The following is a 144,179-nucleotide window of genomic DNA, read 5'->3' as shown; positions in this document are numbered from 1 at the left end:
TCTCTCTTATTAAACCTATTTTATTTTTCATCAAAAGTAGTGAGATTTGATAATAAATAAGTTGATTGTTTGTAAAATATTTATAATACCAAGATTATCCCTTAAAATACATAGGAAAAATAAAAAAGAAATCTCACCCATATGCTTCTCTCACATACTTTACTTTCTTAATTATCCAAATATGATAGTGAAAAAAGATAATTATTTCTTTTCTTTTCTTACCTAAATGAGAGATCACAATCATTTTTTTTTTTTTCTTCACCTTACATTCTAAATGGAGCGTTAGGCCTTACATATCCTTTTGTACGGGGAGGAAATAATTCTCCTCGTATAATCCTGTTGACCAAGTTCACGCTCCTCCGTACGACGTCGCTTTGTCACCTGAAAACACAAACGTGAGCTAGCCGGCGGGTGTGTGCCGGAAACCTCTCCGATGCCTAAGTCAGAAAACTTGACAAATAGACAAAGCTCTAAGTTCTCAGAAAGATTGTGTTCAATTACCTCCTCCAAGGTGATGCTTGTGAGTTTTTATAAGTTTCCCGTGGCACAATCCTAGTAGGACTTGTATTTCTCCATGCAGAGTCCTCCTAGGATTCATACTCCAAAGGATAATGCTTATCCTTTTACACCCTCCCCCACTGCTTAAACCAAGTGGGATGGTTTTCTTCATGGCCGAACTACCACAAGACCGAAATAACACAGGCTATGCTGAGCCACATAGGAGGCCGAACTATCCTTAGCTCGGTCTTCTCCTCTAACTCACTACTTCGGCTGCCCTTGTTCAACCCTGGTGTGCTTAGATCAAATTTCCAAGTAGCAAGTTTTGACTGACCTAACCAGAGTATGTCACGACCGGACTAATTCCGAAACCGGTCTTCCCAGAACATAGCGCGACCGGACTAACTCTAAGGCCGGCCTAACTCCGAGTTGTCTCTGGACCGGAGTAGCCTTACTCTTCCTTGGGCCGAAGTAACTTTCTCTTCTCAAGGCCGGAGTAACCTTGCCCTCTAGGCCGGAGTATTCAGTACGGCCTTTTTACCTAGTCCTCTGTGTTTTGGGCCTCAAAACCCAACTCGAAGCTCGGCCCAATTTTTCCCAAAAATTACCCTCTCAATTGCCCCTTAATTCCATCTGTGCAACATGATTGGGATTACCAGCCTACTGGCCGAGCTAGAGTTTGTTACGCTTTTTCAGCCGAGCTAAAAACCCTTTAGCCTTTCTAGCCGAGCTAAGTTTACCTCGGGTATCACTATGTCCGGTCAAAAACGTCTCTTCAATCACAGCGACTGTAACGCTTCCCATTCCAGTGACACGTGGCAAACTCTGATAAGCTGTGGCCAACTGTCACGCCGTCCTTCAGAATTTTTGTACTGTTCCCGCTTCTTTTTGCCGCCTCTTTCTCTCCCTTCTTTCACAAAACAACCTTTTTGCTCTTGAATCATTCACCTACATTCTTCAAATCCTTCGTCTTCTCTCTGTGTGCTCTAACTGTTCTTCCATTGTTCTCGAAGAAGCTGTGGTTTTGCTACCATTCTTCCTTCTTTGCCTTTGTTTCCCCCTGGTAAGTTCTGAGAAAACTTGTTGTTTTTTTGCTTTCTTCATTTCTGTTTTCTCTTATCTGGGTGAAGCATGCTTGTGTATTTCTTGTTTTTGCTTCTGTACTTTCATGAAAAAATCATAGAACTTGTACGTGTATGAACTGTTATGTATAGAAACCAATCTTGGATCCAAAATCACATAGTAACCAAACTAGGATACTGTTTGTGTTATGTATATAGATTTAGGAAATAACCGGACTAGAACTTGTAGGAATGTCAGTAGTTTCTTCTGACCCACTCTAGCCAAGATAAGTTCACCGAACAAGCTTGCACTTACCGAACTAGGTACTTCGGTCTCCAACCGAGCTAAGACCTTGGGGCCAAGCCGGCTTTCTTAGTTCTGAAACCGAACCCAGAAAGCCGCCCCTAGGGGCTCAGCCGGAGTAATTTTCCTCACACCGCAACCGATTTAGGCCTTGGGACTAAACCAGCTTTCTTAGTTTTTTAGACCGAACTCAGAAAGCTGCCCCTAGACGTTAAACCGGTCTAAACTGCTCAAAACCGAGCTAAGAAACCTTCTGATGAGCCGAGGTAGAACCAGGCCACTAAGCCGAAGTAGGATTTGTATATCTTGTTTATAATTTGTAGCACGGTCCAACGATCTGTGCTTAACCCCTTTGTTTTCTACTTTGCAGACTTAGGTTGCCCAGGCACTCCTGCGTGTGCTCAACCGAGCTACTGAGCCTAGTTTTTGTACCGAAATAATTTATTCATAAATTATACAACAAATGGGTAAGTATAGATATTTAGTCGAAACCCCTGGTGGCATGGCCGAATTTAGGCAAGATTACCAGATTCCTAATGATGTCCATCTGACGTTGGCCGAAAAAGATGCTACCCCCTGGAACAATGAAGGCTTCGTCCCCTTTACCCTTCAATCCATAATAGAAACCGGACTACGATTTCCTGTCCAACCGCTAATCTGCGAATTTCTTAGACAGACTAGGTTATGCCCCACCCAACTATCCACCAATACATATCGTATTATAATGGGGATAGCCGCATTAAACCACCAAACCGGACTAAATCTTGGTCTGGCCGAGATCTTTCATCAGTATTCCATCGGCTCAAAGAATGCTGGGTGGGTCTACTACCTTAGAATTCGCCGCCGCCGAGAGAAGATAATTAAGCACACTCCGGACAAAGATCTTAACGATGATGATTTCTTTTGGGTCTCTGGGAACTTTGAGGATTTTCAAGCTCAAAGTCCTGGCCGACCTATAAATTGGAAAATGGGAGAGCCTGGTAACTTTACTTCGGTCTTCTGCTTTGTGTGTTATCTCGGTTGTTTAGTCTATTAGCCGAACTAACACTTCTCTCTTTTTTTCAGATTTCGCCCATCTCCATTCCTTGTATAGCTATCCCAACCTCGGAGTCTTGCGAGCCGCATTTCGGATTAAAGAAAGAGATTGGGCCAAGCTTCTAAATTTTGAGCCGACCTATCGCTACAGCGGTCACCGAAAAGCAAGGGTGACTGACTTCCTTCTTGAAGAGGCACCGGAGCCGGACCCAACTTTGCCCGAGATAAGACTTGTCCCTCTAACCGCAGAGGAAGAGATGGCGAAAAGGAGCAGAGTCAGGGCCCTTCTCACCGAAACAACTAGGCCCGAAGTGGCGCCTCCCAGCCAACCGCAGCCTGCTGTTGTCGCCCTTCCTTCCCAACAGCCATCCTCTTCCCGCCGAACCAAACGTGCCCGAACTTCCGAACCCGAACGAGTTTTGATTGATGAAGAAACTCCTATTCAGCCGAGCTTACCACCGAGCCCCCAACCGGAGTCTTCCGACCGAACCATCGGCTGCTGGGCACCGAAACTAACCTTCAACGACCGAGACATTCTAGACACAGACTCGGTCGTTGCTGAGAAAGACCACCTGTTGGCCATCAACCTGGCCAAGAGCGTGTGTCTGCCCAAAGACATGGAACATCACCAAAAACAGTTAACCACCGAGCTGAAGTCCATCCGGTCTGCTACTAAATCCATGATTCTGGTTAGTGACTTTGGTTGCTTTTCTATTTATGTTTCTTTTTCTTTTTAACTCTTTCTTCGGTTAAAGAGAAGTTGTTTGCTTTGTCAGGCTATTCAGAAAAACCAAATCACCCATAGGAAGGTGCTGGAGCTGAGGAAAGTGACTAGGCAAGCAGCGGCAGAGGCAGAGGCGAAATCGGCCGAACTAGAGGAGGCCAGAAAGGAAATGGCCGAACTCCGAGGTGAGGTCGGTCGTTTGACCGGAATGGTTAGTTCGGCCGAGGCCGAAAAACAAAAGACTGCCATTGTGCTGAAGGACAAGTACTTGCGTGAGCTGGTAAAGCTCGAAAGAAAGAAAGACGCCGAAATGAAGGAGAAGGCGAAGGAGGCTGAGAAACAAGGTTTCAAGAGGGCAGAGGATGCTTACGCCCAACAATGCAATGCTGCCAAGGAGCTTTTCTTTAAGTGCGGCTGGAGGGGAGCCGTTGAGAAGCTCGGTCATGATCCTCAGACCGAGGTTTTCAACCCTCCAGCCTACTTTATACCGAACTCCCTGATGGAATATGCCACGGCCATGCAACAGCAGTTCCTTGAGGGCTTAGATGATGAAGACTCTGATGAAGACTCTGCCCCTGAGGATACTTCGGTTGTGAATGCAGATCAGGTAGTTCGGTCGGAGCCCATGGTGGAAGATCTAACTCTTGATCAACCAAGTGAAACCGTGGCTCCAGCCGAACCCATTCTTCCTTCTGAAAATGTTGTTGCGCCCGAAATCGGTCTTCGGGTTGACGCCGATGCTGCCTTCGACGCCGAAATAGATGAACTTTTCTCTTAATTTTGTACTCTTTTCTTTGTAACCGAACTAAGCCCCCTTGTAATGACTTCTCTTTCGAATGAAAATTTTACTTCTCTTATTCCGGTTATTGTGTGTATGCTTGCATTTGTAATGTCTTCTATTACTCCAAGTGTTATTTCGGTTTTTGGTTGGTTAAACTATACTTGCCAGCCAACCACTCCTTAGCCGACATAATTACTTCGGTTGAGGAGTATTAAGTGTTGGCTTAATCCAGCCAACCACTCTTCAGCCTTACACTTACTTCGGCTAAAGAGTAACAAGAGTTGGTTTATTCCAGCCAACCACTCCTTAGTCATGCACTTACTTCGGCTAAGGAGTACAAAGTGTTGGTTTATTCCAGCCAACCACTCTTCAGCCATACACTTACTTCGGCTGAAGAGTAACAAGAGTTGGTTTATTCCAGCCAACCACTCTTCAGCCATACACTTACTTCGGCTGAAGAGTAACAAGAGTTGGTTTATTCCAGCCAACCACTCTTCAGCCTTACACTTACTTCGGCTGAAGAGTAACAAGTGTTGGTTTATTCCAGCCAACCACTCTTCAGCCTCACACTTACTTCGGCTGAAGAGTAACAAGAGTTGGTTTATTCCAGCCAACCACTCTTCAGCCTTGCACTTACTTCGGCTGAAGAGTAACAAGTGTTGGTTTATTCCAGCCAACCACTCTTCAGCCTTACACTTACTTCGGCTGAAGAGTAACAAGAGTTGGTTTATTCCAGCCAACCACTCTTCAGCCTTACACTTACTTCGGCTGAAGAGTAACAAGTGTTGGTTTATTCCAGCCAACTATTGAAGTTAGTTTTTCCAGCTAACTTCTAGTATTTGGTTATTCCGACCAAATGTCCTGCAGCCTGGATCCTTATCCTGGGCTTAGGAAGGGTGTTGGTTTAATCCAGCCAACCTCTAAGTTTGTTTTTCCGGCTAACTTAGAATGGAATGCTTGCAATATACTTAAGTCTTGAAAGCTAACTTTTACAAAGAGTAATCTGTGCTAAAAAGAATCTCATTTTATTGAAGGAAGAGAAAATTACATAATGTTTGAAAGAGAAAGGCTAAAAGTAAAATATCTTGAGATTGGCCGTATTCCATGGCCTAGGGATTGCCTTGCCATCCTTGTCTTCTAGGTGGTATGCCCCTTTGCCGGCTAACCCAACCACCTTATAAGGACCTTCCCAATTTGGGCCTAACTTGCCGTCTCCTGGGACCAAGGTGTTTCCCATTACTTTGCGCAATACCCAATCGCCAATTTTGAATTGTCTTGGATGAACCTTTTTGCTGTATTTTTTGATTAACTCTCGTTGGTATGAGGCGATGTGGACCAACGCTCTTTCTCTTCTTTCTTCTGCAAGGTTGAGTTCTAAGGCTATGGCTTCTCCATTTAAGTCTGGATCAAAATTTTCGCTTCGAATTGTGGGGAGGCCAACTTCTAGTGGGATCACTGCTTCCATGCCATAGGCTAAGGAAAATGGTGTTTCTCCAGTTGATCGCCGAGGTGTGGTGCGGTAAGCCCATAAGACGTGAGGAAGTTCATCCGCCCACTTGCCTTTTGCTTTCTCTAGCCTTTTCTTTAGTCCATCCAAGACGACTTTATTTGATGCTTCAGCCTGCCCATTTGCTTGAGGATAAGCCGGTGTGGAATTGTAGAACTCTATCTTGTATTCTTCACAAAAGCTTCTGAAGATTCTGCTGTCGAACTGAGTTCCATTGTCTGAGATCAGTGCTTTTGGTATGCCAAACCGAGTGATAATATTTTGCCAAACAAACTTCTTCACATCTTTTTCTTTGATTGATGCCAATGCTTCTGCTTCCACCCACTTTGTGAAGTAGTCTGTTGCTGCGAGAAAGAATTTTCTGCCCCCGGGTGCCGTTGGAAGTGGTCCTACTATGTCTAAGCCCCACATTGCGAAAGGCCATGGGCTAGTTAAGGGTAGGAGTTCTCTTGCTGGTTGATGTATTTGGTGCGTGAATTTCTGGCATTTTTCACACTTCTTCACATATTTCTCTGAGTCTGCTTGCATATATGGCCACCAATATCCTTGTGAAATAGCCCTGTAAGCGAGCGACCTTCCCCCTTGATGACTTCCACATACCCCTTCATGTATTTCGAACAGGAATGCTTCTACTTTGCTGGGATGAACGCACTTGAGGTAAGGCCCAGAGAACGACTTCTTATATAATGCCAAAGATGGAGATAGCCAAAACCGCTGCGACTTCGCCCTTATTCTGTTGGCTTCTTTTTTCTCTTCTGGTAGGATGCCGTCTTTTAGGAACAGGATGATGGGATCCATCCAAGAGGGCCCTGATTCTGCGCAATACACTTCTTCTGCTTCGGGGTCTTCTATGCTTGGTTTTGGTAAGAAGTCGACGAGTAATGGATGAGGGATTGATGTATCTGCCATTGAGGCAAGGCCTGCTAGCTCGTCCGCTCGGCTGTTTTCCTCCCTGCCAATTTGTTCTATCCTTACCACATCAAACTTCTTGATCTCCGTTCTGACTAGCTCTTGGTACTTGGCCATTCTGTCATCCTTTGCTTCGTATTCGCCAGAAATTTGGTTTACCACCAGCAGTGAGTCACTGTACACCATTAGTTCGGTTGCTTTCATGAAGTGTGCCGACTTGAGTCCTGCGAGAAGCGCCTCATACTCTGCTTCGTTGTTGGATGCTGGGAAGCCAAGGTTGATTGCTTGCTCTATAACCAGGCCGTCTGGAGAGATGAGGACTATGCCAAGCCCTGCACCATGTCGGTTGGATGCTCCATCCACAAAGAGCTTCCACATCTCCCCAACGAATAGTTTCCAGCAGGTGGAAGGGTCAGACGATGCCGTGGGGTCAAGGATGGTGATTTCTTCAAAGTCCATATTGGCTGTCTACCCTTCGTCCTCTGTTTGAACTGCTGGTGAGCCTTTGTTTGGCTCCTCCTTGTTGTCCTTAATGTGGTCTGCCTTTGTGCTCGATGGACTACCTTCCACTAGGGGTTGCGCTATTCCGGCGTCAACTTTCGTCCCTAGTTCGGTTGATGGACTACCTTCCACTAGGGGTTGCGCTATTCCGGCGTCAACTTCCGTCCCTAGTTCGGTTGATGGACTACCTTCCACTAGGGGTTGCGCTATTCCGGCGTCAACTTCCGTCCCTAGTTCGGTTGAGTCAGTCAGGTCGACTGGGCAGATATGATGACTTCCAGGAGTAAACTCTGCGACGAAGTCTGCCAAAGATTGAGCTTTTATTGCGGTCTTGGGTTGGAACTTGATGTCGAATTGTCCCAACTCTACTGCCCATTTCAAAATTCGCCCACTGAAGTTCGCCCTTTCAAACAGAGCTTTTAGTGGAAAGGCTGTGAGGACGATTATGGTGTGGGCGTGAAAGTAGTGCGCTAATTTTCTGGATGCCATCATTAATGCTAATGCTAGTTTCTCTAATGGCAAGTACCTTGTTTCGGCTCCCAATAATGTCTTGCTGACATAAAAGATGGGCAAGTGTTGTATTCCTTCTGCACGAACCAACACCGCGCTGACTGCGTGCTGAGAGACTGCCAGGTACAAAAAGAGTTCTTCACCAGGTACTGGAGTAACAAGTAGTGGTGGGGAAGACATGTACTCCTTCAAGCTTTCCAGAGCTCGGTCGCATTCTTCATCCCACTCAAACTTGGCCTTTAAAGCTTGGAAGAATGGTCGTAGCCTGTCTGATGACCTGCTTATGAACCGGTTGAGTGCAGCCGCCATTCCAGTGAGATGCTGCACTTCTTTGACTGAGTTTGGTCTCTCCAACTCCTGGATTGCTTTGATTTGAGAGGGGTCTGCTTCTATACCTCGGTTGGTCACCAGGAAGCCCAAGAATTTGCCAGATCCAACTCCGAATGCGCATTTGGACGCGTTGAGGCGCAACTTGTGTTTCTTCAGGATCTGGAACATCTCGCCCAAATCTTTCAGATGGTCATTCTTATCCTTGCTTTTGACCACCATGTCGTCGATGTAAGCCTCCATTGTTCTGCCTAACAATGGTTCAAACATCTTGGTGACCATCCTTTGGAATGTCACCCCTGCGTTCTTTAGGCCAAAGGGCATGACCTTGTAGCAATATAACCCCCTTGGTGTTGTGAAGGATGTGACCTCCTGGTCTGGTTCATGCATGGCGATCTGGTGGTAGCCTCTGTATGCATCCAGGAAGCTGAGACGGTTATGCCCTGCCGTTAGGTCCACCAGTTGATCTATCCTTGGTAGAGGGAAGCTATCTTTTGGGCACGCCTTGTTGACCGTTTTGTAGTCGACGCAGACACGCCATTTACCGTTCTTTTTTGGCACTACGACGGTGTTGGAGATCCATCTTGGGTAGTGCACTTCCCTTATCGCTCCTGCCTCCAGCAGGTTGCCTACCTCTTCTGCCACTATTTCGGCGTGGTGGAGTGCCGATCTGCGTGTGCGTTGAATGACTGGTCTGGTAGATGGGTGGACATTGAGTTGGTGACTGATGAAGTTTGGATCAATGCCTGGCATGTCGTAAGGTGTCCAGGCAAACACTTCGATATTAGAGGTCAAGAATTCCAAGACCTCTAATCTCTCAGCGCTGGACAATGATGAGCCAAGCAAGAAGAACTTATCCGGGTTCTTCTCATCTATTTTTACCTCCACCAAGTCTTCCACCGCTTTCTGATCAGCCTCTTTGCCGACGTCAGCGAATAGTTCATTACTTTCTGGCTCTTCCACCGAATGAACGTATCCTTTGGCAGCTCGGCTTCCATTTGCTGTGGCGAAGCACTGTTTTGACATGATCTGATCGCCATAGACTTCTTCGATTATACCGGCGTCATTGGGGAACCGCATTACCTGATGGTATGATGACGCTACCGAACGCATGGCATGCAGCCATGTTCTGCCCAGGATGATGTTGTAGGTGGAGGGGACCTTCAATACCCAGAACTCCACCTGTTTTGATACACTTCCTGCTCTGACTGGAAGGATTATTTTGCCGACAGGCCACTCTGGCATGGAGTTGAATCCAATCAGGGGAGAAACTGCAGGTGCCAAGTCTTTGTCTTGCAGCTTTAGTTGTTTGAATGTGTCGTAATACATGATCTCACATGAACTACCCTGGTCAATCAGAATCCGCTTGACGTCAAAATCCTTGACTCGGAGAGTGACAACCAGGGCATCATTATGGGGGCAGTAAATTCGTTCCAAGTCCTTATCCGAAAAGGACATGACGTTTGTTGCCTCTGTCCTCCCCCTCTTGATGGCGGGTTGGGCACTTAATACTTCCCTAAAGTGCTCAGCCTTCTTGATCGAACCTCTAAGCTCGCATACGCGCTCAGGTTCAAAAACTCCATGAATTACATTGATAATGCCTTGTGGTGGTGCATCGTTTGGCATTCTGTTGGGTTGGTCATTATGATCTTGGGGGGCCGGTTGTGCTCCTCCTTCAATGTATTTGTCCAAGTGGCCTGCTGCCACCAATTCTTCCAAGTGCTGTCTTAGTGGCGTGCAATTCTCAGTTCGGTGCCCCTTTTCTTTGTGGAAGGTGCACCGTGATCTGTCGTCGTAATTCTTCTGAGCTTCCCCAAGCTTGGCTGGCCACTTGACAAAAGGCTCATCTTTGATTTCGCTCAGAATCCGATATATTGGTTTTTTGAACACCGTTGTTATGGCAGTGCGGATTCTCAACCATCTTTTGTCTGGGTCTTCTCCGTTATCTCGTCTGCCACGTTCGTTCTTGTTATTTCGGTCAACCGTGTTGACCTTGGCAGGGGTTTTCTTTTCTGGTGCCGCGATCGTACTTGATTTTGCTTTAGCACGCGCGCCATCCTCTTCTACCCTGATGTGCTGATGCACTCTTTCCATCAGGGCCTCCATGGTGAGGGGTGGCGTCATGGTGATCGAGTCCCTTAATCGGTTTCCTACTGGTAGGCCTCTTTTATATTGCGCAATGGCCAGATAGGTGGGGCAGTCTCCAATCTGGTTGAATGTCTCCCAGTAGCGACTGTTGTAAGATCTGAGGGTCTCTTTTTCACCCATGTCGATGGAGAGTAACTGGTCTATCTCCACCGGTGTCTTAGTATTTGTCTGAAACCTTGTTACGAACGCTTCTGCCAATTGGGCCCAGGAGGCTATGCTACCCTCTGGGAGCTTTTCGAACCAAGTCAAGCCCAGGTCGCCCAGACTTGATGGGAAAAGTATGCACATTAAGGCCTCGTTTCGCCTGTACACGGCCATGACTTGGCGAAAGTGGCTCAAGTGTGAATACGGGTCCGTCTTCCCTTCATATGTATTGAACTTCGGCTGAAGGAAGCCTGATGGTAGGGGTGCGTTTTCGATCGCTGGGACAAACGGCGAGGTCTATAGTCTTGCCAATGCCTTGTCCGTTGGTTCGTAGGCCGGTCGCGGTATTGGCATTCCAACCTCGACGCTTCCGTGCGTCCGAGGAGCCAACCGTTGTAAGGCCGAAACTCGGTGTGGATCCCTTGCCCTGGCATCTTCCTTGCATCGTGCTTTTTCTTCTAGCACGGTTCGTAAGTCGGATGACCTGGGTAGCTCGGTTTGTCTGGATCTGGTTTGGTGTGAATGTGAAGGCCAATACGTGCTTCCTCCAGTGTATGATCTTTCGGATCTCGTCCTCTCAGACCTGGAGTGACGAGTCCTTGAAGATAAGGAGTGAGTGTCGCCTGTCCTGAGGCTTCTGCTCTCTCCTTGGGAGGGTGTAGTATTCCTACTACGACTTTCTGAGTGGCGAGGGGGCGTCTTGTGCTTGCGCCCCTCTCCTGTCGCCACATCTTTGGTCTTCATCTGGCGTTTCAAGGCCTCCATGTCCGCCGCCATCCTCCGAATCAGTTCATCCTGTTCCTTTACGCGATCTTCCAGGGCTTGAGGATCAATCCTCCTCCTTTGCCTGTCGGGACTTTGAGAGTGACGAGGGCTGCCATTCCGCCTTCCCCTGCCGCTCCTCCTGGAATTATGTTGTTGGGGCTCCAAGTCCGCCATGGGAGGGACAGCAGGTAATCCCTCACGCCTTGCGCCCCCTTCTGGAGTTAGTCCGTCGACGGCGGACTGCGGCAAGTCTTCAATGTGTGCCATTGAATGAGAAAAGGAGAAGCTTAGTCAAGAGGTTTTTGTTCTTGTCTGGAATTCCCACAGACGGCGCCAATTGTACGGGGAGGAAATAATTCTCCTCGTATAATCCTGTTGACCAAGTTCACGCTCCTCCGTACGACGTCGCTTTGTCACCTGAAAACACAAACGTGAGCTAGCCGGCGGGTGTGTGCCGGAAACCTCTCCGATGCCTAAGTCAGAAAACTTGACAAATAGACAAAGCTCTAAGTTCTCAGAAAGATTGTGTTCAATTACCTCCTCCAAGGTGATGCTTGTGAGTTTTTATAAGTTTCCCGTGGCACAATCCTAGTAGGACTTGTATTTCTCCATGCAGAGTCCTCCTAGGATTCATACTCCAAAGGATAATGCTTATCCTTTTACACCCTCCCCCACTGCTTAAACCAAGTGGGATGGTTTTCTTCATGGCCGAACTACCACAAGACCGAAATAACACAGGCTATGCTGAGCCACATAGGAGGCCGAACTATCCTTAGCTCGGTCTTCTCCTCTAACTCACTACTTCGGCTGCCCTTGTTCAACCCTGGTGTGCTTAGATCAAATTTCCAAGTAGCAAGTTTTGACTGACCTAACCAGAGTATGTCACGACCGGACTAATTCCGAAACCGGTCTTCCCAGAACATAGCGCGACCGGACTAACTCTAAGGCCGGCCTAACTCCGAGTTGTCTCTGGACCGGAGTAGCCTTACTCTTCCTTGGGCCGAAGTAACTTTCTCTTCTCAAGGCCGGAGTAACCTTGCCCTCTAGGCCGGAGTATTCAGTACGGTCTTTTTACCTAGTCCTTTGTGTTTTGGGCCTCAAAACCCAACTCGAAGCTCGGCCCAATTTTTCCCAAAAATTACCCTCTCACCTTTAATTTTTTTTTATTTGTATAACCAAGAATTATTTACAGACAAGGCTCCTTAACACCCAAGAGCACAAACTCAAAATACATATGGCCATTCGCTAGCCTCACATATTGCGTCTTCAAACCTACCATAAATATAAATTTAGAATATATATGACTACAATTAGTATCAAATATCAAGCAAAGAAAGACACAAAACTCAAACTTAAAACCTAACTTGGGTGACTTACCTTTTGAACTGCCCCTCAATTATTTTGAAAGATGAAAACGTTGAAATCTTATTTTACCTTTTTTTTTTTTTTTATTTTTTTTTGGGAAGAAAAATAACAGAAATTGAAGTGGATAAGATATAAAGATAAGCTCAACCCCAATGCACTAATCCCTTTTTATCTTCATTTATTATATTTGGGTCATTAGATAGAGATATGCTGATGTGCATCCAACGTGTATATCCGTGTTCTGTCCTCCAAAGTCCATGTATTCAGAATTTTATTATTAAAAAAATATTTGAGCCGGAAGTTTAATTTTTAAATTTTTTAGGCAGTATCATCTTAAATTTTATTTTTTATCTATACCAGTAATAATAATTTAAAATATCATAATATCTTTATCTATCAATATATTTGTTCGTTTGTCCGTTCATCGTCAACGACTTTTTTTGGCATAGGCAAAATTTTTCAATGAATACTCAGCAATGTGCAGCGCTGATTCATAATGGTACATGAGAAAGAGAGAAAATATAAAAAAATAAAAAATAAGGGTACAAACAGAAATAAAAATTGTCATTTAAATCATTGTTATGTAATTCTTACTAATATAATTCAATAATCACGTTCTTATGATAAAAAAAATCAATTATCGGACCATATGCTATATACACCTATAAAAATGAAATTTTGACTAATTAACCCTGAAAGAAAATATGCAGTTAAAATACACTCTGATTGCCAACCTTGTCATTCAAAAGTTGAATTTGCGCCATCCAATTTTGAGTACTTACAACTATTTTTCAACAATTCATCTAATTATGAAGCTTAATTTTTAATTTAATTTTAGTTGAGTCTTTCCTAGGGGAATAACGTACCAGACTTCGTTTTTAATTTTGTTTTTTCAATATTTACAATTTTAAAGAGAATTTTACAGTTAGACCCAATAAAGAGTTTCAAAGTGATGAACAAACGATACAGCAAATAGTCAAACAAAGAGATCCTTAACTTTTCAAATACAACGTCGAAAATTTTTAAAAGTGAATGGAAATTGACCACCAAGGATTCTCTAGAGTTTTTTTTTTTCTAAAATTTTCTAAAATAGTGTGTTGTATAGGTGAGATTTAATGCTAAAAAATTGATGTGACTTGTCATTAAATCTCAACCATACAACACACCACTCTAGGAAACTTTAAAAAAAAAAAAACTCTAGAGGATCCTTGCTCGAAATTGACTCCATTTGAATGAAATGATGTAATTTTTTATGGTGTCTATTCGTATAAAAGGATGTGAACCCAAGTGACCCTTCTAAAGGTCATGAATACTTCTATAAATATCATCCTCATGGCATCCATGTATTAAGCCAGTGTTAGGATTCATATAGTCAAATATAAAAGACTGTATAACACAAATTAGTTCACTGTAAATACAAAAAGTTGTGCAATTTTTGTGTGGGGTGATCGTTGTATCTTGGAAGCTGGACATCCATTGTTCTCAAGCACCATTGGAGAGGACGAGATTCTATTTTAAAATTGTAGGAAAATATTTTCGGAAAAACAATTTAATGCAAATAAATAATAAAATTAAACACAAGAAATTCCTTACAAAAATTTTGTAAACTTTGTACAAATTGTGACCGAGGTTAGTGTTTATGAGAATATGATATTATTTAAGCATTAATTTTGACTTATGTAATCATAATTATTCTAGGTTTTCTATTTCATAAATTTGATTTAGAATTTTGTTACTCAAGTACGCTATAATCAATAAGTGATGGATGTTATATTTTATTTTATATCAGAATTGTGGGAGTGTATCAACAGGAAATTAATTTTTCTTAAAATACTTAAAATGTGGATGTGCTTGAAGTATTTTACTAAAGTAACGGTTCCAATGGTAAGCCCACAGAGGATCTCATTTCTTTGTCTAAGACAAAGCTAGAGGAGAAACAAAAAGGATTTTGTTAACTTCTAAGGAACCTCTCTATGTCTATTAATTAATTCTAAATATGAGAGTGACCTAAAGTAACGGTAAGTTTCAATGTAATCAAAGACTAATACTGTAGAACATTTACTCTCAATTGTGAATATTATTTGAGGACAATGTAGTGGATCCACCCACTACTCAATGTTATATAACTAAGAATGTCAAATGGAAAATAGCGGCCGCTAAACAAAAAGTTTGAATAGAGCGTAAATGAGAGAAAATTCATCGAAGGGAATATGATTAAAGCTTATTAATTTCAAGTTGCCATAATGGCAACCCAACCTAGCTGACTGGAGATCTCAAGTTCTAGGTTTAAAGGGACAACTGAATTATGGATGACTTACCAAAAATTGCTAAAGGAGTCTATCTCCTATCCATTCCTATGATGAGAGTGATATCTGCAACATGTGTTGTATGCAGAGACTGAGGGTAGGTTATGCTTTTAATGATTACTTATATCTTGAAAAACTTAGAGGGATATCTTTCAAGAGGAGTATTTAAGAGACTCGAAATAAGAATAACTTATATGAGTGTAAATGGGTCACTTCTATGAGAATTGATAAGGCCAAATTCTCTAAAGTATTCACAAAAATCAGGAATTGCCCAAGGCCAAAATGGGCACAACTGAAAGAACCAAGATGTGTTTGGAGATTGTCACGACCCAAACCCGCCCCTATAGGTTTAGCATCGTAACCGGCCAGTAATCCTTGGACTACCAAAGGCCTCTGAACAGATTAACAAGATTAAGGGGCTAGCGGAAGCAAATACATAATTATAGTTGTCCAATGAGCTGTGCTGACTTATATGAAACAGAATATTTAAAAACTTTATATACAATAACCGATAGTCAACCATACATTATACCCACACACATTACAATATTTTAAATACAGTCAACGACATCAAATCAAGTCTTAAATAAACAGAAACCACAGAACTTAAACACAGGACACTTCGAGAACCTCCACACGAGGCACAATGGTTGGCTGACAACAGAACACAGATCCAGACAAAAGCCTTCAGGCTCGGGCTCCAAAATGCACACCTATACCTATATATACACAAAATGAGCTATAGCCCAATGAATAACATTAACATAAAGGGGTTAGTGAACGAAATCCGAACATATTATAAGCAGAAAACAAACTAGAGCATAATCATTATCATATCAGAACATAATAATGGTACATCCCATAGAACACATCACAGAACGTTTTTCGACTAGAGTAATCGGTTTCGGATACCGATTAAACACATATCACCACAATGAAGTGGCTAACGAGATCTCGTAAACTTGTATGTCATAGAGCCGCATTTTCATGCCGTCCCCCATGACTTGGGACTATCTATGGATGGCATAATAGATTTCAAACTTGGGATGTTCGTTCACGTAAACAGATATTATTTCAGAAATCATAGCTTATCACATTTCATTTAGAACATAATTCATATCAACATATCTTTACAGAAATGTTACTCACAGTGGTTCCAATAAGTGGTCAATCAATCCTTGAGTCTTGACCTACAATCACAAAATGCATAACACAAGCACGTCTTATCATTACACATTCATGTGGCCAACACGACTTAGCTTACATCATATTGATTCTTGTTTTTCCTTAACACATTGCTCAAAACACACTCTTAAATCTCATAACTTAATACATTCTTTCCTTAGTGTGTTTCTAATCTATAACCTCATTACTATGGCTTAATTAAGGCTTAGGAACGCCTAAGATGCAGTGAGGATGCCAAAACATGCCTTAGAACACTTAGTCAAATTTCTGAAAATAAGGTCCACGCTCGAGCGTAGATTTCATCGCTCGAGCGGACATGCAAAATGTGAATGGTCGCTCGAGCGCACATTCCTTCGCTTGAGTGATCTGTAAAAGACATGAAACTTTTGGGAGCTTGCAATTCACGCTCGAGCGGACTTTTGGTCGCTCGAGCGTAAACTCCCACGCTCGAGCGTAGATGCAAATTCTGGAATTTTCAAATTGCACCTTCAAGCTCAAAACTCGAATTCCAACCTTCAAAACACATCTCTCGGGCCCCAAAACTTGAGATAACATAGTAAACTTGTAAAACATGAAGAATTTAGGATCATTTCATAAAATCATGCCCCAAGGGTTTGTTAAAAACTCACAATTTCAACTTAAAACATGATGAATGTTCATGAACACAATATGCATGAATTTTTCTTGTATCAAACTTCTCAAAATATGATCAAACACCACAAAACAACTTGAAACTTGATAATTTCCCTAAATGAAAATGAATTTCAAACATGCAAAGGAGAATTCTTGGAGTTCATGCTCAATTTGTAAGAAAATGTTTATGCATGCATAAATTACAACTCAAATCTTATTCTAAGCTTCATATACACATTCAAACTCATAATCTTGAAGAAATTTCATGTTAAATAACTTAGTTACACAATCTAGAGGTTGTAATCTTACCTAGAGTCTTGAATTACTCTTGTTCTAGCACAATCTTTGACCAATACAAGTTATAGCCTTCAATTCTTCTTTAATCTCTCCCTTTCTCTCTGTAGAATGAATTCTCAGATTTTTTCCACTCAAGGGAGATGAAGGAAATGAGCTCAAATGAGCTTATATCTCAAATATATGATTATGGTGCTAAAACACATTAATTAGAACATAAGGCTAACCAAACACGACTTAATTAATTAGACTGAATCAATTTTTAATAAAACTTGCCATATGGCTCTAAAAATTCCAAATAACATATTGGTAGAGTCAATTTCGATTTCGGATGCCGATAAGGCTTTCAATTTACATATTAAAGCGGAATTCCAGACAGATATTTCTACAAGTAACAGATAGTAAGCCAAATATCACGCAAATCACATAATAAACCATAATTTATTTTATTCACTTAATTAACATCATTAACTACCGATTAGTGGTTAATTGTGGATCGGGGTTATTACAGAGATATTTTGTGTGAATTATATTGTCTTAACTTACATAAACGGCTGAACAGTTCAAGGCATCGCATCCACTGATTAGCTAGTAAGTTTGATAGTCTTTCACTAAGGAATGTTCAAGGCAAAAAACTACTTATCCTGATGCAGAATATTTCCATTTTGTACTATCTTTGTTAGTGTCTATATTTCATTTGCATTGTCTCGTCAATTTCATTCATGTGGGTGATTGTTGTAAAATTTTAGAAGTGAATGGGAATTGACTTCATTTGAATGAAAGGATGTAATCCTTCATGGTGTCTATTTGTATAAAAAGGTGTAAACCCAAGAGTTATGACCCTTCTAAAGGTCACAAATATTTCTATAAACACTATCCTCATGGCATCCATTTATTAAACAAGTGTTAGGATTCATACATATGTGTAGGGTGATCGTTCGCTGTACACACAGAAAGTTGTGTAATTTCTGTGTAGGGTGATCGTTGTATCCTAGAGGTAGGATGCCCATTGTTCTCAAGTACCATTGAAGAGAACAAAATTCTGTCTTAAAGACACAGTGTTCAAATACTAGCTCGGTCACAATCTGTACTAAATTTATAGAATTTCTGTAAGAAATTTCTTGTGTTTTATTTTATTATTTATTTGCATTAATTTTTTTTTTCTGAAAACATTTTCCTACATACAACAATTAGTTTTTTATTTTATTTTTTAAAATTTGTTTTCTAGGACAAAGATGTTCATAAAAAAGTAGTGGGAAATTGCATTTCATGGTGATGCAGGTCTCTTGTGTGTATGGTGCAATCATTTCTTATGTTTGGTGTAAGTTTTTATTTTATTTTTTCTGTGTTAGATTTGCACAAAAGAAATTCACTTATAGTACAATTATTTTAAAACTCTTTCACTTATTTATAACTTTTTTTAAAAAAAATAATGTCTTTTTTAACTTTTTTTTTTTTAAAATAATGTGTTTGGTAAATGTTAAATTTTTTTGTTTCTTTTGGTTATTGGGAAATTTGAGTGGGTCTTTAATTAATTTATTTTTTTCAATTGTTATTGGAAAACTGATAGCATTTTTGGTGAACCTTTTCCAAAAATTATTTCAAATTGTAAATTAGACTATTCAAATTATAAGAATTACAAAAGATTAAAAATTTTGAAAAAAAAAATTACCAAAGATGAAATTAAGTCAAATTTTATCCATAAAAAGAATAACAATTTAAAAAATTGGCTTTTTTATTTTCTAATTTTTTTACAAAATAAATATAATATATATGCACATATAATTTTAAGATCTTCTAGTCTAAAAAAACCTAAAAATAACATATTTGCATTTATTTATTTATTATTATTGTCTGTCATTTTTCTTTGATGACAATTTTTTATGGAGTTTCTTTGGAAAGATTTGAACCCAAATGTTCAATTTCATATTGAGAAATTGTGTGAGATTAGCCCAAAGCAAAGGCAGACAAGAGTCATCATACAATCATGTATTGCGATAAGTGGGATCAATAATATTTTTAATTTTTTGTTTAATTTAGAAAGATAGTTAAAAATTATCTTTTAGTTTTTAATTTATTTTAAATCATATTATCTCTTACATTTTTCACACGTTTTTTTAAAACCAAATCAAAAAAGGGGGATGCACCAATAAATCCCAAATTAATAACTTATGCACTGTTTAGTCCTAAAAGTTTTCTTATAGACTGAAAGGTCCCATTACAATGTTAATAACATCAGATACAATGTTAATAACATCAGAGTCATGTTACAAACATTGGATTTCAAACATCTAATGTTCATCAAATTTCAATAATGTTTGAAAATATAGGATGAAAAACATCTAATGTTCATCAGATTTCAATAAATTTTGAAATTATAGAATAAAACATCAGATCATTTACATCATTCACATCATGTTGATGTAAAAATGGGACTAAATGGAGCATAAGAAAACTTTTAAGACTAAATGGTTCAACATTTAAAAAACTAGGACTTATGGGTAAATTTTCCATCAAAAAAACACTAAAAAAAATTTTTAACTACCTTTTCGAAACAACCCTTTATTAATAAAATAATAGTATGAGACATGTTGAAGATTAATATATACAAAAATAATAAAAAAAATTCAAAATAATAGTATGAGACATGTTGAAGAATAATGTATACAAAAATAATAATAAAAAATTCAAAATTAATTTACTAATTTATATGATATTATCATATAATTATACTGAGTCAAGTACCAAATTTCAAAATTCTTGTTATTTGCAAATAGAAACATAGTAAAATTTAAGGAAAATTTAAATAAATAAATAAAAAAACTTCAAGATTTGAACCTCATAACCAGATAAATTCTGAATTTTTAATTTTTTTAATTTATACTCTAATTTTTAATTTGTTTTCAATCTATACCATTTGCATATTTTTTTTAAGTAAAATTGATAGAAAAAGTATTTTAGTCATTATACCCAATGTAACTGTATGAAAAATATCTAAATTTTTTCTTTCTGTTTTACTTAACGAAAATAAGTAAATGATTTAGATCGAAAGTAAATAAAAAAAATTAGGATTAAAATTGATAAAATTAAATTTAAGGTTTATTTTGTTATAGGACTCAACCTTATAATACTTTTTGTAATTTTCTCTAAAATTTATTAGTTTATGAGGTAAAGCACCAGTAAATCTTAAATAGTGATTTTATGAATTGTTTGGTCCTCCTTTGTTCTTATGGACTCAAAAATCTTAATTTAGCGTGAATTACATAAATAGTCAAAATGTGAGTTTTCTCATAATATTGAAATTACTAAACGTAACACTTCAAAAAAACTTCACAGTGTACTTTTTCTAAACTTAACACTCTAATGTAACATTTCAAAAACGTAACAATCTAATGTAAAACACTAGTAAAAAAATATTTAGTTTATTTTTTTCAAACGTAATACTCCAATTAATGTAACACACAAAAACTTCTTACCAAAATATACCACTCTAATGTAACACAGTAAAAAATTCTTTAGTGTACTTTTCTCAAGCATAACACTTCAATCAATGTAATACTTAAAAACTCCTTAATTACTTTCTCAAACGTAATAACGTAACATTCTAAAAAAAAATTTAGTGTATTTTTCCCAAACGTAACATTTTAATCAATGTAACACACAAAAACTTCTTAGTGTACTTTTTCCAAACATAATACTCTAATGTAACATATCAAAAAATTCATTAGTGTACTTTCTCAAAATAAAAACGTAACATTCTAAAAAAATTAATAAGTGTATTTTTTCTAAAACGTAACACTCCAATCAATATAACACACAAAAACGTAACATTCCAATCAATGTATTTTTTCTAAACGTAACACTCCAATTAGTGTATTATATAACTAGCACATCACTTGTGCTATGCACAAGATAAAATAATATATTATTTAATAAAAATATGATAATTATATTTAATTTTTTATATTATTTAAAATAAAAATTAAATGGAAGCTAGCCAATCGGGATTTTCTTAATTATTTAAAATTAAAAAAAATTAAAATAATTAGTATGAGATATTGATCATAAGGCTTCTCACTAAAAATCTCATTTTGCTTCTATAAACGGGAGTATAAGATTCACTTTATGCAAGTGAAATAATTCACTTTTTTTTTTCTTCTCGATGTGAGATTATAAAATAAAATTTAAATGAAAGCTAGCCAATGTGGATTTTCTTAATTGTTTAAAAGTTAATAATTGTTTGGACGTGAAGTTTATTTTGAATCAAGCAATCTTAACCGTTTAATATTTAATTAGGTAAATCTTTAATTTATTTCGAATCAAACAAATTTTACTAATATATTTTGATAGAACTACTAAAATCACGGTTAAACCAGCAAATCAGTCAAATCGAAAACGGTTCACCCTATCGGCTAGGTCAAAGGACCAACCAATTTATACAAAAATTAATTAATTAAAATTTTTAAATTTTATTTTAATTTTAAAATTTAAACTATCTTGAATTGAAACGTACACAACACTACAATATTAAAATGGGAGTATAAGGTTTATATAGTGAAACAACTAATTTTTTTCTCATTTTCCTGATGTGGGATTGTAAAATAAAAGTTAACAGTTGTTTGGACGGGAAGTTCATTCTAATTAAGCAATCTCAGTCGTTTAATTTTTAATAAGGTCAATCTTACTTTATTTCAAATCAAACAAATCTAAATACTATATTTTGATAAAATAGCAAAAATCGTGATTAAACTAGTGAATCAATCAAACCGAAAACGATTCAGCCTAATCGGCTAAGTCAAAAGACCAACCAATTTATAAAAAATTAATTAATTAAAACTTAGATTTTATTTAAAAATTTAAACCATCTTGAACTGAAGCATGCACATACTATAATATTAAATGAGAGTATAAGATTCACTTTATATAAATGAAACAACTCACTTTTTATTTCTTTTCTCTATGTGGGATTGCAATTATTTTAAAGTTAAATATTATGAGAGTTTCAAAATCTCATACAAAATTATTTTTAAAATCAAAACGTTTATGTGAGATTGTAAAATAAAAGTTAAATGTAAGTTAACCAATGGAGATTTTCTTAATTGTTTAAAATTTTTTTAAAAAAATGACATTGATTATAGGGCTTCTCACTAAAAATCTTCTTTTGCTTATATAAATGGGTTCATAAGATTTACTTTATATAAGTGAAACAATTTACTTTTTCCTTCTTTTCCCGATGTAGGATTGTAAAATAAAAGTTAACCAATGAGGATTTTCTTAATTGTTTAAAATTAAGAAATTTCAATAATTTATATAAATTGGAGCATAAGATTCACTTTATGTAAATGAAACAATTCACTTTTTTTTTTTTCATTTTTTTCGATTTAAGATTGTAAAATAAAAGGTAAATAGAAGCTATAATGGGAATGTTCTTAATTGTTTAAAATTAAGAAAATTCAATAATTTAGAATGAGGGTTTGAAGTTTCTAAAAGGTTTCTTCCTTAAAACTCCATTTATAAAATTCATTTTATATAAGTGAAACAACTCACTTTTTCTTTCTTTTTTTTCTCGACGTGGAACTGTAACACTTTATATAAGTGAAACAAGTCACATTTTCTTTCTTGTCTCGATTTGAAATTGTAATTATTTTAAAGTTAAATATTATGAGAGTTTCAAAATCTCATATAAAATTAATTTTAAAATCAAAACTATGTAGGATTGTAAAATAAAAATTAAATGGAAGCTAACCAATAAAGATTTTCTTAATTGTTTAAAATTAAAAAAATCAAAAAAATGAGTATGAAATATTGATCGTAATGCTTCTCATTAAAAATCTTATTTTACTTATGTAAATGGGAGCATAAGATTCACTTTATGTAAGTGAAACAATTCACTTTTTCTTTCTTTTTCCGATGTGGGATTGTAAAATAAAAGGTAAATGAAAGCTAGCTAACGAGAATTTTCTTAATTCTTTAAAATTAAAAAAATTCAATAATTTTAGAATAAAGATTTGGAGCTCTTAGAAGGTTTCTCCCTAAAACCGCATTTTCCTTATATAATATATAGATAGATAGTGAAACAAACTTTGCTTGTTCTTCTTCACTCGATGTGGGATTATAAAATAAATCACAAACTAATTAGAGTTTTATTTTTATATTGTTAAATGGAGGTTAGCCAATGATTTTTTTTAATTGTTTAAAATTAATAAAATCAATATGAGAAATCGTGATTAAATCGGCAAATCGATAAACCAAAAAATGTTCAGCCGAATCGGTTAGGTCAAATGACCAACCAACTTAGACAAAATTAATTAATTAAAATTTTAAAATATTATTTTAATTTTAAAATTTAAACTGTCTTAAATTGAAATATATACAATACTACACTATTAAGATTCACTTTATATAAATGAAACAACTCATTTTTTCTTTTTCTTTTTTTCGATGTGAGATTATAAAATAAAAATTAATAATTATTTGTACGAAAATTTTATTTCTAATCAAGCAATCTCAGTCTTTCAATCTTTAATCAGATCAATCTTTAGTTTATTTCGAATCAAACAAATATAATTAATATATTTTGATAAAATCGCTAAAATTGCAGTTAAACCAGCAAAACAATCAAATCAAAAATAATTTAGGTTAATCGGCTAGGTCATAATTAATTAATTAAAACCTTTAAAATTTAAATTATATTGAATTGAAACATACACAACACTACAATATTAAATGGGTTGGGAGTATAAGATTCACTTTATATGAGTAAAATAACTCATTTTTTTCTTTCTTTTTTCGATGTGGGATTATCAAATAAAAGCTAACCAATGGAGATTTCACTACAAGAAAGCTGGGTATATGAGACGGAACTATTTGCGACGGCACACTTGCCGTCTCAAAAAGTCACTTTTTGCGACGGCAGAAAATGCCGTCTCAAAAAAGCAGAGTATTTGCGACGGCATCATTTGCCGTCTCAAAAAAGCAGAGCATTTGCGACGGTACTAAATACCGTCGCAAATACTCTCATTTTTTGAGACGACAAATAGTGCCGTCGCAAATGCTCTACTTTTTTGAGACGGTAAATGGTGCCGTCGCAAATACTCTGCTTTTTTGAGACGGCATTTTCTGCCGTCGCAAAAAGTGACTTTCGTGTTTTTTTTTAGTGAATATTTTTAAAATTTTAAATATTTTTTTTAGATGTACCTTACTTAGATGTATCTACAAAATAAAAAAAATTATGAAAAAATATTTTTAAAAATTAATAAATACATAAAAATACAAAAAAATGTATTGAATTATTGTATTTTTGGTATTTAGTGAATTTTTAAAAGATTTTTTTTACAATTTTTTTAATTTTTAGGTGTATTTATGTTAGGTGTGTCTAAAAATTTTAAAAAATACTTAAAATATTTAAAAAATTCAGTAAAAACAATATAACACGGAAAACAAGAAAGTTTAATTTTCTCAAAAGAGTTTTTGGAAAACTCTAACCTAGCATAGTGATTGTGGTTTTGAGATAGCTTCATATATATACAGTCACAAAATGGTTTGAATAAATTCAACGGTATTTTTCTGTCGCAAAAAAAATTAAAAAAAATAATGTCGTCTTACTCTTTTGATATACCATTTCTCTTTTCATTCATTTTTTCATCTTCCCGTCTCTCTGTCTCTATCTCTCTCTCTCTTCTCTTTATTTCTTTCACTTATCACTCTTCTTTCTATGTCTGCCTGTTTCTCTCTCTCATTCTCTCTGTGTCTCTCGCCTATCTCTCTTCTCTCTATCTCTCTCATTTCTTTTTTTTCTCTCTCTCTCTCTTATCTTTCTATCTCTCTCGCTCATTTCTCTTCTCTTTCTGTCTCTCTCTTTTTTTGTGTCTCTCTCTCGCTCATCTCTTTTCGCTCTATTTCTCTTTCTTTTTGTCTATCTCTCGCTTATCTCTTGTTTCTCTCTCTTTTTCTATCTCTCCATCTCTCTCTCTCTATCTCTTTTTCTGTCTATCTCTCTCTTTCCGTCTCTCTCTTACTCATCACTCTTCTCTCACTCTCTCTCTGTCTACTTGTCTATTTGTCTATTTCTCCCTCACTATGTTCGCCTTGTTCACTCTCTTACTCTCATCTTCTCTATTTATCGAGCTCCTTCTCGATTTATCGATCCACTATAAGATAATACACTTTTAGCAACCACTTTGTCTATCTCTCTCTCTCTCTCGCTCATCACTCTATCTCTGTCTCTCTCTCTCTTTATCTCTCTTTTTTATCTGTCTCTCACAAAATTAAATATTGTTAAAATATTTAAAAAATTAATTTGAATTAAGTTTTGAAAAGAGTTTTGAATTATCTGTCTTCTTTATTTATTGAGCTCCATTTCGATTTATCGATCCACTACAAGAAAATGCATTTTTAGCGACCACTTTGTCTCTTTCTCGCTCATCATTCTGTCTCTTTCTCTTTTCTCTATTCGTCTCTCACTCATCTCTCTTTTTCACCACCCATCTTCTCTACCACATTTACACTACTGCAAATGCCATTTAACTACCACCACTCTTCTCTTTCTCTCTTTCACTCATCACTCTTCTTTCTCTGTCTGTTTGTCTATCTGTCTGTCTGTGTGTCTTTCGTTCATCTTTCTTCTTTCTATCTCTCTCATTTGTCTTCTCTCTATGTCTCTCTCGCTCATCTCTCTTCTCTCTATCTCTCTCATCTCTTTTCTCTCTCTGTTTCTCTCGCTCATCTCTTTTTTCTCTCTCTGTTTCTCTCGCTCATCTCTCTTCTCTCAATCTCTCTATTTTTCTATTCTCTCTCTCGTTTATCTCTTTTCGCTTTCTTTCTATATGTCTCTCTCATCTCTTGTTTCTCTCTATTTTTCTATATGTCTCTCTCTATCTATTTCTCTCTTTGTCTCTCTGTCTCTCTATATCTCTTTCTCTCTATATCTCTTTCTCTCTCTTTATCTCTCTCTCACTTATCACTTTTCTCTCTTTCTTTCTCTCTCTGTGTCTGTTTGTTTGTCTCTCACTCTTTTGTTTCTCTCTCTTTCTCTCTATGTGTCTGTCTGTCTGTTTGTCTATCTCCCCCATTGTGTTCACATTACTCACTCTCTCCTTTATCGCTTCTCTATTTACTGAGCTCTCCACTACAAGAAAATGCACTTTTAGCGACCACTTTGTTTCTCTCTCGCTCATCACTCTGTTTCTGTCTCTCTCTCTCTCGCTTTGTCTCCTCTATCTGTCTCTCACTCATCTCTCTCTCTCTCTCACTACTCATCTTTTTTACCAACTTCACCTCTACGACTACCATTACTACTACCATTGCCACCACTCCACTACCACCACTACCACTACTGCCACTACTACTACCATTACCTCTCTTTCACCCCTGCCACTCCATTTACACTACCACTACCACAACTTCACCACTAATTTCTTTCGCTATCACCACCACCACCACCATCTCTCTTTCACATTTTTTTCATTAAAATATTTTTCATTAAAATATTGCCCCTACTTCTACCAAATAAAAAATAATAATATTTTTTTTTTCATTAAAATAAAAATGAAACAAATAAATTTTCAATCTTCGTAACTAAAAAAAAAAAGAAATTTTTAAAAAAAAATTCATTAACTAGAAAAAATATATATTTTAACAAAAAATAAAATTTTTTGATGATAGCAACCCCAGTCTAAAAAAAAATAAAAATAAAAAATTAGACGGCGTTATTTTGTTATTTAAATTTTATTTTTGACCCTTAAAATATATATATATATATATATATATTTTATTTTTTTTTTGTTCCCGCCCCTCTTTTTTTAGCTTTCCCGCTCCCTCGCCCCCAAAAGCAAAAAAATCCCCAATCTCTCAAACCCAAAAATCCCTAATCTGTTCTTACCCCCCTCTCTCGAGATAGACGGCGACGGCGGAGACAACCGGTGACTTCACCACCGTTCCTAACCTGAATGACTTCCCGGACCTCATCCTCCTCCTCATCCTCTCATTTCTCCCCACTCTTGATGCCATTCGAACCACCTGTCTCTCTCACAAATGGCGAAACCTCTGGTTCTCTCTCTCCTCTCTCAACTTCGACTACCCTCTCTTCCCTCCCTCCGACTTTTCCTCCGACACCTGTCGTCTCTTGGGTAGGTGAGGATGGAGGGTATGGTGAAGAAATATCAGCAAAAATTTAGAAAAGTCGTCTTCTCTATCTGTCTATCTCTCTCTTTTTCTCTATGTCTGTCTATCTCTCTCTTTTTCTCTATGTCTCTTGTCCATCTCTCTTCTCTCTATCTCTTTCATATATCTTCTCTCTCTGTCTCTCTTCTCTCTCTCTTATTTTTTTCTCTCTCGCTCTCTTGCTCATCTCTTTCATATATCTTCTCTCTCTGTCTCTCTTCTCTCTATCTCATTCATTTATCTCTTCTCTCATCTATCTTGTCTCTTTTTCATTGACCACAAAAAATTAACTTTATTTTAATGAAAAATATTATTCCTACTTTTACCAAATAAAAAAATAATAATAATTTTTTATTCATTAAAATAAATATAAAACAAATAAATTTTTAATTTTACCAAATGAAAAAAAAAATTCATCAACTATAAAAATTATTTTAATAAATTTTTATTTTAATAAAAAATTCATTAACTATAACATTTGTGGTGTATGTAGGGTTTTGTTTGAGAACACACACACAACACAAACACAACAGAGCCGTCTCCTCTCCTCCTGCTCGCTCTCTCTCTCTCTCTCTCTCTCTCTCTCTCTCTCTCTCTCCATCTAGGGTTTCGCCTTCCTCTCTCTCTCTTTCACACAACGACGGCGCCGATCATCCGTCACCGCCGATCCTCCCTCACTCCCGATCCTCCCTCACCGTCGCTCGTACCTCAGTCGATCCTCCTCCCTTACCGCCGCTGCTGCCTCCCTCTCTCTCTCTCTCACAAACGACGTTGACAGTTGCTCGTCCCTCACCGCCACTCCTCCCTCACCGGCGACCTTCCCTCACCGCCGATTTCAAAGGGTATCTCTCTCTCTCTCTCTCTGTGTGTGTGTCGGGATTTCGGATATAGGGGGTTTTCATACACACACACACATATATATATATATATATATATATACATCTGTGAGTGTATATAGGGGGGTTTTTGATCTGTTACATATATATATATATATATATGATCTGTTTTTTTTTCTTGATCTGTTTTTCCCATACAGATTTGACTTGTGTTTTTATATTCTTTAAATTTCAGTTACTTTCTTTCCTTTTTTTTGTGTTTAATGTTTGTTATCATTGCATAGCTAATCTAGTAGTTTAATCACTGCTAGTTGATATTATTGTTAACAAATTTTCCTAATAGAAAAGTCCATGAAATCAAGAACTTCACAAACCTTCAGTAATTTTTTTAGCGTTAGAGTAGTTAGGAAAGATTGTAAAATTGGCTTAGTTGAGGCCCAAAATTCAAATTTGAGAGTTTGCTTTCAAAGAACATTTGAAGAGGATAATTTTGAGAATAATCATATGACTGGGGAGTGCATTGGGTCATGGTCTTGACTTAATCAACTCATTATTCTTTCTTAATTTCTTGATTATCTTTTACTTAAATATTTTCATATCATTCAACCTCTTTATGCAATCAAAATCACCCGTCTTTAAATTTATCTGTTTCTTTGTCTGAATATTTTTCGCTGTTAGATCAATTTAAAAATTTCAAAATACAAAAATCTCGATACATGAATATTTGACTGAGATTACATTGGGACAAAAGAAGGAAGGATCCCTTGTCCTTTTAATAGGTACAACCCATTAATGCATATTTGAATCACATGCACTGAACTTGCGCATGTATCTCAAGATATGATTATTTGTAAGTAAGATTATTTGAGTGAGAATACATTAGGACAGAAGAAGAGAAAATATCTTGCCCTTTGAATGTACAACCCGGAAATGCATATTTGAATCACATAGGCTGCACGTGCTACCAATTGTGTGAGGGGTATGTATACCCTTGTGGGTAAAAAAGAAGAGAGAACTCCTAGTTTTCTTGTTCTTTGGTGATAGATTCTATTTAATAATATAATACTAGCAGTGTTTTTTTATGTTCTTTGGTGATAGATTCTATTTAATAATATAATACTAAGGTTTATGACATAAGAGGAGTAAACTTTAATCTAGGTCCTTATCTCTTTTTGCATTAGTTATAAACGAATCCATTAGGAACATTCAAGAGGATATCGTATTATTTGTAGGCAGTATAGTTTTAGTTGATGACATAAGAGGAGTAAACTTTAATCTAGAATTGTGGAGAGAGAATTTAGAATCTAAAGAATTTAAGTTAAGCTGGATTAAGACAATAGTTTGCACACTGCTTCAGGATTGAAGTCCTATTCCTCCACTTGATAAATCTTATTTTGTTTGAGCACTCTATTTCAGGGGAAAGTGAACCCTACACAGTGTGAGGCCTTTACTATGGTTTGCACTCAGGTAAAGTTTACTGTCTTATTCTGGTTTACTTAGATGATAAACATTAATTGGAAAACTCAGTAGTGATTTCTATATTGCTCCATTTAGTTTTGATTTCAAGCTCTCTCTACAGTTTTCAATATCAATTTAGTTTGATGAAGCTCAGAAGTATTATGTGGTTTTCAATATGTGCCTTTTGAAAAGTGTATAGAAAATCATTTAAGAATATGTGGTTTGATTTGGAATTTTGATTATTTTCTCATTATCTCCACCTTAAATGACAATCATAGGGCTGTTAGCACAACCTTTTCTTGAAATTTGTTGTTCGATGTGAAAATGGCATTGTTTTACAAGGTAATTTATGCTAAGTACAGAAAAAATAAATAAATAAATTGTTTTCAAATAAAGGCAGAATGTATGACCATAACAAGGATATATTATTGTACTTGGGATGCTCTATTATGTTTTGAATGAGAATTGTGTTACCTTTGTTACTGTATCATTTTTCTATGATTAACTTGGGTGCAAGTTACTAATTGCATTTTTTTTTTTTTGCAGTCATCCAATGGATGAGGATGGCACTATAAGTTGTCATGCTTATTATTATTATTTTCCATTTCATTACTTAGATGATTACTCATCTTATTTACAGTTATTTGCCTAGTAGTAGTAATGTTTTCGTCTTTCCTTATGCTTGCAATGTATCAATACTCCTTTTTTTTTTCCAATTGAGAATAATCATTTTTGCAAGCACTTGCTCGCCCAACTCCATCTCATTGGTTCACAAAGCTTGATATTTGGATATATGTTGTGTTTGCGTTTTTGAGGAAGATGTTTCTGTCATCCCCTTCTTTGTACTTTCTGTTTTTCACTTTTTTAGGGAACCCAATGTGTGCTCAACTAGGTTTGAATTGAAGGTCAATTTTAACTAGGCCTGCAGCATGATTTTGCCAAAGTATATGGTTTATATTGCCTTTGATTTGATGAATTATTGACTAAATAATACTTGATTTGTTTATAGAAAATAATGAAATGGGGGGATGGGGTGTCAATGTATGTTTTATTGTGAAGTGTGTATTGAATGTGTTTTCTGATTAAATTTTTTATTTGCAGGAAGCATTTTGTTTTAATTACTGCAATATATTTTTGCATGTGGAGGGCTATATATATATATATATATATATGTGTGTGTGTAATTTGACCTACCCATCATTTTTCATCTTCCTGCTAAATAGAGTTTTTAATTTATTGTTTACATTTTTTATTTGCTGTAGTTTCTGCCTCCATGCTCCTTTTATGATATAAAATTTGTTTGAAACTGTCTGTGACAGATCAAGAATGAGGAAGAGGAATCCAGCACTGGGCATCTTTCTATTCTGATGATGAGTGTTAAAAACGACACACAGGTAATGCATACTTTTCTTCCCTGTAAATTGAGGATAATGTTGTTGTACTAGTGAAATTTTGATATAAGGGTCATAGTCTTTAAATGGCTAAAAGCGGTTGTCCTTGTGGCATGTTGAATTTGAAAATAATTTGTTTATCCTCTAGTTCTGGCCTTGGAGTTCTCATTTTTCTAGACATGGGTTGTTTAGATTCTAAATTAATAGGACTTCAATTCTAAATAATTATCCTTGACGCAAAGTGAGTAGTATCTTGAATAATTGAAGGTGCTTGGACTGGATTTATGTATTAATTTGTTTTATGTGTTAATTTGCTTCAGGATTGAAGTTCTATTAATTTGTTTTATGTATTCGTAATTATCCTTGATGCAAAGTGGGTAGTATCTTGAATAATTGAAGGTTCTTAGACCTCATAGGGTAGGTGTACATGACATCATTTCTGTTTTGTGTTTTAAATCTTGGTTCATCTATGAAACTGATGGATGTATTTAAATATGCTAGATATATTTAACTTAAATATGCCAGATATATTTAAATTCCTTATGGGATAAATTTGGGATGAAAAGAAGTTTTCAGGATGGAACGCATAATGTCAGTCTCTCTGAGTATATTAACAGAGTCGTCAAAGCCATGTATATATATAGACAAATTGTGAGTGTATATATATAAGCAAAACAGTAAGACACTAGACTTGTTGAATTGGATATTTCTTCATATGCACATAAGCATCAACATAATTATTAATTTATTATTTCCAAAGCACCTCAGATGTAACTGCATCAAGCACAAAAATGTGTTTCTTGTGCTTTGTGCATGGGTTGGATGACGTTTATCCACTATCTCCTGAACAAAACTATCATAAGTGTTCACCAAACTAAATATTTTGTGTGTTTGGGGGCTAGAAGGGGATTCTTTATGCAACACGCTTTGAATTTGAGGTGCTGCAGAGTACAAGCATATAAATATTAATGAATAAGAAATCCATGAAAAATGCCCGAGAGAATGTGTCACTTGGAATATGAAGCTTAGCCCAAGGAGAAGTATTTAGGATGTAGGCCAATACCTTGAATTATCCATTTCTAAAGACTTGAGGCATATATGGGGATCCTTTTCTGTGTGCTTGTTGACCTTCAAGAAGTCAGGTTCTCTCTGGAGTTTATGGGCTGGGAAAATGAATTCTCTTCATGTTCAAGAGTCAGAATGTGGCATGGTCCGACCTTGGAACCATTTCTTGGACAGTAATGATACAGTGACTAGATTTAGATACCAAATTTTGGATATCATTTGATATGCCACCAATGCATTAGTTTAATGGGTCATAACTTTCATGTCTTGTACGTTATAGCAATCCATTATTGATACATTTGGTAACCAAATTTGGTCACTGTTGCATTCTGTTTCTCAGAACTTTAGAGTATTCTTTTAAATCTTAAATAGTGCATTTAATAATTGTTCACATAAATATGTATGCTCTTAATATACATTGTATTTTATTTTATTTATTATTACATTTTCGGGGTTATGTTTTTTTTTTGGTCACCGTTGTTCATCCTACGTGTTGTCTCCTTTTGCAGTTTTGTATTGGCACCATAAAGGATGATTTCTTGGGTGTGATCAATGATCCAGGTGTTATTTCTTAATGGAAGTGATATTCAATATATAGCTAGGAGCCTTTCTCTCAGTTTGCTTTTAAGAAATGGGAGTGTTTCAAACTGTTGAATTATTTTTGTCATCTGCATACTTTTTTGATGTGTCCGGAAATGACTTTTTTGTTTATAGATATTATATAGATCATTGGAATGGAAATCCTTTGATATGCGTGCTGTTGTGTCTGCCACTGAAGATCTTTTTAAATTCATATTGTCTGATAAGGGTTTGAGGGTACGTGTTTTCCTGGTCCGGGACATAATTACAGCAATTGATATTTTTCTTCAGGATGAAGTAGTTGCAAACATTTTCGATGAGAAGGTTCAAGCTAGAGAGACAGCTGAATCTGAGGTTCGTTTCAATTCCTCCATCTCTCTCTCTCTCCCCCCTCATGTGCTGGTGCATGTTTTAGTTAAACTCTACAACTTATAGATAATAGAACATCATTTTGATGTGGTTTAAAAGAACTAGGAAAGCCAAAACATGAATTAGGAAACCCAAAAAAGTTGTTTTCGAAAAACTATTTTCATGCAAAAATTAAAGTGTTATATGAAAATGTTAGGTGTTTTCGAACTTTTTATTATCTTGTTTTTGAAAACATGAAAATGAAAAAACAAAAACAAAATCAGAACTGAACATATTTCAGTTGGTAATATTGTCATGAGATCAACTATGAGAATTAATGTTGTTTTGCAGGGACATGCAATGCTGATGAGAGTGGTTAATGGGCTTAAATCTTTCCGGCATGCAGTGAAGTTGGCCCCGGAGGTGTGGACTGCTATGCTAATCCGCATGACAGTGAAACCCGAGGCTCACAAATTTACATTTGACATCATTTCAGCCTTATTGATACATTTTAGCCGAAAAATTCCAGAGACCTTTTGGATTTGTATATCTAGAATTCTTTACAAGTTGGTGAAAAATTATAGCCATGTCGATTTATGATTTAGGTGGATTCTTCATTTGCTCATTTTTTTTCTCTAGCTATTTATTTATTTGAGTGAAACTATTTGTCTGATGCAATTTTAAAGATTATATATCTGAGTTTGGCTCCGAAAGTTGAGTGATTGTAAAACACTTTTTTTAGTAGTGTTTGTAAAATATTGAATTTGATGGCTTGATCAATTTAAATTTTTATTTTTATTTTCTGTTATGATGTTTTTGTGAATAGAATGTAAATAATCAGCTCTTAGAGAGACCGTCGGAAAAAATAGAAAATTTTAATATTTTTATTAATTTTGTTACAGGTTTTACTTTTTGCGACGACATTATACTGTCGCAAAAAACAGAAATTTTATTATTTAAAATAGAAATTTTATTATTTTTTAATATTTTTTGCGACGGCATTACACTGTCGCAAAAAATAGAAAATTTCATATTTTTTATATTTTCTGCGACGGCACCACACCGTCGCAAAAAGTAGTGTTTTTTTAAAAAAAAAGACTATTGGCGACGGTATTTTTTGCCGTCTCAAATAACATTTTTAGCGACGGTAAAATAGAGCCGTCGCAAAAAAGTCAAGAAATTTCAAACGTTTTTAGCGACTGCACGGTGCCGTCGCAAAAAGGCAAAAAATGCCGTCGCAAAACATTAGCGACGGCACTTACCGTCGCAAAAACTCTTTTGCAACCCCTGCAGTTGCGACCCCCCTCTTGCCGTCGCAAAAAGTCGTTTTACCGTCGCAAAAAGTATTAGCGATGGTATTTTACCGTCGCAAAAAGTCAATTTTTTTGTAGTGTTTTCTTAATTGTTTAAAATTAGGAAAATCAAAATAATTAGTATGAGATATTGAAACTCTCACAAGGCTCCTCACTAAATGAGATGGGAGTATAAGATTTTCTTTATATGAGTTAAACAACTCATTTTTTTTTCCTTCTTTTTTCGATGTGAGATTATCAAATAAAAGCTAATCAATGGAGATTTTTTTAATTATTTAAAATTAAGAAAATTAGTATAAGATATTAAAACTTTTACAAAGCTCCTCACTAAAAATACCATTTTCCTTATATAATATATATATATATATATAGATAATACAAATACTTAATAATTGATTAATAATATTATTTAATCAACTAGCAAATTAAAATCACTGAATCCATCCAAATCGTGATTTAGTTATTTGTCAATCCGTCATTTACGTTTGATTTATAATTTTACTCTTAAACTTCATCAAACCACATCGCTCACATCTATTGAAATGATTATTCCAAAAAAAGTGAAAATACATACTTTTTCCTTGAAACTAAAGAAATATATATATCATCCATCACCGAATCGTCCTATAACATGCTTTTGTTAGTATGTTGGCTACTATTACTATTTGCTACCGTCATTGTCACAATCATTGCCATCGCTACCCTTCCTTTATCACCCTACCACAGCCACCTATCACCACCCCACTTCTAGCACCACCACTCTACTACCGCCACAACTACGATCCTATCACCACCCACCACTATCACCTATTATCATCATCACCCTACCATCACCTATTATCACTGTTTTACCATCCATATCATTGTCGCCACTACAACCACCATCCTATCACAACCAACTATTACGACCATCTATACCACCGTCGATGCCGTCACAACCACCATTACCTATTACCATCGCTTACTACCCTATTACAACACCTAGAATTGGACAAATATCGGGTCAAATTGAACTGACATTATATAGTAAAAAAAAATTCGTGTCATCCTAAAGCCAACATAGTCGGACATCGAGCAATGATACTTAAAAGAAATATAGACGCGGGTGTGAAAATAAATATGATCGGTAGAATAACTCTAACTTCCAAGAAATATAGACGTGGGTGTGAAAATAAATATGATAGGTAGAATAACTCTAACTTCCAATAGATTGAATAAGTAAATAATTTAACCCTCACAGCTATACTTATTTTCACTTAGGTTTCATGCGTCTCGAATTGTGATACTTACATTCATTGTATAAACCAAGATAAATTTTCACTTACACTCCGAGTGGGTTAATTTGGAGAGAAGAAGTAATAAGTGATTAGAAAGAAAATTATTTTAAATTTGGTTTATGAGTTAAATGAGGAATAGTGAGATATGATGAGAAATTTGTCTCTTTTACTAAGCCTATTTTATTTTTTACTAAAAGTGGTGAGATTTGGTAATAAACAAGTTGATCGTTTGTTAAATATTTATAATACTAAGATTGTCTCTTGTGGGGAAGTGGTTTGGAAATACTCTTCGGATCTTGGGAGACGCTAGTGATTCTCAGCTAGTTACCTGAAAAAAAATAAACACTCCGGTCGGGAGTGCCGGAATTAGCACTCCGACGGACAAGTTAGTTCAGACACTCAGGATAGCCTATTTACCAGTTTTGTGAAGTGATTCTTACATACCTTTCTGTAACCGTTGTTCCTGTATTTATACCTGTTCTTCTTGATCCTTGGGACCAGGGCCTACTTTTTAATCAATGCAATTTCCTTTATTCGGCCCTAAGTACTTATACTTTATTCGACACATATATTCTATTCGGCTCTCCGCTCTCGTAGGATATAGCCGATTAATATCAGTCTTCCAAAGATACACACCATCTGATCTTTCCATTATTTGGCCCCCACATCTCTAAAAATACATAGAAAGAATAAAAAAGAAATCTCACTCGTATGCTTCTCTCACATATTTTATTTTCTTAATTATCCAAATATGATAGTGAAAAACGATAATCTTTTCTTCTTTTTTTTTACCTAAATGAGAGATCATAATCATTTATTTTATTTTCTCACCTTACATTCTAAACGGAGCATTAGGCCTCACATATCCATTAATTTTTTTTAAAAAAAAAATTTATTTGTATGCCCGAAAATTGATTACAAACAGGACTCTTTAGTATCCAAGAGCGTAAACACAAAATATATATGGCTATCCGCTAGTCTCACATATCGCATCTTTCAACCCACCATAAATATAAATTGAATACAATGTGAGTACAATTCACCTTGCTTGCTTGTTTTCACCTTTTAAAAAATATTTTTTAAAAAATTTTACTTTCTTATTTTTCATATTTTTTTTTGTTTTTATTGAATTTTTTTAATATTTTAAGTAATTTTTTTACTTTTTAGACACACTTAATATAAATACACCTAAAAAGTAAAAAAATTATAAAAAAAATCTTTTAAAAATTCACAAAATACCAAAAATATATATAAAAAAAAAAAGAAGATTCAGTACATTTTTTGTATTTTTATGTACTTATTGATTTTTTAAAATATTTTTTCACAAATTTTTTACTTTTTAGATACATTTAAGTAAGGTGCATCTAAAAAAGTAAAAAAAATGTTTAAAATTTAAAAAATATTCATTAAATACAAAAAAACACGAAAATCAAAAAAATCAATTTTTAAAAAATTTAATTCAGAAAATTCAAACCAAATACACTGATTAGTATCAAATATCAAGCAAAGTAAGACACAAAACTCAAACTTAAAACCTAACTTGGGTGACTTACGTTTTGAACTGGCCCTCAATTATTTTGAAAGATGAAAACGTTGAAATCTTATTTTACTCTTTTTTTTTTTTTTTGGAAAGAAAAATAACAGAAATTGAAGTGGATAAGATATAGAGATAAGCTCAACTCCACATTTGGGCACATCCCTTCTTATCTTCATTTACTATATTTGAGTCATTAGATAGAGATATGCTGATGCGTGCATCCAACGTGTATCCGTGTTATGTCCTCCAAAGTCCAAACAGCCTTTTATTGTCATTTTTAAGTATTCAGAATTTTATTATTAAAAAAATATTTGAGCCGGAAATCTAAATTTTACGGCTCCGTTTGGTAGAGTTTTCAAAATCTAGTTCCACACTCACTTTTGAGTGTGGTGTTTGTTTAGGGTTTTCAAATCATAATTCTACACTCATTTCTCAAAACTCAATTCAAAACATAATCATTACTTTTCAAAACTCATAACCAAACACATAATTCAAAACTCTTTTCAAAACTCCATTCAAATTAATATTTTAAAAATATTTTAATTTTGTTAAGATTTTAAATATTTTAATATTTAAATATGTTACGAGTTTTTTAATTTTTTAATTTTTTTAATTTTTTGAATATTTTTAAATATTACGATTTTAATTTTTTAAATTTTAAAATATTTTACAAAAATAAATTCAAACTCTATTTTATAAAAATATTTTTAAATATTTTAATTTTTTTGTTATGTATTTGGTTACGATTTGAGTGTAGAGTTGTGAAAGTAGTATGGAGTTTCGAGTTATGTGTTTGGTTATGAGTTTTAAAAATAATTTTTTAATTGAGTTTTGTTTTATGTGTTTGGTTACGATTTGAGTATAGAGTTGTTTTTAAATTTAAAATATTAAAATTTTAAATTATTTTAATTTTTTAAATATTTAAATTATTTAAATTTTTACGATTTAAAATTTTTGAATATTTATTTTAATTTTTTACTTATTAAATTTTTTAGATTATTTAAATTATTTAAATATTTATGATTTAAATTTTTTGAATATTTATTTTGAAAAAAAATTATTTCCTTTGTAGTATTTTCAATTAAAAAATTGATTAATGTTATTTTTTGTTAATAATAAATTTTTTTAATTGAATTTTAAAAAGAGTTTAGTTATGAGTGTTGATCAAAATTTTCAATAATGTGAAAGTAATGTGTTTTGTTATGAGTTATAACAATTTGAATTAAGTTTTGAAAACTCTTTTCAAAACTCATAACCAAACAAATTTTCTTACTTCACATGTCAAATCAAACTTTCAAAACTCAATTCTACACTCAATTACACACTCAATTCAACACTTTATTCAAAAACCATAACCAAACAAATTTTCTACACTCAAATCATAATTCTAAAACACACAAACTCAAAATACAACTCATATTCTCAAATCATAGTTACAAAGCTCTACCAAACGGAGCCTACATTTTTTAAGCATCGTCTTATATTTTATTTTTTTATCTATACCAGTAATAATAATTTAAAATGTCATAATATTTTTATCTGTCAATATATTTGTCCATTTGTCTGCTGATGGTCAATGACTTTTCTGACATGGGCGAAATTCTCCGATGAGTACTCAGCAATGTGCAGCATTGATTCATAATGGTATGCGAGAAAGAGAGAAAATATAAAAAAAAAAAGAATACAGGTAAAAATAAAAATAAAAATGTCACTTAAATCATTAGTATGTACTGCTTACTAATATATTTCAATAATCATCATGTCCTTATAATTAAAAAAAAAAAAATCAATTATCGGACCTTATGCTATATACACCTATAAAAATGAAATTTTTATTAATTAACCCTAAAAGAAAATATGCAGTTAAAATATATTCTGATTGCCAACCATATCATTCAAAAGTTGAATTTGCATCATTCAATTCTGAGTACTTACAACTATTTTTCAACAATTCATCTAATTATGATGCTGAATTTTTAATTTAATTTTAGTTGAGTCTTCCGTAGGGGAAGAACATACCAGACTTTGTTTTTAATTTTGTTTTTTCAATATTTACAATTTTAAAGAGAATTTTACATTTAGACCCAATAAAGAGTTTCAAAGTGATGAACAAACAATACAATAAATAGTCAAACAAAGAGATCCTTAACTTCTCAAATACAATGTTGAAAATTTTAAAAGTGAAAGGAAATTGATTGTATTTGAATGAAATGATATAATTTTTTGCCGTGTCTATTCGTAAAAAAATGGTGTGAATCCAAGAGTTATGACCCTTTTAAAGGTCACAAATATTTTTATAAATACTATCCTCATGGTATCCATTTATTAAGCAAGTGCTAGGATTCATACATATGTCATAGTCAAGTATAAAAGAGAGAGATTATATAACACAAATTAGTTCCATATACACACAGAATGTTGTGTATTTCTGTGTGGAGTGATCGTTATATCCTAGAGGTAGGACGTCCATTATTCTTAAGGACCATTGGAGATGACGAAATTTTGTCTTAAAAAACAGTGTTCAAACACTGGCCTCAGTCACAATCTGTACTAAGTTGTCACAATCTATACTAAGTTTACAAAATTTCTGTAAAAAATTTCTTGTATTTTATTTTATTATTTATTTGCATTAAATTGTTTTTTTGAAAATATTTTCCTACATGCAACAACTATTTTTTTTTTTTTTTTATAAAAAAAATGTTATCTAGGGCAAATATGCTCATAAAAAAGTAGTGGGAAATTGCATTTCACGGTGGTGCAAGCCTCTCGTGTGTATGGTGCAATCATTTCTTATGTTTGGTGTAAGTGGTTTTTTTTTTTTTTTTTTTCGTGTGTTAGATTTGAAAATATATATATATATATATATATATATGCTTATAGTACAATTATTTTAAAACAGTTTCACTTATTTATAACTTTTTTTAAAAAATAATATGTTTTATAACTTTTTAAAAAAAATAATGTGTTTGGTAAATGTTAAATTTTTTGTTTCTTTTGGTTATTGGGAAATTTGAGTGGGTCTTTAATTTTATTTTATTTTTTCAATTGTTATTGGAAAACTGATAGAATTTTTAGTGAACCTTTTCAAAAAATTATATCAAATTGTAAATCAGGCTATTCAAATTATAAGAATTAAAAAAGAATAACAATTTTGAATTTTTTTTTTTACCAAAGATGAAATGAAGTCAAATTTTATCCATAAAAAGAATAACAATTTTAAAAATTGGCTTTTTTTATTTTCTAAATTTTTTACAAAATAAATATAATATATATGCACATATATTATAATCTTAGGATCTTCTAGTCTAAAAAAACCTTTAAAATAACATATTTGCGTTTATTTAGCCTCTGTTTGGCAAGTGAGGTTGGAGGCTTTTTTGGCTATTTTAGCCACAAAAACAAAATAGGCTATTTTAGCCATAACAAACAAAACATCACATCAAACCCATAATCATTACATTCTTCTCTCACAAAAAAACTCAAAAAAGTCAAAAAGTCAAAAAATCCTTCCCAAACCAAGCTTTTAAGCCCAGGCTAAAATAGCCAAAAAAGCTAAAAAGCCAAAAAGACAACCCACTTCCCAAACCAAGCCTTATTTATTTATTATTATTGTCTGTCATTTTTCTTTGATGATAAATTTTTTTAAGGAGTTTCTTTGGAAAGATTTGAACCCAAATGTTGAATTTCTGGCAAAGGCTATTGTCAAGACAAGACAAGACAAAGACAACGAGTCATCATACAATCAATGCATCGCCGGGCATTTTATTTTATTTTTTTTGTTTTTAATAAGCTGGGCTAATAATATTCTCAATTTTTTGAGTTCTTTTAAAAGATGGTTAAATTTTATCTTTCAATTTTTAACTTATTTTAGGTCATATTATTTCTCATATTTTTTATATATTTTAAAAAAAATAAAAAAAAAACTAACTTTTCAAAATAACTATTTATTAGTAAAATAATAGAATGAGACATGTTGAAGAATAATGTATACAAAAATAATAATAAAAAATTCAAAATTAATTTACTGATTTATATGATATTATCATATAATTATACTGAGTCAAGTACCAAATTTCAAAATTCTTCTTATTTGCAAATACAAACACAGTAAAATTTAAGGAAAATAACAAAAAAAAAAAAATTCAAGATTTGAACATCGTATCTAGATAAATTCTGAACTTTTGATTTTGTTAATTTATACTATAATTTTTTATTTGTTTTCAATGTAAACCATTTACATATTTTCGTTATTTTCATTAAATAAAATTGATAGGAAAAAGTATTTTAGTCATTATACCCAATGTAACTGTACGAAAAATATCTAATTTTTTTTCTACTGTTTTACTTAACGAAAATAAGTCAATGGTTTAGATCGAAAATAAATTTAAAAAATTATTATTTAAATTGACAAAAGAAAAAATTCAAGGTTTATTTTGTTATAAAACTCAACCTTATAATTATTTTTGTAATTTTCTCTAAAATTTATTAACTATAAGGTAAAGCACCAATAAATCCCAAATAGTGATCTTATGAATTGTTTGGTCCTCCCTTTTTTTCTTATGGACCCAAAGGTTCCATTTTATTGTGAAGAAATTGTGAGTTTTCTCATAATATTAAAATTATTAAACGTAACACTTCAAAAAAATTCCATAGTGTATTTTTCTAAATGTAACACTTCAAAAACGTAACAATCTAATGTAACACAGTAGTAAAAAATTATTTAGGCCTTGTTTGGCATTCCAATGTTTTAGCCTAAAAACCAAAAGGTTATTAAAAAAAATTAAAAAACCTATAACTTATACTAGAAAGTCAAAAATTCATTTTTTCTATATTTTTTTGCACATTTTTTCGTAAAAAATTAAAAAGTCATTCCAAACATACTTAATTTTTTTACCTCATATTTTAACCAAAAAGTCATAAAGTTACTAAAATAGCATGTTTCCAAACGTGACCTTAGTCTAATTTTTTTAAACGTAACACTCTAATCAATGTAACACACAAAAACTTCTTACCCAAACGTAACACTTAATGTAACATACTAAAAAACTTCTTAGTGTACTTTTCCTAAACGTAACACTCTAATCAATATAACACTTAAAAATTCTTTAATATACTTTTCTCAAACGTAATAACGTAATATTCTTAAAAAAAAAATATTAGTGTATTTTTTTCAAACGTAACATTTCAATCAATATAACACAAAAACTCTTTAGTGTACTTTTTTCAAATGTAACACTCTAATGTAACACATTAAAAAATTCATTAATGTATTTTTTTCAAAGTAACAAGGTAATATTCTAAAAAAACTCATTAGTGTATTTTTTCTAAACGTAACACTTCAATCAGCCTCCGTTTGGGAAGTGAGTTGGCTTTTTGACTTTTTGGCTTTTTTGGCTATTTGAGCCTGGGCTCAAAAGCTTGGTTTGGGAAGCGCTTTTTGGCTTTTTGGCATTTTTGACTTTTTTTGTGAGAAAATAGTGTAATGATTATGGGTTGGATGTGATGTTTTGTCTGTTGTGGCTCAAATAGCCTATTCTGTCTTTTGTAGCTTAAAGAGCCAAAAGAGCCCAAATGAGCTCTTCCCAAACGACACCATGTAACACACAAAAACTCCCTAATGTACTTTTTCTAAATGTAGCACTCTAATGTAACACTCCAATGTAACACTAGAAAAATAACACTACAGAAATGTAGATTTTCACGCTCAACAACTAACACTTCAGCCAATAATTCCTTCAAAAAGAATCTTCCACACCTCACATTTCCATTCTCATCATAAAAATGAATTAGAAAATTAAAAAAATGAATAATAAAAAGGCATTTGCTTAAAGTCAAATGGTACCAAATCAAATAAATACTACTTTTTAAAATAAAAAGGACTAATTTATTTATAAGAAAATTCTTAGAACTAAATAGATCAGCATTGCTCCATATGAGATTTATAGTTAAATTTTTCTAGTTTATAAATGATTTTGATTGCAAGTCCCCTGTGTGCGGCATGCGTGGAGTTTCCGTTCAAAAAGTCAACGACTGTTAACTATTGAACCACAAAGAGCCAAAAACTAAATTGTACGGGCAAAATTGATGCAATTAGAAGTGCAAGAATCAAAATGATACCACGGATAAACTATAGGGACCATTGCCTTAATTCGCCCTTAATTCTAATGTTTTAATCAAGTCACAATAATGATATTTTTTACTAACTCATCGAGTCAAATGTTAATCATACAAAGTTAAAGTATGTGAACAAAGAACAGTTTTTTATTGATTCAAAATTGTGGAATCCATAAGTGAGTTCATGTTGTTTTTAAATAAGTAGGGATAATTATTAGTAGGTGAATTGAAATTATTTTCTCCTAAGGTCCCGTTTGGTAGAGTTGTGAGAAAGTGATTATAATTTATAACCTAACAGCTTATATCTTATAACTGTGAACAAAAGTTGATTTTTTACTTATAAATTAAGCTTCTCATCCCCTACTCAAAGAATAAGTTGATTTTTGACTTACAAAAAGCTATAAGCTGTATTGTTAAGCTGAACCAAACACATCAAAATAGCTTAAATTAAGCTGAAAATAAGCCCTACCAAACAGGACCTAAGTCTTGAATGAGATATTTCACGTATTTGTTAATTATTTTGATTGTGTTTATTGAATGATCATTGGTATTGGTAATATTATTAAATTTTTTATTAAAATAATAAATAATTAAGACATTTTGACTTTTATTTGTGAGTTTTTATGTATTTTTAATTTATTTGTCTTAGTTTGTATTAAAATACAATGTGAAAAATATAACTAATTGAATTGTATTTTTTAAAAAAGCATTTTGGAGAAATTACAAAAAAACAAAACAAAACAAAAACAAAAACCTTAGGCTCTGTTTGGTTGTGAATTCAAAATATAATTCCACATGTGTATTTCAGTATGATGTTTGGTTGTGTGTTTGGAATCAACTTTCCAAACTTCTGCAGAGAGCTCTGTATTACAGCCGCATTTTTTGTTCAAATTTTGGCCAGGGGAAGACCACGCGGACGTCCTTAGGGACTACCGCCCGGACGTCCATGGGGACATCCACCTGGATGTCCTCTGCTGTACAGGAATTTTTTTTTTTTTTTTTTTTGCAATTGATTTATATAATTGGAAAAAAAAATTTCTGAAATTTTTTTAATTTTTAATGTGCTTTAAAATAATTTTGAGTTGTATATTTAGTTATGAGTTGTAAATTTTTGTATCACATATCAAATATCACATCAACAATTCCCCACTCAAATCAAACATCTTTTCCAAAACTATTTTCAAAACTCTTTACCAAACAAATTTTCTACACTCAAATCATAATTTTACAACACACAAATTCAAAATACAATTCATACTCTCAAATCACATTTACAAAACACAACCAAACGCAACCTTAGACTTTAACCTTTGTAACAAAATAAATTATGAATTTTAAATTTTATCAATTTAATCGTGATCTTTTAATTTATTTTCAATCTAAATTATTCGCCTATCTTTTGTTAAGTAAATCAATGAAAACAATAATATTTTAGTCATTATACTCAATCAAAGTATATATAAAATATCTAAAATACTATTTTTTATTGAGTTTAACAACTAAAATATTATTTTTTGGATCAATTTTACTTAACAAAAATAGATAACTTATTTAGATTGAAAATAAATCAAAAAATTAGGATTTACATTTGAAATAACTAAAAATGTGGAATTTATTTTGTTACAAAAGTTACTCTGATTTTTTTTTTTAATTTTCTTAAATATTTTTATAATGATAAATTTATTATTAAAATTTTAAGCATGAAATATTTTAAGGGATTTGAGCTTGGTGGGCCTATTTTGGGGTCGATCTCGGTGATTTGAATAGTTTATTTTTCGAGATTCATATGCAGAGTAGAATATTCATGTAAAAGGTCGAATATCGGTAGTTATATGTCTGAATCACATTTTTTTTGTAGAAAATGAACAACAATTATAATTTTAAGAGTTGCCATCCATTTTTTATAATATAAATGTGATTTAAATGTATAACTACTGATAATCAATTATTTTAAATTTTTACTTGAATATTCTACTCAACAAATACTAAAATGTGAACGATTTGGATCACTGAAGTCGGCCCCAAAATGGGCCTATGCAGCCTAAACACAGTTTGAAATTTAGATGGCCAACTTAAGATAATACAAACCCTATTTTTAAATGAGTCTTGCTAACAAGTATCCTTAGAATACAAGTAAAAAACAAAAAAAAATTAAAGAATATTAGACACTTTTTACTAAATTTAATGCACTTTTATTAAAAGCGATACATTTTTTTAATATTTTTACATATTTTTAAAACTTCATTTACACACTTTCTAATATTAAACAATGCCTAAAGGGCACTTGTTAGCATTTACCTTTGGGAACTCAGTTTATAAGTCTAAATTTAAATTTCTTTTATTCAAAGGTCCACACACTAAACTATTAAGTCCATACGGACATAGTTTAACAAAATGATCAAACTAACCACTTCTCATTTGCGGGTAATTATTTAGTAATCTTGAAACATAGAAACATGATATTTTATAATATTATGATTGATAGAGAAGATGGATAAATAGGGTATTATGTTGGGTGATTGTCCGGAAATATTTAGTAATTTTCCCTCTTTTTCTCTCTTCAAACTCTCTTCATTGGATTCACGCGTATTATCTGTTAAAATCAAACCCACTTTCTATCTCTCCATTCTTTTCTCTCTATCTCTTTAATAAGTTCACAGATCAAACCCATTCTCTCTCTCTCTCTCTTTCTCCGGGGCTCTGGCTGCACTCCACAGCTTTACACTAGCGGCATAACCAAATGCTCCTTATCGTAAACTACAGTGTACGAAACTTGCTTAGCCTCATAATCAACCTCTAACATTTTCCTCCCAATAAACCTCTTCACGGAGAAGAAAGTGTTCTAAAAGTTCACTACAACTTGCCTCTTAGTAATCTAACCTACAAGCAAATCTCCAACCTTCGTCTACGCCACCACAGACAGCATTGTTCGTTGCCCCTCAGAGTTGGTGACGATGACAGGCTTGCTTTCCTCTATCGTCACCACAGTCGAGTTCGTCGAGACGGAGAGGCATCCGACAATCAAGATCTGCTGATAGAGAGTAGCGGCAAACAAGATCGGCAACGGAGAGCGAGAGCGAGAGCGATTTTAGTGAAGAAGTTTAGATGTAGATGTTTCTTAGATTTGTCGTTTGATCTTCGTTGCTGCTACAACTATGGCGATAGAGAGTTCTAGATCTAGTTCATTTGCTGATTCTTATATCGGTAACTTGACTAGCTTGACATCTAAGAGCGAAATGAGATACGAAGGTGTTCTGTACAACATCAACACTGAATCTCACTCTCTCTATATGGGTGATTATTCAGTATTCCCAAAATGGACATATGGTACTCCATAAGGTTTTGATTGATAGAAATGGATAGGGGCCCATGATTTATGTTGGGATGGAAAAATAATATAGAAACTAAGTAATTGGTGATTGATTTGGAGTATAATCACGTGGAGTTTTGAGATTACTAAATAATTTCCCATATCTATATATACATGTGTTTTGGATGATTTTGGAGAGAGAATTGAATGAATTTGTTTATGATTGATAGATGTAACATGTAGTGGTAGTGGGGTAGTCATGGGTGTGTTCTTCAGTGGTGGTGGCAGTGGCGGTGGTATGAGGAAGAAGAGAGAGTCGTTTAACAGATAAAACAAAATAGTGGAATTGTTTCAACAAATCAGACATGTTCCAATAAATACAAAAATTAAATTGTTATGTTAACCGATGAAAAAAATATGAACAGATAAGTTCAATAGATGAGAAAAAAATAAAAATTAGAAAAAATAAAAAACAATGAACAGATAAGAAAAAATAATCTCAGTGAATTTTGACATATAGAAAAAATAAAGTTTGATAAATTTTAATAGATGAATTAGAAAATATTAAAATAATTTTGACAAAAAAATACAAATTTAAACAGATAGAAAATTATTTGATGATAGATACAAATAGAATAGATAGAATAAAAAAATGAACAGATAAAAAAAAATTCAAATAGGTAGATAAATGACAAAATTGAAAATAAAATGTCTTCAAAAATATATAAAGATTTCTTACCACAATACTTTACCAAAAAAAAAAAATGTACTTCTTACCAAAAAAAAAAAGATACATGAACCTAGGACCTAAGAACATCTTCAATGGTGTGCCATTGGAGCTGCTATTGCCAAATTATGGCATCAGTTGATAGAAAGGCACATCCAATGGCAACTTTTAGCAACTGCTATCTTTGACAAATGCCAAAACTTGTGTCAAATATGGCACAAGCCAAAGCTGCCAAGTCAGCTTCAACCAACCGATCAAATTTCCAAACAATATTCACCCAACAATTTTCAAATTTCCAAAATCACACAAATAGGTCAAATTTCTAAAATCACACAAACAGATCAGTTGAAAAAAAATCTGAAACAAATTAATTAAAAAATAATAATAAATCTGAAGCATAATTTTTTTAAATCTGAAACCGATCAATTGAAGAAAAAAAATCAATAAATTTGAAACAGGTTTTAAACAATAAATACCTAGATTTAAGGAAATAAATTGAACCTCAATGTAGTTGAAGGAATGTTCTAATCTACTGATCTACTGAAATAAGTTGAAGGAATGTTATGATATACTGATCTTCAGTGATAGAGGCTTTCAAGGAGAGAAAAAAGGAGAGACTGAGACGGAGATGGAGGAGAAAAGCTTGGTGGGTCTTCGGAGAGAGTGTGAGAGTGAGAGTGAGAGTAAGAGGGAGAGTGAGATTGAGAGGGAGATAGAGACTTTTAGAGAGAGACAAAGACTTTTGGTAATGGAGAAAGAGAGACTTTCGGTGATAGAAGGAGAAAATACATGATATCTGAGAGTGAGAGAGAGACAGAGACTGAGAGAGAGATGGAGACTTTTAGAGAGAGACAGAGACTTTCGGTAATGGAGAGAGAGAGAGAGAGACTTTAGGTGATAGAGGGAGAAGAGACATGATATCTGAGAGAGAGAGAGAGACGGAGACTGAGAGAGGGGGATGACGAAATGGTGAGAGACACAGTAAGAGGGAGAGGAATAAAAGGTTGGATGATTCCACACAAATCATCTCAACCGTTGATAACCAACACATAAACGGTGATGATAAAACCAAATAGAGCCATTGTGCTCTATTTGGCTTAAAAAAAAAAAAAAACAAACAAACACCACCTTGTGTCAAACGGTCATCTGTTCAAACGGCTATTATAACAACCCCGACCTATGATTAGCCGATAAACCATGATTAGTTATGCCTAATGAGTAATTAAGATAAAATTCTGAATTAATTACATGTGCAATGCATTATTGGTGTTTCTATTTGTCTCTCGTAGAAATATCTATTTGTGTCTCTATTTTGGTTTGTGAATTGAAGGCCTTATCGACATCCGATTAGGAAATTGATTTGGTATTTGTGTTATGTGGAATTTTTATAATTTTATAGTAAGTTTAATTGAAATTCGATTCAGAACGAATTAATTAGAATTGAATAATGCTTAATTGATTAGTGGTAAGCCTAATTAATTAAACTCCCTAATCAAGCGTATATAAGGCTATTACACCACTTTGAGTCATCCTCTCTTCATCATTTTAAGCCTACACACGTAAGAAATGGAGGAATTGAATTTAATTAGGAGATTTGCTAGGGAATTAAAGGAATTGGCTTGGAAGCTTAAAGATATAGCAACCTAGAGCTTAAATCAAGAGTGAGGTAAGGATTTAAGCCTTTATTTGTGTAATTGCGATTTATTACATGAATTCAAAAGAACTTAGAACAAGAATTGAGCAAGGAAAGGAGAATTAGGAAGGTTACGATACATACATGCAAATTCTCTTGCATTTGGAGTTGGAGTTAAAGAACTTTCACATGCATGTCCATATCTTGGTTTAATTCAAAGAATTCAACATATTTTTGACCTAAACATCTCATTTGCTCATGATTTGGAAACTTGGAGCTCAAATCATTTCGTGCGTGTCATGTTCATGTTATGTTTTCACATTTCAAGCTTGAGTTTGTATAATTAACATGCTTACGGGCCTTGATTTCATGAAATGATCTTTGATTCTTCATGTTTTCCAAGTTTAGACTTGTTTTCTCAAGTTTTGGGCCCAAAAGATGTGTTTTGAAAGGTTAAAGATGAGTTTTGAAGTTTGGAAGTGAATTTAAAAATTCCCAAATTCGACCTCACCGCTTAAATGACAGATCCTGCACTCGAGTGACCACTCTGTGTTTTGCACTCCCGCTCGAGCGATAAATAGTTGGCTTGAGCGTGAAATTCATGCTTCTAGAAGTTTCCTATCTTTGTAAACCACTCGAGCGACAAGAGTTGCACTCGAGCGAAGACTTCAGTCACAAGCTCGAGCGGCCATCAAGTGGAAAATTCACACAACCAATACTTTTACAAAGTTTACAGACCACTCGAGCGAAGGAAGTTACGCTCGAGCGACCACTCACATATTTGGACGTCCGCTCGAGCGAGAGAAGTTGCGCTCGAGCGAGACCCCTATTTTCAACAAATTTGTCTAAGTGTTAAATAGCATGTTTTGGCATCCTTATTGCATCCTAGGCATTCCTAAGCCCTAGTTAAGACATAATAATAAGGATAAGAAGTAGAAACACACCTAAGAAGAAAGAACTAAGTTAATAATTCTGGGTGTGTAATTCAGTACGTATTTATTCTGTATCTGTGTAGGTCACACACCGCGAGTTACCTGATTTGTCTACTCTGTTATTTGCTTTGGCACCATCTGTGATTAATAACTTTGTAAAGCTATGTTCACGTTTAAGTATTTTCCTATATGATATGGCAAGAAATAATCTATTTTTATGTAATGCTATATTCTGTATCAATGAATGATAGTCCATATATTGAAAAGTATTCATGGTAGTAATTCCATGGCTGAGGTATGTTATCTGTACCCAGTACTAGAACTTTTTTATGGAACTGACAAGTATGCTATCTATTCCCAGTACTAGAGGTTCCTTTATGGAACTGACAAGTATGTTATCTGTTTCCAGTACTGGAGGTTCCTTGATGGAATTGATAAGTATGTTATCTGTTCCCAATACCAGAGGTTCCTTTATGGAACTGAAAAGTATGTTATTTATTCTCAGTATTGGAGGTTCCTTTATGGAACTGACAAGTATGTTATCTATTCCTAATACCGGAGGTTCCTTTGTGAAACTAATAAGTATGACTCTTAAAGCTCTGTATTTGATCTGTTGCGCTAATGGATATATCACATATGAACAAGCATGAATTCTAATTTCTATATATGATTCAAACAAGAATGTGAATATGAATATGAATCTGTTCTATTTTTCTGAATCTGGTGGGATATTATTCATTTAACCCTTTATTCACTGAGCTTCCGCTCACTGTTTATATTATGTATGTAGGTAACCAGGCCTAAGCTGCTGCCTGGAGTTTTGGTGTATTAGCCATCCTTTTGCGTCTCCCAAGGAGTGTCACGACCCAAACTCGCTCCTATAGGTTTAATGTCGTAACCGACCAGTAATTCGTGGATTACCAAAGGCCTCTTAACAGAATAACATATAATTAGGGACTGCAGAAGCAAACATGTAAAATATACATAGTCTATTGAGCTGTGAAGACATACATGGGACAAATAATTTTAAACTTTTATAAACTTACGAGTGACGTCAAAGGATGCAGTATTTACACGTTACCCCATATACATACTAATAGAAATCTTATCCGAAACTTAAGGAAACAAAGCTTAATGCATTCACAAAAACAGCCACTAAACTTGACTTAATCCGGAACCTCCTCGGGAGGCACAAAGGCTAGTAGACAAAAACTGAGATGCCAAGTCCTCAACTCTGAACCTGGTCACGTGTCTGATCACTTACATACATAAGATAAATAATGAGCGAGATCCCAATGAATAACAACAGAGCAAAGGGGTTAAATGAATGATGTCCCATAACTAAGTCTATACACAGAATAGATTCATATTCATATTCGTATTCTTGTTTGAGTCATTAACAGAAATCAGAATTCATGCTTGATCATACATAGTTCATCTGATAGCGCTAACAGATCACATACAGAGTATCAAAGATCATACTTGTCAGTTCCATAGAGGAACCTCCGACCGGGTACGGATAACTTGTCAGTTCCATAAAGGAACCTCCAGCCGGGTGCAGATAACTTGTTAGTTCCATAAAAAAAACTTCAGACCGGGAACAGATAACATACTTGTGTCACAAATAGTTATCGAAAATTGGACAATCATTCATAGTATGAAATATAACATTTCATAAAACAGATCTTATTTCATATACAGAAATAATTTAACTTGAACATAACTTTACTAAGTTATTACTCACAGATAACATATGGCTTCAAGTGAACGGACATAGTAGGCAATTTAGCGATTTTGTGGCATGTGACCTACACAGATATAGAATGAATACATACTGAATTACACACTCGGAATCATCAACTTAGTTCTTTCTTGTCTTGGTGTGTTTTTACTCTTCTATCCTTATTATGGTGTCTTAAACTTGGCCTAGGAATACCTAGGATGGAATGTGGATGCAAAAATGTACTTGAAAACACTTAACAAAACTTACTGAAAACAAGGTCCTCATTCAAGTGTAACTTTCTACACTCGAGCGGACATGCAAAATGTGAGTGGTTGCTCGAGCGCAAGATTTGTCGCTCGAGCGGTCTGTAAACTTTTGCAAAACTGTTGGTTGCTTGATTTTTTTCGCTCAATGCTCGCTCGATGCTCGCTCGAGTGTGAGAGACATGCCCTCGCTCGAGCGTTCTGCAAAACATAAGAACTTCTGGGAGCATGTATTTCACGCTCGAACGGACTTCTGGTCGAGCGTCAGAATTGCTTCCAAGCTTCAAATTCAACCCCAAAGTTGCAAATTATAGTTTCTTGGGCCAAAAACTTGAGGAATCACATGTGAACTTGGAAAACATGAAAAATTCAAAACCCTTCCGCAAAACCAAAGCCCAAAAGCATGCCAATTGTGCAAAACTCAACTTAACACTTGAGAATGTGATGTAAACATGACATGCATGAATTGTCTTGACTTCAAAACTTCCAAAACATGATCTAATACCACAAAATGGCTTGAAACTTGATGCATTCTTAAAGGTAAAGTGAATTAGAAACATGCATGCGGAAATTCTTGGAAAATAACTTCAAAATGTTAGGAATTATGCATGCATGCAAGGTATGAGTCAAATTTCTTCCTTTCTAGTTCAAATTTCAAGTTCATAGACTTAATCTTTGGAATTCATGTTCTTAATGTCACAATCAAAGAACTTAAAGGTTGAATTCTTACCTAGACTTTCCAAAATGAGAGCTAGAGGCTTATTTCTTGAGTCTCTAAGTCCAATTCTCCCATTTCTCCTAGCAATCCCCTTAATTGAGCTCAAGGCTCTCTTCTCTTTCTCTCTTGCTCATGTTTGGTTTGTGTGTATAGGCTCAAGGATGTGTTGATATGAACAAAAGGATGAGTGGAGCATGTATGAGTCTTATATAGGCTCACTTAGTGTTAATTAATTAAAGCTAATCTAGTAGGCATTAATTAATCTAATTAATTCATTCCGAATCAAATTCCAATTGAACATACCATAAATTTCTAAAAATTCCAAATAACACATAAATCAAGTCAATTTCTGAATCGGGTGCCGATAAGGCCTTCAATTCGTAACCAAAACGGAAATATGAACAGATCTTTCTACGTTAAGCAGATATACACATAAATAAGGCAACATACGAGGCAAAATTTCACTTTAATTACTTATTAGGCATAACTAGGCATAATTAAGCATGAATTAGTGTTAGTCATGAGTCGGGGTTGTTACAAGGAGGTACCGGATTAAGTCAAGCCTTGTGGCCATGTTTTGTAAACGTTTAAGACTTTGTTTTCTGTTGTTATATGAGCAAACTTTTGTTTATTTGTGTATAGGGCTCAGTTCCCTTTTTGCTCCATCTGTAATGAATGTGACGTAAGACGACTTTATTTTTGACGTCACATATTTGTATATAAAATTTTAAAATTTTGTCTCATATACGTCAGCATAGCTCTATGGACAATGTGTTTTATATATTTGTTTCTGCAGCCCCTAATTATATGTTATTCTGTTTAGAGGCCTTGGTAATCCAAGGATTATTGGCCGATTACGACCCTAAATCTATAGGGGAGGATTTAGGTCGTGACAGCTATTATATTGAAACGGTAATATTTTGAATTTTTATAAATAAAAACGCTTCATCTCAATTTTATTTCACAGCAACCATTGCACATTTCATTTTTCTTTTCTCCTCTCTTCATTTCAATTTGATTTCACAATAAACTTCCAAAATTATATTCTTTTTAGTTTTTTTCACATAATCACTATGGAAGGTTTATCAAAAACAAAGAGAGGAAAATCTTTCACTACTGAAGAGGATGTGGCAATTTGTAGAGCATGGTGTCACATTACTGAAGATCCAATTATTGGAAATTCGCAATCCCATGCTCATTTTTGGGGAAGAATTTTTGAAAATTATTGCTCGCTGCAAAATAATCACTCAAAAATACAAGTGTCAATCTCATCTCGATGGGGTGTAATCATGAAATGTTGCAACAAATTTCATAGGTGTTTGGCACAAGTCGAAAATCTACACCCAAGTGGAATGTCTCAAGTTGATATAGTAAGATTTCATATTCATTTATTTATGTTAGTTCATTTATTTTGTCTTATTTAAAATTGAACTAATTAATTAATGTAATAATTTATTGATACAGATGCTTCAAACAAAACTGTTATACCACCAAGATGAAAACACACATTTTACTTTTGAACATTGTTGGTGTACGGGGAGCAAATATTCCGGCAAGCCCGTACTCCTTTCTTCCGAGCTCCGTCGATGTCCGATCACCTGCGAGCAAGTAACGGTGAGCTACCCGGCGGTGTGTGGCCGGAAAAACCCTCCGACGATCAAGTTAGCACACACCTTAGGATGGATAGAGAGAAGGGAGAGAGTGTTTGAGTGTAAGAATTCCTTACAGAGATGTTCGTGTGTCGCGTATGGGGGGCGCAGACATGCTTATATACCCTCTGTGGCCCATATCTACTCCCAGTCGTCTCCTGACACGTGGCTCCACTTATCCCATCTGTCAGCATAGACCTTGTTGAACATCACCTAATCTCAACTACCCGCCATCACAGCTGGAGCTCGGCAGCCGAACTGCTCTATGCGTTACTGCGCCGTGCCGTGCTTCATACCCGAGCACTTCCCTGGCAGACCAAGGAGGATCGGGCTAGGCGGCATCTCGGCAAAGCCTAGCCCGAAGCACCCCGTGGTCAACTTTCCTGCCGGTCAAACGGTAACCTCGGCCGACCGCGCCTTTCCGGGCGCCGGTCACTCGACTTGTCTAGCTTCGGCCATCCTCGGACCGAGCATCCCGGTCCGACTGAGCACTGCCTTGCCGAGCCGCTTCTTTACGGTCTGGGATGCACTCGGCCCAAGTTCTGCCCGGCCCAAGTTCTGGCAGCCCATCTCTGGGCGAATAGTACATCATCTCGGCCCAATGCGCTGTTGGGCTCTCAACCTGCTCGGTCGCTACCTCGGCTCAACTCCAGATCATAAATCACCCTCTCAATTGCCCCTTAATTCCTTCCGCGAAAGCGTGACTGGGATTACTCACTTCGACCGAGATAACATTTCTCCGGTCTTCAAGACGCCTAACCTTGACCGGGCTAGTTAACATAATTGTCTGCAAACTTGCCCGGTTATATTCCTCGGCTGACATCCTCTTCGTCGAAAGTAGCTCGGTTGGCTCTTCGTCTTTTCAACCCGTCGCTTCAGCCCTGACTTAGCCATAAATGGGGACACGTGGCGGGCTGCCATTGGTCATCGGGCAGCCAACCCGCCGTTTTTGCCAGAGTTTGAATTTGGGCGGACTCCCTCCTGCCTATACATACAAGACCTCCCCAAACTCACTTTCCTCCTACTGCCATTTTGCTTTTCGACTCTAGAGCTCTTGTATCTTCATCCAGACTTTGCTGCCATTCTTCGTGCTTGAAGGAGCAGTTTCTGCCTTTCACAGGTAAGACCTTTAACCCATCTATAGTTATTGTTTTCTTTCATATTATACACATTAGGGCACAAAAACGTAGCTCTTAGGGCATAGGCCATAGAAAACGTCCCAAACCTCCCACTGTTCTTGGTGTTCTTCGTCTTCCTGAAGAACACTGAAGAACTGGGGTGAACCGGACTCTTGGTCTTCTTTCGATCCAAAAAACCAATCAAACCGGGCAAACAACATGTTTGTCTCAACCACAGCAAAAACCGAGATAACAAAAGGACTTGGTCGCTCAACCGGGCTAACATCAGGTCTGCTTGGGCGACCGAGCTCCTTAGTTAGACAACCGAGGTGGTTTGGCACTCTTAATGACCGAGCTGAAGTCTAGCTCCTTTTGCGCAACCGCGCTCTCTTACACTTGCCATCCTTTTCCTGCAGAGTCCAAGGGGACCACTGTCATTCCTGAGGCTCTCAGGACCGAGCAGCAACCAATTACCATCGTGCCCAACCCCTCAACCGGGCTATAGTAAGCCGGCCACAAATGGGGAAATTCCGCTTCCTAGTGGATACTCCGGCCGCGCTAGTCGCTTTCAGAGAGGAGTACGGCATCCCGGCCGACGTCCATCTCGAGCTGGCAGAAGAGGAGACAACGCCTTGGGGTAGGGAGGAATGCCCCTTCACCGTGCTATCCATTGTTGAAGGGGGCCTTTGTTTCCCACTTAATCCACTGATAACCGAGTTCTTGCGGCGAACCGGGCTAACACCAACCCAAGTGTCCACCAACACTTACCGGATAATAAACGGCGTTCATGAGCTAAACAATCGGTTAGGCATTAGCCTAGGTCTAGCCGAGGTCCTACGCCAATACACCTTGGGCCACACCGGCGACGGTTTCGCCTATTACCTCAAGATTAGACCGGACAGAGAGAAAATCGTGACCGGCACACCAGACAAGGATCTTCACGACGATGATTTCTTCTGGGTGTCTGGTAACTATGACACAGCCGAGGTACCGGGCTGGATGATTAGCAAAAATTTTGGGAGCACATGTAAGCCGCGCAAATTATCTCGGTTTATACACTTGATGTTTCTGTAGATTAATCATTCTCTTGTTTCTTTTGCAGCCATCCAAGCCTTGCAAGCCAACTACAATTTCCCCAACGTAGAGGCAATCAGGACCGCGCTTCGCTGCTGCGATCGAGATTGTAACCAACTGCTCGGCTACAGTCCCACATATAGATACTCCGCTCCCCGCCGGAGTAAGGTTACTGACTTCCTCCGAGCTCCAACACCTCCACCGGATCCTACTCTGCCAGACGTTCCCCTCATTCGCCTGACCGAGGAACAAGAGATGGCTAAGCGCAGCAGAATCAAGAACCTGCTCACCGCCACATCCGCCGAGCTGCCGAGCGTTGTAACTCGCTCACCTATCGCCGGTCAATCCAGTGGTGCTGTGGTCGCCCTTGCCTCTCAACCGACCGGGCAATCCAGCCGAGAACCCTCTGCACGGCGTGCCGGAAAAAGAGCTCGGGCAGACCCATCCGCCGAGTTAGTCGCCGAGCTAACTACCGAGCATCCAACTGACGCCCCCGCCCCAGTACCGGCCTGGCGCCCCCAGTTGAAGCACCGGGGTCAAGACATCCCGGCAACGGCTTCGATCAAGGCTGACAAAGAGCATCTGCTCGCCTTTGATCTGTCCAAAGCATTCCTACTACCGAGCGACGTGGTCGGCAGCGACCACGTCCCTGACACTCGGTTGGTCAAGTCATCAGTGAAGTCCATGGCCAGGGTAAGTCAATGCAGCTCTGAAAATTTTCCCAAGTGTTTGCCCGGTTCCGTTTCTAATCAAGTTTGCTTTTTTCAAGCCATTCAAAAACAACTCCTGGTTTTGGAGCGCATCCACCGGCTTAGGCAAAAGGCAAACGACACAGCCAGCCAGGTTGAGAGCCTTCAAGCCGAGCTCGGTCGGGCTAAGGCTTCCCTTGAGATGGCCAACGCTGATAATAACAGACTGCTCGGTCAGCTGAATGCGGCCGAGAAAAAACAAAATGAGCTCCAGACCGAGGTGGACACCCTGAACAAGTCAAAAAAGAAAGCTTGCCGGGCTGCCAATAACGCGGGTTTCAACGAGGCCGAGCAGAGCTACAAGAAGCAAGTCTTTGCGACACAAGACATATACTTCAAGGCTGGCTGGAAATCCGCTTGCGAACACCTCGGCCAGGGCTCTGACACCGACGTATTTGCCAACCCTCCTCCAGCTTCGCTACCGGTCTACCTCGTGCCTTATGCAAACGACGTCTTCAGCGCTTTGCAGGTTGAGGCCGAGGAAGGACTCGAAGAAGGAGACGGGGAGACAGATTCTGAGGAAGAAGAGGCCGACGTGCAAGACCAACCCGGCAATGAGGAGCCCGGTGCCCAAGATACCAGTCCAACCATTAACCTGGATGCCGGCGAGGACGAATTCACCAATCTATCCCCCTTAGTTTAGTTTTCTTTTCTTTTTTGTATTTTTGCTTTCAACACTTTTGATGTAACCGGGCTCTGTCCCCACCTTCTGTAGTGATTTTCTTATCAATGAAAAGTTCAAATTTTGCCAAGTGTTTGCACGGTATTCATCCAAGTTATCTTCATCAAAACATCTCGGTGTAAATCATTATTTGAACAAAACACCTCGTCGACCGGAGTTCACACCTCGAATGAAGCACTTAAGCAGAACAAAACAAATTCATGAACCGAAATAACCATCTCGGTTGTAACAAAGTTGAACAAATCAACACTTCCAACCGGATTAGATCATCTCGGTTGGGAATCCAAAGTTGGCCAAAACACTAACTCTTCCGACTGGAGTACATCATCTCGGTTGGAAATCCTAAGTTGGACACAACACCAACTCTTCCAACCGGAGTACATCATCTCGGTTGGGAATGCGACGTTGGACAAGACACCAACTCTTTCAACCGGAGTACATCATCTCGGTTGGGAATGCGAAGTTGGACAAGACACCAACTCTTCCAACCGGAGTGCATCATCTCGGTTGGGAATGCGAAGTTGGACAAGACACCAACTCTTCCAACCGGAGTACATCATCTCGGTTGGGAATGCGAAGTTAGACAAGACACCAACTCTTCCAACCAGAGTACATCATCTCGGTTGGGAATGCGAAGTTGGACAAAACACCAACTCTTCCAACCGGAGTACATCATCTCGGTTGGGAATGCGAAGTTGGACAAGACACCAACTCTTCCAACCGGAGTACATCATCTCGGTTGGGAATCCCAAGTTGGACAAAACACCAACTCTTCCAACCGGAGTACATCATCACGGTCCGTAACATTAAAACAACAGTCCAAGTGCTAAAGCAAAATTACTTCTATAAATTGACAAAAAGAATTACATGTTGTGGTGCAAGCCAAAAAATTTCTTTGCACAAGAAAAGAAAGCAGAAGCTTAAAAATAATACAGTTTCAAGTTGGCCGCATTCCATGGCCGGGGTATTGCTCTTCCCTCTAAATCCTCCAAGTGGTAAGCCCCCTTGCCCGCCAGACCAGTGATCTTGTAGGGTCCTTCCCAATTTGCCTCTAGTTTGCCTTCTCCTGGCACCAGGGTGTTGCCCATAATCTTCCTCAAAACCCAATCACCAACTTTGAACGGTCTGGGGTGCACCGTCTTGTTATACTTCTTTGAGAGCTCCTGTTGGTAGGCGGCCACATGGATGAGGGCCTTCTCCCGACGCTCGTCCACTAGGTCCAGCTCCAAGGCAATAGCCTCGGTGTTCAGCTCGGGCTCAAAACTCTCGCTTCTGAGGGTGGGCATTTCAACTTCCAAGGGTATGACCGCCTCCATGCCGTAAGCCAAAGCAAATGGAGTTTCCCCGGTAGAACGTCGCGGGGTTGTTTGGTATGCCCAAAGGACGCTAGGTAATTCCTCAGCCCATTTGCCCTTGGCCTTTTCCAGCCGTTTCTTCAACCCATCCAGTATAGTCTTGTTCGATGCTTCGGCTTGACCATTGCACTGCGGGTAAGCCGGGGTGGAGTTGTAGAATTCTATCTTCAAATCTTCACAAAATCCTCTGAATAGGCGACCGTCAAACTGGGTGCCGTTGTCAGAGATCAAAATCTTGGGGACGCCAAACCGCGTGACCACGTTCTGCCAGACAAACCGCTTCACGTCTTTCTCTTTAATGGTTGCCAAGGGCTCAGCTTCAACCCACTTTGTGAAGTAATCTGTGGCCGCGATGAAGAATTTCCAGTTGCCCGGTGCTGTTGGCAGTGGTCCCATTATATCTAGCCCCCACATGGCGAAGGGCCAAGGACTGGTGAGGGGAAGAAGTTCCCTGGCAGGCTGGTGGATCTGATGGGCGAATTTCTGGCATTTTTCACACTTGCGGACATATTTTTGTGCGTCGGCCTGCATGCACGGCCACCAGTATCCCTGCGAAATAGCACGGTAGGCCAATGACCTGCCTCCTATGTGGCTGCCACAAATGCCTTCATGAATTTCGTACAAGAAGGCCTCCACACTATTCGGGTGCACGCACTTTAAATAAGGACCAGTGAAGGACTTCTTATATAATGCGCCAGATGAAGAGAGCCAAAACCGCTCTGACTTCACCCGGATTTTGTGTGCTTCTTTCTTGTCAGTTGGAAAAGTCCGGTCTCTGAGGAACAAGATCAAGGGGTCCATCCAAGAGGGACCGAGCGCGGCGCAGAGTACATCTGTCTGCCCGGCGTGTTCAATGCTTGGCCGCGGAAGAAACTCAATCAAAAGAGGGTTTGGAAAAGTATTATCCACCATAGAAGCGAGACCAGCCAGTTCATCAGCTCGGCTGTTTTCTTCCCGGCCAATCTGTTGGACTCTAATTGCCTCAAACTGCTTGATATGTGCCCTGACCAGAGCCTGGTACTTCACCATCCTTTCGTCCTTTGCTTCATAAATCCCAGAAACTTGGTTAACCACAAGCTGGGAATCACTATACACCAGGAGCTCGGCAGCCTTCATTTGAATTGCGCTCTTGAGCCCGGCGAGAAGTGCCTCGTACTCAGCCTCGTTGTTAGATGCCGGGAAGCCAAGCGTGATAGAATGTTCAATGGTTAGGCCATCCAGGGAGATAAGAACGATACCTAGGCCGGCACCATGGCGGTTGGACGCTCCATCAACAAAAAGCTTCCACATGTCCCCCACAAAAAGCTTCCAGCAGTCGGATGGGTCCTGAGAGTTGCGAAGGGCAATGGGATCACAACTGCTCGGCTGTGCGGTGTCAAGTTCGGTGTTGACCGGTTCAAATTCAGTGCCCCTTGGTGATTCGACACCGGACTCAGCAAGTTGTTCTGTAATGCTCAAGTCCGTGGGCGAATCATCAGGTTGCGGTGTGAAGCCGGCCGCAGTTTCTGAGCTGTGTGGATCCATTCCTTCCCCCCTTGATGATTCGGCACCGGACTCAGTAAGTTGGTCCGTAATGCTCAAGTCCGTAGGCGAATCATCAGGTTCTGAGCGGTGTGGTTCAATTTCTTCCCCCCTTGGTGATGCGGGACCGGACAGAGTGGATGGGTTGGTGATACACAACTCCGTCATCACAGCACCGGGTGGTATGACCGTGCAAACTGAGGGAACTTCGATGGTGCGCGCTAACTCCGCGGCGCTACCTCCTTCAACTGGTTGTACCTCGGTTGGCATTGAGTGCATCTCATCATCTGCCTCGGTAATGTCGACCGGGCATACCAGATGAGTGCCAGGTGAGAACTCGGCGACAAAATCTGCCAAGGTCTGGGCTTTGATAGCGGTGCGCGGCTGGAACTTCACATCAAACTGTCCCAACTCGACTGCCCACTTAAGAATTAGGCCTGAAAAGTCCGCGCGTTCAAACAAAGCCTTGAGGGGAAACTCGGTCAGTACGATGATGGTATGGGCGTGGAAATAGTGCGCCAATTTTCTTGAAGCCATCATCAAGGCCAGGGCAAGTTTCTCCAACGGCAAGTATCTCGACTCTGCCGGTAACAAAGTTTTGCTGACATAAAAAATTGGGAGGTGCTTGATTCCTTCAGCCCGGACTAGCACCGCACTGACTGCGTGCTGGGAGACAGCAAGGTAAAGGTAGAGTTCCTCACCCGGCTCTGGTGTAACCAACAGCGGCGGAGAAGACAAATAGTCCTTGAGCTCGGCCAAAGCTCGGTCACACTCGTCATCCCATGAGAACTTTGACTTCAATGCTTGAAAGAAAGGGCGGCAGCGATCTGATGACCGGCTTATAAATCGATTAAGCGCGGCGGCCATACCGGCCAGATGCTGCACGTCCTTAGCCGAGCTGGGCTGCTTCAACTCTTGCACGGCTCTGATCTGAGTAGGGTCTGCTTCGATGCCTCGGTTCGTGACTAGGAATCCCAAAAATTTTCCAGATCCCACGCCAAAGGCACACTTTGAGGCGTTCAAGCGCAGCTTGTGCTTCTTTAGAATGGAAAACATCTCGGCTAAGTCGGACAAATGGTTTGCCTCATGTCGGCTTTTTACCACCATATCATCGATATAAGCCTCCATTGTCCGGCCAAGCAGAGGAGCGAACATTTTGGCCACCATCCTCTGAAAAGTTGCCCCGGCGTTCTTCAAACCAAAAGGCATGACTCGGTAGCAGAAGAGTCCCCTTGGAGTCGTGAAAGAGGTGATCTCTCGGTCAGGCCCATGCATGGTGATCTGGTGATAGCCGCGGTACGCATCCAAGAAACTGAGCCTATTGTGCCCAGCCGTCAAGTCTACTAGCTGGTCAATGCGCGGCAAATGGAAGCTGTCTTTGGGACAAGCTCGGTTGACTGTCTTGTAGTCGACACAAACTCGCCACTTCCCATTCTTCCTAGGCACCACTACTGTGTTGGAAATCCACCGAGGATAGTGCACTTCCTGAATTGCTCGTGCCTCAAGCAGGTTCTTTACCTCCGCAGCAACTACCTCGGCGTGATGCAACGCCGATCTCCTTGTTCGCTGGATGATTGGCTTTGCTCCAGGGAAGACATTAAGGTGATGGCAGATAAAACTTGGGTCGAGGCCAGGCATGTCATAAGGCGACCATGCAAAGACTTCGATATTCGCCATCAAAAACTCAATCATCTCGGTCCTCTCTATGGCTGTGAGACTTGAACCAAGCAAGAAGAATTTGTCCGGCTGCTCGGTATCAATCCGCACCTCAACCAATTCCTCAACAGCCTTATCTTCGGCCTTGGTGCCCACATCATCCAAGACACCCTGGTCCTCCGGTCCCTCAATCATTTGAACGAATCCTTTGGCAGCCCGGCTTCCGTTGACCGCCACGAAACACTGCTTGGACATGACCTGATCGCCCCAAATCTCCTCGATTGCCCCCATAGCCGAGGGGAATCTCATTACTTGGTGAAAAGTTGATGCCACGGCTTACATGGCGTGTAGCCATCCCCTTCCAAGGATAAGGTTGTACGTCGAAGGCACTTGCAACACCCAAAACTCAACTTGTTTGACCACGGATCCTGCTTTGACCGGCAGGATAATCTTTCCCAAAGGCCACTCTGGTTGCGAGTTGAATCCAACTAGTGGCGAAGTTGCCGGAGCCAAGTCTGTCTCCCGGAGTTTAAGCTGCTTGAACGCATCATAGTACATGATCTCGACCGAGCTTCCCTGATCGATCAAGATCCGCTTAACATCAAAGTCCTTGACGCGTAGTGTTACTACGAGGGCATCGTTGTGCGGCGTCTGGATGCATTCTAGATCCCTTGAGGTGAAACTAATCACGTCTTTTTCTTCTGTCTTCCCTCTTTTGATGGCAGGCTGTACCGACAAAACTTTCCTCATATGCTCTGCCTTCTTTATCATGCCCCGGAGTTCGCAGACACGCTCCGGTTCCACGATGCCGTGGATGACATTAATAACTCCTTGTGGTGGTGCGTCTCGGTCATCCTGTCCCCTAGGATCGACCGGAGCCTGATTCGGCTTCACGCCGCCATCAATGTAAAGGTCTAGATGCCCGGCCGCAACCAGTTCTTCCAAGTGTTGCCGCAAAAGCAAACAATCCTCAGTCCAGTGGCCTCTCTCCCGGTGGAACGTGCAACGATACCGCGGATTATAGCCCTTTTGTCCATCACCTAACTTAGCAGGAAACCGGACATACTCCTCGTCTCGGATTTCACTAATTATGCGATAGATTGGAATCTTGAAGACCGTGGTTATGCCAGTCCTTGCCTTCATCCTTCTGTTTGCGTCTGTTACATCATCTCGGGGGTAGTCATCCCGGTCATTGCGGCGTCCTCTTCCCCGGTTTTTACGGTTAGTGCCACGGTCCGATTCCTCTGCTTGGTCACTTGAGCGGCTGGACTCTTGCCCAACTGCGTGCACTTTGCCTACTGTCTTCTTGTCCGTTACTACCGGAGTGGCCTTCACAGTAGAAGCTGACGCGTTATCCTCTACTCAGATGTGCTCATTGATGCGCTGCATGAGCTGGCCCATGGAGGTCGGCTGGTGCATGGTAAGCGAGTCTCGCAGTCTATGTCCGACCGGGAGACCACGCTTATATTGCGTGATTGCAAGGTTGATCGGGCAATCCAAGATCTCGTTGAAGGTTTCCCAATACCTTGAATTGTACGCCTTCAGTGTGTCGCACGGTTCCATCTTGACACTTAGCAAGTGATCGACTTCCTTTGGTGTTTTTGTGTTGGTTTTGAAGCGTGTAACAAACGCCTCGGCCAACTGATGCCACCTTCGTATGCTCCCTTCTGGCAACCGCTCGAACCACTTTAAGCCCAGCTCGCCCAAACTTGACGAGAAGATTAGGCACATAAGTCCGTCATTTCGCCTATGTCCGGCCATAACCTGTCGGAAGTGACTCACATGCATGTAAGGATCGGTTTTTCCGTCGTAGAGTGTGAACTTAGGTTGGTGGAAGCCTGCCGGAAGTGGTGTTGTTTCAATTTCCAGGGAAAAAGGAGTGGCACTCAGCCTGGCCAAGTCCATATCTTCAAGGAGTGGCACTGCTTGGCGGGGTGGAGGCATTCCGACCTTCTCGCTGGCGTGAACCCCGTAGGATAGCCGCTGGAAAGCAGGTATTCTCTGAGCTTCGCGCCGGCGGGCCCGCTCCTTTAAGACCGCCCGTAAATCCTCTGACTGAGCGGAGTAAGAGTACCTCGACGTCATCGCCGGACGTGAGGGTTTGTAGGTGCTGTCTTGCGCGCTAGACTTTTCTGCATGCACGTCGGAATCACCAACCTGGTAACTTCTGGTAATGGATATGGACTGAGTATGTCGTTGACTTTGACCGCCTGAACGGCGGGATGGGGTGCGCTCACTGTGGTCTCCCACTCCAACTACACCCTTCCCTTTGACATGCCGCTTGAGATCTTCCATCTCCGCCGCCATTCGCTGGATGACAGCATCTTGATCCCTCAACTTGCTTTCCAGTCGCCAGGCGTGCGAGTCTCTCCTCCGCCGGTGACCGTCTGGACTCCGTGAATGTCCATGACTTCGTCCGCGCTTGTCCCGCGCGTCTCCTGACTGTCCGCCAGTGGGCGTTCCCAGGTCAGCCATTAGGTGGACAGCAGGAGGTCCCTCTCTCCTTCGGGTATACTCCGGGGTGGCTCCGTCGATGGCGGACAACGGAAACTCGTCGTTGTTCGCCATGGACGGCGATCAGATGAACCTGAAAGACAAGGTTTTGTCTGTCAAGCTTCCCACAGATGGCGCCAATTGTACGGGGAGTAAATATTCCGGCAAGCCCGTACTCCTTTCTTCCGAGCTCCGTCGATGTCCGATCACCTGCGAGCAAGTAACGGTGAGCTACCCGGCGGTGTGTGGCCGAAAAAACCCTCCGACGATCAAGTTAGCACACACCTTAGGATGGATAGAGAGAAGGGAGAGAGTGTTTGAGTGTAAGAATTCCTTACAGAGATGTTCGTGTGTCGCGTATGGGGGGCGCAGACATGCTTATATACCCTCTGTGGCCCATATCTACTCCCAGTCGTCTCCTGACACGTGGCTCCGCTTATCCCATCTGTCAGCATAGACCTTGCTGAACATCACCTAATCTCAACTGCCCGCTATCACAGCTGGAGCTCGGCAGCCGAACTGCTCTATGCGTTACTGCGCCATGCCGTGCTTCATACCCGAGCACTTCCCTGGCAGACCAAGGAGGACCGGGCTAGGCGGCATCTCGGCAAAGCCTAGCCCGAAGCACCCCGTGGTCAGCTTTCCTGCCGGTCAAACGGTAACCTCGGCCGACCGCGCCTTTCCGGGCGCCGGTCACTCGACTTGTCTGGCTTCGGCCATCCTCGGACCGAGCATCCCGGTCCGACCGAGCACTGCCTTGCCGAGCCGCTTCTTTACGGTCTGGGACGCACTCGGCCCAAGTTCTGCCCGGCCCAAGTTCTGGCAGCCCATCTCTGGGCGAATAGTACATCATCTCGGCCCAATGCGCTGTTGGGCTCTCAACCTGCTCGGTCGCTACCTCGGCCCAACTCCAGATCATAAATCACCCTCTCAGTTGGGTAATCTTACAAAATAATATCAAGTGGTAAGATGTAGCACCTATAAACACAGTGAAGTCAATGATACGTACACCATTTTCCCCCTAATTCAGCCCCCCGATTCTCCTATGGATTACTGCATTTCTTTTGAAGATGACACCATTCCAAGGGTTGGTAACAATCCAATTGTTGGTGAGAGCAGTGTCTCTACAAAGGGTAAAAGACATATGGGTAGGAAAGTTGCAAAAGAATTATTTCAGAGAAATTAAGTCGTTGAAGCTGAAGTCCAAAAAATGAGCATACAATTCGAAACATTTAACCAACACCTTACTGAGAAAGAAAAGAAAAAAGATGAAAGTGAAGAAAAAAAGGATTCAAGCATTGTAGGAGCTGAAAAAACATGACTTTGAGATCAGAAAACAAGAACATGAGATGAAAAAAGAAGAACATATGATAATGACTACGGACATTTCTCATTTGGACCCTCAGATGAAAGCATATTACACAATGCGAAAAAAATGAGATTCTCGCCAAGTGGTCCTCAAATGCCAGTAGCCCAAATTACTATTTTCCTTTGCCTCCTGATGAATAATTACGAGATAATTTATTTTTAAATTATGCAATGTCATTTGTTTCTTAATGTAATTGTTAGGCTTTGTTTGCAATGTCATTTTTTATTACTATTTTGTATTGAAATTTCATTTTTTACTTTTATTTTTTAATATTCTCTACAAAAGAATGTAATATTATTTTTGCAATGTATAATGTTGACTATTTTTTAGTATAATTTAAAATTTTCAGTATAATAAAAAGACATTAACTGACATTAAATGACACTGTCATTAAAAAGATAACATAATGATGAATTAGATTTAATTTTTTTTTCCAATTTTTCATTTTTTATATTTGTCTAGTCGAAAATAATATAAATATATAATTTTTTTTTTACAAACAGTTAAAAAAATGTTACAGAAGACAAAAAATAAACAAAAATAAAGTCACAAAAAAATTTATATCCAAACAACACCTACAAATTTTGAGAGAAAGTTGGTTGAGATTTGCTAAAATAATAAATGACCATTGGAGCACCATTGCTATAATTTGGCAAAATAACACTATTCATTGCCAAATTATAACAATAGCAATGACATTATAGCAACAACCATTGGAGATGCTCTAATGCCTCAAGCAATTTTGAGATTGAATTTATCACTAATTTATTCTTTACCTTTTTAGAAAATATTTGGGACCCTCACAAAGAAGGATCTAAATGACCTCTACTAATGTATCGACCATTGATGTGTTTGAATTTTTTTTAGAAATTGTGTTTGACAGAGATATGAATAATTCAGATCATTTTAAAAGTTGTGGGGATTATATTTTGTAGGATCTCTATCATTACTATTATCTTTTTAAATAAGACTAGTATATTGGATTGACCTATTATTTTGAACAATAATCCTTGGTAGCTCGAAATTTGGTGGCTCGAAATTGACTCGAAACCCAAAACGACGTCGTTTTTTCCTCCCTCTATTTTCTTCCCTGTTTTTCTCTCTAAAACAGATAGTAGAAGAAGGAGAGAAAGAATGTGAAATTGTTTTGGTGAGAAGGATCGTGAAATTGTTTTGGTATTTGTTTTATCTCTTGATTGTTTGAACTGTTAGTTCTTGATTGAATAAACTTGTAATTTCAACTTCTATGTTTGTTCTTTCTCACAAATTCACCACTCATTCTAATAAACAACACAACTTCATCACTCATTCTCGTAAACAACAAAAAAAAAATCAACAACAATGTTCATCAATGCACACCCAAATAGTGGAAATTCAACGAAAATTCCAAAACCCCTAAACTATCAAACCCCAACACATCAAAAACCCTATCAAACTCAACCCAAATAACTCAGATCTAAACTCACCTCTTTACTTTCCAAATAACTCTGTCGTCCGGCGACTTACCTTCGCCGGTGTCGTTGTCGTCGTCGGATTCGAAGGTCTCGCCATGGATTCGAAGCTTAAGGGTTTCGTATACACACATAGATCTATGTATACACAGATCTTCCCTCCCTCTTCTCTCTTCCCCCTCCCGCTTCTCTCTTTCTTCTCTCCCCCTCCCTCTTCTCCTCTATTTCTTCTTCTTCTTCTTTTTCTTCTGACTGTTTCAAAGAGGAAAACAGGGGGAAGAGAAGGGAAAAAAAAAAAAAAAACCAACTACCCAAAACGATGATGTGTATAGATCTATCTCTCTTTTTCTCTGTTCTGTTTGTTGTTGTTGTTGATGATGATGCCCTCTTCTCTTCTCTCCTCCTTTTCCTTCTCCTTCTCCTTCTTCTTCTTCTTCCTTTTTTTTTTTTTTTCTGTTGCAGAAAAAAAAAATAAAAATATTCAAAACGACGTCGTTTTGGACGATCGAGTCACTCGAGCCAAATGAAATTCGAGCTACAAAATGGGACTGTATTTTGAATTACTTAAAAATTTTATTTAATCACATATTTTAAAAATATTGCACGTGTTCATTAATTGTGGTAATTTACGCTGACGTGGCCTATTGTTATTGGCTGGAGCTAAAAAAAATTTCTAGGAGCGACAGCCGGACGAATACTGCCCAAAATCTTATCCAATACATTTAATATTGTCTCCACGTCATGTACTCGTGGGCTCGTTGTTCAGCTACAGACGCCAACAGACAACAGACAGACTTCCATGTGGGACCCATATAAAAACCACGTGTATTTTATGCGTCCGGATCCTCTAGAGTCATCCTCTAGAGTGATCCTCTAGAGTGGTCCCTTAGAGTGCAACACGTGTCCCATTAACGCATCCAACGGCTGAGATGATCCCTCACCAAAACGGCGTCGTTTTGGTGAGCCAGACAAAAAAAAAAAAAAAAAAAAAAAAAAAATTGCAGAGCTGCTGCAGATCGAGTCGAGAGAGGGGAGGAAGAAGAAGAAAATGGATTTGAAAGGAGGAGGAAGAAGAAAATGGATTTAAGAGAAATTGGAAGAAAATGGAATTGAGAACATTCAACTTCCCCTATAATTTTCTCAGCAGCCAATCATCATCAAACATTAAAGCAAAGCTCACCTGCTTGTGACTGTTCAACAAATCTGGATTAACAGATCTATCCAAAAGCAGAGTAACAATCTGAAACAAAGGCAAACACAGACAAACAAACCCATCAATCAAAATTCAAAACCCATCAAAATTGCGTATAAAAAACTTCAAAATTCGAAGAACCCACATCGATCTGGCCGTTGGCAGCTGCTATGTGAAGAGAAGAGTGGCGATCGTAAACTGTGGTTTGGTGGATGAGAGTTAGGTCTCTCTCCAAGAGAGTCTCAACAGTTTCCAAGTCCCCGAACTGAACAGCAGTGAAGAGCTCATGTTCGTGGCTCGCCGTGCAACTAAGTCCCTGACCCATCTTTTCCTACTCTCTCTCGATATATATATATATATATATATATATCTAAGCCTGAGATAAATAGATTTTCTTCTTCTTCCTCTTCCCTCTTGACTCGATCTGCAGCTCTGCAATTTTTTTTTTTTTTTTGATCTGGCTCACAGAAGAAAATGGAAGTTCATCCATGGTGATGAACCTCTTGAGCGACCAAACCAAACCCATTAACCCAACACAGCAAAAAAACTTTTCTTTCTTTCCTCAAATCCATTTTCTTCTTCCAGTTTTCTTCTTCCTCCTCCTTTCAAATCCATTTTCTTCTTCTTCCTCCCCTCTTTCGACTCGATCTGCAGCAGCTCTGCAATTTTTTTTTTTTTTGGTCTGGCTCACCAAAACGACGCCGTTTTGGTGAGGGATCATCTCAGCCGTTGGATGTGTTAATGGGACACGTGTTGCACTCTAAGGGACCACTCTAGAGGATCACTCTAGAGGATGACTCTAGAGGATCCGGACGCGTATTTTATTACCACGTAAAGTGCATCGAGCCCCACGCTCCTCTGAGTACTAATTTTGTGAAACAAAAATGCTTTAGACCATTAATTAGTGGTGACTCAATGATGTGGCAGTCACATGTGTTTTGTATTTTGTGTTTATTTATTTATCAAAAATGATTTAGACCACTAATTAGTGGTGGCTCTAATGATATGGCAGTGGGTGTGTTTTGTGCCTTGTTTTTTTTTTCTTTTTTTTTTTTTAATTGCCACCTCACTAGTGGTGATATTAGTGATGATAAATTAGTGGTCTATAACATTGCTCTTTATTTATTTATTTTTTTAATTGCCACCTCACTAGTGGTGGTATTAATGATAGTAAACTAGTGGTCTATAACATTACCTTTTTGTGAAAATCATCACTAGGTGTTTTTTGGGTTTGCCTTTTTTGATTTTTTTTTTTACTTTTTTAGTAATTTTATTTTTAAAATTTTTTTTAAAGATTTTTTTTGATTTTACTCAATTAAATTTACTGAAACAATAAAATTCTTAGTATGTGTTTAATTTGTATTTTGAGATAAATTTTTTTAAAAAAATTTGGAGAGAGATTTTAGAATTTTTTTTGATTTGTTTGGTTGTATATTTTGAAAATAGTTTTGGAGTTTGAAATGATTTGATATTTTATTATAATTGAGTAGATGTGTGTGAGAGAAAAAGTAATTGAGAAAGAGAGAGGAGAGAGAAAAAATGATTAATTGATGTGTAATAGAGAGAGAAGTAATTTTAAATATTTCCGAAAAAATTTGTAACCAAACATGTTTTTTAATTTTTTTTTTCAAAAATATATTTCAAAATACAAACCAAACACACCCTTAATTTTTTTTAAAAGGCCCTAAAAGGACAAAAAGAAAAAAAAATTGATTTTTTTGGTTCAACTTTTATTTATTTATTTTTGTTTAGATTCGTTTATACGACGCGAATCAAAAAAATAATTTTTTTTGATATAATTTGAAAAAAAAAAAAACTATCATTCATTGATAATTTATACAAGTTATAACAATTTTATAAAAAAATATTATCATTATAATTATAGTTATAAATATTTATAATATTTATTATTTATTTATAAATATTTCTTTTAGACACTACTATCATGTTATTTATAATTATTTGTTTAAATTGTCCCCAAAGATTGAGTTGGTTCAATTTTTTTAATAAATTTAGTTGATAAGATTAGATTGGTTATCCATTCAAGTCATGCCTATGAGGGGATTGGCCTGGTTATGCCTAACCGATGACTCTAGTTTTGGAACATGTTATTTTGAATAATTTTTAAAATTTTTTAATTAAAATATAAATTAAAAAAAAATTACTAACAAGTATTCATAAGATACAAATAAAAGACAAAAGAATTTCAAAAATATGAAACACATTTTACTAAATTCAATATATTTTTATTAAAATTAATATAATTTTTTAATATTTTTACATATTTTTAAGATACTCTTTATACCCTTCCCAATGTTATATATAAAAGGTACTGTTAACCAGTGCTATGAAGATATAAGTAAATTTTTTTAAAAAATTAATTTTAATATATTTTTACTAAAAATCAATACAGTATATTTTTTAATTTTTTTTTTACTCACTTTTTACACACTTTTTATTATCCCCTTTAAAAGATGTGATTGGACTAACAATGATGTAGGACCTACCTAAAGTTTGGTAGGAAAAATCACATGATATAATCATTAGGCTAAGTTTGGAACAATCTATTTTAATTAAAAAGATAAAAAAATCATTATTAAAACATTAATTACTTTATTCTTTTTATTTTTTATATTTATTTTCAAAATAAATTTAATTCCCAAAATAATCCTTAGGCCAAGTTTGGAAAGTTGTTAAAAAGTCAAAAAATTACTCAAAAAGTTAAAAAGTTATCACTATTCATCAAAAGTAAAAAATTACGGCGGCACAATTCTCAATCCTAATTTTTCTCTATACACTAATTTATATAATTTTTTAATACACATTTTTTCATAAAAATTCAAAAAGTTAACCCAAATAATCATATTTTTTTCCTCAACTGTTTAGTCTAAAAAGATAAAAAAATACACTTATTTAGGACACCTCAAACAATCCCTTAATTTCCTCAAAAGGTATGATTATTGAAGTGGATTTACAATCCAATCATCACAATATCTTAGCTCTGTTTGGGAAGAGTTTTTTGGGTTTTTTTGACTAAAATAGTCACAAAAAAACAAAATAGGCTATTTTAGTCACAACAAACAAAACATCATATCCAACTCATAATCATTATACTCTTCTCTCACAAAAAAAGTTAAAAAAGTCAAAAAGTCAAAAAATTCTTCACAAACCAAACTTTTTAACCCAGGCTAAAATAACCAAAAAGTCAAAAAACTAAAAAACCAACCCACTTCCCAAACCAACCCTAAAAATCTCATACTTCTAGTAATTCTAACATACTTAGGCCAAGTTTGGCAACTCTTAAAAAATCCAAAAAGTCAAAAAGTCACTATCCTATTTAAATCACATCATCTTATTTAAGTTACATCACCTCTTTAACACATCACTTCAAACTCAACCCAAACCCAACCTATATTTCATAAAAAATAAAAAAGTGCACTTATTTAGTCTTCCCAAACTTGACCTAAAGGTATATATAAAAAATAAAACAAAACCCCCCCTTTATTTTTACACTTTTTTTTTTGTAAATTTTTTTTAAAAAAATTGTAAACAATTTTTATACTTTGATTTTATATTTTAATTAAAAAATCAAAAAATTATTAAAAAGTCACTACTCAAACAAACAAACACTTAGGGATTGTTTGTGATGACCTAAATAAATGTACTTTTTATCTTTTTATAAAAAAGTGTTCAGAAAAATAGAGAGGTGATGTGATGAAAAAAAATAAAAAGATGAATTATTTTATGCATGACAAACTTGACCTTATTAATCTAATCCAACAAGTAGATGGATAGAAGATGCATGCGAGAAAAGGCCCGTGAGATGGTACAAATAATTATTTGAATAAATTATAAAAGAAATTTAAAAATTTGAACCTTATAATAAAATAAATAGGATTGTGAGATGGCAAAAATAATTATTTGAACAAATTTGAAAGTTTGAGTCTTATAATAAAACAAAATTTGAGATTTTAATTTTATCAATTTAAATTATAATTCTTTGATTTGTTTTTAATTCACATAAGTTTTTATTATTATTTTTGTTTAATAAAAATATCAAAAAAATATTTTTTAATTATTAAACTCAATATAAGTGTATAGAAAATGTTTTAAATACTTATTTATATTGAGTTTAATAATTAAAATATATTTTTTGATATTTTTACTTAATCAAAATATACAAATAATTTAAATTAAAAAATTATAATTTAAATTGATAAATTAAAAAATTTAACGTTTATTTTGTTAAAATTTAAATTTTGAGATTTTATTTTATTTTTGTAATTTTTTCTAATTATTTTGTGCATGCTTAGTTTGTCACTCAAAATATGTTTTTGGAAAAACAATTCCAAAAACATGTTTAGCTAGAATTTTTTAAGAAAAAATCTAAAATAGCTTTTCCTCTCTCATTTTCAATTATTTTTTCTCTTACACTCATTTATTTAATTACAAAAAAAATCAAATCATCTCAAACTTCAAAATTTCAAAACTATTTTCAAAGCCTTCGTTTAGCATGTGGTTAAAAGGATAAAATAGCTACAAAAATACAAAATAAGCTCTAAAGCCAATAAAATAAAATGTTACATTTAAATTATAATTATTTTATTTTATTTTTCTCACAAAAGTAAAAAAAACTAAAAACCCAATCCAAACGACGCTTTTTAGCCCAAGTTAAAATAACACAAAAATTAAAAAGTTAAAAAGTCAACTCACTTCTCCAAACAAAATCAAAATATACAACTAAACAAATTTTTAGGCTGTGTTTGGAGTAACTCTCTAAATACATTTCCATCCATTGATTTCAATGTGTTATTTGTTTTGAATTTTCAAATTATAATTCCGCACCCACTTATGAAAATTCTTTTTCAGGCAATAAAATTTAGCTAACTCGATCGTCCTCTCGGAAGTCCGACCGGTTGACCAGAACAATGTTCGGTTTTTTTTTGACACCTGTTATTTTTATATTTTAAATAAAAATATTTCCAGAATTTTTATTAATTTTTTTTTATGAGATTTTGGATTATTTGTTTGGTCATGGGTTGTAAGTTTTTGAATTAAATATCATACGCTATTTCAAAAATTTCAAACTCAATTCAAAACTCACGAACTCAAAATATAACTCTATTATCAAATTATATTTAGAAAACTCTACCAAATGTTATCTTAAATTTTTTAAACTTTTTTTAAAAAATTATTTTTAAAATAATATTTTAAAGGATTCGTTTAGAAAATGAGTTGACTTTTTGACTATTTTAACTTAGGGTTAAAAAAACTCGTTTAAGAAAGATTTTTTAACTTTTTACAAAAAAAAAATAAAATAAAAAATTAATAATTATAAATTAAATATAATATTTTATTTTATTAAATCAAAAAATATATTTTATTTTCTTGTGATGAAAATAATTTCAAATCCAATCCAATCCAATCTAATCCAACACTTCTTCCCATACGAAGGCAAAACAAGACGTTTATCTCTTTTTATTTTTATTTTTATATATATATATTTTTAATTCTATTTCAACCGATGACTATTACTATTCTCTTTCTCTCTGTGTTCTCTTCTTCAAAAATCAGCTCCTCTCTCTCTGTCTTCCCCCAAACCGCTTTCCGGCAGCCTGACACGTCGCGGTGTCAATCCCCGTAAATAACCCAAAATCCAGCGTCACTCTTACACACACCTTTTCACCCCCAACCTCCACCACCCCACCACCACCTTCATTCTTCACGACATTCTCTCTCTCTCTCTCTCTCTCTCTCTCTATATATATATATATACAGATTTTTTTTTTGGTCTATCTTTCTGTACATTCGTGCGTTCGTTCTTGACAAGCAGATCTGCAAAGAAGCAAGCTTTGTTTTGGTGAAATCGGATGGGCAATGCAAACGGAAGAGGAGATTTAGCCAATGGCGGTCCCGACGATCCCTCCACAGGATCTAACGGTGAATTGCGATTCCGCCCCAATTACCTGCCAAACTCCATTCCTCCTCCTGCACGTCTGCCTTCTCCTGATTTGATGGCCAATTCCCCTCCGGCGAGCCCCGCTCGCTTTCGATCCCCGCACATGTTCGCTCCTCAGGTTTATTCTCTTCACTTCACTCCACTTCTTCAATTGATTGATTATGTGAATCATTCGAAGATCAAAATATTAGTTTTTGTTTATTTTCTAATTCGTTAGATCCTTTATTTTAGTAATTTTTTTAAACTTTTTTACTCTACCAAAAAAGAAAAAGAAAAAGAAAAAAAAGTAGAGTAGGGAGATTGATGTAATAGTGACTTTTGACTTATTGGAGTGGCCAAACGATGCCGTGTTCATTTTTTATGCTTATCAATCTGTTTGGAGATGATGCTAAATAATGGGTTTGTTTCAAATTCTTGATTCGTCAATGTTAGCACTTAGCAGCAAAGCAATATTAGGGTTGTGGTGATTCTTTCTTCATTTATCGAGACGATCGAATCAGCGGCACACACGTCACTTATATCGAGGGCGCGATTGGCTTAGTAAAGATAATAAAAAAAGTTCCAACCGGTGAATAGTAGGAAAGTATATTTGCTTGTCTTTTTTGAAAGAGATAAAATTTAAAAAAAAAAAAAAGAAAGTATTTTTATTATTGCTTTGGTGGTTGAGAAATAGTGACAATTTTTTATTTTTATTTTTATTTTTTTTGGTGATAAATAATGGCAATTGTTGAAATTTGACGGACATGGGTGTGTCGGAATGCTGTGTGGTGAGAAGGATAAGGTTGGGCGTTTGCTTGAGCAGTCCCATTCTAGAGGAGTGATGTTACCTAGGAAACTGTTAGTACCTAGGAGGCAGTTTAAGGAGAACCATCCAAAAATCACATCTGTGGATGCTATTAGAAAATTGGTAGAGACAAATGGAAATCATTATCAGAGGAGGCAGTTTAAGGAGAACCATCCACTTTTGTCAAGAGGGCACAATATTGAAGTTTTTCAGTAATTTGGGTGTGGATGGTTTTTTTGGCTTCTAGAATGGATGGTCATTCTTCTTCTTCTTCTTCTTCTTCTTTTCTTTTTTTTATTTATTTATTTTTTAATTGTATAAGGGGTGTGTCCCCTCGACACAATCTTTAATACAATTTTCTTCGTTGCTGATAAAAAAGGAAGGAAAAAAAAAATTGTAAACAATATTCCATTAGAACATTATGCACATTTAGAATGATTTACGTTTGTACATGATGACATTGATTTGTGAGACTTTAATTTGATGATTCTTGGTTCGCATTGAATTTACCTGAAATTTATATACCCTGTATGTAACGGGATGTGTAGACTTCAACATCTTTAATTATTAAATTATTGAGCTTTATAAATATTTATAGAGGCTTTAATTTTTGTTTCACATTTTCATACATTTCCTTTTCTTTTTTGCTTTCCTTATGTTTCCAAAATGTTTCTATTCACAAACTAACCAACAGTATGTATCAAAACATGATTTTGATTTTTTTGTGGCTCTGTTTGGGAAGAGATAGATTGGGCTTTTTTGGCTATTTTGTCCACAAAAAACAAAACATCACATCCAACCCGTAATCATTACACTCTTCTCTCACAAAAAAAGCTAAAAAAGCCAAAAAACTTTTTCCAAACCAAGCTTTTTAGCCCAGGCTAAAATAGCCAAAAAAGCCAAAAAGCCAACCCACTTCCCAAACCAATCCAAAATATGCTTGGTTTTGGGAGGTCAATTATAAGGTGGAATTTAACTTCTCTCCAAAATGGAATGTTGATATTAAGGCCTCGTTTGGGAACAGGCTAATTTAGTAACTTTTTGGCTATTTGGCTAAAAAAGTAGGTAAAAAAAACTTGTATGTTTGGGATGACTTTTTGGCTAATTACGAAAAGATGTGCAAAAAGTAGAGAGAAAAGAGAATCTTTGACTTTTTGGTATAGGTTGTTGGCTTTTTGGCTAATTTAGTAACTTTTTGGCTAATTGGCTAAAATAGCCTCTTGCCAAACGAGGCCTAATAATCTGTAGGTTAACAATGTAGGATAGCTACTGGTGCCCTGCTAATGTCAAGCCTGTTTCCTGCCCAAATGCATTGTGATTGTGCATGTTCTCACTTCATGGGGTGGCTTACTCAATTAGGTCAATATAATAGATTTGCATGTCATTAAAATAATATAATAAAATTATGAACTTGGTTTTTTTGGGCATTAGTTGCCCAAATGCAATAAACCAAAGATGACCATATTTAATTTGGTTAGCTTGTTCTTTAGGTTTACCTAATCAAAGTTGATTCTTTTGTTAGTTTGTTGAGTGTTTCATGGGGCTGGTTGCCGATTGGCATGTTTAAAATTACAGTTGGAAGTGTTTGAAAAAATGCTTATCAGATTTGACTCTAAAACGTCAAAATGCCATTGACAATCCATTTGTGAAGACCTATTTCATTTGTGGAGACCTAAAAAAACTGAATAACCATCTCCACGTTTGATATGGAAGTTACTTCTCCTCTGTCATGTACTGTACTTCAGAAGTACCGTTTCCTTTATTCCCTCGCCTTTCTGTGTTGTGGTTGTTTTGGTATGAATATTTTATTCCATTGAGGCATATTTTTTGAACAAATCCTAAGGACACATCAAGAGAAGTACAGTAAGTTTTTCCACAAACTCCAAAGAATGAATCCCTTACCCAGTTGGTCATTTGGCTTTAGCAATTTGGTGAGTCATTTTCAAAGTACTTTTTAATTCGTTCTGTTTTGTTCTCAGTATATGGCCTTCCTATCATTATACTCGGAAGGTTCAAATGACAGTATTTATATTCGTAGAACGATAAAAAAAGAGCAGATCTTAATGAGTATAAACATTTCAAAAGGTCTTAGTTGAGAACACGAAAATAGGTCTATATAATTTTTGGAATGTAGGAATAAGTATTCTCTTTTTTAACCAAATTAGACATAAATATACAAAGGTAGCTAAATGCTGCCCTTATCTTGCTTTTGACTTTTATGGAGTACAAAATCTTGTTTCATACAATGGGTATATTCAAAAATTTGATGAGCAAAACTTTTATGTTTCTTTACCTGGGTAGAATCTTAGATGTGGTTCAATTTTCTAGGAAATTTTGTTATTCCCAAATTCCAACATTAATAAATAAACTGGTCAGGAGTTCAATTTCAATTTCAATTTCAACATTAAATGCCTTCTTTGGTTAATTCTATGTACATTTGAGTAATGGATTGATATCTACAATCAATATCCTTTATAAAATAATTCTACACATTGTTGGTAATCGTTTTATCGCCTAGTCATCAGATCATTACTTTGTTGCTTTTCTTTCATAGTTTCTCAAGTTTTTATTTATTTATATGTCTTTCTTCATATAAACAGTTGTTTCATTATGTTTGTCATTTGTCTTACTGTGTTCACTTAGGCAATACACTCTTGGATCTGTGTCGGTATTATTTATTTGTCAAACAATATAAATACAATGAATGCTAGTAATGTTTACAACCGTCATGCAAAAGCCAAAGTTTGTGGATTTGGTTGGATAAAGCTTTGAAATCTTCCCTTAGTTCCAGTTTCAAACATTCTTCATAGTTGAATCACAGATCTGATGGTTATTGAGCTGTCAGGAGGAGCTATAAGTTTGATGGTGGCTGTTACATTGATTATTGATATATAACTTATGTTGCGATCTGGACATGATGTTCCACTCAGGAGTTCTTTATCTTTATGCCGTCTGCAATTGTCAAATATGCATATGTTATGTGACTTGGATGGAATGAAGTTTTTAACTACCTTTCACTACCATGTTTACAAATCATGACTTAGGAATCATGTAAAAATGATTAATCAACCAGTAATTAGAATAATAAAAGCTGTAATTCCCAATTTCCCAGTTGTTAGCTTCTCAACTGATACACCTCTTGTTTTTGTTGCATTTTTAGGTTCCTATAACTCCTCTGCAAACGAATGATGGTCCTCCCTTCTTCAATCAAATGCGGCTGAATGAATCTCAGGGGACTTCTAATCTTCCTCCTGAGCAAGGAGTACCTACTTTGATAATATGGAACTATGGTGGTAATGATATTGCTGTAGAAGGATCTTGGGACAACTGGACAACAAGGTGAGCTTTAGTCACTTTTACATTGATTTACACATCAGTACATTCTAGAGAGCAATACATTATAGATAGAAAATTCATTGCCTATGGTAGAAGTCTGACATATATTATGTGGGGGATACCACTTTATACAGTGAAATTATGAAATAGCACTCATAATAGCATCTACTCACAGGAAAAAGCTGCAAAGATGCGGTCAGGATCATTCCATTCTCTTGGTTCTGCCATTGGGTATATACCATTACAAGTTCATCGTGGATGGTGAATGGAGATATATTCCAGATCTTCCTTTTGTAGCTGATGAGATGGGCCTTGTTTGCAATCTTCTTGATGTCAATGTAAGTAGGTCCATAACCTTGTAACATTTCCAGAAGTCATTGTGAAATGGTTCTTGCAAGAAATTCTACTGGAGTTGATAAATTTTGTACTTGATACTTAGTAGATAAGGATAGTCTTTTTTTTTTTTGGGACATGATAGATGGATGGATATGCATGTCAATAAACATTTAATTTTCTAATCATGGATATGGAAGAGCATGTTCATTTTTATTTTTTTAATACAGGTTTTGTTTTTTGACTCTTACCTGGTATTTTCTGTTTGTTATGACATGCTAATTTGATAGGATGCTGTGAGTATACTTTTAATGCACACCCGATGTTTGTATAGCTTGAAATTTGTTATTGTTAAATGTGATTCTGTTGAATGTATAGATGAAGAAGTTGAAGAATGAGAGAGCTGCAGAAACATTATTGAACAAAAAACATAGGGTTCTCCCCTCATACACAACTATTTATAATAATAATAGGTAGACACAAACTACATAACTACACTAACACTTAACACTACCCTTAAGTTGGTGCAAAGATGTCTCTCATGCCCAACTTGCAACAAATGGGGTGAAAGAACTTACTTCGAAGACCCTTAGTAAATACATCTGCCAATTGATCTTCAGATTTAACAAAAGGCATACATATCAAACCCTTATTCAATTTCTTCTTAATGAAATGTCTGTCGATCTCAATATGCTAAGTCCTGTCATGTTGAATAGGATTGTGAGCAATACTTGTGGCAACTTTGTTGTTGCAATATAGAGTCATGGGTTCACTGCATTCAAGTCCTATATCACTCAGCAAGGATTGAAGTCACATCAGTTCACATGTACTATGTGCTATAGCTCTGTATTAAGCTTCAACACTAGATCTGGATACCATTGCCTGCTTCTTACTACGTCATGTGACTAAATTCCCCCCTAAAAAAGCATAGTAACCGGAGGTAGATCATTTGTCATTTATCGAGTTTGCTCAATCTGCATCTGTGAATGTCTTTAACCTCAAGTGACCATAATTAGAAAACAAAATTCTTTTTCTAAGAGCGGATTTAAGATACTTCAAAATGCAATACCCTGCATCCAAATGGGTTGCACAAGGATCATGCATAAACTGACTCACTATCCGACCACATAAACGATATCTGGACGAATGTGGGATAGATATATAAGTCTTCTCAAAAGTCTCTAGTACTTTCCTTTTCCACAAGATCACCAACACCACTGCAAAGTTGATGATTAGTCTTAATCGGCGAATCAGCTATTACACCCCAACATGTCAATTTCCTCAAGAAGATCTAGAATGTACTTCCTTTGAAAAATAAAGATGCCTTTGTCTGACTTGGCAACTTCAATCCTAAGAAAATACCTCAACGGGCCCAAGTCTTTGATCTCAAATTCCTTGGCTAACTGCGTCTTAAGATGTGTCACTTCTTTCTCGTCATTACCTGTTACCACTATGTCATTCACAAATACAATAAGCATTGTTATATTATTTGCATTGTGTTTGACAATCATGGTGTGATCTGCATTGCTTTGCTTATACCCAAGCCTTAACATAGCTTTTAGAAATCTGCCAAACTAGGCTTGAGGGGACTATTTCAAATTATATAAAGCATTCTTCAACCTACAAACTTCTTCAATTACAGACTGAGATGAGAATCCTAGAGGTACATCCATATACACCTCCTCCAAACCATCATGAAGAAAGGCATTCTTCACATCCAGTTATTGTAAAGGCCATCCCAAGTTAGCAGCACATGAAAGAATAGCTCGAATAGAATTCATTTTCGCTAAAGGGAAAAAAGTTTCTTGATAGTCAATTCCATGTGTCTGGGTAGATCCCTTGGCCACTAGTCTTGCTTTGTACCGTTCAATTGTCCTATCTGCTTTTTGCTTAATGGTGAACACCCACTTACACCATATTGGTTTTTTTCCATTAGAAAGAGAAACCAACTCCCAAGTGTTATTCTTGTTCAAAGCTTGCATCTCTTTTACCATAGCTACCTTTCACATATAGGATCATTGATAGCTTCTTTCCAATCTTGCTAGATACACAGAAGACATAGAAGAAACGAATGCACGATATGTAGAAGATAATAAATCATATAACACAAATTTAGAAATGGGGTGTTGAGTACATGCTCTAAACCCCTTTCTAAGAGCAATAGGAAGACTCAAATCATTAACAAGAGGTCTATCACCAACTGGTGAAGAATTAGGTTGAGGATCATTATCTGTAGAGTCGGTGGAAATTGGATGTAGAATTGGCATGAGGGATGATGATTGACTTGGTGTTATAGGAGAAATTTGCTCTTTCTGACGCCGGGAATAAGTCTTAAGTTCAACCCTATCCAAACGACCACCGATGTCAGGCTCCTCATCAACAGAACTCTTGGGTTTCCTCTCACCACAAATAACAGTCCACTGACTAGGAAGGAAAAAGGACAACTCATGCTGATATGACATCGCTTCATCTGTAATATCATCCGTAACACTCTTCCCTTGAGGAGATAGCGGAGGACAAGTAAAAAAAGGACTCAAATTCATGGAAGGTGACATCTATACTAGCATATGCCTCACAAGTGTGAGGGTCATAGCATTTGTAGCCCTTCTGAGTGGCAGTAGCCAATAAAGACATAATGAACAGCCTTAGGATCAAGCTTCCCACGAGTACAAGGTTGCAGATGAATAAAGCAGACACTCCCAAAAACTGGAGAAGGAAGAGAAGCAGTGGGTAAGTCGCAAAAAAAAGTTCAAGAGGAATTTAAAAGTGGAGGATACTAGAGGGCATATGGTTAATAAAGTAAGTAGCCATTCTTGCGTTCATCAACTTCATTCTGCTCAGGAGTGCTTAATAAAGAATGCCTTGCTCCTCAAGGTATGTCTGAAAATCTCCATCAACATACTTAGTCCCATTATTACTCCGAAAATTTTTGATGGTAGCATTAAAGAGATTAGACACCATTTTATGAAAAATTTGGAAGCACAAGAAAACCTCATTTTTAGTTCGATGTAAATAAATCCAAATCACACGGAAATAACAATCAATAAAAGTAACAAACCACCAATAACCAGAAGTAGAATCCACAAGGGAGGGCCCCCCCTCATCAGTATGAATAAGTATAAAAGGAAAAGTACTTTTATTAATTAAAGGATAAAAAGTACGTTTATACTTAGAAAGCTCACAAGCATCACAAACAAAATTATTCCTAGGCTAATCTCGAATAATGAAGGAAAAAGCTTCTCTAAAATACTAAAGGAAGGATGACCCAAACGATGATGCCATTGATGAAGGAGATGAAGAGAGGAGTCGGTAGTGCATTGAAGAGCCTGAGAGGACAAAAGTAATGCAGGAGGAACAACATCTATGAAGTATAGTTCACCTTGTGCTCTACCACTACAGCCAATCATTTTCCCTATAGCTAGTTCTTGAAAGACACAATGAGTAGGAAAAAAGGTTATAGAGCAATTCAGAGCAGTAGTAAGGCTACTAATAGAAAGTAAGTTAGTGGAAAAATTAGAGACATGAAGAATAGATGAAAGAGATTGTAAAGAGGAACAATGAATTGAACCGTGGCCGAAGATAGAGGATAAAGTGCCATCGGCAACCCTAACCTTATCTCACCCAGAATATGGAGAATAAGAAGAGAATAAGACTAGAGGCACTTGTCGTGTGATCGGTAGCATCGAAATTAATAATCCAAGGAGACGACGAAGATGTACTAAGTGTACTAGCATAAATACCTGTGTGAGTAAAGTTGGAAGAAGTAAAGGGAGTTAAGGTAGATGAAGAATCAAATCGAGCCATCAAACGTCTGAGCGTGTGGAGCTCATCGTAAGAAATAGAACCAATATCACTGGGGGCACTAGTAGTAATCTCTGAAACATGAGCTTGAGGATGAACACTACTACCACAACACAGCCTCAAGTAGGACGACCATGCAACTTCCAACAGTGCTCCCTATCATGTCTGTCCTTTCTACAATAATCACATTTAAGCCGATCTCTATCAACCAAGGGACCTTTACTACCAACCTGAGGTTGACTAAGCTGGGTATCACGGGACTTAGGAGCTATAACCAACGCAGACCGATGCTGAATAAGGGTATGCACCATGACACTACATCGACTCTCCTCCTGCTGAACAAGAGCATAAGTCTCACGCAAGGTGGGAAACAGAGAGCAACCTAACACTTGAACACGAATCTAATCGTACTCCAAATTCAAGCCCATAAGGAAGTCAAAAACATGCTCCTTTTCCACAGACTACTGAAACATAGTGGCATCTTTGGAACAAATAGCCTGGAAACTCTAGTAGTAATCAAGTTCCTGCCACAAGCCACTCAACTTAGCATAGTTTACTGCAAGAGAGCGATCCTTCTGATCTAAGCCCCTAATCTTCTTTCTCAACTCATAGACCTGATGCATCTTTTTTCTCAACTCATAGGCTTGTGCATCATTACCCTTTTGAGAATACATTTGAGTTGCAGCTGTCCAAATCTTGTGGGTAGTATCCAATAAGAGAAAAGTCCGATTAATGGTAGGCTCCATAGAGTTGATTAGCCAAGTCATAACTAAAGCATTCTCAGAAATCCATTGAGTGGACAAAGCTTCATCTGCATCAGGTTGCTTGATGCTATCAGTGACATAGCCAGTCAAATGACGGGCGGCAATAACAAGACTGCAAGAATGAGACCAGTAATTGGTACCATTAAGCTTGACGGGACTAATTTGGAGAGCAGGATTATCACCAAGAGTCATACCATGACTCAGCCCACTCTCTACCTAGTCCTTAGATGCCTGACCCTTGCTTTCAGCCATGTGATGAGAGAAAGAAGGTGCAAAAACACTAGTAGGATATCAAACAAATCTAGAAAACACCCAACCAACACAACTCAGCTTCAGAGTATGAAACAGTGCAAAATTACCCCAGAACAAAGTATCCATATCAACTTGATGCAAGAAAACTGAAGCAGACCATCCAAGACTCAGAAAAACCCAAAGGAAGTACCAAAAAACCTCAAAACATGACCAACAAACCCCTCTAGGGTTCTAGTTGACTCCCAAGGAAGAGAAGGGGAGGGAAAAATCCAGCCAAAAAGGGCTCAAGTAGAGACTTTTAAAAAATCACCCAGTTTTGATAAAAAATCGAAAAAATTGAAAAACCAATCAAATGTAAAAAATTACAAGAAAATTATAGGGTCAAACGCATTAAATTTTGAGCATACTAGATTTTTTTTTTTTTTTTTTTTTTTTAAACGACTGATACCAAACCAAGCCTCAAGTCTCATTAAATGGGGTTGGCTACATGAATCTTTATTTTTTACTCGACTCTATCAAAGGTCATTTGATTAGTCAAATTAAGGAGATTCTTGTATGTGACCTCCAGAGAGGTGTCTATACTTCATAAGTCTCCGTTATATATGACCAAACCATCTTAATCTATTTTCTCTCAGCTTGTCTTCTATTGGTACTACTCTTACCCATTCACGAAGATACTCATTCCTAACTGTCTTTTCTAGTCTTGTCACATATACATTTTAGCATAATCTTAACAACGCTCATCTTATCTACATGTTTCTTAGTTGCCCAACATTTTGTCTCGTATAACATTGCTGGTATAATAGCCGTTCTATAGAACTTTCCTTTTAATGTAGTGGGTACTCGTTTATCGCACAGTACTCCAGACGCACTTCTCCACTTAAGCCACCCCGCCTTAATTCTATGGATCACATATGCTCTAATCTCCCCAGCTGTTATGATAATCGATCCTAAACAACGACTGATACAAGTGAAAAACAGAAAAACGAAAGGAACAATTTTCAAGGAGGGGATGTAGCTCTGATGCCATGTTGAATATATAGATGAAGAAGTTGAAGAATGAGAGAGAGAAAATGGCTACATAAATATTATTGAACTAAAAACATAGTGTTCTCCCCTTACATACAAGTTACAACTATTTATAATAATAGTAGCTAGACACAAATTACATAACTACCCTAACACCTAACAAATTTTTTCTCTTAGCCATTTCTTTCCTCTATTCTAATCTCAGTCATTTATCTCATCACAGATCTATGTTTATATTTTTATCCCCTTTTTTTTTTTTTTTTCCAATCTGTAATTGTTCCATGAGAGCATTGAGAATTCTAAGCAATTTGGTAGAGTTTGCATTTCGTCCATGTTTTCTGAATCTTCCTTGTTAGTTGTCTTTGCAGCTGGTGGAAAGATTGTCGATGTTGTACATATTGATCTCGTGTTTGTCTATGTTACATTGATGGTGTTTGGGAAGTGAGTTTTTATGTAGATTTTATTAGATGTAGGTTTTTATGAGATAAAAAATTTTTAGTGTTTGGGAAGATAGTTGGGTTTTTATGTGGTTGGATGTGATGTTTGTGAGAGAAAAAGTGAAATGATTATGGGGTTGGATGTGATATTTTGTTTGGATGTGCTTTTTTTGGTTTTGCAAAACTTTTGTCTTTTAGTGGAAAAAATGAGAAAAAAATTTGGGAACTTGCTTCCCAAACACCACCATTGACTTGTTTGACCTGATAATGAAAGTCATGCCTGTGTTTCTTCTTTTTGTTGTCATTTTTTTTTCCCCCATTTTGCCATGGTATATGCTTTTTACAAATGATATCGTGTTAGTGGATGAGAATAGAAAAGACGTTAACACTAAGTTGGAGACTTGGAGAGAAGCACTTGAATCTAAAGGATTTAGAATAAGCAGAACTAAGACAGAGTACATGGACTGTGATTTTAGTAATGGTCACAATGGAAGCAATGGAAAAATGAAGATTGAGAATCAAGAACTACCTAAGAATAAACATTTTCGTTGTTTATGATCGATTATCACAACAGTTGGAGAGATTGGAGTGAATGTGGTTCATAGAATTAAAGCAGGGTGGCTTAAATGGAGGAGTGCATTTGGGGTACTGTGTGATACAGTGTTGTCAAAGTCGTGCCTAGGCGCACGCCTAGGCGCAAGGCGAGTCGAGGCGCACCATCTGCGCCTGTACAGGTACCAGGCGAGGCGGCTTGACCCAGGCGAGCGCCTTAGCTGCGACTTTAGCAAGGCGAGAGAGGCGCAAGGCCCTCGCCTAGGCGCGACTGAGCGTTTAATCTGTAGATCTGATCTAACGACTTAGATTCGACTCAGATGAACCTTTCGAATGGCTCGTAATCATAGAGGATCAGAACTCATGTACCATATGAGCTCTCAGATTAACCCTAATCGAAGTCGTCTCTCCCTCTTTCGCCTCGCAATCAACTTCGAGCTGCTGGAGCTAGACTTGGTCTGGGATTGCGACACAAGAGCTGGACTTCGACTGCGACACTGGATCGACTTCGGCTTCATAGGTTCGACTCTCTCTCCCCTTCTCCTTCTTCTTCGTCTTTGACACTGGTCGTTTGACTTTCATTTTTTTTTTCTTTTTTTTTTCCTTTTCTTTTTTTTCCTTCGGCTTCGCAGGTTCAGTCCTCTCTTTTTTTTTTTTTTTTTCAATTATTTGAGTTTATGTTTTTCCTTCAGTTCAGCCCATTATGATTATTACATAAATAAATAAATTAATTCATACATACATAAATAAAAAAAATAGATACATTACATTACATTCATTATGATTATATGGAAATTGATTCATCATTATACTGAAATTAATTAATTGATCATTAATTAAAAAAATAGAAAATTGATTCATAAGTTAATTAATTCATACATTCATTACATTACATACATTGAATCATAACATTAATTAATTCATAAATTGATTCATAAGTTAATTAAAAAAATAGAAAATTGATTAATTAATTAGAAAAGATTAATGTGTTGTGATTAATAAGAATTTAATGTGTTGTATGTGTTGTGATTAATGTGATTAATAAGAATTTAATAAGAATTTAATTGATTAATAAAGATTAATCAATTTATCAATTAATCAATTTATTGTGTTGTGATTAATGTGTTGTGATTAAAAAAATAGAAAATTGGTTGATTAATTAATTGATAAATTGATTCATAAGTTAATCAATTTATTAATGTGATGAATTAATAAATTGGTCAAAGTTTTTCTTGAAAAAATAATGTAACATAGGAATGAATGTAATGGAATGTAATGTACATTAATTAATTAATTCATCATTAATTAAAAAAATAGAAATTGATTCATACACTACATACATTAATTAATTCATCACATAACATACATTACATTCATTATACTGAAATTGTTTTTCTGTTATTTATTTTTTGTGTTGTGTAGTAAGTACTAAGTAGAAAATGACATCGGAAAGTAATAGAAAAGATCCGGCGTGGCAATATGCCCATTTGGTGGAGGAGAATAATTTAAACAAGTTTGAGTGTAATTTTTGTGGTAAAGTATCAAATGGAGGTGTTTATCGGGTGAAGCAACACCTTGCGGGAGGTTATAGGAATGTTACTGCTTGTCCGAAGTGTCCTTCTCATGTAAGAGAAGAGATTAGAGAGTTCAAGTCCAAAAAAAAGACACAAAAAGAAGAAATGAACATGTTGCCTGATTTTGATGACATGGACATGGAAGATGAGGATGAAGATGATGATGTTGTTGAGATCAATGTCAATCAACACTGCAAGTTAACAAGTAGTAGCCAAGGTTCATCTAAATCCAAATCCAAATCAAAAATGCCAAAGAGAAAAGGGCCTATGGATGTTTACTTCACACCCAATCCCGAATCAATGGTGAAAAATCGAAGAGATCAAGCAAAAGGGAAACAAACAAAAATTGATGCAAATGACCCTTACAAAAAAGAAATGAGAGCTCGGGCACTGCAAAGATTTGCAAGGTGGATGTATGATGCTGGTATCCCTTTCAATGCAGTAAATTATGAGAGTTTTGGACCAATGATTGAAGCCATTGGCCAATATGGTCCTGGTATGAAGCTACCGACTTACCATGAAGTGCGGGTTACCCAACTCAAAAAAGAAGTGAAACATACTGAAGATTTGATGAAGTATCATAAAGAGGATTGTGCAAAATACGGGTGTTCCATAATGGCTGATGGTTGGACTGATAAGAGAGGAAGGATATTGATTAATTTTTTAGTTAATTGTCCAAGAGGAACCATGTTTGTTGAGTCGGTTGATGCTTCTAGCTATTCAAAGGATGGGCAAAAGCTATTTGAATTACTAGACAAGTTTGTGGAGAAAGTTGGAAAAGAGAATGTCGTGCAAGTTATCACTGATAGCGTTGCAGCTAATGTGTTGGCGGGTAAGAATATTTCCTCATTCCTTACATCAAAATTGTTTACTCATAGTTTGTTTTGTATTTAAAATTTAAAAACTTGAAAATAATAATTCTTCATTATTGTTACATTATAGGGAGGTTTTTGGAAGCTAAGTATGAACACTTGTATTGGACACCATGTGCTGCTCATTGTTTGGACTTGATGTTAGAAGACATTTTCAAGATACCTAGACTGAAAAAGACATTTGAAAGGGGTATTGCAGTACATGGCTACATTCACAATCGGCCTACGTTGCTAAACATGATGAGGCACTATACAAATTTGAAGAATTTGATCAAGCTTGCAAAAACTAGATTTGCAACCGTTTTTTTGACTTTGTCTAGGATGCATCAACAAAAAAAACAATTTGAGAAAGATGGTCACCTCCGAAGACTGGACCTCAAGCAAATGGGCAAAGGAGCCACAAGGTAAAAGAATGGCACAAACTTTGTTGATGCCTTCATTTTGGAATACTATTGTGTTTGCCCTTAAGGTCTCGGGTTCTCTTGTCAAAGTGCTTAGATTGGTTGATACCGAGAAGAAACCTCCCAGGGGATACATTTATGAGGCAATGGATAGGGCAAAAGAATGCATTGCAAGTTCATTTGATCATAAAGAAGAGAAGTATAATGAAATCTTCGAAATCATTGACAAAAGATGGGATGTCCAATTGCATCGACCTTTACATGCAGCTGCGCATTTTCTTAACCCAGAATTCTTTTACCCAAAAGCGTTAGAGGTGCAAAGAGATCATGAAGTGATGAATGGGTTTTATGAATGCATGCAAAGGTTGGTCCCGGATGTCACTGTTCAAGATTTGATCACTAATGAGATGAGTATTTATATGAAGGCTGAGAGTCTTTTTGACAAGGCTGTTGCGATTAGGCAAGGAAATACAAGAGCACCAGGTAATATATTATAGACTCATAGAGTTTATTTTTAGTAAAACTTAATACTTGGTAACAATTATTTCTAACTAGTGGATTATCGCAGCTGATTGGTGGCCATCATATGGTTCTTATACTCCAAACTTGCAAACTTTTGCTATAAAAGTCCTTAGCCTAACATGTAGTTCATCGGGTTGTGAACGAAATTAGAGTGTATTCGAACATGTGAGTATTTAACATTCTAACTAATTTTTTGTTGAATTCAAATATTTTTTATTCTCATTATATAGAATTGAATATCTTTTTAATACTTGCAGCTTCATAGCAAGAAAAGAAATAGATTGGAACGTCTCAATGATTTAGTGTATGTCAAATACAATAGAACATTGAGATTTAGGTATGACATGCGCAACACTCTTGATCCCATATCTTTGCAAAATATTGATGAAAGCAATGAGTGGTTGCTTGGGAGGATGGATGGAGAATCAGATGAAGATAATGAGCCTGTGTTTGATGATGATGATGGCTTGACGTGGGCCACTGTTGCTAGAGCTTCTGGAGTAGAAGAAAGTAGCCATGCAAGTAGAGCAACAAGTTCACGCTCAAAGGCACAACCGAGGATATCTAAATCATCAACATTGACTCCACTTTAATTAATAGATGAAGAGGAAGCGGGCTCAGATGACACAGAGGAGGAAGATGTTGAGGGATACAAATCAACTGATGGAGAAGAAGATGATAGTTTGCTTGCCATTGATGTTGAGGATGATGATTGACTAACACCGACCTAACCTACCCTTTCTTTTGATATTGATGTTTTTAAGTGTTAAGACATATATTAATATTTGTTGGATATTTATGTTTTGGATGTTTAGTGTTTATGTTTTTATTTTATTGAATGTGGATTATTTGATCTTTGAAAATTGGGATGTTATGTAATATGCACTTTCATGGCTTTGAGAATTATTCTATATTTTGTCTTGAATCTTGATTACTTTTGATTTTTTTAAAAATTGTTTTACTACTATGAATGATTAGTCTATATTAATTTTTCTATTTTTTACGAATACTGTGCGCCTTACTTCAATAAAGCCCGCGCTTCGCCTTGCGCCTAGGCTCCAAGAGACCTTCGGCGCCTTAGTGCGCCTTGAGCCTTTAAAAACACTGGTGTGATAAACGAGTACCCACTAGACTAAAAAGAAAGTTCTATAGAACGGCTATTAGACCAGTGATGTTGTATGGGACGGAATGTTGGGCGACTAAGAAACAATATGTAGATAAGATGAGTGTTGTTAAAATGAGGATGCTAAGGTGGATGTGTGGCAAGACTAGAAAAGACAAAAATGAGTATATTTGTGAATAGGTAGGAGTAGCACTAATAGAAGATAAGTTGAGAGAGAATAGATTGAAATGGTTTGGTCATATGCAATGGAGACCAACAGAGGCAATAGCGAAGAGATGTGATACAGTGACAGTAGATGGAAGTGTTAGGGGAAAGGGTAGACATAGATTGACATGGGTGAGTGTAGTAGATAGAGATATGAATCTCCTTAATTTGACTAACTAGATGGCTGGTGATAGAGTTGAGTAGAGAAGAATGATTTAGGTAATCGACCCCATTTGATGGGACTCAAGGTTTGGTTTGGTTTGGTTTATTTATGTATAGCTAGTCTAGTGTAATTATTTTCTTAGGTGATGGTTAGGTATTAGTCAGTAAAGGTTGTGACAAATTAGGTGCGAAGTGTAAAGTAATCTTTGAATTTATCAACTAGTTGGATTCACATTAGAAGAATTGAAGAAGAGAAAGGAGAAGCAATGTACAGTTAATGCAAATACACACCCCAAAATTAGGGTTCTTTTTTATAAAACCATGTGTTGTATTGAAGTAGTCCAAAGTACACAAATACTTGTAAGGCTACCAACAAATAATTAAAACATAAATACATAACACATTGCACCTCCCTTTTAAGTTGATGCAAAAATATCTCTCATGTCCAACTTGTAAACAGTGGGGTAAAAAATCTTACTACTAAGATCTTTAATGAAAACATCAGCTAATTGATCTTATTTCACGAAAGGCATACAAATTAATCCCTTATTAAGCTTCTCTTGATAAAGTGTCAGTCAAGGTTAATATGTTTGGTTCGATCATACTAAACTAGATTATATACAATATTAATGGCAGCTTGGTTGTCATAATACAATTTCATGAGTTCACCACAATAAACTCCTAGGTCTCCTAGTGAAGTGTGGAGCTACATAATCTCACTACTACCATGAACCATAACCCTGTATTCTACATCTACATTGGATCTAGCCACCACTCTATTTCTTGTTGCAAAGATTGACAAAATTTCTCTTACAAAGGTGCAATAGCTTAAAGTAGGTCCTCTATCATCAACTGAGCCTGCCCTATTTGCATCAGTAATTGCTTCAAATCTTAAGTGACCATGGTTAGAGAACAGGATCCTTTTCTTAGAAGTTGACTGGAGATATCACAAAATTGTGTAGAGGCATCTAGATGCGCTGAACGAGGATCATACATAAATTGAGTGACAACCCCCACTACACATGTAATGTTTGGTCAAATATGGAACAAATATATGAGTCTCCTTATAAGACTTTGGTACCTCTCCTTATATAGAATCACTAACACTACTGCTAAGGGAATGATTGGCCTGATTTGGTGAATCTACTGGCTTTACTACTCAACATGTATGTTTCATGAAGAAGATCAATAATGTACTTCCTTGGAGAAATGAAAACCCCCTCATCTGATTTGGCAATTTCAACCTTATGAAAGGACCAAGACGTTTGATATCAAATTCCTTAGCTATCTTCGCCTTGAGTTGAGGCATTTATTTTATACCATTGCTTGTCACCAATATGTCATCCACATATACAATAAGAACTATAATTTTGTCTTTGACTCATTCAACAAGCTTTGTGCGATCTACATTGCTTTTCTTGTACCCAAACCTCAGCATAGCTGTAAGGAACGTGTCAAACCAAGTTTGGAGAGGCTCTTTCAACCTATAAAGGGCCTTCTTCAACCTACAAACCTTTCCAATTGTAGAGTGAGATGAGAATCTTGGTGGCACATCTATATATACTTTTTTTCCCCAAATTACCATGACAGAATGAATTCTTCACATCTAGTTTCTAATAGCCAATGCAAATTAGCTGCATAGAAAATAATGGGTACAAATGAAATTTGTCTTTGCCACAGGGTCAAAAGTCTCCTGATATAGTCAACGCCAAAAGTCTGAGTAAACCCTTTGGCAACAATTCTTGCTTTGTATATTGGACTTGTACCTACCAATCACCACATATGCTTTCTGCTTAATGACGAATTGTTTTGTGGGAAAGTTCAATATGGTCAAGCAGTACATAATCTCATATTAATGTCTTTTTTTTATTTTTTTTTCCTAGAAAACAGTTGATACTAATAACTTGTAGAAAAAGTTAGGTTAGCACAGTGGCTGGCATAATAGAATATGTCACGTGTTTGCATCTCCTGGACCCCCTTTTAGGCTGTATGCACGCCAAGTAGCTGCCGACTAAGTGGGGCGCTGTCACATCAACATAATGGAACTAGTGATTACCTCTGTTTTAACTTTATTCTCTACTTATAACTTAAATTAACCTGCAGATACCATTCTTTCATTGTTAGGATATTTCTACTGTATACATGTGTCGGTCTCTAATCAAAGAGAAGCTTGCTTCCTTGCTCCCTCTGCTTTGCTATTATCTTCAAGGTAGTGTTTGGTTTACTAGAGTGAAAGTGAAATGGATTGGAATGATCATTGTCTTACAATGGTTAATGATAATTCCGTTTGCAATGCATTTTATATCTTTTTTTTAGTGAGCCAAACTCATATATTCTATTTGGATAATCATTCCATTCCACATTCATTCCAATGAACCAATTACTACCTGAGGGTTTAGGGTCCAGCCCCTCGAAGTTTGCAAAAGGTACGCTGTGCTTCCCAGAGATTTAGATTTAGATTTATATTGGCATAAAACCTAGTCCCAAGCCATTAGAGAACTATTAATGACAAAACTGAATATGATAATGACATCAATTTTATTTATTTAATTGCCTATTTTGCCTTTAGTGCACTCATATGAAATCTTAAAATTCCTATGTATGCATAGGAAAAATATTTTTGAGTAAAATGCCCATAATTCTCATTTCGTTTGGATTTGCATTTCACATACACAGTGACTCCATCACCACCCAGGCCACCCTAATCTCCACCACCTCCTATGTAGCAGCGACTCCACCATGACCTGAAATCCACGACTACCAAATCAACCTCCAACAGCCACCCAAACCAACCCCCAGTCTCCACGACCACCAAGACAACAATGATCACCGCCACCCAAATCACCCCCAAAGTCCACACCACCACCAAATCAACCCCTGCCGTCACCCAAACCACTCCAATCCACACACATATGCCACCACCAAAATTATACCTATACATCCAATATTTAACTATATGCATATAAATATACATTCCATTGTCTCACATACCAATTTCTTCGAGGTGTGGGTGGGTGTTTATATGTTGTTTTGGCCACCAACGGTGATGGTGAAGAAGCGAGCGCAGTGAAAGGGGTTTTGGGGGACTGATGTTGATTGGTGGCAACAATGAGAGAGAGAGGGTGGCAGTGCAGTGCCGATCAGTGGCTATAGTGGTAGTCTGAGAAGGAGAGGGAGGTTGTGATGGTCTTTGGTGTGTGGAGAGAGAGAGAGAGGGGGAGAGAGAGAGAGAGAGGTGGCATTGGAGAGGTATTTGAGGGAGATGGTGTATGTGAAGTGCATTTTTGCAAGTTCATATCAGATGTGAGGTTTTTCCATTTGACAATAACGAATAAAAGATATCTCAAGAGCCAAAAAGGGTCATTTCACCTCCCCAGTTAACACTGTTTGCCTCTTAGTTGTTGGAGGGGTGGTCGGTGTACTTTTCACGAACTTCGAGGGTAACCGTAATTTCTTCATTTGTGAGCGCAGGCCAGTGTAACTTACCCTTTTACAAACTTCATGTTTTGTTCTCTCTCATGCAGGGATATGTGCCAGAGAACCTTGAAGGTGTTGCAGAGTTTGAGGCCCCACCATCACCAGACTCCAGCTACAGTCAAGGTTTTCCCGGAGATGAAGATTTTGCAAAGGAGCCAGTTGTAGTTCCACCCCAACTACATCTATCCATCCTTGGTGCACAAAATTCAGATGAAGCTTCTTCATCGTCGTCATCTTCTTCTTCAAAGGCCCAACATGTTGTGCTTAACCACCTCTTCATAGAAAAGGGATGGGCATCTCAGTCTGTAGTTGCTCTTGGTCTAACCCATAGGTTCCAATCCAAGTACGTAACCGTTGTCCTCTATAAGCCCCTCAAAAGGTGAACCTTCTTCGTCAGCCACATGAAATGAAATTCTGTACAGAGACCAATATTGTGAATACAACTGCTGCCCAAAACTCTTTTTTATGTGTTGGTTTCTTGGGTCAATCTCTGTTATGTTATTCAAACTGTTGTCTGAATTTTGTTTTTGTTTTTGTTTTTGTTTTTGTTTTAGTTCCGGAAATGTATGTGCCCATGTTTGTTTTCATTGCACTGAACATTACAGCCCAAATCTCAGGGTGCAATATATTGTAAATCGCAGATGAAGGTCAATAACTTTGATAATCGCAGTTTTTGCCGCGTTTTTTAGTGGGAGATTTGAAGGATATACTTGCACTGATTACAGAGGATGAGGAAGTGATACATTCTGCTGCCATAGAAAGGTGAAAGATACAGGATATGAGTGGCCTCTTTTTTCTTTCTTTCGTTTTATTTCCCTTTTAGGAGGGTTTTATTTGTACACTACAAATTTTCAGTTCACACTATTTTGCTGTTTGGATATCAATTTTTGAATAAAAATCAATTGTTCGGATATTAACAGAAGAGTTAAATATCAGAACAGTTGATTTTTGATTTTTGTACGAAAGTTGAAATCTGAACATTTGATTTTTGTTTAGAAGTTAATATTCAAGGGAATAGAAATTCTTTCCTTTCTTCTATTACCTTCTTCTTTTCTTTTCTTTTCTTTTCTTTTTTTTTTTTCCATTTTTTGATTGTTATGAATTTTCTTTTATTTTGGTTGTATCACGTTTGTATTTTATTTTATTTATTTTTCTGGGAAGAAAATAAAGTTTTGAGAACTCTCTACATTTTGGAAATTTGAATTTTTTTTCTCTTCTTTTCTTAGGAAGTATATTATTTTTACAACCGTTCACCGAAAACAGTTTATCAAAAATAATTTCGTGTGTATTTTGCAAAGTAAAAGGTAAAAAAAAAAGGAAAAAAACAATCAGAGGGGGGACAATTAAAGTCCATATTTCAAAACTACAAAATTGAATTGAAAAGAAAGTCATTGGGGGAATTGTGAGCTGTGACTTGTACTTCACACATAGATGTAAATCTTGAAAATTGAGGGCAGATACCATAAGTTCACATTGCTCTTACTCTTCATCTTTTTTTTACTCATGTTTATACATGTTGGAGGTTTTATTCGCATATTACAAAAATTTTCAATTTTTAAACAAAAATACTGTTTGATAATTGATATTTGAATAATTAATTTTTATTTAGAACTTGACATCCAAATGACAAATAATATGAACTGAATAAAGTGTGATATGCAAATAAAAGCTCCCCCACGTACCTTTGCTGGCTTCTTCACCATCTTGGTATATACGGACAAGGGAAATTCTACTCAACGGATTTATCTCTTTACACTCTTTATTTGAGATTTTTTTGTTATTTCAATTTTACTCGTGCGAAATTATCTTTAAGAACAAAAGATAAAAATTAAATAGATTTGATTATCACTTTACACCCATTATACTTCAATCCTTACTTTTTTTTCTTTTCTCATTTCTTTTTCTCTACTATATTTACTTTCAAAAAGAGAGAATTATAGTATTTTGATAATGAAATAAAGCAATGGATAAATATAATAATGATGAAGAACTAACCAAAAAGTAAAATTGTGATTTTTTTTTCTTTTTTGTGTTTTCGTTTTGTTTTTAATGTTCGATTTGTGTTTAGTGCACTGGAAGCGAACAAAATCAAATAGCTCGGAATTACACTGCCGAACAAAAAATACATATCTGGTAATCCATTGCCGAACAAAAAATACTTGTTCAGTAACCTACTATTGAACAAAAAGTACATGTTCAGTAATTCACAGCTAAATAATTTCGATTTCATTTTTCTAACATTTTTATTTTTTCTGCTTTGAAGGATTATGCTTCTATTCATTGTGGTAAGTTTAGTAGTGCATTTTTAATGGACTATAGTTATGGATTCATTACAGACGAGATTTGTTAGCTTTGTCAACTTTTTAGTCATCCAGCACCTCTAAAAGGAAGTAATTGGATTTGTTTTCATCTCCTATGTACTAATGGATGGGAGAAAGTATATACTACCTATATTGAACAATTTCATACGTTTGTCAGCTCTCAAGTAGTAACTATCGAAACTATCAACATAGATGGATTGTGATAACATTTTAGTGTGTTTTTATAAATGTTTGTATTAACAAATTTAAAGATATTTGTATTGACAAATTTTATGAATGTTTGTACACTTCATGTTTTTATGGATTTTTGATATTTTAAGAAAAGTAAATCTGTAAATGTACGGCAACAGGTGGTTGAAAAAATATAATTTGTTTGGCAAGATGACATTGGAATAATCCAAATTGGTTGGTAATGTATAACCGATTGGGTTCATCATAAACTTAGAAGAAAAAAAAAGGGTTAATTACATTAATAGTCCCTATAGTTTGGGATTTGTGTCACTTTGGTCCCTGACTTTTCAATTGTGACACATTTGACCCTGAATTTTGAATCTTGTTCCAAATAAGGATAATTGAAAATATCATTAGGCTTTTCAAGGGTAAATTCGTCAATTTGATAAAATATAAACTAATTTGACGAAAATAAATGTCAAAAAAATATTTTTAATTTTTTTAAAATTATTTTTATTCACCAATGATAAAATTATGTCAAATTAATAAAAATTACATGATTAATTTTTTAAAATTAATTTTGCATGATCATCATCCAAACACATAATAAAAATTAAGGGTAATGCTAGAGACACCAAATTTTCTACCAAACAAACGACCAAATGTCTCACATGGGTGTGGGGTCTGTAATTTTGTGGGCCCCACACCCATGTGAGACACTTGGTCATTTATTTGGTAGAAAATTTGGGACCTCTAGCATTTTTCAAAAATTAATTTGATAAAAAAAAAAAATAAATGTCTAAAAGATTTATCAATTTTACATAATTTTATTTTTGGTAGGTAGAAATAATTTTTAAAAATTCAAAAATATTTGTTTGACATTTATTTTGGTCAACTTAGTTTATATTTTATCAAATTGACAATTTTACCCTTGAAAAATCTAATGATATCTTCAATTGTTCTTATTTGAAACAAGATTCAAAATTCAGAGTCAAATGCGTCACAATTGAAAAGTCAGGGACCAAAGTGATACAAGTCCTAAACTATAGGGACAATTTGTGTAATTTGCCCAAAAAAAAATGATAAAAGATGGCTGAACAAATTTAGAGGTGGTTTGAGATGTTCTAAATAAGTGCACTTTTTGACTTTTTGTAAAAAAAAATGTATAGAAAAGTAGAGGAAGTGGTTAGAAAAGTAGAGAGGAGATGTTGATTGATGTGATTAAAATAAGTGTATGTATGTAAAAAAGTACACTTTTTTAGTTCTTTCCAAACACCTACTTAGTTTGTTCGGAACATAATATTGGAGTAATTCAAAAGGAATAGATGAAATAAGAAAAATCTGTAAGTGTTTTGAAAATGGTTTAATTTAGGGTTAATTTTGATATTATAAATGGTGTAATGAGAATTTTATTTATTTTTTAAAAGTGTAATGAAAAAATAGGGGTAAAGGGATAAAATTGTGATAGAATTTCCCTATGGACAATTTTTGGAGGACAAATTGCCCCTCTCATTCTTACCCAAGATAATAAATATAGTTTAATGGTGACATCATTGTGCCTCATGTTATCGGCTAATAAAAAAAATAAAAAATAGGATTATGTGATACCTTTTGTCATTAATTAACTCAAATATTAGTCCTCAAAACTACAATATAAGATTTTTCATTAGTTAGTGATATTGTTATATGATATCACCGTTATATCTAATATCTACTTCAAAGTAAAAAATTATGTGTGTTTTACTTTCTTTGGATTCTATCGTTTGATTATGTTTTCGTTTTTGGTTTTTAGACATTATAAAAATTAGCAACAAAAATACTTTTGGTAATTGCTTTGTTACTAAAAGATAGCAAAAATTTTCAAATTTTGTGTAAGTAAAGAAAAAGAAAATTTATTTTCTTGTTTTGAATACAAATTTTCATTCCCACCCATTCCTCAACAACCTCCCCTCCATCTGGCCAAGGATACGAACATTCATGACAACGATACTCCCTAGTATTTGGTTTGGTTTTTATTGTTTCTCTATGCTAAATTTGGAAAGACAAATATTTCTTTTTTCAAAATGTGGATATAAAAACTTAAGGAACTACAAGAGATATTATTTCCTATGCCACTAAGATCCAAGAGACCTTCTAAACATACCTTATTATCACTAGTGCTAGACAAGTGAGACTAATCAAATGGTGTTTCCCAACTACAACAAGAATAAAACTCAATACATATGAAGACTATCAGATGTTGTTTCATAGCATCTCTAGTGCATGATATGAAGGTCTCCTTCAAGGATGAAGAGATATGGTAGAGAGACTATTTTGGTAAAAAAAAAAAAAAATTAAAGAATGCTGCTAGTATTGAAATAGAGAATTTGGGAGATTTATAGAGGTCTCACCATTATCCTTTAAGAGGGGCATGCATGTAATCAAGATTGACTCTAATTTAGAGTTGGTAGTCAAGTTCTTTGAAGAATGAGCTATCCAAAACATCCCCCATTGAAGACACCAGTTTTCTCATGCATAAATGCAAGTGCTCCATCAACCACATAATAAGAAACATAAATGTTAGGAATCTGAAAAATTACAGTAATGCTACAGGCCCCAAAGAGATGACCAAATGAATGACCAAAAATCTAATTGGACTGCCACCTAGGATTAGTGGGCCCTACCACTAAACAATTTATTCCTCTCACGTGATAGAAAGAAAGAAGCAAAAAAAAAAAAAACAATAAGACACCAAACCCCTTCAACTCCTTCCAGAGACTTTCACTCCATTGAAACAAGCTTAATCATCACCGAAGAAAAAAAGCCTCCGTGGAAAGAAGAAGTTGATCATGTAAGTTTTTAATTTGTGTTATTATTATTATTATTTTTTTGGTATGATCTAACTTGTTAAAATTAAAAATTTTAATTTATTTTTAAATTTCTGGAAAGTTTTTTTTTCTAATTTTTGCAAGGAATTATATATATTTAGGTTTATTATTTTTTGATTGAACAATGAATTTTTTTTTTTTTTTACTGAGAAACTCATATTTTAACATTGTGTTTGGTTCATAGATTTGAATCAGATTTGAAATTTTTTTTTGTCCCATCTTTTTATTTTTCATTTTCAAATTCCTAATGATTTGGTTGATTCATAAACTTAGCTAAAAATTTAGAAAAAAAAATGAAAAGGTGGGAAAAACATAAATGAAATATATTTATATTTCATCTATTTTTTATTTTATTTTTTAAATTTTTACTCAAATCCATAAACCAAACATGCCTAAATATTTGTTAAAAGTCTTAAAAGAAAAAAAAAGGGTTAAAACAGTGAACAATATTATTGTGTTATGCTCTCTTTTTCAATCTTAATGAAAGTTGTGTTGCACTGCCTTAATTTTATTTTATTTTTAAATATGTGGTGCTCTGTCTTAATGTCAATTGATGGAATTAGGTTATATTTCTTTTTGTACTCCTCTGCCTTAAATAAAATTTTTATTTTAACCTTAATATTTGTCAAAAGTCTTGGAAGATTATTTTTTGGTTTGAGAGATTTGTACTAAATAATAATGCACTATTTATGTTCAATTTTGGTGGGTTAAATGTTTGTCAAATTTTAAAATGATGTTTATAATTCTTTGTTATATTTTAAAAGGATGGAAGATAGAGTACCAAGTGATTATGGCAACACAGAATATAATGGGGAGGATATTGAGAATGAAATGGAGAAAGCAAGTGCAGAAGTGATTGAAGATAATATTGATAATCAAACAGATGAAATAAGAAATACAGAAGAACATTTAGAGGATCCTAAGCCGGGGATGGTATTTGACTCCGTAGATGAGGTTATGAAATTCTACATAAGATATGCAAAAGAAAAAGGTTTTGCCGTGTGCAAAAGAACTTCTAGTAAAGGAAATGATGGGGAGATGAGATATGCGACAATTACTTGTAATCGCGGTGGAAAGCAAAAGATCCGATCAAGCAACCTTGTTAAGTTGCAACCACAATTGAAGACAAATTGCAAGGCAAGGGTCACAGCAAATCTATGCACTAGTGGAAAGTGGAGGTTGAATTTTGTTAATCTTGATCATAACCATGGACTAAGTCCAGGGAAAACTCGATTCTTCAAATGCAATCGGATACTTCAACCACATGTCAAACGAAGGCTTGAATTGAATGATATAGCTGGCATCAAAATGAATCAAAATTTTAATTCATTTGTAGTTGAGGGAGGTGGACATGAGAAGCTAACATTTTTGGAGAAGGATGTGAGAAACTATCTTAATGGAATAAGGCGTTTACAGCTCAAGGGAGGAGATGCTATTGCAATGCAAAACTACTTTCTGAAAATGCAATCCGACAATTCTAACTTCTTGTCCATGATTGATTTGAATGAAGAAGGCCGATTGAGGAATGTATTTTGGGCAGACGCGAGGAGTAGAGCAGCTTGGCGTGAGTTTGTTGATGTAGTAACATTTGATACGACATATTTGGTTAATAAATATGACATGCCATTTGCTCCTTTTGTTGGAGTGAACCACCATGGACAATCGATATTGCTAGCATGTGGGTTAATCTCAAGTGAAGACACAGAGTCATTTACATGGCTATTTCAATCTTGGCTCACATGCATGTTTGAAAGCCCTCCGAGTGCAATAATCACAGATCAAGACAGAGCTATGCAAAAGGCTATTGCGAAGGTTTTTCCTAATGCACGACACAGGTGGTGCTTGTGGCACATCATGAAAAAGGTGCCCGAAAAATTGAGAAAGTACAAAGAATATGAACCAATCAAATTTGAAATGCAAAATGTTGTTTATGATTCATTGACCACAGAAGAATTTGAAAAAAGATGGGATAGGTTCATTGAGATGTTTGAACTTCAAAGTAATGAGTGGTTACTTGGGCTGTATGAAGAGAGACATCGTTGGGTGCCAGCTTTTGTCAAAGATATATTTTGGGCAGGAATGTCAACAACTCAGCGTAGTGAAAGTATGCATGCCTTTTTTGATGGCTACATCAATTCGAAAACCACTTTGAAACAGTTTGTTGAACAGTATGAGAATGCATTTGCAAAAAAGGTGGAAAATGAAAATCTTGAGGAATTCAATTCCTTTAGCTCATGCATCCCATGTATAAGTCATTATGAGATAGAGAAGCAATTTCAAAGTGCTTACACGAGAGCAAAATTCAAAGAGTCCCAGCGAGAGATATTAGGAAAGATTTATTGTGATTTGACTACATGTAAAGAAGATGGTGGTATTTCAGAATATACAATTGATGAATATGTCAAAGTTGGAGAGAGTCATCAACGTGCAACTTTCATTGTTGTTTTTAAGGATGATACAAAAGAAGTTAATTGCAATTGTCGATTATTTGAATTTAGGGGAATATTGTGCAAGCATCAAATCACAGTCTTCATGCATAGAAAGATTGACCAAGTACCGGAGAAATACATCTTGAGGAGATGGGATAAAAATGTTAAAAGGAGCCACATGAAAGTTCGGATTAGTTATGCCAATTGTTTTACCAAACCTGAAGCGCATCGATTTAATAAAATTTGCAATGCCTTTTATGAGGTTGCCGATTTAGGGGCTGAAACTGACGATAAGTGTGACAAGATGATTGAACGGATACAACAATTGAAATGGGAGTTCACAGAAGTTGGAGATGTTTATGGTAGCAATAAGCCAAGATCTACAAGTATTCATAATGGTTTTCCCTCATCTGGTGATGTTATAATAATTCCAAAAGAGAGTAGAGCCATTCTTGATCCATTGGCTCTTCGTCAAAAGGGGCGACCTCCATTGAAAAGAAAGCAATCCATCGTTGAAAAAGCTGTTAAGAAAAAGAAGGAAAGAAATAAGAAGCAAAAGACCACCACTTGTAATGAGGGAAATGTAGTGAAGGTAATCAATATCATACATTTTTTTACTTCTTTTATTGATTATTTTTTTGTTACTAACTTTTTATTTTTAATGCTTAAATAGGACTTTGAAGAGACTGAAAATGTTCATGTTACAACCTCTACTACGGGTTTTGGTGTGACTAGAACACAAGAGGGTTTTATCTTAGATGTAAGAAATTTTTTATTTTAAATACAATGATGTCAATAGGATTAAAGTATAATGGATGCAATATTTTTATCAATGTAGGAGACTGAAATGCAACGATCACAATATATTGGTGGAGAGAGTTATGCCTTTAATAGGGGATCATTAATGTGGCCAAACATGTCTGCCTATCCAAATTTTTCTGGGATACATCCATATTATGGTCATCCAAATATGCTATTAGGTGGAAGATATCCATTTCAATCAAGTACAGGAGGACAAGGTTTTGACCCGAACTAGATTTTCTTCAATGGTAGTGAATCCCAAGTACATAACAAGCTCTCCATTTTATTTTATTTATTTTTAAATAGATTATTAGGTACAATTTCTTAAAATATGCATCTTATAATTTCTATTATTTTTATTGCAGAGTAATATCCATCCACCTTGGAGAGCATGTTATGATTTAGCTCCTACTTCCATGCCATCACCAGAAGAAGATAAAGTTGAAGAGGAACCAAAGATTTGAAGTCAAAATTGAATGATGAAGAAGGACCAAAGATTTGAAGCATTTTATGATTTTGTATGGATGCTTCTTTTTGTTGCTACAATTTTTTTGAATGGGTATGATATATGATTAATGTACATGGTGGAAATACTTTTCCAGCTTTTGTTTTTAATTTGACTCTTGGAACAATCACATTTACAATCTTAAATGAAACTTCAGAATTTGACAGATTGTAATAGTCTTAATTCATAATCTGAAATAGATTTTTGATCATTTGATCATCATTAATTTGGTGAGTGTTATTGCAGAAATTTCTTCAAGTTTTAGGATTGTTTAACCATAAATGTTGAACTTTTTTTTTCAATGTTCAAAATATAAAATTTTGCAATTTTTCTGCAATGCTCAACTTTTCAATCAACCACCGTCAACCACAAATAATAAACCAACTAGCAACACAAACAAATTAACCACAAAAATAACACCAAAATTACACAACTTCATTACAAAAAGATACATAATCGTTTGATCTTGTTTTACATTCATATGTTCATAGACACTGCTATTGACTACATACATTTGTTTACATTTTAAAGATTAAAAAAATAATATAAAAAAAATTCTGTACACTTTCATATAATGCCCTGCAATATTCAAAAAATATTTGGTTCATCTTCTAGAGTGAAGTATCTAAACCATCATTCTTACTTCATTCATCATCTTTAGCATTTACTAGACCAACACCTCTATTAGAAACACCCAAATTAAGATGTCAAAAAATTGCATCTTGCATCAACACATGTCAAGTACAATCTATCAAGCCTTTCTGCAAAATTCGATATTTGAACTAGTGCTCGCCATTCTCATTTTTCATTGTCTATTCCGAAACTTTATGGCATCGACATTGTTTGATCTTATGCTACAGCATGGAATTTTTTTCCTGTTATCAAAAAAAAAAAAAATCAGTTGACATGCCATTTAATAAACAAAGTTACAAAGTCACAATTTCTCGGAGGACTTTCAACAAACACCTTAAAGGTGCCACTAAATAAACAAAGTTACCATTTTTCAGTTGATTTTCAACAAACAACTAGAATGCCTCAAAATAGGAAGAGAGTGAAGCCCAAAAAAAAAAAAAAAAGAAAAAAGAGGCACAAATCAAACAAGATCCACAAATATTCAACTAGATGTTGATTTTTGTTGATCTGTAAAAGAAAAAAAAAAAAAAAAGTTCTTACAAACGGATGGAAATGAGGATGTATAGTTGAAATTAATAGTTGAGATGTTGATTTTTGTTGCTCTGTAGAAAAAAAAAAAGATTTAGAAGCTCCTGACATTTTCGCAGAGAACAAAAAACTAGATGAAATATAAATTTAAAAAAATAAAATAAAAAATAGATTAAATATAAATATATTTAATTTATGTTTTTCCCACCTTTTCATTTTTTTTTTCTAAATTTTTAGCTAAGTTTATGAATCAACCAAATCATTAGGAATTTGAAAATGAAAAATAAAAAGATGGGACAAAATTTTTTTTTTCAAATCTGATTCAAATCTATGAACCAAACACAATGTTAAAATATGAGTTTCTCAGTAAAAAAAAAAAAAAATTCATTGTTCAATCAAAAAATAATAAACCTAAATATATATAATTCCTTGCAAAAATTAGAAAAAAAAAACTTTCCAGAAATTTAAAAATAAATTAAAATTTTTAATTTTAACAAGTTAGATCATACCAAAAAAAAAAATAATAATAATAACACAAATTAAAAACTTACATGATCAACTTCTTCTTTCCACGGAGGCTTTTTTCCTTCGGTGATGATTAAGCTTGTTTCAATGGAGTGAAAGTCTCTGGAAGGAGTTGAAGGGGTTTGGTGTCTTATTGTTTTTGTTTTTTCTGCTTCTTTCTTTCTACCACGTGAGAGGAATAAATTGTTTAGTGGTAGGGCCCACTAATCCTAGGTGGCAGTTCAATTAGATTTTTGGTCATTCATTTGGTCATCTCTTTGGCGCCTGTAGCATTACTCGAAAACTTATCCTGAAATTTACTTTGAAAATGAAGTTCATATACACAATGAATGCAATCCATTGATTTACTTCTTTGAAAAGGAGGCCAGTGTAATTATGTAAAAATTGTGAGACTTATTGTATTTTCTTCAATCTTAAGGAGAGGTCAATGTAATTTACCTATAGAAAAATGGTGTCGTCATATTTTTTATAATAAAATATGTATTTTATCTTGTTTAATTATCTTTGTATTTGTACACCATCTATAATAGTTCAAATTCTTATAATCTTATTAAATGAGAGATCAATATAATTATATCAAAATTGTAAAATTTATTGTATTTTTTTTAAACTTCAAGAAATATCAATGTAATTTTTTTTTTTTTTGAGAGGGGGGCGTTTGGAATTATGCAAACCTCCATTGACCATTGCCTAAGGTTAATTCCATTTATACACCACTATTACTCTCAGTTCACACCATTAATCTATATTTTTTTTATTGCCATTATGCCTCTCAATGAAATTATATTTTAGGACAAAACCCTAAATCCCCTCATCACACACCAGACACCCTAAACTTCGTTGCTGATGTCGCCTCCTTCCTAACCCTATCGTTGCCTTCACCACCCCGTAACTACCATCCCCGACGATCCACCACCATCGCGCCTCCAAACCCTAACGATCCACCACCTCCGACGCCACATTCCTAACCTTCGATGACCTCTTTCCTTCCCCAGTCAACATCGCAGCTCCATCTCCCCTCTCATACCGCTTACAACCTCTATACCCCGCCACTGTTTTGCTGTAGTGAAAGAGAAAGAGAAGAAAGAAAACGCACATAAGCGTGCGAGAGAAAGAGATTTGGGTATTCCAGATCTAGGGTTTGAAGAGAAAAAGAATAAAAGAGATTTGGGTAGCCACGATGGTGATGTTGGCACAGTGTTGATGATGTGAGCTTGAGATGGGGAGAAGAGATATGGGTTTTCCAGATCTGGACTATAGTGATGGTGATGTAGGAATGATAGAGCAGCGAGGTTGGCAGGTGGTAGGTCACCTGGGCTGGGGATAGTGAAGGAGGTGCAGTCGAAGCTGGTAATGGCTGTGATGAGAAGATGAGAGGGGCGGTGGTTGGTGGTTGACGGTCGACGGTGGGCAAGGGTTAGGGTTAGGGTTAGGGTTAGGGTTTGTTGAAGAGGACGAAGGTAATTTGGTATTATTTAAAAGAGAGCTTTTTTAGTAAATCCATTATCTCAGAGTGGAGTTCCAGGAAACCCATACTGTTTTATAATATTCCATTAGGTCCATTTTATACAAAAAGACCAAAAAAGCCCTAAAAAAACACGCGCCCCTCTCTCTCTCTCTTTGAATCTAATAACCGTTTCTTTTCCCCTCTCTATTCTTGCGCAAGAAATCACGCACAGTACCTCTACAGTCCAGAAATCCAAACCATATTCCACATCGCCTCGACGCCCCGAAGACTGTATTCCTTCCATCGTTGCATCGTCGCATCGTCTCATCGTCTTCTCCCCATCCATACGCCGAGAAGCCTGTCTTCGTTCGATCGTCACATCGTCTCATCATCTTCTTCGCCGTTCGTACGCCCAGAAAACTGTATACGTTTCTTCGTCGAATCGTCCCTTCGTCTCAACATCTTTGTCGTCGAAATGGGCAAAAAACGTAAGCATTCATTTATTCTGAACCCCTCAATCGTAATCCCTAAATTTTTTCATTTTTGCACTCAAAAACATTACACTTGCCATTACATTGTGTTCACAACTGTCAACAATCGACAATGTTCTAGTTGTAGTTGTTGTTATTGAAAAATGTGAACATTCACATTGTTTGGAAATGGTTTGATGATCAAATTATTCCAGATGTTACCCCGTTGTTGTTCAATGCTGTGACCATTCACATGGTTTCAAAAATTTTTTGGCCAGTTCTTTTTCTGTTGCTGTTGGTAACAGATATGAACATTCACATAGAGTTAAAATGTTTGCGTAATCAGGTATTAATGGTGTTGTTGTTGTATGCTGTGAAAATTCACAGGCATTGACACAGTTTGGCCAATTCTGTTGTTGTTCTTGTTGTTGGAAACTGTGCACATTCACATTGCCTGAACATTGTAGGACAATCAGATATTATTGGTTTATCTTGTTATAGCCTGTGAACATTCGCATTGCCTGGAAATTTTAGGAGAGTCAGATGTCGGTGGTGTTAATGTTCTTCGATGTGAACATTCACATTGCTTGAAGGTTTCAGTTCGATCAGATATTAGTGGTGCTTTTGGGCTAGTCTGTGAACTTTCACATTGTCTGGAAAATTTGCCTGAAAATTTAGGACATTTAGATATTATTGAACTTTCACATTGCCTGAAAGTTTTAGTTCAATCAGGTATTATTGGTGCTTTTGGGGTAGGCTGTGAACATTCACATTGTCTGAAAATTTGCATGAAAAATTTAGGACATTCAGTTAGTATTTGTGTTGTTGTTCTATGCTGTCAACATTCACATTTCCTTCAAATTTTAGGAGAGTCAGATGTCGGTGGGGTTAATGATATACGATGTGAACATTCACATTGCCTGAAGGTTTAAATTCGATCAGATATTATTTGTGCTTTTGTTCTACTGTGAACATTCACATTGTCTGTAAAATTTGCCTGGAAATTTACACAATACAAATATTGTTGGTGTTGTTGTTCTATGCTATCAACATTCACATTTGCTGGAAATTTTTGGAGAGTCAGATGTCGGCGGTGTTAATGTTCTACCATGCCAACATTCACATTGCCTGAAATTTTTAGTTCAATCAGATATTATTGGTGCTTTTGGGCTAGGCTGTGAACATTCACATTGTCTGAAAAATTTGCCTGAAAATGTAGGACAGTCATATGTTATTGGTGTTCTTGTTCTACGCTGTCAACATTCACATTTCCTGGAAATTTTAGGAGAGTCAGATGTTGGTGGTGTTAATGTTTTACTATGTGAACATTCACATTGCATGAATTTGTTACTTCAATCATATTATTGGTGCTGTTGTTCTATGCTGTGAACATTCAAATTGCTTGAAAATTTTAAGAGACTCAGATTTTATTTGTGCTGTTGGTATATGCTGTGAACATTCACATTCCCTGACGATTTTAGGACAATCAGATATTATTGGTCCTGCTCCTATATGCTGTGAACATTCACATTGCCTGAAAATTTTATACATGCTCTTCAACGGTGTTCATGGTTGTATAAAAATGCATTGTTTACCACACACTGACACGATATGTTCATTGTGTTTGTCGTGACACAGTCGAAATACACATTCATGTACGTATGTGAATGTTCACAACCACACACAAACTCTGGTGATTCACACCAACGCACACAACTGTGAACATGCACACCAGTGGAAATGCTGTGAATGTTCACATCTGTTCGACTATGCTAATCACATGAGCCTTCACTTAATTTTTTTTAAATGCTCCATTTTGCAGACGTCGCACACAAGAAAACCGGAAAGAGAAAAAGAGATGAGTCCCATGCGAAGGAAGAAACCCCAAAAACAAATACTTGCACCAATGTCGACAAGCGCCATGTGAACTACAGATCTAATATGACAGGACTGGTCAAATTAATGAAAACCACCAAGTTCACAGAAGCACAGCTTCGCTGCCTTCGGCAAACCCCTTTTTGGAATTTGTTTGATGCATTGAGAAACAATCAAATCGACCTGGATAAATGCATGAAGTATGATGATGTTGTTGTGCATGTACTACAAATGTACCAAGCTTCAGAAGATGCCTTCTACATTGGGCAGAAGAAGATGAAAATACACAACAGCGACATCAAGCTGATTTTCGGTGTGGACTGTGGCAGCAAGCCAATGGACATAACATACGGTGCGAAACCAAAGACTGGCATTGTAAACAGAAGATGCAAAAACGTAAGCCGGTTGACTTCAAAATGGATACAAACCCTTTTGACCGAGGCATTGAAAGGAAAAAAGAAAGATGACAACGAAGAAGTTGCCCGACTAGTGTGCATGTATGCTTGCCAGAAGCTTTTTTTCTCAACAAGCGGAGAGACAATAGGATGGGGCTACTACGCACATATGGTCCCACTAGAAAGCATGCAACAATATGATTGGGCCAAGCAAATTAGGACAATGTTGACATCGTCTATTTCCCAAAATGACAAAAATCCAGCAAAAGTCACCGGCTGTGTCATGTTATTGATGGTAAGTACCCATGTTTTCCAATAATAAGATTGAAATGTCCTCCAGTGTTTTTCATCTAAGCCAACTGTCAACATTGGCATCTGCACCTCTGATGTGAATGTCCATATGCAATTGTATTTCACATATGTGAATGTTCACATCTGACCAACTGATGTGACCGATCACATCCACTCATAACATACTACTGTGCATGTTCACAACAGTGCCAAAGCACTTATGTTTCTGTCATCATTCACATCAGTGATTCAAATGTGAACAGTGTGAATGTTCACATTCAATGACAATGTACCACTCTGAATGTTTACCACACTGCTCTGTAGGCAATTATGTTTTCACTACTGTGAATGTTCACATCTGAAGCAGTTAATGTCACTGATCACATTGACTCATAACATAACTCTGTGAATGTTCACAGCAGTGCCACATCGTTCACGATTCGCAGATGTGAATGTTCACATTCAATGATAATGTACTACTGGGATGTTCACAACAATGCCACTGTGATTAATGTTCACATAGGTTGCCATTACTCTGCAAATGCTAAATAACAATATGCGTTTCTTGTTTTATTGAAGTACTGGTTGTGTGAGCACACAACCATCCTCCAACCTCACAGACCCAATGCTTTTCCTCGCTGTGTGAAGTGGGATCTGACTGCTTTGCAGAAGAAGATGAAAACCATCTCCTTAGCAGATTTGGGTTTTAATGAGGTAGGGCCTTCAACTAGTGATCCAAACATTCACATTATAACACCACCCAAATATATGCGTTAATTAACATAATTTTTTCATTTCCAGGTTAATGCCGGTGAACTCTTTGCAATCCCAACAGAATTACAGAAGTTCAAGCGTAAAACATTGAAGGTGGAGCCTGAAATTTATGAACCAGGCAGAAAATGTCCCAACATTTCTGACATCAAGGGAGAACAACACAGTGGCAGCAGCTCCCACTTTTCTGGGGATGGGGTAGACCTGAAGGACAGTGATGAGGACATTCACATTCCATTTAGCAGCCAACATTATGACAGAGCTATTGTAATACCAGACACAAACCAACCTGATATCATTGATGTCCTTATCCAAGAAAATCGGAAGGCTTGGGGCGTCATCAGGCAATGGGAAGCAAAGTACAAACACCTTCAATTTTCATGGGAGTTGAGGGCAAGAGTCATAGCTGATCTTGAACATAGATTGTTTAACCAGTCCAGCCCGCCCAACGTGAATATCGAAATGAAGAAGTCCATGGAGCAGAAGGATCAAGAAATCAAACGCTTAACGCAGCTGGTCATCGACTTAGAATGCGATAAAACAATTCTTCAGGATCTTTACGATGACCAGTCAGTCCACATTGTCACACAAGCTATGTCAGAAAGGCAACCCCCTAGCCCAATGCAACACAATATCAGCCCACCTTCTAGGGTCAAGCGTATAAAGGAAAAAGATCGCAAAGAACATCGCCTGCCTGACTTCCAATACCCAGACTTACCTGGACAAAAGCAGCCCCATCCAGTCGAAATGGTTGAAGATGAGGAGGAACACCCAGCAGCGAAGCAGCCAAAAAAATTATCCTTCACCAAGAAGTTCAAAGTCTGGGCCAAGATGTCCAAACATGACAAACAAAAGGTCCAAGCTTTACAAAAAAATGGAGGCGATGAGTAAGTGACTGTGCAAACATCCAATGTTAACATTCACATTCCGTAGTAGTCTATATTCCTAACTGTGTTCAGTTTTTTTGGGTTGTTGAGATATATGCAATGTGAATATTTACATTGGTTTGTTAATAATGCACAGGCTGCTGGTGTGGAAAGGAGATTCGAAGGCTACACATGTGTATTTTGATGACATTGTCAACCTTATCAAGGAGGAATCAATACACAGCAATGTATGCCATTACAAATATAATTCAGTCTTCATGCATATGCACACACAGCCACACACACACTGATGTTGTATCACATGTGTGAACATTCACATTTGTGGTTGCTCATAGCAATTGTAAACACTGATGTGAATGTTCACACTCACGTACGATATTCATAATATGACCCCATGTTTGTGCAGCTCATAGATGCATATGCTGAACTGTTGCATGAACAACAAGAGGTGGTCAACCCAACTTCAGATGAAGCCTCATTGATCTTCACGAGCATGTGTTTGGTAAAATCCATCATTCCTTTACTTGTAATGTGACTGTGAAACTTCACCGTCCATTAATTATTTGTCAAATGTGTACAGAAAGTGATACGAGAGTACCATCCTCGCAAAAGGAGTAAACACATTGACGCACATGTCAGAAACTACCAAGGAGAGAGATACCTACTATTCCCATTGCATCATGAGTACCACTGGACGATAGTTGTGTATGATGCTAAAGAAAATTTGTGGAAGCATTACAACTCGTTGCGCCCAAGACCAGGCATACATGACCCGCATATCGACCAAGCACAGGAAACTGTAAGTGGCTATTTTTCAACACAAACATGACTTGTTCTCGTGCATTAAATGACTGTACACACACATATGTTTGTTGGTCCCTAATGTGAAATTCCATACACAGAGGAACTACATTGAGCATGTTGTGACCGTTATTGGCGAGTCATCACCGCTACACACTAAGTTAGCAGGCCAAAATCCAGCACAACCAACCAAAAGTGTTGATGTCTGTCCTCAACAAGGCGACGACTCGTAAGCCTCACTAAATTTTTTTTCAAATCCTCCACAACCATTATGCAAATATTCCTGTCAACTGCTAATCAAAACCATTTCACATTTACAGAGTGGACTGCGGACCTGCAGTATGTTACATCATGCGGGCGCACGTATATCATGAAGAAATTGTGGGCAGCCTCAGTAGTGCAGAATGGTGTGGACTACGAGATTTGTTAGTGCATAGTTTTTTGAATCATAAGAAATCAGAGCTTCCTTAAAACCTATAGGTGGGGGGTGTCCACCTACGAACTAACCAACAGTCGATTTGAATGTTAATATGGAAAGCGTTGATATTTTGACACAGCAACTGATTGTAAAACAGTGATACAACATCTGTTAATAAGGAAAAGGCAGCTGCGAATTTTGAACTACTTTTGGTGTTGTTATGTTTTACATATGTGAATGTCCACAATTGTACCACTAATGTGAATGTTCACAGTCACGTACGATATGCATACTGATGTGTTGTTGTGAGAAAAATTTCTGCAAGTGTTTGAACCTGACTGTTGTTTAGTACACATACCTTGTGCAGGAATGTACACTTGGTCTACGTGACATCAGTATAGATCACATACACATGTGTGAACATTCACATTTGTGGTTGCTCATAGCAATTGTAAACACTGATGTGAATGTTCACACTCACGTACGATATTCATAATGCCGTGTTGTGATGAGCATTCACTTATGATATTCAAATGCATATGCACTAATGTTTACATTCACTTACGATATTCATATGCACTAATGTTTACAGCCATGACTGTTCACAGTTTCAACACTGATGTGAATGTTCATAATCACTTATGATATTCATAATGACGTGTTTTGATGAGCATATTTGATGCGATTTGTGGAACCAGTTTTCAATGTAACACACATACCTTGTGCAGGAATGTACACTTGGTCTACGTGACATCAGTATGGATCACATACACATGTGTGAACATTCACATTTGTGGTTGCTCATAGCAATTGTAAACACTGATGTGAATGTTCACACTCACGTACGATATTTATAATGCCGTGTTGTGATGAGCATTCACTTATGATATTCAAATGCATATGCACTAATGTTTACATTCACTTACGATATTCATATGCACTAACGTTTACAGCTATGACTGTTCACAGTTTCAACACTGATGTGAATGTTCATAATCACTTATGATATTCATAATGCCGTGTTTTGATGAGCATATTTGATGCGATTTGTGGAACTAGTTTTCAATATAACACACATACCTTGTGCAGGAATGTACACATTGTTTGCATGACATCATTACGGGTAACATGAACAGGTGTGAATATTCACATTTCTTTACATTCATAACAGTTGTACATGTTCACACCATGTCAATCTTCATGAATGTGAAAGTTCACATCACATCTTGTATTCATGTCAACATTGACAACAATAAGGTAAAAACGTCCAACCCATGTGCAAGTTTTCACATAATATGATTCGTTTACGTAAGTGTGAATGTCCACATCATGTATTTATCATTACAACTTTAACAAAAAATCAGTTTTGTACAGAAAAAGAAAAAGAAAAGGCACAAATGAATATAAGAATCCAATGTAAAACACAACGTTAAAATGAAAAATGTACATCCTATATCGGCTCCTTGCATGACTTCCGATTATGGCTCCCCAGCTTATCACATCTCCCGCACCTTATTTGCTTAAGTTTCTCACCCCTTGATGGGATCCTATTCTTTTTCGGCCTTCCGGGTGGTCTTTTCACAGTTGGCGGGTATATAGTGAAGTCCATGGGATCAAAAGACGGCTTCTCCACCGATGGTATAGGGAATATGGCACCCGAATACGCTCCACGATATGTCTGTACATGAAAGTAATGTTCCACACAATCATTGAGATTGTAGCGGCTCTTCTGAATGGCAACAACAGCATGGTCACATGGGAATCCGTTAATTTGCCATTTGAAGCACGAACATGTACGCCTCGCAACATCAACAGTGACAGATGGTATCGAATGAACTTCAAACACATTCTCATTGGCTTTGCTAACTTGCCAAGACCTGCTGTGATTGAACGAATCCATAAGCCTTGCTTCAAATGTAGGACAAATAAGCTCATTCCATTTGTTTGCTTGGTCACGCCGTGCAGACATTTGCCGCATCAACTGAGTACGAATTGTGTCCACCATTTGAGTGATAGGAAGATTACGCGCTTCTTTAATCCAGTTATTAAATGACTCCGCCGCATTGGAAGTCATCTCCCCATAACGCATGCCCCTGCACAATATCACAAACATTTTACACCCCGAAAGTTAACAGGTTTGAACACTCACGTTGACTGATGTGAACATTAACACCAATCGCAGTGGACATTAACATCAACTTACACGATGCACAGATGTGAACACTAACATCAACTTAAATGACAGAATGATGTGAATGTTAACAACAGCAAAATATGACAACTTGTTTGAACATTCACATCATTCAAATGAGTCATTGCTATCAGATGTGAACATTCACATCGCTGACATTGAACGTGAAACACAATTGGAAGATTTTACAAATCGTAACTGATAATTCACATCGCTACCATTTTGGCTTGCCCAATGGAACACTTTATGAAACTGTTATTACCTGAAGTATGAATTTGCCCAGTGCTCAGGTGCCAAGTCCTTGAAGAAATCATGTGCTCGTTGTTTACCCTCCTCTTTTAATTTTGCAAGCTTTTCATGGAACCCTACCACAGTTGGCTCATAAGCACAATCACCCAAACTACTTACTAGGTGATCCCTGAAGCCATTATCAATTCCTTTCATCCGGTCTCTTAAATTGCTCTTCAAGTGTTGTAAGCAATAACCGTGATGAGCCGATGGGAACACCTTCGGCATAGCTTCTAACAGGCCAAGATTACGATCCGAAATAAAAGTAATCCGCCGGTTACCATCAACAACCTTCCCAAGTTCATGCAAGAACCACGACCAATTCGCCGTGGTCTCCGAATCAACAACCGCAAATGCAACAGGAAACAGACCTACAACACAACACCCATCAATAATTCAGCAATTGATAATGTGAACATTCACATTAATGCCCATCAATAATTCATTTTTGATTGTTCAGCAACTGATAATATGACCAATCACAGTAATGCTCATTAACAGATCAACTGACAGTAGTATACACTGATGTGAATGTGAATGTTCACATAACTATCATTAGCAGGCACAGATGTACAATACTGTGAATGGATCAATGTAAAATAATGTGAATGTTCACATTACAGGCATCAGCAGACACAGATGTGAACATTCACATCAGTGCATACTAATGTCAATGTTCACAGTGCTTATAATTTCTCCATCACTCATTTGTCCATACTATGCATGTCAATGTGAATATTGACATGAATATAGAGGTAAAAAAATTACTAACCATTGTTTCCGTCTTTTGCCGTTGCCGCCAGTAGCTGACCTTTGTACTTTCCTTTGAGGAATGTTCCATCCAAGAATAATAAAGGCCGACAAGAATTGAACCCAGAAATACACGCAGCGAATGACACAAAGAAACGACGAAACTGTTGACTACTCGCATCATAGTCAATATTGACATAACTCCCCGGATTGTACCGCATCACCGCATCCGAATACCACCGCAGCTGGTCAAACGATAATGAGTGATCTCCATGAATACTAGCCTTTGCTTTCTCCACAGCCAACCATACGACGTGGTAACTCACATCTAGCCCATAATCCCTCTTCAAAATAGTAACAACATCACACGGCCGAGTCAACGGCTTGTCCCTCACAATTTCAGATATGGTACTCGACACCAAATCCGAACTAACTCGTGGATTCTTCGATGTTCGGACATCCGTACCACACGTATGCACATCACTAAAACTCTTGATGTAGAAAAAATCATTTGCTCGTTGTGCTCTACAATGTATAGCCCACAAGCAGCCCCTCTCCTCCCGCATCGCACACACAGCAGTAACTCTTGTTGTCTCGTTCTTCACATATGTAAACTGAAACCCACATTGGATGGCGTACTTACATAAAACGTCACGAAATTCTTGTGCACCTCCAACAAACTGTTGTCCCACATGCGTAATACCATTTGCCCAAGAGGCTGACAACAACACCTTCTCGTTATGGTGGCAAAATCTTCGTAATGCATCAATTTCTTCCTCAACCCCCACTCGCACCAATCCCAAACTAGTCGACTGAACAATACCACTTTTCAACTCAACCACAACTTCTACATGTTGTACCCCCATTGATTTAGCAAGCAGTAACATGTTCTGAAATTCTTCCTCATTGTCCAAATCACACTTCCTAATCCCAGGTAGTTTACAGAACAGTGAAATAGAACCAGCAGACAACTCATCCCATTTCTCACACAAACACTCCACCAAACGAGAATAACACATTGCGCGGGCAACATTTATTACAGTTGTACTGCAACCATATGTACACACCAACAGCATAAAGGTATCCATCTCCTATAAAAACACAAAAACGACAACAATGAACATTAATATAAATCAATATGAAAATTCACTTTGTGCAGAAAATGGATGAGAACGCGTACAGCCGAAGTGCTAAATCCATGCTTCAGAATACGAAGATGTGAACATTCACATTGTTGTTAACAACATGTCAACATTAAGGAAACATCAAAGTAAAATGACAAAATCAACAATCTTCATATCATATTCGCGCGATGTGAACATTTACATTGAAACAGACACTCTAAATTATATGACACACACAGAGCCTCATTCAGCAAACATCAATTTCAAATGAGAACATCCACATTCTTCACATAATCCACATTAACAAATTGTTAACATCCACATTGACCTATATACTGATAATCAAATCATCTACAGAGATCCTCATTACGCATGCGTCCAAGTAAAATGAGAACTACACATTTAATCAAAATCGACATCAAAAATCACATTGTGCAAATAATCAAAAATTACTACGTGTACAGTTCAGGTGCTAAATCCATAATTCACAAATACAAAGATGTGAACATTCACATTTATATTAACAAGATGCCAAAATTGCAAACATCAAAGTAAAAATGAGAACACCAACAAACTTCACATAATATTAACAAAATCTGAACATTTACATTGAAACATACACTCTGAATTATATCACACACACAGAGCCTCATTAAGTAAACATCAATTTAAAATGAGAACATCCACATTCTTCACATAATCCACATTAGCAAAATGTCAACATTCACATTGCCATATATACTGATAATCAAATCATATACACAGATCCTCATGACGCATACAACTAACTAAAATGAGAACTAACACTGTTCTTCACATAATATGAATGTACTCCCCTCCACAGGACGACGTAAGAAGCATATAATTGAAAAGCCAGCGCATCCAATTCACATCAATCCAAAAACAGAGCATCTGCTTCATCATACAAATGAACTGAACATTTATTCACAATCAAATTGATACTAACCTCAACCATGCAATCCTACAATCCTCCAGAAAGTCGAACACAACTGATTCGAACTACTTAAAGCTCGGAAAATGTGACAGCCGAACAGCTACCTCTTCGTCATCTTCAGTCGCAAACCACAGAACCAGAACCAGACTAGAACACCAACAATGAAACCCTAGCACCACCAATCCTTCGAACGAGTATGCAAAACATAAACGTATCTCTTGGAATTGGATTGATGAAGAGAAACGTAAAATGGAAACTGCCAAACTGAATCACCGAGGAAACAGCCACGTAAACAGGCACATAATATGTAAATGCGTATAACACTGTACACATACATATATATATATATATGGGGGCAAAATAGTCCAGTAAAATATGTTAAATTAGGAAAATGGACCTTATGGAATAAAAAGAAAAGTTTATGGGACTAATCAGGTTATCATATTCTTTTGTGGACCTAATAGGTTATAACAACTCTAGAATGGATTTATCAATAAAAATCTCTATTTAAAAATTAGTGGTGTGTATTGAGAGAAAATTAAAATTTTTAGTTTGTGTATGGTGTGAGCTGAGCAATTGATGTATATTAAAAAGATTTATGATGTGTAAATAAAAACACTTCTTGCCTAAATGACATTCTACCTCATTGATATGGAAAAATGACACAGACGTCCCTTATTAAGCCTTACAACTTTATTTCATTAACAAAAAGAGTAATGTTACCTACCTCAAAAATTTTATATATGGGTGTCGGATTTACACCGTGTGGGTTTCATATGGGTTCGATATCTATTTGAGATATTTAATAGAAATTTTGATAAATTTTTGAGATCTTTAACATTTTTATAACAAAAAAGATAAAATGACATGAATAATCCTAAGTGAAAAACGAGTCAATCGTGAGAAATAGGTCAATTGGTTTAGTGATATGGGTCAGGAAAATGAGTGAGAGCTCTAATCAGAGCTACCACTAATGATGTGGCAGTGGATCTCACCTACTGCCGCAACATGTGTTGTGTCTGTTTGTTTATTTGTTTTTTTTTTTTTTTTTTTACTTTTTCACCTCATTCGTGGTAGGTTTAGAGCCATTAAATTAGTGATATCTAGTATGATTGTATTGGCCATCTCCTCCTGTAAACCCCCTCTTACATTTAGGGCTGGTTTGGCATAGACTATATAATCCATCTTTTTGTCTATTTATCTTTTTTTTATTACATCACCTCTCTACTTTTCTACACATCTTTTCATAAAAAGACAAAAAGTACATTTTTTTAGGACACCACAAACCAACCCTTATTTCTCTTTGGAAAAAACCTTTGCTTCTTACCTTCCTCAGTAGAGTTCAATGTCTTTTATAAACTTCTTATCAATCTAGATATAGTCATTATAATACATATTTTATAATCTTAATTTATATTTTTTTAGATCTATTTGATATTTTATTGTATTATTATATTTATTATTTTATTTTTAGGTATTTCAAAAGTTTGGTTGACAAATGATAATAAAATGAAGTTTAATCTCCATAGAAAGAATTTAAATAATACAATATGATGTTTAGCTTTGATGGTTGATACAAAGGCCTGTTAGCAAAAACTTTGTTTGGATTAAATTGACTAAGTGAATTCAACCGATAAAATCAATTTTTCCAAACAAAAGCCAGACCATGAAACTGTGGTTGGTGTCTTATATCTTAGCAAATTCAATGACTTCTTTAGAGGTTGTAATGTGAAGAAATAGGGATAAACACATTGAAATTCTGATTAATAACACTTCAATTATAAGAATCACAAGTACCAAGCATTACAATAGACAGAGTTCAATAGTACTAGTTACAAGGATTAACTACTAATCTATTCATAGTTACAAGGACTACGTCACAAGTTTTGTGAATTGGGTTGAAGGTCATCTTCTCTTTGAATTCTCAGCCTTTATATTGTTTCAATGGCCATGGAATGCAGCCACATGTCCATTTGCCAGCATCTCCCATTTGTCCATGATGTATAACTGCTACAACTGCTTTCAGCTCTTTTTCTCTTTGGAACAGCCACGTGTCATACCTTTGATCTCTCTCTCCGGACCACCATCTTCACGCTCATGATTCTTGGACCTTTATTGCTCAAGTTCTTGCTCTTTGACATGCCTTCGATAGAGAATTTTGAATTTTAGTGCCAACAAGGTTACATTTTCTTTAGTTGATCTATGGCTCAAGATTTATGAGAAGCGATAATCACATATTTATTTTAGTATATACAAGAGTCTCAAGTGTACCAAAAGGCATGTACAATTGGGGATAAAAAAAAATCATAATTTGTTGTGTAGATCATTCTTACAAAAAAATGAAATTGATTGAACATTTATAGCTTCGTGACAAGAGTATATTTGTTTTAAAAAAAAATACAAAAATCATAGCCAGCGTTTGGTTGTGTTTTGTAAATGTGATTTGAGAGTATGAGTTGTATTTTGAATTTGTGATATGTAAAATTATGATTTCAGTGTAGAAAATTTGTTTGGTTATGGTTTTTAAATAGAGTGCTGAATTGTGTTTTGAAGATGTATTTTGAATTAAGTTTTGAAAGTTTGATGTGACATGTGAAATGTGAAAATTTGTTTGGTGATGTGTTTTGAAAAAATAGTTTTCAAAACTTAATTCAACCAATAATTTATCATCAAACACACAACTTATATATCGATATCCATATTTTTTATCAACAATAATAACCAAACTATTTTTAAAATATTGAAATTAAAAATTGATTTTTTTTGTCAATTATTTTTTTTGTAATTTTTTTGAATAATTGTTTTTTCGAAATAATTTTTTCATTTTAAAATAAACTTATGTCAATTATTTTCGGCCAATTAATTTTTCTATCAATTCATTTGTAAAATACGTTTTTAATTTTTTTCTAACATTTTGTTAAAGTCAACAACTTTTGAAAATACATATTAATAAAGAATGAATAAATACACTAAATTTAATATTTTAAAATACAAATCATAACGTAAATCTTACAAAACATTATCAATTTTTTTTCCATTTATTACATGTTATGAATTTCGTCCAGATGTGGCAACAGAAATGCAATGCATTATTGTACCCGTTGAGCTCATATAATTGTGGGATTGACATACAAAATGACTATTATGCCCCTCTTGACTTAAATGGAAAGTGATTATATAGAACAAAATATAAAGGGTAAGATAGTAATTTCACTTACTTACTACCTACCTTCTATTGTTTCATAGTTGTGTGTTCAACACTAAGGTAAAGAAAAAGGAGAGGCTGTAGCTGTGTACTCAGTACACGGATGTGATATATATATAAAAAGTAATAATATTAAAATCAAATAATATTTAACAAATAAAAAGTAAATAAAAAAAAATACAACATGAACCTTTTAAACCTCACCCTTTTTATTAAATCTGAATCTTATTCCGTTTACCACACCAACTTCACCATCTCAGAAACACCTTCTCTAGTTACATTAGAAAACAAAAATTAGAGAAATAGAGCATATCCACCATCTCATTAGGTCCTCCTTCTCCACTTCCATAATTTACAGGTTAGTTTTGATGCCAGTTCATCTTCATATTAGCTTCAAATATTAGCTTCAGACATTAGCTTCAGAGGGAGTGAGGGAGGGAAGAGGAGGACAACCGGCCGGTCATCCCACGGGACATCCGGCCGGTCATCCCGGCCTAGTCACCATTCCACCTCCGTATCTGTTCGCTTTGTTTCATATCTGTTCCATTTTCATCTGTTATATTTTCTGATTTCTGTTCTAATTTTGTCACACTATCATTTATTTTTCTGATTATCAGTTTCTAAGTTATAATAAACTGAATGAAACAAACCCAACATAAATGAGAAATATCATTCTCTATGGTTTTTTTTTTGTATAAAAATCTGTTTCTATGGCATCTGCCTAATTAAATTTTGTCACCAAATTTTTTTATATTTATTTTTTACATAAAAATAAGTTTGTATGCACAAAAATGTACTAATGGTTGATATATTTTTCATACATTTTCCTTACCTCTCATATGTTTTACTATACAATTTTCTTTCACTTTTGTAGTCATCATGCCAAGAACAAAACGAACCAGGCCCGAACTTGGTGAATCCTCAAACCCTATACCACCACCACACCAACAACATGATGGCTATCCAACTAATGATTTTGCAACATATCATTATGAACAAGCCTATGAACATTTCATTACTCGACCAATTGTTACGGGGAGAAATGTAGAACTACCTTCTAAATATGATTCACTCTTACTTGGCAAATTAGATACAATGGGATGGTTACCATTAAATAATTTGCCAAATAAGATATATCTCCGTCTTCTACGATTATTTTATATTCACTTGACACTGGGTGACCAACAAAATGAACCGTTCAATCTTACCTCTTATGTTAAGGGGAAAAGAATCACACTCTCTCTCCGTCGTTTTGCACAAATTATTGGAGTCGAAATAGGAGATTTACAATGTTATTTTCAAAATGAGGCCGCATTAGAAAAAAATTGTTGATGATGTCACTCAGATTTATACCACAATTTGTGACAACCGATTTAGCGGCACTAATTTACAAGTCAGCCATTTAAAACCTCACATTCGTATTCTCCATCGATGGATAGTTGAAAATATCACTCCCAAAAAAGGACATTATAATAGTGTTTCATGTTTTCAAGTTTACTTGTTATATTGTTTTGAAATTGGACAAAAATTAGATTTATGCTTTATATTACTAAAAGAAATGATGCTTGCAAAATTGGATACTCTGAGTGGCCGGTCACTACCTTTTGGAGCTTTGTTAACCATAATTTTCAAAGCCCATGATGTGAACCTTGAAGGTGAATGATGGATCAGAATCACTTCACCAATTTCTGAGTATACACTGACCCGAGCTGGTGGTGCTGACACCTTGATGGGCTCTATTAATCTTGAAAATGAACCAATACCTGATGAGGAAGAACCCAATGACAATGCCATGCCACCAAATGAACAACCCCATTACCGGACTGATTATTTAGCCTTAGAACAAGAACGGTACAATTAGCGCCTACAATGGGAACAACAAATGGCTAATCAGCTCAATACATTGGGTATTCGGTTCGATGAATTTGGTACTCGGTTCGATGAAATTGCCACCGCTCAAAACTCACTAATTCATCAATTTGGTGAGTTTCGTGTAGACTCAGAGAGACACACTAAACTGACAAGGAACTGCATTGATCTGATTGACCATCGAGTCACTCAGTTGTACCATCAGCACTTTCCTCCACCTCCAACACCACATGACAAGGATGCTTAACTTGTTTAAAAATCAAGTAAAATGGTTCACAGATATGGTGGTTATATTTTTTTCTCTTTTTTTGTTTTGGTTATATATTTGGTGAGTTTTGTTGTGATTGTTTTACTTTTGTTATTTTGTTATAAACTTTTCTATTCACGTAATGAATAACAACGAGGGGTTTTTTTTGGAATCATTTAATTACATAGTTATAATGTTATAACAATCTGTGCAAAAAGATTATGCATTGAAAAAATTATTTGTACAAAAATTAATAAATAGTAATTCATAAATGTCTACGAAATCCTTCATTTGAATAAAATAAATAAAAATTACACAATTATTAAATAATTTTTCTGCATCAATTATAATATAAAATTAAATTAATGTTCTGAAATTAAATAAAATAAGTTACAATTTAACAATATTTAATAACAAACATTCTTTTTTTAATGAAAAGGAAAAAAAAAAGTTAATATAAACTTTTGTACAGAAAATTAAAAAGAATACCCCAGCGTTTACACAAATTATACACCCTTACTTTAAGATGTACCCAGCGAATTTTTACACATTTTTCATATAAAATAATATTTTGCTATAAAATCGGGTGATATAAAACAATAAAATATAATTTACTTTTTTATTTTATTTTATTTTATTTTATTTATTATTATTATTTATTTGTTACACTTTTAAATGGTGAACTTATCACCACCACCACCTAACACTACCAACCACCCATCTGCCACTACCACCCACCAGCCACCACACCCATCTGCCACTACCACCCACCACCCATCTGCCACCCACCACCACCCATCACCCATCACCACCCACCACCACCCATCTACTACCTACCACCACCCACTACCCATCACCACCCACCACCACCCACCTACCACCACCACATTTACCACCCACCACCCACCACCCACCACCACCACCACCCACCCACTACCTATCTACCACCCACCATCCACCACCCATCACCACCCACCACTACCCACCTACCACCACCACCCACCACCCAACACCCATCTGCCACCCACCACCACCCACCACCATCTACCCATCTGCCACCACCACATTTAATTTAATGACAACATATTTATTTATGAAAGTTACTAAGAAACACATTGCATATTAATAACAACATATTAAATTGTCTTTGCTAGACTATACATAAAATTACATATTACACATTACATGAACAACATATTTAAGTATACACTGATATGCGAAAACCATTATCTTCATTGCCCATGCGATGATGCTTGTGTTTTATTTCGTTTCATTGCCATTTAGCCCAATCGTTGTCCTCAGTATTAGTTATCCTACAAGAAGATACAAGAAGTCAGTAAATCACAGAAACAGACAAGGAAGGGCGAAGTTATGTAGTAACGGTGTCATAATGACTGAAATAATTTACCAAATAATTATGCATTCACAACCAGTAGTCAGTACGATATTCACTTACCTTGTTCATATCCCTTTTCTATTCATGGTGAATATGATTTTGCCACATAGCAGTAGCAATTGCATCCCTAACGTTCAATTGGGACGTTAACCCCTGTTGTGACATGTCAACGTAGTCAGCTTGGTCTTTAACAAGCCCATCTACTTCTGCTTCTGCGGCCATTTCATTATCAACTTCCATGAAGAATGGATCCATAGCTGCATGCAAACGGATCCAATTGTGCACTACACAACATGCAATCATGAGAGGTCCTTGTCGTGTAGACTTGTAATTTGGTATGGACCGCAATATTGGGAAACGCTTCTTCAAAACACCAAATGTTCTTTCTATGACATTGCGTAATGACGAATGTCGATGGTTAAACAATTCTTTAGGTCCTGCATAACGATGGCCACGAAACTCTTGCAAGTGATACCGTTGAGACCGAAATGGGGCAAGAAATCCAGGCATGTTCGTGAAACCAACATCAACTAAATAGTACTTGCCTACATATAAATAATGAATACACAGTTCTGTCAATTGATATGTACAAAAACAGACAAGGAAAAAAGTGTACCGTATGTTATTCAGGGACAGTCACCATTGGGTGGGTGTGAGAACTGTAGATCAGCTCGTGTAATAGAGTCAACCAGAATAGCGTTGTCGTGAGCGCTACCTTCCCATCCAGAATTAATAAATGTGAACAACATATCGAAGTCGCAAGCTGCGAGTACATTTTGCGATACCGTTGCTTTCTGACCGCGGAATGTATTTTGTCTTGAAGCAGGGACCCATGCATCCACCAATGTGCCATCGATAGCACCGACACAATCCTAATTGACAGATATTTGTTTGATATTAAAAGCGAAACAAACTTCGATATTACTTTCATAATAAAAAAAAATAATATTTATTAACACTTATTGATATGAACAAACTTACAGGATAGTCATACTGTTCGTACCTTGAACCAGGGAAAAAATCTCCTGTCATTTAAAATTTTTCCCGGTATGTCCTCTAGGTTACGTGGTTTGATAACCGATGATGAAAGCTTGCACAATGCCCGCATAACAATTTTTATGTGCCGACAAATTGTTTCCGTGGAGTGTTGAAATCTATCTGCCATTATTCGATGGTGATCATTTTGTGCAAAAGTGTATAAAAAAATTCCAAGCGATTCCTCCACACTGATATGCATATGTTCAGTATCGATAAAGCCATTATGGAATAAAGTGCCTTTCAATAAAATGAATGTTTGTGCATCCATTCGCATAACGCTCATCATTGTTTCTGGATGGCCATTTAATAGGCCGAAGATGTAATCATCACCTCTGAATGGACACGTTCACTGCGGTCGGCGACTACTTGACGCGTTGATATGGTCATGCATTAAAGCAATCATCAAAAAATCCATAAAATCATCAACAACCTCATCCTCCTCTGATGAGAGCTCCATTGTATTGTTTTCTCTATTAGATGACATATGCCTTTGTCTACATCACAGTAAAAGCATAATTATAAAATATGTTATTCATGCAGTAACAGTTAGCGTTATTGGTGAAATAGTAAAATTCAGAGGAGAACAAAATTTATTTAACACATGGTCATATTATAATAACAGAACATAGTTTTAATATAACAGAAAACACTTAAAAATTCAAAAAAAGAAAAAATACGAACATAGAAAAGGAAAGAGGATATGATGGAATGAAAAAAAAATAATAAAACCAAATCAGGAATAATGAAATCATCAAACAGTTCAGCGAAGAAGATTTGCTAACACAAGCAAAACAGAACTTCTCAGTTCACTGCAAAGCGAGGATCATGGCTAGGCGCAAATGGGTAGGAGTGCGCATAAAAAACCTTCGCCATTCCTTATCCTTGAACAGTGTCAGTACCCTAACGTACTGCAATGGTGGTATGTCCCCAAGCTCAAGCAATGCATCTTGACATGCATCAAGGAAATAATCATCACCACCTGCACTTACAGCCTCAGTCTCATTTTCTCGTGCACGTGAATGTCCTGTTTTGGCTTGTACATAGGATGTGAAAGCTGCGCATACATCATCAAACCCACTTGATCGTGACTTTTTGGAATGACCACTGTCAGTCTGGCTGGTTGCAGGGCCCTTCTTGTGACCTTTGCCCTTTGCTGGATCCATATACTCATCCCCGAATAAGTCAACAGGAATGGCCTCAGCAGCATTACTCCCACCAGCGTTACTCCCACCAGCATCAGCGTTCCAAAATTTATTTAACATGTCATCTTCTTCTTCTGAGTCAAGGGGTCCTTGTGTGGATGCACGAGACAGGGCCCCTGTGGCACAACAATTTTCAACAATTTCTGCCATTTCTTGAAAATATTCAAACCCTTTTGTCCTAAACTTCTTCACATTTCTACTAGCCTACAACACTTACAAAACAAAAATTAAGCACTGTATATATCATGAAATGTTTAAAATAAAATTAGAAAATAGTACAGATTAATGGAAAACCTTATCCCAAAATTCATCAGGTGCAACAACAGTGCCTATAATAGGATCCCATCCCAGACCAATTTGTGCCTGCAGTCGCTTAAATGTCTGGTAATCAGCTTTCAATCGCTGATATTTTTGGCACACCTTGACACCTGTATACCGAAATCCATATATGTTGTGCAATTGATTTACATAATGATTCTAATGCCTAATTGTCCACGAAGTAGTACGGCCCGTTGTTTGATTGTTTCTAACCCCATCTCTCAACATATTTATTAATTTCGTTTCAATTCTGGGCGTCCACATTTTGGTGTTCTCATTGTCATCGGAATTATTTCCATAAATCTATAAACATACAAATTATATTTAAACTAGTTTGGGATGGATATACAAGCATAACAAAGTATTTTAAAGTAGTCTGCAATGGATATACAAGAATAACAGCGTCAAAATGGTTTGAAGGAGAACACAGATAAAGGAAAAAGAACAAATGATTTTATTTCAAGGAAAAAAATACGTAGCAGATTAATTGAATTTAAATAGCAGAAATATAACCACAAAAAAAAAACATTCAGATAGCAGAAATATAACCGCAAATAATAAAAAAAAAAATCAGTAAACATTGTGTTTAAATAGGAGGAAACAAATCAGTAAAAGAAAAATTAAGGAAAAAAAATTAGTAAAAAAGCCTGGTAGGTTCAAACAGACCGGTAGGTTTAAACCATTAACGAAGAAATGGAAAACTGGAAGACAAAATCGGAAGAGGTGGGAGGATCGGGTGGTTGACCGGCCGGGTGTCCCAAGCACTGCCGCTTCAGGTTCTGATCGATGATCGATGAAAGGTTCAAACAGTTCATAATTTAAAATAACAACTGATCTGAAATGGAAAATACGCCTCTACAAATTCTCATAAACCATCTAGGAACTGATTTCAACTTCTCCGAAATCATTTATACATAACAGATGAAGATTGATTTACTGACTATTCTTGAAGAACAAAAAAGTTGAAACAGTTTAGGATGAAGGATGAAGAATGAAATCATTTATCGACTCGTCTGAAATCATTTTCAGATAACAGATGACGAATGAAGGATTTATTTACCAGATTAGTGGGAGTTGAATAGTTATCGCCGGTGATGGAATGTGTATACTGATTGAATATGCCACTGTTTGCTCGTCGGATTCGACAATAAATTTGATAAATTTGACCTGAAAAAAATTAAAAATAAATTAAGATGAATTTCTCAAATAATTTCCCTATAACAAAATATGTAAATAAATTTGTGAGTAATTTCACCTCGCAGTCGTCGTTGTTTGGTTGCCCGTAAGAAGAATCGTCCGCAACGCACAAATCGTAACTCAGTCGATTTGTGAAATATGATACCAGTACAGAGCGGGTTGGGTGGATTCATTATTTATAAAATGAGTCTGAAACGCACCCGTGATGAATCTGAAGTACGGATGTTTGATATAGAGAAGCCACCCGTGATGAATCTGAAGGACTGATGTAGATGATGAATCTGAAGGACTGATGTAGATGAGGTTCACGTGAAAGTTGCAGAGACGATGAAGAAGGCAGAAACGTTGAAAGGGAGATACAAGCTGCCAAACAGATTTTCAAAATGTAATTTGAATTAACACGCGGAATCAATTTTTGAACGTCGTATCCAAACGTCATGCGCGAGCTCACGTGTTGAAAATTGATTTGAATTAACAACCAAACAAAGCCATAGTTTGTTGTGTAGATCATTCTTGCAAAAAAAAATGAAATTGATTGAACATTTATAATTCCATGACACAAATATATTGGCCTTATTTCGTTTGTTTTTTAGAAAAAATTTTGGAAAAAATTCTCTACAAACAAATTTTCAAGAGTAATCAAACCAAACAATTTTTTTCAAAAAAATATCAAAATTTTGTTTGGTTACCTATTTTTCAAAATCACTCTCTCTCTCATACACATCAAATCATTTTTTTTAAAACTCTCTCTCCCAAAATAATTTTCCAAAATCATTTCTGAAAAAGACAAATCGAACAAGTTTTCGTACTTTTTATCTAAAAAACTAGTCTATAAACACAAACCAAACACACCCATTTATTTTTTAAAAAATAAACAGCTAACATGATTTTAATATTTTTTTAAAAACAATTAGAATCAAATCATGATATTGTAGATTTTCAATTAACTTAATTTTTTACAAGAATAATATGCTTGACAAATTCTATAAAATAAACAGTTTGGATCATCGAAAAAATCTTCCACCAAGGAACCATATTATCCTATTGTGACCATGTATCCCAAGCCCCCTAGCAAAGAAGTCTCACAAAATTCTATGATTTATATTCATCCATTCATATTTATATGACTCTTATTAGAAAGAATATGAGAAATAAAGTAGAGAGAGAGAGAGAAGAAATGAGGTACAAGAAGAGAGGGTGGGGAGAACATAATACTGTGTTTTTATTTTACCAAAAATTTTACAAAATAAGCAAGGATAAATATGGTATTTCATAAAATAAAAAAGATTAAAAAAAAATTTTGGATGACCTCATCAAATTTCATCCTTTTTTTTTTATTCAAAAAATTTCATCCACTTACCTAACGGTTGGTTAACGGTCAGGGTCTCAAGGGTCCGTGTGGTGTAATTTTTCCATAGTGGTGGAGCTGGCTGGGTGTGATTTGGGTTTTTAAATTTACTTTTTAAAGAAGGGTGTTATTATTAACACCTCATAAATTATTTTGAATCTTTTAATTTTTAGTTTTTTATTATTATAATAATAATTTCAAATAAAATTACTATAAAGAATATCTTTAATTTTGAGACATTTCATCTCACAATTAAACATGCACACTCATTACATTATAAATTAGAATTTATGAGAGCATTTGCCTCTACCACCTATCCATCTTTTCTAAATTCTACCTTCAAAACTTACCCACTCTCAAAACTTTGAAAATTCTTTGGCGGCAATATTCCGACAGTAACTGTGGCAATCATTTGATTACCTATACTTTTCCGGATATGACAATGAGTGGGAATTTTTTTGGCAACCACTAGAGGTGCACAACAATAAAAGTTTAGAGGAGGTTTATAACTTTGATGTTGTTCTTAATTCAGAGAAGATTGGCCTTGTAAAGGTAAATATATTAAAAAAATATAAAAATAATAAAATATGTTCGTCATTTTTTAGGGACTGAACTCTCGAACGTATGACCGAAATTCGGAAACACAGGCATGAACATTGTTTATTTGTTCGAGAACCGATAACCGAACATTGATTTTGAACTTTTTGTGATCTGAGATGAGTCTCAAATGAAGAAAACTTGAAGAGCTGAACCATTTTAAAAATTGGGAATCAGAGATTTTAATATTCGAGATGTGATTGTATGATAGATAAGGTTGGTGACAATCATAGATAAATTTTGTATTTAAACATCCCTTGAAAGATTATTGTAGCTTAAATCAAGAGTTTAAATTTGAGAACAATGAAAATCGACAGAGACAATATTCTTCTTCTTATTTTTCTTCTTCTTCATGAGTTTTGAAAATGATGAGACTCTTCTTCTTTTTAGTAAGTTTTGTTAGGGTTTTTTTGGAAGCGAGGTTTTTTTAGAAGTGTGGAATGTGCATTCAATTGGTGAAATATTTAAGAATAATTTTAATATTATTTGCGGGAAGAATTTTTTTTTAAAGATTTTAAAATTTATAAGTAGGATAAAAGAAAAAATAGGGAGTGCATTTATGGGTGTTAATGCCACTCTTTAAAAAATGGTTTTGGCTAGGGCTGAGCAAGGAATCCGTGAAATCCGTAATTCGATCCAGTCCAGTCCAATTCGATAGGTTTGGATTGATTTTTTGAATCCGCGATTTGGTTCCAGATTGAAGAATTAAAAATTCATAGTTCATGGATTGGTTCCGGATTGAATCCCACGGTTCCGGATTGGAACCAATCCGGACCGTATACAAATAGTCTATATTTTTATTATACATCTTCCCCCATAGTATCTTCTCTCTTATTCTATGTAAAATCTAAACTCAAACCTAAAACCGTATAATATCTTCTTTTATTACTTTTGTTTGTTAGTTTTAAGTTTTAATTTGCAATGGTCTAAATACTTATGGTAAAATCAGTTTTCTTATGATTGTTTAAATTCTAGAACAGTATATCGTTATTATAGAAAAACATGTTGCAATTATGGAACTAATATAGCGTTATGTTTATATTTTTATGAAATTTAAGTATTATATATATATATTTTTGTTATTTAATTATGTGAATCCGTAATTCTAAACCGATTCAATCCGTATTTAAATGGATTAGTTCGGATTGATTCCATTATTTAAACGGATTGAATTGATTCAAATTTTTCAAAAACCATAAATAAGATATTGATCCTAATTTTATCTTATTCCGATCCAATCCGGACAATACTCACCCTATCACCCTAGTTTAGGCCAAACTTTCGGCATTGGGTTTTGCCAAACGTTGAACGGTTAGCAAGTTTGAAAATTTTCTCACAAATCAGGACGACCCTCTATACAATACTAATATTCAATACATAGGCATGCAAGTTCGCTCGGACAAAATGGAATTATAGTCAGCATTTGAACATCGAAACCTCCCAATCAATTGCGATGAGATAGAAGAAGATTGAATCAGTCAGCATTTGATTTGATCATCGCCAGAGCGCTCTCTCTCTCTCTCTCTCTCTCGCTCTCTCTGTAAGTTAGTCATTAAATTAATACTATAATTGTCTTTCGTCTGTATACATCACATTGTATATCGATATCAGTTTGTGTAATAGTGGGACCACAAAACTTGTATAGTATTTGATTGATTTTCAAACAATTGCTCTGTAGATTTGCGTAGACATTTTGACTGACCGAGAAGATCAACTCTGCTTCCCAAACCCAATTCAATGTACTAGGAGTTAGAGAGAGAGAGACCCAGAAACCCAATTCAATGTACTAGGAGTTAGAGAGAGAGAGAGAGAGTTTCTAGTTATGGGTAATTGCTGGTGCAGACCAGTAAAGTGTGCTCATGCTTCTTCCAGCCAATTCTTTGGTAAATTTGTCTTCTGATTTTGAATTTCCTAGTATTTGAGTCTGCTTGTTTGTTTGTGGCTGTCTTTGATTTCTCTTCCTCTTCTTTTTTTTTTTGTGTTTTGCATTTGTTGTTTTGACAATTTTAGTTTTTGTTCCTTTTGAGATATGGGTTTCCACAATTTACTTGTAACATCTCTTCTGCAGAGAAGAATTGGAGAGCGATTTCAACTTCTTGTATATTCAGTCCTCTCTCTGACTCTCTAAGCAAACTTTAGAAATCTTGGGTGGAGTTATAAGCTTATTATTGGCCATGGAGTAAGTAACCATGGCCATCTTTATCATTTCAATCCATGAAAACTTTAGCTTGAATTTTTATATTTTTTTCTTTTCTGGGTTCTGAGCCTCTTGTGGCAAGAAGGGGTGGGCCTTCACCCAGTGTCAAGTTGCTCCACTCTGATTTGGGCGTCAATGATTTAAAACACAGAAACATCCTCTCTGCATGTGGGGGTAATGTAAGGCTGTGTAAACCATTCTAGACCGAAAAATTATTTAGTGCTCTTGGAGCAAATTCGATAGTTTTTGGTCTAGACAATAGGGTCCATCACTTTTGTGTCGGTGTTTTAAAAGACAACATGAGAGGTGTCAATTGATAAATGGCATGGAGCATTTCTCCAAGAGCATCTACTAATTTTTCTCCCAGGCCCTGTAGTGGCAGTAGTTTCATGCTGTTGGTGGGTTGCCCCTCTCTTTTGTTTTCTTTTTCTACTATGTATGTTTGAATTAATTCTGAACCCAAGAGACTCAAAACTGGAAAAAATATTTCTTGACGTGTTACGTAAAAAAAGAAAAAAGAAAAAATGTACACCCAGTTTAGTCCTGTTAGATGAGGCTGTCCATGTAAAACATACTTGCATAGTGTTATTCAGCATTTTAGGGTGTTTGGTAGCTTCTAAAATGCATGGGTCTTGTTAACGTGCTCCTTTTGGAAACATGTTAAGAAGGTTTAAAAAGATTGTACATTCTTTGTTGCATGCGCTTTCATACAGAATGTCCAATCTTTTTAAACTTCTTAACATGTGCCCTAAGGGTGCATGTTAACAAAATCCAAAACGCATTACCTGTATTTGTGGAGAGGGAGCACTAGTTTGAAAAGACATTGATTTTTTCCTTGCTCTTTCATTCACCTAATAGGAACTGAAACAAATGGATCTTGATTTTCTCATGATTGGGCTACTCTTAATTTTTCTTGTGAGAAAAAATTTTCCGGATGTAGAAAGCAAATATGTGTGTATATGAATTTCCTGTTATAAGTATATTCAGGCACACTAATATTCCCTTTTGGAGACTAGGAAACTTCAATTGACCACTAGATTTTCACTTACTCTGATCTGTACATAAGAAACTGCCCTGCTAAAATTTCAGGGAGTTTACCTGGTTCAAGAGAGCAATGTAACACACAATGAATGATCCTTTGCCTTCTAAGAAACAAATGTGAGTTGGTTTGAGTTTCGATCAAGATTGGAAACAATCACTGACCTTTTTTCTCAGTCTTCTTAATTTTTGACCAATTTGTTGTTTCATCTCTTAGTAGCTCATTAACTACATGGTATTAAATGTTGGAATCATGTATACTTTTGGATGTTCTGCCACTGCCTTGGAGATCTATTTTTGCTTGTTAATCTTCTGAACACTTTTGCTGAAACAATTGATCTTGTAGCCTTGAATCTTAGATACCTATCATTGCATATTCCAGAAAGTGATGCACTTGTTATTGTTTTAGTTTTCCTTTCCTGTACACTTCTTCATTTAGAACTTATGATATCTTGATAAGATATTTACAGAGTCCTTGCTCATACCACCTCAAGTCAACTTTTCACTTATTCACTTTCCTAGCGTCAACCAAAACCCGACTAAAAGCATTCCACAAAGTTCATGTATATGGACAATATTTTTAGTTGTATTTAATTAGTCAACAGTTACAAGTGAAAAACTAATATGAGACTGTTTACTACATTAGCAGTTATATAAAGATTACATAATATAACTGTTTATGATGAATTTTCCTGTATTGTTTGTTAGCTCATGCTAGTGCTATTTTGTATGACTTGTTTGAATTTTGAATCAGTTCCAATTCCAAAAGATTTGCATAGAGGAATTGCACATGGGTCAAAAAGTTTTTTTTGATGCAACTTAGTCTAATGGTTTATTGCTAAATGTTTTATTTGCTTTATAATTTTTTCTACTCTTCTCATCTAGATACGACAACACCCCCTAGCAAGGCAAAACATGATTCAACCCTTTCCAGACAGAATGGAAGTTTGAACAAAGTTCTCATAGCATCCAAAGGTGATACATCTATCTCCAACAACCTCAAGTCCTTCACTTTCAATGATCTCAAGAATGCCACCAAAAACTTCCGTCCAGATAGTCTTCTTGGTGAGGGAGGGTTTGGATGTGTCTTTAAAGGATGGATTGATGAGAACACTTTTGCTCCCACCAAACCTGGAACTGGGATTGTAGTGGCTGTCAAAAAGCTCAAGACAGAAAGCTTTCAAGGTCACTGGGAATGGCTTGTATGTGTCAAGACTGAATTTAAGATTTCATCTTCTCTTGAATACCCTTGCATGCTGTTGTATGAAATAAACTCCATTTAATTGTTTGAACTGGCAGACAGAAGTAAACTACTTAGGTCAGCTTCGCCATGAAAATCTTGTGAAACTCATTGGGTATTGCTCAGATTCTGAGAACAAACTTTTAGTTTATGAGTTCATGCCAAAGGGAAGCTTGGAAAATCATATATTCAGAAGTAAGTTGATTTCCTTGCTTCTTCCTTTTCCCTTGAGATTCCTTGAAATATATCAATTAATCTTATTCTTCTGAATGAAAACAAGAACTATATGAAAGTTACAAAAGTATTACAAGAGTGGATTTTTGATAGTGCACTAGATGATTAAGCCATGGAAAAGAAAAGGTTTTGAGAATGATCATGCAGGGGATCAAGTTTCTGTTGATACCACCTATGATTGTGCATATATAGTCCAAATGTGACCCGGTTAGAAACTTCTTTTTGAAAGGAGCCCCATTTGCAACCATGTATCTATTTAGCCACACCAAGTTTTTCCTTCGATTTTTCCAGCTAAGCTGACCCTGAAAGCATGTTTCTTTTGCAATCAATCATATTTCTATTTAATTTTTACTTGTCCAAAAGAAGGAAAGAATTGTATGTACAATATTTTCAGTGAAGGAAAATTTCTAATTGCAATTTTACAAAAGCTATGGGCTATGTTATATTATAAGCCTGTTAAATGGATCTGCCTTGTTAATCTACCCGTTGCCTGTAAGATGGAAACTAACTGTATGATATAACTGACGTTAATCCTCTTCCAGGAAGACTACATGCACAATCTCTACGTAATTACAAGGGGCTTGTTTGTCGAACCCAAAAGCAACATCTTATAGTATTTTCATTTACCCATATCACGGAAGTAGTTTAACTACACTGAGAGGGGATCAGAAGCGTAGGGAACTTTCTGATGCACTGTGCACTTGGAATAATTGTGTCTTTTACTTTTCTTTTTTCTTATTTTTTGCATCTTTAGTGGCATTTTCTTACAGAAGAAAAATTCTCTTTTCACTAGATAATATTTTATTTGTTCAAATCACAGTCCACAGATAATTAATTACTCAGTTAGCCATGGATGATTTATATTTGCGTGTTTGTATTTTCTAGTCAGAGAGTTCTTTGAATTGTTTTTTCTTTGTCACTGCAGAAGGTGTTCAACCTATTCCTTGGGCTACACGGATGAGTATTGCCATTGATGTTGCACGGGGATTATCCTTTTTACATAATTTGGATGCCAATGTAATATACCGTGATTTGAAGGCTGCAAACATTCTACTTGATTCGGTATGATCACAAATTTGAACTTTGAGCTCATCGATCAATACAGAAATGCTGCCCTTGAATTTCTACAATCAGTTTCCATACCTCATGGAGCTTTGACAAATTTGTGTAGGATTTCAATGCAAAGCTTTCAGATTTTGGCTTAGCAAGGGCGGGTCCTACTGGAGATAACACTCATGTTTCAACAAGAGTTGTGGGAACTCGGGGTTATGCTGCACCAGAATACATAGCGACAGGTTTTCATCCTTCTATTGCTTCCTTATTGTATTTCCTTAAATCAGAACAGTTTATATACTTGATTGTGATGGGGCTGTTGACAATCAGTTTTTACCTTTCAAAGTTCAAGTTTTTGATCCTTCTATTACTGTCAAAACCATTCCAAACTCATCATATGTTATCAAATTTTTGCACTACTTTCAAGTTTGCTGTTAGTTCCTTGGCCATCAAAAATTGCATTTTCTCTCAAATGGGTAGAGAGAGTTTCCATTTGATCTCAAGCCTGCATTTTTGCTTCCTCCTTTTTTAGGAAATTTCAACAGCAGCCAAGATACAGAAGCGATTCAATATAAGAGTACAAGCACCTACATTCATTTTTAAGTTGGAAAGTTTGCATAATAATCTCATTGTTTTTTTTTAGTAACTATTATTGATTGTTCACAGACAACCTTTTGACTGACCCTTTTTTTAAAAGAAATTGAAAACAGGAGCAGAAAAATTAGTTGTACTATTGTGACTTTCTGATGTCATGATAGGAGCTTTAGACAATTTGGTCTGTCCAGGTGAAGAATTTCCAAGATAGTATTTATATTCTCTTAAATAGGAAAAAAGATGGCATGCAAGCTTTAGTATATAAATATTGGCTATAAACCCCCAATAAAGGACTGAATTGTATCATTATGCTCATTTTTCAATTTAATTTTTCTCCATAGATGCATGAATAATTTAATCCAGACTAAAGAAAAGAAACTGTTCACTGCCACCCAAACAGGTCGCTTAACTACAAAGAGTGATGTGTACAGCTTCGGAGTTGTCTTGTTAGAATTGCTATCTGGAAGGCGCGCAATTGGGGATGAGAGAGCCAATGTTGAAGAAACCTTGGTGGAGTGGGCAAAGCCTTTCCTATGTGACAACAGGCGAGTTCTAAGAATAATGGACACGCGACTTGAGGGTCAATATGCCAAGAAAGGGGCCCAAGCTGCAGCTTCACTCGCATTACAGTGCGTAGACACAGATCCAAGGAATAGGCCAACCATGTTAGATCTTCTGTTTGCATTGGAACAACTTAAAACATCAAAGGACGCCACAAGAAGCTAAGATTGAGCATCATGGGATTGAATAGTTGGCAATTGCTACAACAAACTGAAGATAATTCACAGCCAGTCTCGTACACAGATTTGTTTTTCTTATACTACAGGAAACTATGAACAAGGCATAAATTTTTACTTGGTCGTTGACATGTAAAAATTAAAAATTATACTTTATAAAATATCTATACTTGTAGATGACATAAAATTGTATTTGGCTGAGAGATTTGAGGAGAAATTTGAAAAAAGAAAGAGAAAAAGTGTGAAATTAGGTGAAATTAAGATATATTTTATTCATATTTTATCTATTTTTTTTTCTTTCTATTTCTAAATTTCTTTTTAAACTTTCTAACTAAACACAGCATAAATGTATAATAAAGGAGTAAAGGAGGATTTAACGGGAAGTCATACCAGTTGTACTCGTTTCTCATTAGGTCTTTTTTGTTAATCCATAAGGTTTTAGAGTATATATTGTTTTCGGTCTTGAGTTCCTTTTTTTATTTATTTTTTATTTTAATTTGCGTCCAACTTTTGGACTGTGAGCTAACATGGCGTCACTTCCCAAATTGACACACTTCTAGGTGAAAAAGTCCTTTTAAATGAGTTTGTTGTGTTTGGAAGGGTAAACCAAGTGACTTCTTGGAGATGCATTTTCCACAAAACACCGGGTCTCGCTTGGGAATCTTTCTTTTTAATTAAAAAGTTAAAAAATTATTAAATTAGTTAAAAAGTCAACAACTCATATTAAAAAGTCAAAAATTTTCTTTTTTCTCTACTTTTTGCACATCTTTTCGTAAAAAGTCAAAAAGTCATCCTAAACATACTAGTTTTTTTTAGCTCATATTTTAGTTAAATAGTCAAAAAGTTACTAAATTAACCTGTTCCCAAACGAGGCCCTATTGTCTGAGATTTGAGTTGTGTTTGGTAAGGGTAACGCTATCTCTAATTGTTCATCAAATTCATCATCAAATTTAAATTTGGTGAAAAAGAACACATTTTTTTGTCTCGAACGGTTTTATCAAAACCCTATCAAATTGAGAACGGCCCAAAACTTTTACCAGACTGAGGAGTTAGGACAAATTTCACCATTTTATTGTGCGTGTACGTTGGTTGTGGGGCCCATCGGATGACCGGCTAAACGTTCGGCCGGCTGTCCTCTCGGTCATTCAGATTACACATAAAATGAACAGCAGCAGCCATGGTTTAGACTGTGAACTAACTTGCAAAGTTGGTTGCTTTTTGTGGCACCAAGACGAAATTTTTTACCAACATTGATCCATGGATAGCAGAGGCAAATGCATTACATGTAGATTTAAATTTGTATGAAAATTAGCCATTCATTTATCAGGTGCAACTCCAATAAGATTACTGTTGGTTTTGCAGAGGATTTGACAAAATTACTATTGCTGTGGTCTATAAAATAAGACTCTGCCAGTCTTGTAATTTCACAATATCATTATAATTTCTATTTTCTTTGTGCTCTGGTTAACTTCATTCTTCACTTGTTGTTTCATTTGTCTTCTTATTGTGTGAGCTTCAGTGTATATTTTATTTCGGGTAAACTACCAATAGGTCCTAATAGTTGAATTTAATTCCTATCAAATTCTATTGAAAATAATTTTTGGTAAAATTGTTGCTAAAAATAATTTTTTGTGACAATTTTTTATATATGTCGCTAAAAATTGATAATTAGTGACTTTTTTTGTCATGATTTTTATAAATTGTCGCTAAAACTTACAATTAGTGACTTTTTTTATGACAAATTTTTCTCTTAGGACCTATTAGACAATAAGTTCACTTATTATGACCTACTTGTAAGTATCCCTATTATTTCTTTAATTTTTCATATTTTTGTCTAACTCTTTTCTTGTTTCTTTTACAATATAGTTCAGTGTGTGTGTTGGATATTGAATGTTCTTAAAACTATGGAAGATTTTGAAATGTTTGAGGAATCACAGACTTCACAGCAAAACACTGATATTAATTTTATTTCGGAAACTTATCGTGTTTCTTGTGGTAAAGCGTTCACCATTATAGAAGATGAAACTTTATGTAGATCTTGATTGGCCGTCTTTCAAGATCCTATTATCAGTAATAGTCAAACCATGACAATATTCTGGGATGAGTACTCGTTTATTTTAATTCACAATTGAGTGATGAGTCATATTGAAATTGTATTTTTTTGTCTCACCGTTGGTCTGTCATGCAAAAGGCAATTAATAAATTCTATGGTTTTCTTGAGCAAATCCAATTGAGGCAACAAAGTGGAACAACTGAGGCAGACATGGTAATTTTCATTTATGTTATTAAATATCAATTTTTAATTGCTCAGTCTGCTTGTTATCGAAATGTTTATAATTTTCATTTTCTAGGTCGTTGAAGCTAAGCGCATGTATCATGCAATACAAAAAAAATATTTCACATTTGATACAAGTTGGGATATTTTGCAACAAAATTGTAAGTGGGATGAAATTAGAATACAACCCAAAAAAGCCACGCAACAAGCATATCCATTTTCCGATCCAACAACTAAAGGTGAGTCTTTTCAACCCAACAACATTATTGCGGAGGACCAACAATCGACTAATACATCAACATGACCAATTGGTACTAAGGCTGCGGAAGAGAAGTTGAAAAATCAAGCAATTCACGATGTTAGATTTGATGAAATGACTGCTAACCAATCTAAAATTGTTGAAGTATTGTCAATTATCTTCGCTAGAACTATTAAGCTAGATGAACAAAAGGTGGTAGACCGTGAACAGAAGGCTGCAGAGCGGCAAAGAAAGGTCGATGATAGGAGGAACAACTAAAAATATTATTTATGATGAATGAAAGAGAACAACGAAATAAGGATCATAAAATAATGTCAATGGACATGGCAAATTTAAATCCTATGCAAAGGGCCTACTATGAAGAATTTCCATGGCAAATCTTATTTCAATCAACAAATAGATTTCCATGACTGTTTCATAAAGACCATAATTTCTATTCAATTTCTTGTAGTGTATTTTTGCATTGCATTTTAATCTGTTTTCTATAGTTAAATCTATGTTGATGGTGGGTTTAAAATTTGAGAAATAACATGTGATTGGTCTGTTATGAGTACTAAGTGTATTGGTTTTATTATTGGTATCTGTCAAATAAGTATGAAGAGCTCAACATACAAGGTTTGACAATTGTAAAAAATTATCAACAGCTACCTGTAACTCTCTCATGATGGAGCTCACAAATCATTTTTTTTTTTTAAAACAAAAACAATAATAGAAACACACTAACTCCAAATCAATTTTAAAAACAAAAATGATAGAAACACAGTTTTGTAGGATTCACAAATCATTTTTAAATCATGCTCAGAAATCATTTTTGTAGGATTGAAACACACAAATCATTTTTTTGTGCAGAGGTAGTTTTTAAAAATTTGATTCACAGTTCAAATTTCTATCATTTTTGTTTCTATAATTTTTTAAAAAAAAAACATGCTCACAAATCTTTTTTTTTTTTTTTTTTGATGTAAGATTCATTGATTTCTGTTGTATCAAAATTGTGAAAAATGTTACATGTTTGCTAACAAATTGCCTTTTCATGTTTCTTGTATCAAACTTGAACAACATACGTAGTGACATAAGGATCAGGCCCATATGACAAAAACAAATGAACAAGACATACAAAAAAATTGTACAAGAAATAGAAAAATACATAATATTGCTACATAGTCCAATTTAAACATACATAGTACTACTACATTCATAAAGAAAAATTTAAAAAGTAGTACAAGAAATAGAAAAATGAAAATATAGAATGTAGTAGTACATCGTCAAAACAAACAAAAATCACATAAATTTGTGATACATCTAATCTCTCATCCAAACACATCAAAGGTCATTGTCAGGTGGTGGAGGAGGGAAGTAGTGCTGGTATATCTCGCTGACGTGATGCTCAATTCGATCTATGCGATTGCTTTCCATTTCATGACGTCTTTTAGTGTCCAAATGAAACTCACCAAATTGTTGAATTAATGAGTTTTGTGCGATGGCAAATGCATCGAACTGATTAACCTAATGCAATGAACTGATTAGCCATTTGTTGTTCCCATTGAATACACCGATTGTGACATTCTTGTTCCATAGCCAAAAAATAGTCCAGTATTGAGGTTGTTCAGTTGCTGGTATGGCATTGTCATGGGGGTCTTCGGGAGTATCAACTGTTAGTGTATAAACAATATAGCAAATAAGCATTAAAATTTGGAACAACATCAAAATGTCATCTTTTGGGAGTGACATTTTCTACTATAAAACGATGGAGAATACAAAGGTGGGGTTTCAAATGTCTTGCTTGAAAATTACTTCGGGTAAATCTCCTCTCAAATAGTAGTATATACTTCACTTATGTTGCCAACAATATCAAGTAGGTCAGACTCACTGTGAAAATAGATATGCATATCTCCTTGCTCAACTCCAATAATTCGTGATAAAGTGGAGATATCAAACTCAATAGCCTTGCCTTTCACATAAGATAGAAGACTAAAGTCTTCATCTTCTTCATCAGTAGATTTCAAGTGAATATAAAATAAAGACACAAGACGAGAATATACCTTTTGTGATAAATTAATTAAATTTAGCGACCCCATAGCCTTATATTAAGTTTGCTAACTAACAGAAGATCATATTGAGCAGGAAGATTTGAAAGGCTTGTTCATGATTGTAAGTGAGAAAATCAGTAGAAGGATAAGCTGAACTTTGAGGCTGCTATTGTTGTTGTTGGCGTGGTAGAGAGTTGGAGGTTATACCATATTTTGGTCTTACTCTTTTTGTTCTAGACATAATGTGAATATATGTTGAATTTGATTGGGAATGTGTTAAATGTGAATTGTTGATTTTAAAGGTGTTGAAATTGAGTGTAGGGTGACAAAATGGTGTGAAAAGGTAGTGCAAAACAAAAAAAAGAAGTGCAACAGATAGGGAAGTGCACATAGAAAAATGAAGTTCACAAACAAGGCCGGTTGATCGGCCGGTCAATCGACTGGTTAACTAACCGGTTGACCAATTTTGGTGCAGAATTTGCTTTCGGTTTCTATTGCTTTGGGTTGCTGCTTTTTTGAATAATGCACACTTCCTTCACCAAAAAATGACATACATTTCTGCAAGGCATTGTGTCTATATAGAGTGTATTGTCAATAGATTTAAATGAGGTAGGTGGTGGAGGGAAGTAATGAAGTGGGTCAATTTCTTAAATGAAGTAGTTGGATGGTTGTGTATGTTTCATGAGGCATTCGCCACACCGAACAAACAAGTCTGCATTCTGATATGATGGTGAAGTAGTTGGATTTTACAGAGGTATTTAATATGAAAAATGTTGGGTATATATCAAATTTATTGGTAATTCATTTGTAATATATAATTCATTTGTCTATCATTTTTGTAATTCATTTGTGAAGTCTAAGGCATTCATTTGCAATTCACTTGTAATTTAATAAATGGTGGATACATATAAGAATCATCAGTCATTTGTAATTTAATAAATGTAGTAGTGTTGCACTAAAGTGAGGTATATGTTATAGGCATCCATATCAGTAGTTCAAAGCCATATCATGACACAACATCAGTACATTGCTAACAAATTCATACTATTTTTGATAATGACAAAGTTAACAAATCAATAATACTAGCAAAAACGGATGTGTACAGTGTGAAGAGCACCAACAACAAACACTGACAGTATTTGACTAACAAAAAAAAAAATGATGTGTGTAAATGAAGTTTAATAGCAACAACAAACACTGACAACATTCCTTGTGTAATCATCTCCCAATCGAAAAAGCCAACCAAAAGTTCATGTTCTCATCCACGTGATGAAATTAGTTTTCACCATGAAGATGCCACATATGTTCTATTAAATCATTGCAGAGGGCATGATATGCATTCTTATCTCTAATACCTAAATGACGCGACATAAATGATTGGAAGTAATTGTTATTGCTGCACGAAAATAGTATTGGCGAGTTAGTGTTAAAATTTCATAATTAAAATTGTGTGTGTTGTTTTCTGACCACACTGTCAAACAAGTACTTAGCTGGAGAACACCGGCAGAATAAATCACGCCTGAACGACCTGTCATAGAAAGAAGAAGACTCCGGCGGTGGTTCGTCCACCCGAGGGCACTCCGATGATCAAGTTAGTTATCTCTCAAAGATAACAAAAGTGTTTAACTCACTATTCAGAATATAAAAAGCATACCTAAAATCCACGATGGCGCCTCTCTTTTATAGCCAACACTGACCTAATCCCAATAGAAGCCTAGCTTCAATGGACTCTGGCTCAATACTAATCCTAGACTCCTAGTCAGATTGGAATAAACTCTCTAAGAGTCTTATCTTTATCCAAACTGAAATCCTCTCACATTCTTGGACTTTTGTCCCTTATCTGCTTATCCCGAATTCCAGTATCTTCGTAGATAACCTTGGCCTAGTCGAGATTATCTCGGCGTCATGTCAAGGACACGTGGCACCTCGGCTGGCACTCCGGTGCCTCTTCAGCCACGTGTTGTCATTCAAAAATTATCTCCTCACAATTACCCTATAGGTTCTATTACCTCGGCATCCTAAGGTGATGGAACCGATATCGTTTCTTCCATTTAGCATGTCGGCTAAGCTCGCTTTGTCCCTCATTACCGAGGTCATCATTCGTTGGCTCAATATGACCAAGACTTAGTCTGTTTTCATCAATGCTTTAGAACCAATAACCCAGTTTATTCAAGTTTCTCAACCGAGATTGTCCCTTTAGCCGAGGTCCTGCTCCATTAAATCAAGAACTCCAAGAGTTTCAACACGCGTATGAGCTGTCACGCACAGTATTTCAACCGTTTTTACCACGCGTCTTTCCCTTACTGAGCCGTGCCTGACATGCGCTATTAAGTCGCATCGCATTTGTGTGCGTCGTCTGACAAGCACGTCGTCCTCTAATTGCTACTTTGCC

The 144,179-nt window shown here is 35.8% G+C and overlaps 6 protein-coding genes across 8 annotated transcripts; 3 read left to right on the top strand and 3 right to left on the bottom strand.

The window, feature by feature from the left end:
* Positions 1 to 74,127: 74,127 nt before the first annotated feature.
* LOC114291879 (SNF1-related protein kinase regulatory subunit beta-1-like) lies at positions 74,128 to 94,937 on the top strand. Of its 3 annotated transcripts, none has more exons than XM_082911052.1 (4): positions 74,128 to 74,768; positions 78,595 to 78,773; positions 78,946 to 79,108; positions 94,321 to 94,937. In XM_082911052.1, the coding sequence occupies exons 1-4, from the start codon at positions 74,562 to 74,564 to the stop codon at positions 94,654 to 94,656; spliced, it is 885 nt and encodes a 294-aa protein (XP_082767178.1). In that variant the 5' UTR covers positions 74,128 to 74,561; the 3' UTR covers positions 94,657 to 94,937. The 3 variants fall into 3 exon arrangements, 2 of the variants coding, with proteins under 2 accessions (XP_082767178.1, XP_082767179.1); XM_082911053.1 differs by lacking the exon at positions 94,321 to 94,937 and adding an exon at positions 89,565 to 90,229 and having other exon boundaries at positions 74,169 to 74,768; XR_014357651.1 differs by lacking the exons at positions 74,128 to 74,768; positions 78,595 to 78,773; positions 78,946 to 79,108; positions 94,321 to 94,937 and adding exons at positions 85,817 to 88,344; positions 88,455 to 89,268; positions 89,354 to 89,472; positions 89,565 to 90,229.
* Positions 94,938 to 100,397: 5,460 nt separating this feature from the next.
* On the top strand, positions 100,398 to 103,326 carry LOC145814086 (protein FAR1-RELATED SEQUENCE 6-like). Its single transcript, XM_082910612.1, has 3 exons — positions 100,398 to 102,653; positions 102,735 to 102,821; positions 103,228 to 103,326. Exons 1-3 carry the CDS (start codon positions 100,398 to 100,400, stop codon positions 103,324 to 103,326), a joined length of 2,442 nt encoding a protein of 813 aa, XP_082766738.1.
* A 10,478-nt stretch (positions 103,327 to 113,804) lies between these two features.
* LOC145814227 (uncharacterized) lies at positions 113,805 to 115,112 on the bottom strand. Its single transcript, XM_082910795.1, has 2 exons — positions 114,862 to 115,112; positions 113,805 to 114,501 (listed from the first exon to the last, which is right to left on the bottom strand). The coding sequence occupies exons 1-2, from the start codon at positions 115,041 to 115,043 to the stop codon at positions 113,859 to 113,861; spliced, it is 825 nt and encodes a 274-aa protein (XP_082766921.1). The 5' UTR covers positions 115,044 to 115,112; the 3' UTR covers positions 113,805 to 113,858.
* On the bottom strand, positions 115,064 to 122,715 carry LOC145814085 (uncharacterized). The gene is made up of 5 exons (XM_082910611.1): positions 122,523 to 122,715; positions 116,686 to 116,728; positions 115,660 to 116,561; positions 115,162 to 115,258; positions 115,064 to 115,106 (listed from the first exon to the last, which is right to left on the bottom strand). The coding sequence occupies exons 1-5, from the start codon at positions 122,713 to 122,715 to the stop codon at positions 115,064 to 115,066; spliced, it is 1,278 nt and encodes a 425-aa protein (XP_082766737.1).
* Positions 122,716 to 124,511: 1,796 nt separating this feature from the next.
* Positions 124,512 to 128,627, bottom strand: LOC145814084 (uncharacterized). Its single transcript, XM_082910610.1, has 8 exons — positions 128,409 to 128,627; positions 128,101 to 128,158; positions 126,968 to 127,101; positions 126,336 to 126,877; positions 125,838 to 125,965; positions 125,415 to 125,458; positions 125,074 to 125,305; positions 124,512 to 124,978 (listed from the first exon to the last, which is right to left on the bottom strand). The coding sequence occupies exons 1-8, from the start codon at positions 128,625 to 128,627 to the stop codon at positions 124,512 to 124,514; spliced, it is 1,824 nt and encodes a 607-aa protein (XP_082766736.1).
* A 3,152-nt stretch (positions 128,628 to 131,779) lies between these two features.
* Positions 131,780 to 137,502, top strand: LOC114291876 (putative serine/threonine-protein kinase PBL3). The gene is made up of 6 exons (XM_028235757.2): positions 131,780 to 132,016; positions 134,254 to 134,570; positions 134,668 to 134,803; positions 135,768 to 135,904; positions 136,014 to 136,137; positions 136,890 to 137,502. The coding sequence occupies exons 1-6, from the start codon at positions 131,956 to 131,958 to the stop codon at positions 137,213 to 137,215; spliced, it is 1,101 nt and encodes a 366-aa protein (XP_028091558.1). The 5' UTR covers positions 131,780 to 131,955; the 3' UTR covers positions 137,216 to 137,502.
* The last annotated feature ends 6,677 nt before the right edge of the window (positions 137,503 to 144,179 follow it).

Source organism: Camellia sinensis, unplaced genomic scaffold, assembly GCF_055761805.1.
Source record: "Camellia sinensis isolate YWXY unplaced genomic scaffold, ASM5576180v1 Unanchor1, whole genome shotgun sequence".
Lineage (NCBI taxonomy): Eukaryota > Viridiplantae > Streptophyta > Magnoliopsida > Ericales > Theaceae > Camellia > Camellia sinensis.
The sequence above is the reverse complement of the archived record's forward strand: the minus strand, read 5'-3'. Positions and strand labels throughout refer to the sequence as shown.

Bases quoted from the DNA above. Each gene is read 5' to 3' on its own strand.
- LOC114291879 (XM_082911052.1), top strand. From the start codon at position 74,562: ATGGGCAATGCAAACGGAAGAGGAGATTTAGCCAATGGCGGTCCCGAC. The intron at 78,774-78,945 runs GTGAGCTTTAGT...ATCTACTCACAG, and splicing joins TGGGACAACTGGACAACAAG to GAAAAAGCTGCAAAGATGCG. The intron at 79,109-94,320 runs GTAAGTAGGTCC...TCTCTCATGCAG, and splicing joins GCAATCTTCTTGATGTCAAT to GGATATGTGCCAGAGAACCT.
- LOC114291876 (XM_028235757.2), top strand. From the start codon at position 131,956: ATGGGTAATTGCTGGTGCAGACCAGTAAAGTGTGCTCATGCTTCTTCC. The intron at 135,905-136,013 runs GTATGATCACAA...AAATTTGTGTAG, and splicing joins CAAACATTCTACTTGATTCG to GATTTCAATGCAAAGCTTTC. The intron at 136,138-136,889 runs GTTTTCATCCTT...CCACCCAAACAG, and splicing joins ACCAGAATACATAGCGACAG to GTCGCTTAACTACAAAGAGT.
- LOC145814084 (XM_082910610.1), bottom strand. From the start codon at position 128,627: ATGACGTTTGGATACGACGTTCAAAAATTGATTCCGCGTGTTAATTCA. The intron at 126,878-126,967 runs GTTTTCCATTAA...TAAGTGTTGTAG, and splicing joins CTGATGAATTTTGGGATAAG to GCTAGTAGAAATGTGAAGAA. The intron at 124,979-125,073 runs GTGACTGTCCCT...ATTTATATGTAG, and splicing joins GTTCTCACACCCACCCAATG to GCAAGTACTATTTAGTTGAT.
- LOC145814227 (XM_082910795.1), bottom strand. From the start codon at position 115,043: ATGAAAGGAATTGATAATGGCTTCAGGGATCACCTAGTAAGTAGTTTG. The intron at 114,502-114,861 runs GTAATAACAGTT...GATATTGTGCAG, and splicing joins TGGGCAAATTCATACTTCAG to GGGCATGCGTTATGGGGAGA.
- LOC145814085 (XM_082910611.1), bottom strand. From the start codon at position 122,715: ATGGCATTGTCATTGGGTTCTTCCTCATCAGGTATTGGTTCATTTTCA. The intron at 116,729-122,522 runs GTAGTGACCGGC...GTGTTTTTATAG, and splicing joins GGTTAACAAAGCTCCAAAAG to GAGATGGATACCTTTATGCT. The intron at 115,107-115,161 runs GCGGATTACTTT...GCTATGCCGAAG, and splicing joins AAGGTTGTTGATGGTAACCG to GTGTTCCCATCGGCTCATCA.
- LOC145814086 (XM_082910612.1), top strand. From the start codon at position 100,398: ATGGAAGATAGAGTACCAAGTGATTATGGCAACACAGAATATAATGGG. The intron at 102,654-102,734 runs GTAATCAATATC...ATGCTTAAATAG, and splicing joins ATGAGGGAAATGTAGTGAAG to GACTTTGAAGAGACTGAAAA. The intron at 102,822-103,227 runs GTAAGAAATTTT...TTTTTATTGCAG, and splicing joins AAGAGGGTTTTATCTTAGAT to AGTAATATCCATCCACCTTG.